Source organism: Mobula hypostoma, chromosome 18, assembly GCF_963921235.1.
Source record: "Mobula hypostoma chromosome 18, sMobHyp1.1, whole genome shotgun sequence".
Lineage (NCBI taxonomy): Eukaryota > Metazoa > Chordata > Chondrichthyes > Myliobatiformes > Myliobatidae > Mobula > Mobula hypostoma.
Window position 1 is genome coordinate 43,012,070 of NC_086114.1, and position 144,179 is coordinate 43,156,248.

The 144,179-nt window shown below is 43.1% G+C and overlaps 1 long non-coding RNA gene across 1 annotated transcript; it reads left to right on the plus strand.

Annotated features, from left to right (window-relative positions):
• Positions 1-13,818: 13,818 nt before the first annotated feature.
• On the plus strand, positions 13,819-58,328 carry LOC134358256 (uncharacterized). Its single transcript, XR_010020842.1, has 3 exons — positions 13,819-14,004; positions 54,798-54,874; positions 58,258-58,328. It is a non-coding gene; the product is annotated as an uncharacterized LOC134358256 (long non-coding RNA).
• Positions 58,329-144,179: the final 85,851 nt, after the last annotated feature.

Consider the following 144,179-nt stretch of genomic DNA (forward strand, 5'->3'; position numbering starts at 1 on the left):
TTTATGATGTTGAAAGTCTTTTGTGTCGCTTTTTCTGAGCTCTGCGCCCAGAAAGTTGGCCTCGGAAAGGCTCAGATCTCTGGACCCACAACCCCCGGCAGCTAACCTGCTGCTCCCAAAGTTCTGTGTTCTCCTGCGGCACCTCAGTCAGGGGCACCGACCTAGAATCAGCCTGTCTCCAGAGCCACGAAAATATGACATCCTGAAGGTGTGCTATTCTTCCAGGCCACGTCCTTGGGATATCAAAAAGCATCCAGTCGTGAGGCCATGAGAGCAGGTCCCATTCCTGTGAAGAACAGAAGTCAGAGTGTAACTCCAGGTGTGGATCTTCAAAAGAACCTTGAAAAGGATAAAAAAAGAGATGTCAAAGATGGAAATAGAGTTGTTCCTGAAGCTGCAAGCAAAGGAGTCGCCATTTAGTGCCATCTTGACTCTCCACTGCTCTCTGAGTCTTCAATAGGTTTCAACAGGTACATTTAATGTCAGAGAAATGTATACAATATACATACCGAGTTTCTTTTTCTTTGTAAACATCCACAAAAACCGGGGAGTGCCCCAAAGAATGAATGACAGTTAAATGTTAGAACTCCAAAGCCCTCCCCAACTCTCCCTCCCATGCATAAGCAGCAGCAAAGCAATAACCCCCCTCCCTCACAAGCAAAACAAGCATCAGTTCCCCCACCGAGCACTCAGGTATGCAGCAAAGCATCAATAAAGACACAGATTTGCAGTACCCCAAAGACTACTTGTTCATTCGGTATTCAACATACCACAGGCTCTCTCTCTCCCTAACAGGGAAAAAAAGGTGTCCCTCTTTCACAGCGAGAGGGGAGACATAACAAAGCAACTTGTTGATTTATGGTGTTAAAAGTCTGTTGCATCGCTTTTTCCGAGCTCTGTGTACAAAGAACTCGGGTCTCTGGGCACACAGCCAGCAGCCAGTTAGCTGCTTTTGATCTTCCATGTACTCCCACGATACATCAGGCAGCAGCACCAGCCTCGAAACAGCCCATCTGCAGAGTCATGAAAATCCAGCACCCTGAAGGTGCGCGAGTCTTCTAGGCCGTGTCCTTGCCACATCGAAAAGCGGCCAGTTGTGAGGCCCTGAGAGCGGGTCCCATTTCTGCAAAAAAATGAAGTCAGCGTGGAATTCCAGGTCAGGGTCTTCAAAAGAATCTTGAAAGGGAAAAAAAGAGATATCAAAGATAGAAATGCAGGCAAAGGAGTCACCATTAGGCGCCATCATCCTCCTAAGCTCCACTTACTTCAGTGTTTTCGAAAGTTTGCCTGTGAGTCATACAAAGGAGAGCTAAGTGAAGGTTTGCTTGTAAAGGTGACTTTTGAGGCAACTGATGAGAGGATAGGGAGGGGCAGGAAGATCTCTAAGGACAGTTTCCAATGCTTTAATAAAGTTCAAATGTCAGTGTCTCCTGCATTCAGTTTGCTGCTGCCAGGCTGAGATCATGTGGCCAGTGTCTAAGGAAAGATTGTTTCTCCATTTTGTGGCTTCACATTTCAATAGGTTCAGAATGGATATTCACTTTGGGAATTCTGCCCCTGGGTTGTTCCCCTTTCCAGCTGCTCAGCTTAGGTCATTGGCATTATTTCTTTCCTTCTCCTGTACATACACACAGCCCTCAGCAATGATTCAAAAAGCAATGAGTTTTCTCCTTTTCTATAAAGAGCTAACCTGAACTAACACACTCCAACAGAGCATGAGGACATACAGTTTCTTTTTCCAAGCTAATCTGAGTCAATCACTGGGATCCAACACACAGAGCCCCATCTCTCAGGCTTGGGTCAGCTGGTCCATTTCCACCTGGGTTTCCAGCTTCAGGTGGAAATTTCACTGAAGGATTCATGGCCTGTTGACCTAGGTTCCAGTGCCCTACTCTTAATGGCATCATCTGTTAGAAGAGTTCACTTATATGTGTTTTCTGCCTCTCAGAACGGAAGCAGATGAAAGTCATCTTCAACCGGAAGGGAAGCAGAAAAGGAAGGTGGAGGAAGAGGAGGAAAAGGAAGAAGATGATGGAATAGGAAGATGAAGATGGAAAATAAGAAGGAAAAGAAGATGATGAAGAAGAAAGAGGAGAAGGAGAAGGAGAATAATAAGAAGGAGAATGGGAATGAGAAGAGGGAGCAGAAGGAGAAGAAGAAGATTGGTGAGGGGAGGAAGAAGAAGAAGAAGAAGGAAGTTGAAGAGGAGGAAGAGGAGGAGGAGGAGAAGTGAGGAGAGGGGAGGGGAAAACTGGGACTGCATCTGTTTCTGCTTACAACTTTCCAACCATGTTTATATATCTTGTAAGCCATGAGTAAGTATTATGTGAGATGGCAGCTATTAAAGGCAGTAGAATAGAAACATAGAAACATAGAAAATAGGTGCAGGAGTAGGCCATTCGGCCCTTCGAGCCTGCACCGCCATTTATTATGATCATGGCTGATCATCCAATTCAGAACCCCGCCCCAGCCTTCCCTCCATACCCCCTGACCCCCGTAGCTACAAGGGCCATATCTAACTCCCTCTTAAATATAGCCAATGAACTGGCCTCAACTGTTTCCTGTGGCAAAGAATTCCACAGATTCACCACTCTCTGTGTGAAGAAGTTTTTCCTGATCTCGGTCCTAAAAGGCTTCCCCTCTATCCTCAAACTGTGACCCCTCGTTCTGGACATCCCCAACATCGGGAACAATCTTCCTGCATCTAGCCTGTCCAATCCCTTTAGGATCTTATACGTTTCAATCAGATCCCCCCTCAATCTTCTAATTTCCAACGAGTACAAGCCCAGTTCATCCAGTCTTTCTTCATATGAAAGTCCTGCCATCCCAGGAATCAATCTGGTGAACCTTCTTTGTACTCCCTCTATGGCAAGGATGTCTTTCCTCAGATTAGGGGACAAAAACTGCACACAATACTCCAGGTGTGGTCTCACCAAGGCCTTGTACAACTGCAGTAGTACCTCCCTGCTCCTGTACTCGAATCCTCTCGCTATAAATGCCAGCATACCATTCGCCTTTTTCACTGCCTGCTGTACCTGCATGCCCACTTTCAATGACTGGTGTATAATGACACCCAGGTCTCGTTGCACCTCCCCTTTTCCTAATCGGCCACCATTCAGATAATAATCTGTTTTCCTATTTTTGCCACCAAAGTGGATAACTTCACATTTATCCACATTAAATTGCATCTGCCATGAATTTGCCCACTCACCCAACCTATCCAAGTCACCCTGCATCCTCTTAGCATCCTCCTCACAGCTAACACTGCCACCCAGCTTCATGTCATCCGCAAACTTGGAGATGCTGCATTTAATTCCCTCATCCAAGTCATTAATATGTAGTGTAAACAACTGGGGTCCCAGCACTGAGCCTTGCGGTACCCCACTAGTCACCGCCTGCCATTCTGAAAAGGTCCCGTTTATCCCCACTCTTTGCTTCCTGTCTGCTAACCAATTCTCCACCCACACCAATACCTTACCCCCAATACCGTGTGCTTTAAGTTTGCACACTAATCTCCTATGTGGGACCTTGTCAAAAGCCTTTTGAAAATCCAAATATACCACATCCACTGGTTCTCCCCTATCCACTCTACTAGTTACATCCTCAAAAAATTCTATGAGATTCGTCAGACATGATTTTCCTTTCACAAATCCATGCTGACTTTGTCCGATGATTTCACCACTTTCCAAATGTGCTGTTATCACATCTTTGATAACTGACTCCGGCAGTTTCCCCACCACCGACGTTGGGCTAACCGGTCTATAATTCCCCGGTTTCTCTCTCCCTCCTTTTTTAAAAAGTGGGGTTACATTAGCCATCCTCCAATCCTCAGGAACTAGTCTAGAATCTAACGAGTTTTGAAAAATTATCACTAATGCATCCACTATTTCTTGGGCTACTTCCTTAAGCACTCTAGGATGCAGACCATCTGGCCCTGGGGATTTATCTGCCTTCAATCCCTTCAATTTACCTAACACCACTTCCCTACTAACATGTATTTCGCTCAGTTCCTCCATCTCACTGGACCCTCTGTCCCCTACTATTTCTGGAAGATTATTTATGTCCTCCTTAGTGAAGACAGAACCAAAGTAATTATTCAATTGGTCTGCCATGTCCTTGCTCCCCATAATCAATTCACCTGTTTCTGTCTGCAGGGGACCTACATTTGTCTTTACCAGTCTTTTCCTTTTTACATATCTATAAAAGCTTTTACAGTCCGTTTTTATGTTCCCTGCCAGTTTTCTCTCATAATCTTTTTCCCCCTTCCTAATTAAGCCCTTTGTCCTCCTCTGCTGAACTCTGAATTTCTCCCAGTCCTCAGGTGAGCCATTCTCTCTGGCTAATTTGTATGCTTCTTCTTTGGAATTGATACTGTCCCTAATTTCTCTTGTCAGCCACGGGTGCACTACCTTCCTTGATTTATTCTTTTGCCAAACTGGGATGAACAATTGTTGTAGTTCATCCATGCAACCCTTAAATGCTTGCCATTGCATATCCACCGTCAATCCTTTAAGTGTCATTTGCCAGTCTATCTTAGCTAATTCACGTCTCATACCTTCAAAGTTACCCCTCTTTAAGTTCAGAACCTTTGTTTCTGAATTAACCATGTCACTCTCCATCTTAATGAAGAATTCCACCATATTATGGTCACTCTTATCCAAGGGGCCTCTCACGACAAGATTGCTAATTAACCCTTACACATTGCTCAAAACCCAGTCCCGAATAGCCTGCTCTCTAGTTGGTTCCTCGACATGTTGGTTCAAAAAACCATCCCGCATACGTTCCAAGAAATCCTCTTCCTCAGCACCTTTACCAATTTGGTTCACCCAATCTACATGTAGATTGAAGTCACCCATTATAACTGCTGTTCCCTTATTGCACACATTTCTAATTTCCTGTTTAATACCATCTCCTACCTCTGCAAAGATTCCCTCTGCAAAGCAAGTGTATAAGAGTTTGTATGTTCTCCTTGTGACTACCAGGTGGCCTGGTTCCCTTCTACTTTCCATAGACATACGGGTTAGGCTTAATAAGTTGTGGGCATGCCATGTTGGCACTGGAGAATGGCAACACTTGTGGGCTGCCCCAACAGCACATCTTCAGGTTGTGTTGGTCGTTAACGCAAAGCAGCATATTTTACTCTATGTTTCCATGTTTTGATGTACATACGACAAATAAAGCAAATCTCTTATTCTTTTTAAAATCTTTTTTTTTTCAAGTTGACCCGAATAACAGCAATGGAACAGAAAAATATTCAGATAAATGGGTGCAGGCAGGTACCTGAGCTTCTATTTCTTATGCCATTGTCCTTCTTGGTGGGAAGTTAGAGTCTCAGCGTAGCACTGGTGTGTTATGCACTGCAGTCAGTAGCTGATACACACGATAGCTATTGTTTGACAGTGTAACTATTTAGGGTGTGGCCAACAATGGGCTATTCTTGAGTTCTGGATTGTTGGGTAGGCTTTGTGAGTCATTCACCTCAGGGTACACAGTATTGGATCATAAAAAAAGATCATTGTTATTTTGAATTTTGTTAGGTTTTAGAATAGTTTTAAAACAAAACAAGAACTCTTGGAGGAATTCAACAGGCCAGGGAGCATCTGTGGAGGGGAATGGACAGTCGACGTTTCAGGTTAGGACTCTTCATCCAGATTGCTCTTATAGATTGAGAGGCAAGACATGTAACCCTTCCATTCAGGAAAGGAGAGAGAGAAAAGCAACAGGGGAAGTAATGAAAGATGATAATTAGAAAAACATAATATGGTCCAATAAATTCAGGGCAGCTTAATGAGAATGAAAGTTTACTTGATAACTCATTGTCATTAGAACCAGAGAAGAGGAGGTCAGTTGATGTAGTTCAATTTTCAAAATGGGTTTTGATAAAGTCGATGAAGATAAAGCAGTAGATGTTGTCTACATAGACTCTAGCAAGGCCTTTGACAATGTTCTGCATGGGAGGTTGGTCAAAAAGGTTCGGTTGCTTAGCATCCAGGTAGTGAATTTAATTAGACTTTGGCTTCATGGGTGAAGCCAGAGAACTGTAGCAAATGATCGCCTCTCTGACTGGAGGCCTGTGATTAGTGGAGTGCCAAAGGGATCAATGCTGTGTCCTTCACTGTTTGTCATCTATATCAATGACACATGGTTAGGTTATGTAGAGCTGTGTTCCTGGTGTAGATGGGACTAGGTAAGATTAATAGTTTGCCATGGACTAGGTGGGCTGAAAGGTCTTTATTATTCTATGACTCTATGACTCAATAAAAGGTCATCCAGTGGTCTTAACATGAAGTTAATGGGCTGAAGGATACTATACAACTTTGGATTTATATCTTTTTTATGGATGGGTGGCAAAACGTAGGAATAGACTTAGCTCTGCCCACCTCCACCTCCCTTACTTTATTCCATGCTCCACTCACCTTTATTTTCTATCATCCCTGGTTCTTTGTTGCCTCATGGACTAAATGAATGAAAGATGCTGAAGAAATTACGTCCTTTAAAGTGCATCTCAAAACCTTCTTTGACTGAATTTTTGATCTGCTATCTAAGTATATGGCATTCTTTGTTTTATAACTGTCCTGCAGGGGACTTTGGAATGTTTATACTAAGGTAAAGGTTCTAGGCACAATATGAATGGAGGTTATTGCTGTTGAGATTGTAAGCGGAGGGTTGCCAGTCAACTAACTGTCCCGATGAGGCCTTTAGAAACCTCATGATATATCAGGGGCATTTAAGAAAGTGGATGAAAAAAATGGAGGGCTATGTTGGAGCGAAGGGTTAGATTGAACTTAGAGTAGATTAAAATATTGGCACAAAATCATGGGCTGAATGGCCTGTACTGTGTTGTGGTGCTTTCCATTTTATGTTCTATGAGTTTTGTCCAAGGCACTCAGTGGAATGGCTCAACTAGTAGAGTTGATCATCTTGTACAGCATGACTTACACTGTCTGATCAGAGGGCAAAGTGATTGTGTCAAAGTCTTCAGGCCAGATGAGCAGAGTTCCTGTCTGTCATGAATGGTATCTACAGGCAAATATAGCCTGAGCTTTTAAAAAAAAAATCAAAGGAGGATTCCTTTTCTGATGTGTGCTACATCATTGTCAGATACTCTGTTCAAAATGAAGATTGAAAAAGATGTCAAAATGTTTTACTATGTTGTGCTAAATAATGCCTTTTCATTTATGTTCCTTCTCCCTCAGTGAATGTGGTTAATTCTCCTTGGGTGGAAATGGTCAATGTAGAGTTTACAATGCAAACATGTTTCTGGAGAAATGGATTATCCTCCCAGAGGACTTGACTCTTACGCATTCTAAGATCGTGGAGTCATAGAGTACTACAGCACAGAAATAGACCTTTCACAGCATCTAGTCAGTTGAACTGGTCTTCTACCTTGTCCCACCTACCTCCAAAACTCTCCCATCTATGAATCTGTCCAAACTTCTCTTCAATGTTACAATTGAACCGACCTTTACCACTTGTGCTGGCAACTTGTTCTACCCTCGCACTACCTTCTGAAATCCTCTTTGGACTCCCCTTAACTATTTCACCTTTCACTCTAAACAATGTACTAGGGGAACATCGACTCAGACCATGCTCAGAGGCCTGTGTCGGGCACTTTCATGCCTTACAAGGTGCAGATTGGAAGTCTGTGTGGGGCACTATTCCTCGCACAGACACTAGAGCAATGTGTGGTTAAGTGTCTTGCTCAAGGACACAAACACGCTGCTACGGCTGAGGCTTGAACTAGTGACTCTCAGATCACTAGACGAACGCCTGAACCACTTGGCCGCATGCCCAACACACCCAAACTGAGGAGAAAAAGCCTGCAAACATTCACGCTATCTATACCCCTCGTAATTTTGTGCAACTCTGTAAGGTCTCTCCTCATTCTCCTGTGCTCCAAGAATAAAGTTCTAACCTATTTAATATTTGACATAACAACTATGCAGGTTAGGTTAATTGTTATGATAAATTAATCTCAAGTGCAGATGGGAGGCAGGGGAGTTGAGGGAACAGATGGCATGACGTTACATGGGGAAGACGTAAATTTGGGACTGCACTGTAGTGTAGAGGTTAGCTTTAAACAATGTCTGTTTTTGTAAAGGAGCATTAACATCTCTTTACCATTGAATTGAAGTGATGGTATTTGTAAAAAGCCTTTGAATACATTATGGTTTATGCTGTCCAGACAACTCGTTGGATTGTTGGGATGGGTTTGGGGAGGTCCACATTCTCAGAGCATTTCTGCCCTACTGTTTTTTTTGCTATCTGTGAGCTCTGCATGAGGACAGCTTCACAGAGCCACAAAGAAGCAGGACCTTCAGCCCATTGAGTCTGTGCTGGCCCTTTATCACCCAGTTGATCCTGCTTAAACACCATTTCCTATTTTCCCCACATTCTTATGAATTCCCCCTAGATTCTTCCCTCACTTACACAATAGGGACAAGCTAAGTGGTCAATTAACCTACAGGTACAATGTTTTTGGGTGCTGGGGTAAACTAGAGCACCCAGAGGAAAACTCTTTCAAAAGGAGAAATTGTAAACTCCACACAGATTCAGCAGAGGTCAGGATTGAACCTGGGTCTCTGGTGCAATGAGGCAGAGACTCTATCAGCTGCACCACTGTCCTTTGGCTACTTTCTAATGAGCGGCCTGCTTCTTCTTCCCAACTACATTGTCACATTTCTACAGAGGTACTTGATTTCTCATGGAAGCCATCTCAAAATTTCCATTTTCCAAAACAATAAAATTAAATTGATGGAATGATTAAGAGGGAGTACGGTGTACTGGGATTCATTAATCAGGAGACTGAGTTCAAGAGCCATGAGATAATGTTGCAGCTCTATAAAACACTGGTTAGACCACCTTTGGAGTATTGTGTTTGTGCCTGCCTCATTATAGGAAGGATGTGGAAGTTTTAGAGAGGGTGCAAAGGACACTTACCATAGATGCTGCCTGGATTAGGAAGTATGCCTTATGAAGAAAGGTTGAGTGAGCTAGTGTTTTCTCTTTGGAATGAAGGAGGATGGGGGGTGAATTAATAGAGGTTTATAAGATTATGCGAGACATAGATAGAATGGAGGGTCAGGACCTTTTGCCCAGGATACCAAAGGCCAATAGCAGAGGACATCCGTTTAAGGTGAGTTGAGGAAAATTTAGGGGAGATGTCAGTGGCAGGTTTTTACAGAGAGACTGGGAGGTGCTTGGCGTGCATTGTTGGCAGTGGTGGTAGAGGCTGATTCAAATGGTAGATTTAAGACATAAACACAAGAGATTCTGGAAACCTTGAGTATTGCACACAAAATGCTGGAAGAACTCAACACTTCAGGCAGCATTTATAGAAAGGAATAAACAGTCAATGTTTCAGCTGAGACCCTTCATCGGTACTGGAAATAAAGGAGGAAGAATTCAGGGGAGAAATTTAAGGGAGATGTCAGTGGTAGTTTTACAGAAGAGAGTGGGAAGTGCTTGGGATGCACTGCCAGGGCTGGTAGTAGAGGCAGATCCAGAAAGGACATTTAAATGACTCTTAGGTAGGCAAATAGATGTAAGAAAACCAAGGGTTATGGGCTGTGTGACAGTGAAGGGTTACACTGATTGTGGAGTAGGATTATGTAGGTTGGTACATCATGAGTCAAAGGGCCTGTACAATAATGTACAGCTCTGTGCTCTATGTTTAAAGGATGTAAGGTAATTTACATCACTGCATTTGCCTGAAATTGGATCACAGTGACGTTCTGCAAGATGTCCAGTTCCATTATTTATCATATTTACATCAGCATGTGCGGAAGGGAATTTAAGATAATTTTGATCTGTCAGATACATTTTGAGAAGATATATTTAATTGATTCCCATTCAATTAAATAACTGAACCATGTTCTGCCTCCCGAGACCTAAATCTAGACCTAGTCCCAAAATAGCTGATAATGGGCCTGATTTTCTGATGTATATTAGAGATTACAAGTAAAACGAAGAGCCTAAAATTTAATGTGCTAATATATTAATTCAAGAACTGAGAATACCTGTTGGGTGAGGAAAGGGGAGTTAGCTCTGTTGGAGAATGGAATATTTTAGAGTTGAACCTGATGATAATATCAAGCACCTTCTACACCAACTGTGGATGTGGTCATCAGGCCCTCTTTCTCCAAATACTAAAGCAAAAGGCACTGTAATCTCAAAGTTCAAAGTAAATTTATTATCAGAGTAAATATGTACAAACGCATATGTCACCATATGAAACCTTGAGCTTTGTTTTCTTGTGGACACGCTCAGTAAATCCAAGAACCATAATAGAATTAATGGAAGACCACACCCAACAGGGTGGACAAACAACCAAGGTCCAAGGTTGCACAGTTTTTTTTGCACAAACTGTGCAAATACAAAAGAGAAAACAAAGCAAAAATTAGTGGGAAGATAGAGAATTAGGAAGCTTTTGAAAACCTACAGAGAGCAATTAAAAGAATCATAAGACCATAAGACCATAAGACAAAGGAGCAGAAGTCGACCATTCGGCCCATCGAGTCTGCTCAGCCATTTTATCATGAGCTGATCCATTCTCCCATTTAGTCCCACTCCCCCGCCTTCTCACCATAACCTTTGATGCCCTGGCTACTCAGATACCTATCAATCTCCACCTTAAATACACCCAATGACTTGACCTCCACTGCCGCCCGTGGCAACAAATTCCACAGATTCACCACCCTTTGGCTAAAAAAATTTCTTCGCATCGCTGTTCTGAATGGGCACCCTTCAATCCTTAAGTCATGCCCTCTCATACTAGACTCCCCCACCATGGGAAACAACTTTGCCACATCCACTCTGTCCATGCCTTCCAACATTCAAAATGTTTCTATGAGGTCCCCCCTCATTCTTCTAAACTCCAAGGAGTACAGTCCAAGAGTGGTCAAACGTTCCTCATATGTTAACCCTCTCATTCCCGGAATCAATCGAGTGAATCTTCTCTGAACTCTCTCCAACGTCATTAGGGGGGAAAAGATGAAATATAAAATCAAGGCAGCAAACAATATCAAAGCAGATAGTAAAAGCTTTTTCAAGAATTTTAAAATCAAAAGAGAGATGAGAGTGGATATAGGATCACTAGAAAATGAGGCTGGAGAAATAATAATGGGGGATAAAGAGATGGCAGATGATCTAAATAAGTATTTTGCATCGGTCTTCACGGTGGAAGACACTCGCGGTGCGCCAGGCGTTGCAGGGTGTGTGGGAAAAGAAGTGAGTGCAGTTACTATTACAAGAGAGACGGTGCTCAAAAAGCTGAAAGACCTGAGGGTATGTAAGTCACTTGGACCAGATGAACTCATTCCTACTGTTCTGAAGGAGGTAGCAGTAGAGATTGTGGAGGCATTAGAAATGATCTTTCAAAAATCATTGGACTCTGGCATAGCGCCAGAATTCTGGAAAATTGAAAATGTCACTCCACTCTTTAAAAAAGGGGGAAGGCAGCAGAAAGGAAATTATAGATGAGATAGCCTGACCTCAGTAGTTGGGAAGATGTTGGAGTCAATTGTTAAGGATCAGATTATGGAGTACTTGGTGACACAGGACAAGATAGGACAAAGTCATCATGCTTTCCTTATGAAACCTGATGAACCTGTTGGAATTCTTTGAGGAGATTACAGGTAGGATAGATAAAGGGGATGCAGTGGATGTTGTATATTTGAACTTACAGGAAGCCCTTGACAAGGTGCCACACATGAAGCTGCTTACCAAGTTAAGAGCCCATGTTATCACAGGAAAATTACTGTCACGGTTAGAACATTGACTAATTGGTAGGAGGCAGTGAGTGGGAATAAAATAGTCTTTTTCTGGTTGCCTGCCAGTGACTAGTGGTGTTCCACAGTGGTCGGTGTTGGGATCGTTTCTTTTTATGTTGTATACCAATGATTTAGATGGTGGAATAGATGTGTTGCCAAATTTGCAGATGATATGAAGATTAGTGGAGGGCAGATACTGTTGTAGAGATATGTAGGCTGCAGAAAGACTTAGACAGATTGGGAGAATGGGCAAGAAAGTGGAGAACGAAATGAAATATTGGAAAATGCATGGTCATGCACTTTGGTAATAGAAATAAATATGCAGACTATTTTCTAAATGGGGAGAAAATCCAAAAATCTTAGAAGCCCTTGTGCAGAGCACCCTAAAGGTTGAGTCCGTGGTGAGGAAGGCAAATGCAATGTTAGTATTCATTTCAAGAGGTCTAGAATACAAGAGCAGGGATGTGATGTTGAGGCTTTATAAGGCACTGGTGAGGCCTCACCTTGAGTATTGTGAACAGTTTTGGGCTTCACATCTAAGAAAAGATGTGCTGGCATTGAAGAGGGTTCACAGGAGGTTCATAAGGATGATTCCGGAAATGAAAGAGTTATTATATGAGGAACGTTTGATAGCTCTGTGTCTGTACTCACTGGAATTTACAAGGATGGGGGGCGGGATCTTACTGAAACTATTCAAATGTTGAAAGGCCTAGACCATGTAGATGTGGAAAGGATATTTCCCACTGTGGGGGAGTCTAGAACAAGAGGGCACAATCTCAGGATAGAGGAGCGTCCATTTAAAACAGAGATGTGGAGAAATTCTTTGAGCAAGAGGGTGGTGATTTCGTGGAATTTGCTACCACATGCTGCTGTGGAGGCCAGTTCATTGGGTGTATTTAAGGCAGAGATTGATAGGTTCTTGTTTGTACACAGCATCAAAGATTATGGGGAGAAAGCCAGGGAAAGGGGCTGAGGCAGGGAAAAAAGGATCACCAATGATTGAATACAGGAGCAGACTCGATGGGCCAAATGGCCTAATTCTGTTCCTATGTCTTATGGTCTAAGGTAATAATAATAGATAAATAAGCAATAAATATCAAGAACGTGAGATCTAGAGTCCTTGAAAGTGAGTTGTGGGAACTGTTCAGTGATGGGGTAAGTGAAGTTGAATGAAGATATCCCCACTGGTTTAAGAGCCTGATGATTGAGGGATAATAATTGTCCCTGAACTTGGTGGTGTGAGCCTGGAGGCTCCTGTACCTTCTTCCTGATGACGGCAGTGAGAAGAGAGCATGTCCTGGGTGGTGGGCTTCCCTGATGGTGGATGCTGCTTTCCTGTGGCAGCATTTCATGTAGATGTGCTCATTAGTGAAGACGGCTTTACCTGTGAAGGACTGGCCCGTAGCCATCACTTGTTGGAGGATTTTCCATTCAAGGGCTTTGGTGTTCTCATACCAGGCCGTGATGCGGCCACTCAGTGTTCTCTCCACCACACATTACAGATGTTTGTCAAAGCTTTAGATGTCATGCCAAATCTTTGCAAACTTTTAAGGAAGTAGAAGTGCTCTGTACATTCTTTATAATTGCTCTTAAGTGCTGGGCCCAGGACAGATTCAGAAATGATAGCACTGAGGAAAATAAAGTCCTCTGTTTCTTTAAAATTAACTCAGCTCCTTGGTCATGTTGACACTGAGTAAGAGGTTGCTGTGGTACCGCTCAGGCAGATTTTCAATTTCCTTCCTATATGCTGACTCATTATCACCTTTGATTCGGCCAAAGGCAGTAGTGTCATCTGCAGACTTAAATATTGCATTGGAGCTGTGCTTAGCCGCACAGCCATAAGAATAAAACGAGTTGAACAGGGGGCAAAACACACAGCCTTAATGTGCACCTGTGCTGATGGAGATTGTGGAGGAGATGGCTGTTGCCAATCTGAACTGACTAGGGTCTGCAAGTGAGGAAATCCAATTACACAAGGAGATTCTGAGGCCTAGGTCTTGAAGCTTATTGATTAGTTTTGAGTGGATTATAGCATTGAATGCCGAGCTGTAGTCAGTAAAAAGTATTCTGATGTAAAAAGCATGCTTGCTGCCCAGATGATCCAGGGTTGAGTGAAGAGCCAATGAAATGGCATCTGCTGTGGACGTGTTGTGCCGACAGGCAAACAGGATTGGATCCAAGTTACTTCTCAGGCAGGATCTGATGTGTTTCATCTCCAAATCTTTGATTGCAGGTGGGTATCCTCTGCACTATTTCTATATCTTTGATGATTTAGAGGTACCCTTTTCCACCTGACAACTTACTGCTGGCATTTTTTTGGTTCTTTTTTAGTTGTAAATACACCCACACCCCAAAACATCTGTGTTATAGAGGCATGCAGCAAAGATAGAGGTTCTTCAACCAACTGAATCTGTACTGACCAGCAAGTGTGATTTAAACCAATTCTGTTTTCTTCTCCCCACAGTCCCATTAACACTCCCCCATTCTACCTCTCACTTACACACAAGGGGCAATAGGTTTTGGAGCTTAGGTAAATAGAGGGCTATGCGGTACGGAAATTCTAGGCAGTTTCTTCAGTAGGTTACATGGTCAGCACAACATGGTGGTCTGCAGGGCCTGTAATGTGCTGTAGATTTCTATGTTTTATGTGTTAATAGCAGCCAAGACCATACAATGTAAACTATTGGAGCAGAATTAGGCCATTTGGCCCATCTGGTCTGCTCTGCCCTTCCATCATGACTGATTTATTATCCTTCTCAACACCATTTCTTCTGTCCTCTCCCCACAACCTTACTAATCACAAACCTATGAACTTCCCCTTTATATGTACCCAATGACTTGGCCTCCGCAATTCTGTGGTAATGAATTCCACAGATTCATAACACACTGGCTTAAGAACTTCTTCCTCATCTCTATTCTAAATCTTCTAATCTGAGGCTGTACCTTCTGGTCCTAGACTTCCCCACTGTTGGAAATATCCTCCCCATGCCCACTGTATCTAGTCCACATGCTCCTTATATGTTAACCCTTTCATTCCCGGAAACATTCTTGAGAACCTCCTCCAGACTTTCTCCCATGCCAGCACATCCTTTCTTGATAAGGGGCCCAAAACTGCTAACAATACTCAAAGTGTGGTGTGCCAAGGTGCACAAAAGGGACAATTAAGCAATTAACCTACTAATTAAGGCAGCATGTTAATGTAACGGTTAGCTTAATGCTTTACCACAGCAGCTGTAAGATTGGGGTTCAATTCCTGCTGCTGTCTGTAGTGAGGTTCTCTGCGTGACCATTTGGAGAAGGAAGTCTGAGAATCGAAGTGGGAGTGCGGAGGAAGCCATTTTTGAATTTTTTGTTTTTTTTTCCATCTGCGTTCAGAGAGGCGGGACTGCGCAGGCGTGTGACATCGGGCAGTGAAGCGCGGAAGATTTAAAAGGAACAGAGCCTTATACAACAGGCAGCGTAGTTTGCGGGCGGTGGAGTGAGCCGGGAGCAGAGTGAAGACTTAAGGGCTTCGGCTCAACAGGCTTAGGCGGAAACGGGCGAGGCAAAGAGGGTTTGGTATTCATTTTTTGTTGTTATTTGAGGAGAGGGGCCATATGAGTGTGAGGGCAGCTTGTTGTTCTCGGTGCCGGAAGTGGGAGGCCCTGGAGTCTCCAAGCCTCCCGGACGTCCACATCTGCGCCAGGTGCGCCGAGATGCAGCTCCTAAGGGACCGCGTTACGGAACTGGAGCTGCAGCTCGATGACCTTTGTCTGGTCAGGGAGAGTGAGGAGGTGATAGAGAGGAGTTACAGGCAGGTGGTCACACTGGGGCCACGGGAGGCAGACAAGTGGGTCACGGTTAGATGGGGAAAGGGGAAGAGTCAGGTAATAGAGAGTGCGCCAGTGGCTGTGCCCCTTGACTATAGGTACTCCTGTTTGAGTACTGTTGGGGGGGACAGCTTACCTGGGGTAAGCGACAGTGGCCGTGCCTCCGGCACAGAGTCCGGCCCTGTAGCTCAGTAGGGTAGGGAAAGGAAGAGGAGGGCAGTTGTACTAGGGGACTCGATAGTAAGGGGGTCAGATAGGCGATTCTGTGGACGCCGTCCAGAGACCCGGATGGTAGTTTGCCTCCTTGGTGCCAGGATCCGGGATACTTCTGATCGTGTCCAGGATATCCTGAAGTGGGAGGGTGAGGAGCCAAAGGTCATGGTACATATAGGTACCAATGACATAGGTAGGAAAAGGGAAGAGGTCCTGAAAGGAGAATATAGGGAGTTAGGAAGGGAGTTGAGAAAAAAGACTGCAAAGGTAGTAATCTCGGGATTACTGCCTGTGCCATGCGACAGTGAGAGTAGGAATGCAATGAGGTGGAGGATAAATGCGTGGCTGAGGGATTGGAGTGGGGGCAGGGATTCAAGTTTTTGGATCATTGGGACCTCTTCTGGCACAGGTGTGACCTGTACAAAAAGGACGGGTTACACTTGAATCCTAGGGGGACCAATATCCTGGCGGGGAGATTTGCGAGGGCTACTGAGGTGACTTTAAACTAGAATGGTTGGGGGGTGGGAATCAAATTAAAGCGACTAGGAGAGAGGAGGTTAGTTCACAACAGGGAGATGGGAACAAGTGCAGAGAGACAGAGGGGTGTAAAATGAGGGTAGAAGCAAAAAGTAGTAAGGTGAAAAGTAAAAGTGGCAGGCCGGCAAATCCAGGGCAAAATTCAAAAAGGGACACTTTTCAACATAATTGTATAAGGGCTAAGAGTGTTGTAAAAGTGAGCCTGAAGACTTTGTGTGTCAATGCAAGGAGCATTCGTAACAAGGTGGATGAATTAAACGTGCAGATTGTTGTTAATGAATATGATATAGTTAGCATCACAAAAACATGGCTCCAGGGTGACCAAGGATGGGAGCTCAACATTCAGGGATATTCAATATTCAGGAGGGATAGACATGAAAGAAAAGGAGGTGGGGTAGCATTGCTGGTTAGAGAGGAGATTAACGCAATAGAAAGGAAGGACGTTAGCCGGGAGGATGTGGATTCGATATGGGTAGAGTTGCATAACACTAAGAAAACGCTGGTGGGAGTTGTGTACAGGCCACCTAACAGTAGTAGTGAGGTTGGGGATGGTATTAAACAGGAAATTAGAAAAGCGTGCAATAAAGGAACAGCAGTTATAATGGGTGACTTCAATCTACATATAGATTGGGTGAACCAAATTGGTAAGGGTGCTGAGGAAGAGGATTTCTTGGAATGTACGCGGGATGGTTTTTTGAACCAACATGTCGAGGAACCAACTAGAGAGCAGGCTATTCTAGACTGGGTATTGAGCAATGAGGAAGGGTTAATTAGCAATCTTGTCGTGGGAGGCCCCTTGGGTAAGAGTGACCATAATATGGTGGAATTCTTCATTAAGATGGAGAGTGACATGGTTAATTCAGAAACAAAGGTTCTGAACTTAAAGAAGGGTAACTTTGAAGGTTTGAGACGTGAATTAGCTAAGATAGACTGGCAAATGACACTTAAAGGATTGATGGTGGATATGCAATGGCAAGCATTTAAAGGTTGCATGGATGAACTACAACAATTGTTCATCCCAGTTTGGCAAAAGAATAAATCAGAGAAGGTAGTGCACCCATGGCTGACAAGGGAAATTAGGGATAGTATCAATTCCAAAGAAAAAGCATACAAATTAGCCAGAAAAAGTGGCTCACCTGAGGACTGGGAGAAATTCAGAGTCCAGTAGAGGAGGACAAAGGGCTTAGTTAGGAAAGGGAAAAAGGGTTATAAGACCATAAGACCATAAGACAAAGGAGCAGAAGTAGGCCATTCGGCCCATCGAGTCTGCTCCGCCATTTTATCATGAGCTGATCCATTCTCCTATTTAGTCCAACTCCCCCGCCTTCTCACCATAACCTTTCATGCCCTGGCTACTCAGATACCTATCAATCTCTGCCTTAAATACACCCAATGACTTGGCCTCCACTGCTGCCCGTGGCAACAAATTCCATAGATTCACCACCCTCTGACTAAAAAAATTTCTTCGCATTTCTGTTCTGAATTGTCGCCCTTCAATCCTTAAGTCATGCCCTCTCTCGTACTAGACTCCCCCATCATGGGAAACAACTTTGCCACATCCACTCTGTCCATGCTTTCAACATTCGAAATGTTTCTATGAGGTCTCCCCTCATTCTTCTAAACTCCAAGGAATACAGTCCAAGAGCGGACAAACGTTCCTCATTATGAGAGAAAACTGGCAGGGAACATAAAAACTGACTGTAAAAGCTTTTATAGATATGTTAAAAGAAAAAGATTGGTTAAGACAAATGTAGGTCCCCTACAGAGAGAAACAGGTGAACTCATTATGGGGAGCAAGGACATGGCAGACCAATTGAATAACTACTTTGGTTCTGTCTTCACTAAGGAGGACATAAATAATCTTCCGGAAATAGTAGGGGACAGAGGGTCCAGTGAGATGGAGGAACTGAGGGAAATACATGTTAGTAGGGAAGTGGTGTTAGGTAAATTGAAGGGATTAAAGGCAGATAGATCCCCAGGGCCAGATGGTCTGCATCCCAGAGTGCTTAAGGAAGTAGCCCAAGAAATAGTGGATGCATGAGTGATAATTTTTCAAAACTCGTTAGATTCTGGACTAGTTCCTGAGGATTGGAGGGTGGCTAATGTAACCCCACTTTTTAAAAAAGGAGGGAGAGAGAAACCAGGGAATTATAGACTGGTTAGCCTAACATCGGTGGTGGGGAAAATGCTAGAGTCAATTATCAAAGATGTGATAACAGCACATTTGGAAAGCGGTGAAATCATTGGACAAAGTCAGCATGGATTTGTGAAAGGAAAATCATGTCTGATGAATCTCATAGAACTTTTTGAGAATGCAACTAGTAGAGTGGATAGGGGAGAACCAGTGGATGTGGTATATTTGGATTTTCAAAAGGCTTTTGACAAGGTCCCGCACAGGAGATTAGTGTGCAAACTTAAAGCACACGGTATTGGGGGTAAGATATTGATATGGATAGAGAATTGGTTGGCAGACAGGAAGCAAAGTGTGGGAATAAATGGGACCTTTTCAGAATGGCAGGCAGTGACGAGTGGGGTACCGCAAGGCTGAGTGCTGGGACCCCAGTTGTTTACACTATATATTAATGACTTAGATGAGGGAATTAAATGCAGCATCTCCAAGTTTGCAGATGACATGAAGCTGGGCGGCAGTGTTAGCTGTGAGGAGGATGCTAAGAGGATGCAGGGTGAGTTGGATAGGTTAGGTGAGTGGGCAAATTCATGGCAGATGCAATTTAATGTGGATAAATGTGAGGTTATCCACTTTGGTGGCAAAAACAGGAAAACAGATTATTATTTGAATGGTGGCCGATTAGGAAAAGGGGAGGTGCAACAAGACCTGGGTGTCATTATCCACCAGTCATTGAAAGTGGGCATGCAGGTACAGGAGGCGGTGAAAAAGGTGAATGGTATGCTGGCATTCATAGCAAGAGGATTTGAGTACAGGAGCAGGGAGGTACTACTGCAGTTGTACAAGGCCTTGGTGAGACCACACCTGGAGTATTGTGTGCAGTTTTGGTCCCCTAATCTGAGGAAAGACATCCTTGCCATAGAGGGAGTACAAAGAAGGTTCACCAGATTGATTCCTGGGATGGCAGGACTTTCATATGATGAAAGACTGGATCAACTAGGCTTATATTCGTTGGAATTTAGAAGATTGAGGGAGGATCTTATTGAAACGTATAAAATCCTAAAGGGATTGGACAGGCTCGATGCAGGAAGATTGTTCCCGATGTTGGGGAAGTCCAGAACAAGGGGTCACAGTTTGAGGATAAAGGGGAAGCCTTTTAGGACCAAGATTAGGAAAAACTTCTTCACACAGAGAGTGGTGAATCTGTGGAATTCTCTGCCACAGGAAACAGTTGAGGCCAGTTCATTGGCTATATTTAAGAGGGAGTTAGATATGGCCCCTGTGACTAAAGGGATCAGGGGGTATGGAGGGAAGGCTGGTACAGGGTTCTGAGTTGGATGATCAGCCATGATCATACTGAATGGCGGTGCAGGCTCGAAGGGCCGAATGGCCTACTCCTGCACCTATTTTCTATGGGTCTATGGGTAGGTTTCCCCTGGGTTCTCTGGACTATTCCCATATTCTGAAATGTCACATGAATTAGGGTTAAGTAAAGCTGTTGGCATGCTACTTTGGCACTGCAAACATGACGATTCTTGTGGGCTGCTTCCAGCACTTTGATGCAAAGCGACATATGATGTTTCGATGTACTCATGCAAAATGAAGCAAATCTTAAGCCTGCATATATTTGGAATGTAGGAAGATACCGGCACGCAGGGGAGTAACACATGAGGTCACAGGCAGTAAGTGTACAGGCTGCACCATACATAGAGTTATAAAGTTGTAAAGCTTCGGCCCAACTGATCCATGCTGAACAAGACGCCCACTGAAGTTAGTCTCATTTGCCCATACTTTGGATGGATTCTTCTAAAACTTTCCTATCCATGTGTCTGTCTGTGTTTTGAATGTTGATATTGTACTCAGCCACTGCCTTTAATAGATCATTCCATGTACAATATTCCATAAACACCAGAGGTCGGGATTGAACACGGGTCACTGGATCTGTGAGCCAGCAGATCTACCAGCTGTGCCATTGCGTCAGGGTAGCATTGACTCCTCCCCTGAGCTCTGCTGAGAAGGAGGGTTCTCCCTTGATCTCAGCCAGAGTCATTTCAAATGCTCTCTGAAGGTCTGAACTGCTGATTTTTGTTGCAACACTAGTGGCTATGTCCTTGGCTGAGGAGAAATAGGTTATGGACTATTTCTTCTGCTTAGTCATTCATGTGATGACATTAAAAGGTCTGGAAATGACATTAAACAATCTTGAATAGGTTGCAGATTTCATTTGTCCTCCTTCTAAGACCAATGAGCTAATCATGTACTTTAGGGAGAGGAAGACAAGGGAACACACCCTGTCCTTGAGTCAGAGGTGGAAAGGTGAGCTACTTCAAGTTCCTAGGTGTTAACATCTCAGAAGATCTATCCCAGGCCCAACATATTGACACAATAGGAAGAAGTCATGCCAGCAGCTATACGTTGTTAGGAGTTTTAGACAATTAGGTTTTCACCAAAGATTCTTGCAAATTTATATAGATGTATGGTGGAGAGCATTTTGACTGGTTGTATTAGCCCCTAAAAGGAGGCTTCATTATACAAGACCACAAGTGGCTGCAGAGGATTGTAGACTCGACCTGTTCCATCAAAAGCACAACTCTCTCCCCCGTCGAGGTCACCTTCAAGAGGCAGTACCTCAAAAAGGCGGCATGCATCATTAAAAATAGTCTCACCACCTGGGACATTTCCTATTGTCCTGCTCCATCGGGGAGGAGATACAGGAGCCTGAAGACCCACACTCAGTCATTGAGGAGCAGCTTTTCCCCTGAATAGCCCATGATTTGATTTGAACAGCTTTATATAGAGTGGATGTGGAGAGGATGTTTCCAATAGTGGGAGAATCCAGGACTAGTGGGCAAAAAAATAAAAGGATGTCCCTTTAGAACAGAGGTGAGGAGGAATTTCTTTAGCCAGAAAGAGGTGAATATGTGAATTCATGGAAGCCAAGTCATAGGGTATTTCTAAAACCAATGTTGATAGGTTAATAGTTTCTTGAAATATGAGGGTGTCAAAAGTTATGGGGAAAAGGCAGGAAAATGGGGTTGAAAGGGAAAATAAAACTGCCATGATTGAATAGCATGGTCTGTTTCCTTTTTTACACTATTTAGTCTTGTAACTTATTGTAATTTTTAAGTCTTGCACTGTACTGCTGCTGCAAAATAACAATTTTCAGTGATAATGAACCTGACTTTGAACGTGCATATATCAGGGATAAAGAATCTGACTTTGATTCTGATTCTGAAGTCAATGACTTTGCTGCACCTGGAGACACGTTTGTGTCATAACTGGAGGACTTGGAGGTGCGGTCTCACAACACCAACAGCCAGGGTTGAATTCTGGTCTCCAGCGCTGTCTGTGCGGTGTTTGCATTTCTCTCTGTGACCATGTGGGTTTCATCAGGGTGCTCTGGTTTCCTCCCACCTCCCAACAAAGTGCAGGTTAGTGGAAGACACAAGAGAAGGCAGCTGCTGGAATCTGGGGCATCAAACATTCTGCTGGCGAAACTCAGCAGCCTGAGCAGCATCTGTGGGAAGGAAGGAACTGATGATGTTTTAAGTCGAAACCCTGCATTAGGACAGCACGGATCATTTATTGACTTTTTAATCCCAGTTGCCCAGCATTTAATACTTGGTGCCTTCGACTGCTAGGTTAGTTGGCCACTGCAGTGTAGGTAGGAAAATTTGGGCAGTTTATGGGCATATGAGAGAATAGGTTATAGGAAAGTAAATGAGGGAAATAGAACTTTACTGAGAGCCACCAAGGGATCAATGGGCTGAAAAGTCATCTTCTTAGTTGCAAGGAAGGAGACAACATGATTCCATGCACCAGCACCCATTTTGTGAACTTGAGCTGCAAACAGAGTTGTACCCAGCCTAACTGGATCTTCAGGGGAGTCAAAAGAACGTAGTCCCATCTCTGTCTCCCAACCATCTCCATTGCTCTACTAAACAATGTATCTACTCACTACATCATCCCAGAAGGTGGAATAAGACCTTTGAGGACATCCAGACAAAGAAGGAGTAACCAATACCAGCTGTGAACCCATTCCAGTACATCATCTTTGAAGATCCGTCCTGGGCCCAACTTATTGAAGCAATTACAAAGAAGGCTATATTTCCTTAGGAGTAAGAGGAGATTCGATATGTCACCAAAGACTCTTGCCGATTTCTACAGTTGTACCATTGAGAGCATTTTAACTTGTTTCATCACTGGCCGGTATGAAGGTGCCCATGTACTGGATAGGAAAAAAACTGTAGAGGGGTTGTAGACTTGGCCACTTCCATCATGGGCATAACCCTCCCTACCATTGAGGACATCTTCAAAAAGTGATGTCTGAAAAAGACACATCCATCATTAGGGACCTCCATCACCCAAGAAATGCCCTTTTCTCATTACTACCATCAAGATGGAGGTGCAGGAGCCTGAAGACACACACTCAATATCTTCTTCCCCTCAGCCGTCCAATTTCTGAATGGTCCATGAACAGACTTCGCTACTTTGCACTCTTTTAGCACTACTTAATTTTTTGTGATACTTCTTATTGTAAATTATTGTACAGTGGATTTCGGTTAATTGGGCTATGGGTTAATTGGGGCATTGGCTTATTTGGGACAACCTTTAAAAAACAAAATCAAATCAAAAAAATAGCTAGGATAGCTTGGTTTATTTGGGACATCGTGTCACTTAATGAGGCAGGAGACTGTTGCTGAACATTTTCCTGTGTCACTTGTGTGCATGTCGTGTGGCCGTTAGACACTACACTCTGCTTAGACAGAACAGTTATTAAATAGTGCCACTTGCATGTTTGTGTTAAAAAAGCAGTGATTTTTGTTACTGATGGTTGGTGAGTAATAAATAGTAAGACAATTCAGAACTCTTTTGCTCACTGCATTGTCAAGCACTCAGGCTTGCAAATGCCAGAAATGGCCAGGAGTGAAAATAAAATGATTTCACTACTTCAACAAGTTAGGGTCTATGAAGAATATGATAGTACTGACAGTCATCTTGAAAGTTGCAATGAAAATGACGATTTGGAGGATGTGATTATCAGAAGCACTGTTTGAAGGCAGTCCACTATCTGAGCTAGGTGTCTGCACTGATTTTGTTCATTTATAGTGAATCAGAACAACATGTAAGTGAACATAGAAGGAATTCCTCTGTTGATAATTATCAGTAACTAATACATAGTTTTATATTACTGAAGTAGTTATAATAGTGTTCTATTTATTCTGTATTTCATTTAAATACTTAATTTGTTACTCAGTTGAATGGTAGCTTTTTTATATCTTTTTAACTATTTCTATGAGAATTTGGCTAATTAGGCTAAAATGTACTGGTTCTGATGTGTCCTACTTAACTGGAATTCACTGTATATTTTATACATTGCACTGGACTGCTGCTGCAAAGCAACACATTTCACGACATAAGTCAGTGATTATAACATGATTCTGATTCTACTAAACAACAAGAAGCAATTTAGCCCCTTGCTCTGTAATAGATCAAACTGGTCCAAACTCATTTCCCTGCATCCTTTTATAGATTTAAGTACAAATTTGCTCTGAACTTTCTGGATTAATTTATCTGAGTGAAATTGAGGATAAAGAAAGGCAAGTGCTCTTAAATTACAAGGTTGGTTCGATATCAAACCAAGTAGACCATTTCTATGGTTAAGATATACGATCAGTCATTGGAATTGAAATGGTACCTAAAAAAAAATCAGTGCAAAATTAAGTGCACTGATTTTCTGCTTCTCTCTATTTTCCACTTGAACTCTTTGTTTCAGTGCCCTCCCTTATAATTAACTCCCCCTTCCCCTCCCTCTAATCCTTTGGGCTGAATTAGAACATGTAAAGATTCATTCACTTGGTCTGGTGATTTCCCCAAGCTCTGCTCTGTATCACTTTTGACCCAAATGCGTAATTAAACATCTGTCCTGGTCAATCCCATCCACTTTTTATCTGTTTTAAATGTTAATGCTGGACAGCTCGCCTTCTCAAATCAATACTCCCATTCTCTTGAATTTATTCTTTGTAGCCAACTTAATGTGTTCCGCATCCTTGAACCCGAGTTAATCACAACTCTTTCACACTGAGTTTTGTGACTGCCTAGTCTGTAAGGTCTATAAATGCGAGCGTATTAATTGCAGTCTGCAGCTTTCACAGCTGTAGTATTGGGTTGAATCCCTTCCTTTCTCTCTGGCATGGGGTGACACTAATCTCTATTTCTGACATTCAATAATTAAAGTTGCCTTTGCATCTTAAAGCTTTTCATCTCAAACTTTTACTTGGATTACTTCATTGTTGTTTTGGGCTCTGTGCTTGAGGGATCGCCATTTAGAGAGAGTTTCACTCATCTCCATGTTAACAACTTGTCAAATGCCTTCTTAATTTGGATAGCCTTAAAGAATCTCTCCCCTTTGAAGCACCAGTCTTGTTTCAAAACTAATTAAATACACACCAGTGTACATTATTAATTTATAATATTCTAATTTCTAACTGTGTTCTCAATAGTTATCTCTGGAGTTGTCCCAAATATATTTCCTCTTGGACACTAGCTTCTGGGCACGCGTTGCATGTGTTTCTTACCTAACATAGCACAGCACTTGACTGGGGTGATGTTTACAAGATGAATGAATTAAGATCTAAAAACATAATTTCAGAAAAAATATGGCTATCATTATTTTAATTTTCTTTGCCACTTTTCCCTTGGACAGTTTTTATTCAGATATCTTGTTTAATATACTTTTAGTCGCATTTAACTTTTGAAATAAATTCACTGTATGTTCTGCATTATCTGCTTACCCCAATCTGCTTTATTCCAACTGTGCAGAAGACTCCCTCCAAAGGGTTCGCAAACACATTGCATGATTGATGTGATGTCAATCAAACACAGTAAGTGCATGGGAATGTCACTATCCACTCCATAGAATGGTAGAATATGGACGTCCATTTGGCCCATCATGTCTATTCTGGCTCCAGGCGTAGCATTCTGTGAGCTCTCCTCTATTACCAACATGGAAAACATCACTGTTCCTTCGTTGTGATAGGGACTGAAACCTAGAACACGATCCTGTTCCATACTGTATTCTAAATAAATAAATCAATGGAATTGTCGACAATCCGCCCATCCTAAAGGTTCTGGTCAACTTGCTGAACTCCTCCAGTACATTGTCTGTTGCCCTATATTCCAGCTCCTGTGGTTTCTGGTGTTTGAATCATAACCAGAGACCTGAGAGATATCCGCAACAGTCTCCTTCTTTGCACCATCCAAACCCTCCACCTGTACCAACTAGAAGGATGAGGCACGGATACACCACCACTTTGAAGTTGTTCTACATGCCACACACCACCCTGATTCAGAAATGCAGTATATTGCTGTTCCTTCACCATCACGAGGTCAATAACTCCCTGCCTAACAGCACGATAGGTGTACTCGTACCGCAGAGACTCCAGATACAGGAAGGCAGCTCACCACCACCTTTTCAAGAGCAATTAAATACTGGTTCGAGCTGCAAACCACACATTCTTTGAATGAATATAATAGTTACATGCTTATCTTTATTTTCCTTTATGAATTTGTTGGTTGTGGACATCGACAGCAAAACGCACCTTTATTTCCCATTCTTAGTTGCTCTTGAGAAGGTGATGACTCATCTTTGTGAGTCAGAGCTGTAGAGGAGAGTGTCCTTGGCTTGGACCCTGTAATATTGACTGAAAAGTGGTATTTTCAAACTAAGTGAAGAATGGGAATCTTCTTCTGCTTTAACATATCCTTCTGCCCTTGACCCTCTACAGATAACAGATTTGGGAAATAACACCTACTCAACACCAGGGCACCTCAGAGATGCATGCTTGGCCCACTGCACTACTCCTTCTAAACCCATGACTGTGTGTCTAGGGACAGCACAAATGCCACCTATAAATTCCCTAATGTCACAACTATTTCAGCAGAATCTCAGATGGTAATAAAGAGGTGAGTTGCACCATCAACCTTGAGCCCAGCGTCAGTAAGACGAAGGAATTGGTTGTGAACTTCAGGAAGGGAAGTTAGATGAATACACACCAGTCCTCATTGAAAGATCAGCAGTGGAAAGGGTGATCAATTTCAAGTTCTTGGATGTGTACATCTCTGAAGACCATACCTGAGCCCAACATACTGATGCAATTACAAAGAGGGCACACCAGCAGCTATATTTCATTAGGAGTTTCATTAGGAGTATGTCACCAAATATTCTCGCAAATCTCTACAGACATAACGTGGAGAGCATTCTGACTGGTTGCATCACTGTCTGGTATGCAGCGGTCACTGCACAGGATTGGAAAAAGCCACAGACGGTTGCAAACTTAAGGCTGATTTATACTTGTGCGTACCTGCTTACGCTGTACCCTACGCCATTGTGAGCATTTATACTTGTGCGTTGGTGTGTCTGCATTGCTCTGCAATTTGGGCATGTACATGCATGTGCACGTCATGTATTCACACGTCACGCATGCGCACACACCTGCTCGTGCAAGGCTTCATGGTCATGGTAGTTTTTCTCGGGGTAAACAAGTTTAAAGCGAGCGTCTTTTTTCTTAAAAGCGAAATGTGTCCTCTATAATTTCGGAGGTCTGTAAAGCTTTTTGGAAAGCATTGCAGCCAAAGTTCCTTCCCTGCCCTTCAGTCGCCCAATGGGAAGCTATTGCAGCGTAGGAGGAAATGTGATACTACCAAGTGGACCAATCACAGTTGTTGCGGTCTGCGTTGCCGCGACGCGTAGTTACATTTTGGGAGAGGTGTGCGTCAGGCTACAGCGTAGGGATCCACGTAGGCACTGCGTAGGGTTTGCGGCTACGCCGTACCTACGGCATCGATTTGACGCACAAGTATAAATCATCCTTCAGCCAGTTCCGTCATGGGCTCCAACCTCGCTACCACCCAGGACATGGCCTCTTCCTGTAACTACCGTCAGAGAGGAGTAACAGGAGCCTAAAGAGACGCAATCAACATTTTAGAAACAGCTTCATCCCTTCCACCATCAGATTTCTGATTCTGCTGGAGTAGCCTTGAAACAGATTGTAGTTCATTCTATAGATGGTTTCCATGCTTTCATATCCCCTTCTTGTTGGTGCTACCACATTTTACCTCCATTGGCTATCCCGTTATTGTCACCTTACAATTCCTCTTTGCACCATTTCAGATTGCACCACTGTCTCTGTACCATTCTGTTGCATTGTTTTGAAGTTTTATTTGTTGTTATATTTTTGATGTTTACCCTGTGAGCTTCCGATAAACAAGGAATTTCATTGCACCCTCGTGTATCTGGGTTGGAGCTTCAGAAACCTGGGGTCTCACACCATCAGGTTCAAGAGCATACATTTCTCTTCAACCATTCCATTCTTGAACCAGCCATCACAACCTCAATAACTAGAGTTTAGCAATGCTGACCACATTGATTACTTGGCACTATAATAGTCTTTGTTTCTCTATGTTCTAATTGTGTTTTTTCTTGTAAAACTTGTGCATTATTTATATTTAGTTTATGTTTTTTTGTGAATGTTGCTTGTATAATGCTATGTGTTTGTGATGCTACTGCAAGTAAGTATTTTTAGGGAACTGTGCTCGTATATATAGCAATAAACTTGACTTTGACTTTATATGGCAGTAATCTAACTATCCGAAGTAGCTAACTGCAATCACAATGTGCCAAAGAGGAGGGAATGGATGGCTGTGATGGATGGGGTGCTAATAAATATCCTAAGCAATGCTAGCATTCAGCTATAGCATCTTCAGAAGAGATATAATGGGAAACTGAACTTTTTGTGCACATAGACCCATCAGAAGGAAATAGCAAAAGCTCTCTCTGCAGAATCAGAAGCAAATTTGCCAGATCTTTCTTAGTCATGTGAAATAAGACGATGACTGGTATTATATGTGTGTAATTCTAGATCAAGAGCGTGAATAAGCTAGGCTCAAGGCTCCAATATAATAATATAGGAAAACATTCATAAAGTGAGATTATGGCCCTGTACATGAACACTCCCATGATAAGGATGTATGCTTAGAAACTGATAACACAGAAAGAATGTGGGAAGAACTGCAATGGCATTAAAATTGGTTTATTATTGTCCCATGTACCGAGATACAGTGAAAAGCTTGACTTGCATACTGTTCACACAGATCAGATCATCACACAGACCACTGAGGTAGAACAAGGTAAAACAATAACAATACAGAATAAAATGTAGCAGCTACAATGGAAGTGCAGTGTCATAGAATGGGCTAGCATAGGATTGGTGTAAAAATGGGCGATTGATGATTTGTGCAGACAGAATGGGCTGAAGGGCCTCTGTCTGAAGTTTCATCCTGAGGAGGAAGCCATTTTCCCCAGTAAGTTAGGAGCATCAAACATTTTGCTGGAAGAACAATGGAATAAGATATTGGAGGAACTCAACAGATCAGGCAGCAGCCGCAGAGGGAAATGCAACAGTCAATGCTTTGGTCTGACGACTTTCATCTGTTCACCTCCCTTTACAAATGTTGCTTGTCCCTCCGAGTTCATCGAGCTGATTGTTTGTTGATCCAGGTTCCAGCATCTGCATTAATCCAATATATCTGTAGATTGACCGCACTCTTTCTCCATAGCCCTGTATGTTATGGCTCTTCCAGGGCTCATCCCAGTGCTTTGTACACTGAGTATACACTCACAAACTGAGTGTATGCTAGTGGTCTTTTGATGCTGTAGCCCATCCACTTCCAGGTTTGATGTGTTGTGCATTAAGAGACGCTCTTCTGCATATCAATGCTTATTTGAGTTACTGTTGCCTTCCTGTCAGCTTGAAATAGTCTTCCCACCCTCATCTGATCTTTTGCGATAACAAGGAGTTTTCACACAGAACTGTCCCTCACTGGACGCTTACAGTCCCTTACAGTTTCTCTGTAAACTCTAGAGGCGGTGGTGCGTGAAAATCCCACAATATCATCAGTTTCTGAGATACTCAAACCACCCTGCCTGGCACCAACAATCACTCCATGGTCAAAGTCACTTAGATCACATTTCTTCCTCATTCTGTTGCTTGGCCTAAATAACAACATAACCCCTTGACCATGTCTGCATGCTTTTTATGCATTGAGTTACTGCCATATCATGGCTGATTATATATTTGCATTAACAAGCAGGTGCACAGGTGTACCTAATAAAGTTGCTACTGAGGGTAAGAACGATATGTGTTTGTGCTTCACCACCCTCTCAGTGAGACCCAGAGACAATTAATTTTTTCCTGTTTGTGACCATTTAGAATCAGTGAAATTTAAATTTCGGTGTTTGCCACGATCATGATAAATAACTCAGACATCAGTGCATCTTAAACAAAGCAGAAAGACTGCCCAGAGGGGAAGAAGGTGCATTCCTTCTGACATTCCTGCCTCAATGTTACAAGAAGCTAGATTTAGATGAGTTCACTTCCAATCAATAACAACTGACTTGTATGTTTCAGAGTATTTATAAGCATGTAATACACATCACCCACCACATTTGTATTAGTCAGGCTGGCTTCCCTCTGAAAGATAAGGGAAATGTAACTTTCACAAACTTTGATGGAATCAGTGAAGGAATAATATTTGTTCAACTTGAAGAAACTACTGAATTAGTGATTTTTGGATCTTAAATTACTTTAGCCATATCTCCCAAGGGGTAGGCAATTTTCTTCACTGTATCTAAGTAAGAAACTCTCTGAGGGTGAAATGAAGCAAAGAACGACATACTATTTCTTCCAGGTAAGGGCTCTGGACTGGACTAGACTGGACCAGGACCAAATGACCTCGAAAACCTCCGAGCTTTGCTAGATTGAATTCTTTGCACCTCCTCAAATGTGTCGATGAGTGAATGCTGCTGTTTGATTAAAACTAATTCTCCATCCTCAGAAAATAAATATTCTTTTCACTGCTGCTTCGTCACCATTAGAGATGCTTCATGTCAGTTTAATGATCTGATCACCATGGCAGTGTGTTCTCCGGACACTGCCTGAGGTAAAGGGAGTATTTGTTATTCTGATCTGAGATGTGCACGTTACATTTGCTCCCCATTCCCACAATTACAGCCACATTTGTGCTCAACAAGTTTTTCACAGACAATTGTCTCAAAGAGAGCTATTTGCCAACAAGCGGCTAACAGATCAGGATGCCGTTAAGGATGCCTGCCTCCATGGTCATTCCCTTTTTCACTCTCTGGGAGAAGATACAGAAGCTTGGAAGCTTGGACGACCAGACTCAAGAATAACTTCTTTCCCATTGTTATCAGACTCTGAAGCAATCACCCTGTTCACATCCCCCTTCCCTGTGATGCTGCCACATCAGAGTCAAGTTTACTATATCACTGGCTTAAGCCATGAAATTTGTTAAATTTGTGGCCACGGTACAATGCAATACATAATAATAGAGAGAAAAAACTGTCAATTACAGTAAGTATATATATGTTCATTCAGAAATTGAATGGCAGTGGGGAAGAAGCTTTTCCTGAAATGTTGTGTGTGTCACTTTAGGTTTCTATACCCCTTCCTGATTGTAGCAGTGAGAAGAAGGGCATGTCCTGGGTGAAGAGGGTCCTTAATGGTGGACAATTGTTTTGCACATCAGTTGTTTGTCAGTCTTTGTTTATCCATAGTTTTTCATAAATTTGATTGTATTTCTTTATTTTTCTGTAAATGCAAACAAGAAGATAAATCTCAAGGTAGTACACAGTGAGATATATATATATAGATATATATATACATACTTTGATAATCACTCTTAATTCTACCTGTCATGGTTAGTCCATTATTGTCCCTTTAGCATTGCTTTTGCATTACTTCAGATTGTACATCCATTGGGCAGGCCAGATAACCAGGCTAAACCATACAGGACCTATCAACTTATTGATAAGCACCTTACTCAAACCATTCACTCATCCACTGTTGCACAGTAGAGTACCTAGTACAGAGTACCTAACACACTTTGTACCATTCACAGGATGAACTGCAGCAACTCACCAAGCTCCTCAGACAGTACCTTTCCACAATCCCTACCATATAGAGGGACAAGGGCAGTAAAGGCATGGGGAGCCCCTCCACTTGGAAGTTGCCCCCCAAACCACACACCATTCTATCCAAATATATTGCCATGCCTTCATCATTGTTGGGTCAACATCCTGGAAGTCCCTTCCAAACATCCACCCCTCAAGGACTGCAGCTGCTGAAGGAAACAGCTCAACACCACCTTCTCAAGAGTAACAAGAAATGGGCAATTAAATGTCTGCTCAGCCTGTGACACACACATTCCTTCAGTGAATATAAAAATATGCTGTTGGTAAACTCTCATAAAAAAAGGTACTGATCTAAATGAATGTGTTTCTTGCTGCCCTAACCTGACAATTTTGAAGTAAGTTTCCTCATGATCAGACATGTTAGGTAAGGGAGATTTGATTTCAAAAGCAGAATTTATATCTATCAAGTTGCATCTGTCAATAAACTGTTGTCTTTTCAGTAAGCCACAATTTGAGGAATTGATTAGACCAAGCACTGCTAATCGAGATAAAAGGTCTTGACCTTTATGGATCCTCACTGGCATGTTGACTTCCTCCAGTATTTAGTGTGTTGCTCTGGACTGCGGCATCTGTAGTCTCTTCTGTCTCCAGAACTACTTCTCCACACCATACAAATAATTTTCCAGGATTAGGGGTCAAACTGCCTCAGAATCTTGGGTTACTTCCCAGATTTTGGATGAGAGACACTGTGTTCATGTCACCCATACCTCAGCAGTAAGTGGGGAGTTGATAGAAGACAAGACATGGTGCACTGGAGTAACTCAACAGGCCAGGCAACGTCAATAGAGGGAAATGCCTTTTCAATGATTTGGATTGAGATCCTTCACCTGGACAAGAGTTGCTTAGTCTGATGAATGTCTCAGCTTGTGCCTCATTAACAAAAAAAACAGCTTACTGATACTGTACAGATTGATAGTTATAAATTATATCTCCAGATGAAGGGCCTTAACCCAAAACTTCAACCGTTCTTTTCACTCCACAGATGTTGCCTGATCTGCTGAGTTCCTCCAGCGCTATGTGTGTTGGTCCAGATTCCAGCATCTGCTCTCTTCTTTGTCTCCGTTGATAGATGTTGGAGCAGAGTAGGAATTTGGGGACCTTATCCTGGTAGGCTGATTAAAAGGCTTGCTCTCAGGCTTGCAGGCAGCGGGTCCAATCCATTGCCGTGGAGATAGAAGCCAGATCTCAGGGCCTGTGGGGGGCAGTCACTCACAAAGGATGGCCCAATACTGAAGGACAGGGTCTAATCTCAGGTAAAGTGCAGGTGTTTGACCCATGGTATGGGATGTGCTGTCAGATTTCAGTGCAGTTTGAGCTTTGACTGTGAATAATCTTGTATGGAGTGAGGTGGTGCTTAGCCTGATGGAAAAGTTGATTAGGAGAAGTTGGAGGAACTTTGCTGCTTTTCCTGCTCACAAGGAAACCTGAAGTAAAAGTGACCATTGTCTCAAAGGTGCCCAAAGCTTACTTCTATTGTAGCTCTCCCCATTGACTATGATTCAGGTTTGGTATAGTAAGTCTCTGCCAGTATGTTAACATACAAGATCCTAAGACCATAAGGCATAGGAGCAGAATTAGGCCACTTGGCCCATTGAGTCTGCTCCACCATTCAATCATGGCTGATCCTTTTTTCCTCCTCCTCAGATTCACTCCCTGGCCTTCTGCCCATAACCCTTGATGCCATGTATAATCAAGAACCTATCAACTCTGGCTTAAATACACCCAATGACCTGGCCTTCACAGCTGCCTGTGGTAATAAAGTTCACAAATTCACCACCCTCTGGATAAAGAAATTTCTCCACATCTCTGTTTTAAATGGAAGCCTCTCTATCCTGAGCCTGTGCCCCCTTCTCCTAGGCTCTCCTGCCATGGGAAACATCCTTTCCACATCTACCATGTCCAGGCCTTTCAACATTCAAAAGGTTTCAATGAGATCCCCTCTCATCCTTCTGAATTCCAGCTAGTACAGACCCAGAGCTATGAAACGTTTCTTGTATGATAACCCTTTCATTTCTGGAATCATCCTTGTGATCCTCCTCTGGACCCTCTGCAATGCCAGCACATATTTTCTTAGATGAGGAGCCCAAAACTGTTCACAATACCCAAGGTGAGGCCTCACCAGTGCCTTATAAAGCCTCAGCATCATATTTATGCTCTTGTATTCAAGATCTCTTGAAATGAATGCTAACATTGCATTTGCCTTCCTCACCACTGACTCAACCTGCAAGTTAACTTTTAGAGTGTTCTGCACAAGGTCTCCCAAGTTCCTTTGCAGCTCAGATTTTTGGATTTTCTCTCCCCATTTAGAAAATAGTCTGCATATTTATTTCTTCAAAGTGCTTGTCCATGCATTTTCCAACATTGTATTTCATTTGCCACTTCCTTGCTCATTCTCCTAATCTGTCTAAGTCCTTCTGCATCCTACATGTTTCCTCAACACTACCTGCCCCTCCACTAAACTTCATATAATCTGCAAACTTGGCAACAAAGCCATCTGTTCTATCATCTAAATCATATATATGCAGCACAAGTAGAAGAGGTCCTAACACCGAGCCCTGCGGAACACTACTAGTCACTGGCAGCCAACCAGAAAGGATCCTTTTATTCCCACTTGCCAATTCCTGCCAATCAGCCAATGCTCTAACCATGTTCGTAACTTTCCTGTAATACCATGGGCTCTTAACTTGGTAAGCAGCGTCATGCGTGGCACCTTGACAAAGGTCTTCTGAAAGTCCAAATATACAACATCCACTGTACCACCTTTATGTATCCTACTTGTAATCTCCTCAAAGAATTCCAACAGGAAACCATGCTGACTTTGTCCTATCTTGTCTTATGTCACCAAATACTCCATAGCCTCATCCTTAACAATTGACTCCACCATCTTCCCAACCACTGAGGTCAGGCAATCTTGTCTATATTTTTCTTTCTGCTACCTTCCTTTTTCCTTAAAGAGTGGAGTGATATTTTCAATTTTATAGACCTCTGGCACCATGCCAGAGTCCAATTATTTTTGAAAGATTATTACTAATGCCTCCGCAATCTGTACAGCTACCTCTTTCAGAACCCTAGGGTGCAGTTAGAAACCATAGAAACCTTAGAAACTACAGCACAGAAACAGGCCTTTTGGCCCTTCTTGGCTGTGCCGAACCATTTTCTGCCTAGTCCCACTGACCTGCACACGATAGAAACCATCTGGCCTGTTCATCTGGCCTGGGTGACTTGTGTAGGTTTAGATCTTTCAGCATTTTGAGCACTTTCTCCCTTGTAATAGTAACTGCACTTACTTCTCTTCCCTCACACCCTTCATTGCCTGGCACACTGCTAGTGTCTTCCACAGTGAAGACTGATGCAAAATACTTATTCAGTTCTTGTCTCCTTGTCCCCTGTTATTATTTTCCAGCCTCATTTTCTAGTGATCCTATAGCCACTCTCATCTCTTATTTTTACATACTTGAAAAAGCTTTTATATCCACTTTGATATTGTTTGCTAGCTTGCTTTCATATATCAATTTTTCCCTCTTAATGACTCTTTTAGTTGCTCTCTGTAGGTTTTTAAAAGTTCCCCAATCCTCCGTCTTCCCACTAATTGTTGCTTTGTTGTATGCCTTCTCCTTTGCTTTTACATTAGCTTTGACTTCCCCTGTCGGCCACAAAGGAACAGCAGAATTATGGACCCAACTCAGCACATCCCAGAAAACGACCTGTCCTCCATGCACTCTGCCTCCACTCATCACTGCCTCAGTAAAGCAGCCAGCATAACAAAAGACCCCTTCCATCCCAGACATTCTCTCTTCTTCGCCCTCTCATTAGGCAGAAGGTGCAAACGCCTGAAAGCACGCACCATCAGGATCAAGGACAGCTTCTATTTCGATGCTTCAAGACTATTAAACGGACTTCTTGTACGATAAGATAGCCTCTAGAACTTACAATCTACCTTGTCATGACCTTTGCACCTTACTGTCTGCCAGCACTGCACTTTTTCTGTCATTACGATGCTATATTTTGCATTCTGTTTTGGCTTTTTGCTTATACAACCTCAATGTACTGATATGATAAAATGGTCCCCGCAAATGGCATAGAAATCAGCTTTATTTCACTGTACTTCAGAGCATGTGGCAATCATAAACTAATTTACCAACATGGTTGATAAGGTTATTTAATTCTTTGATGCCAATCATATCATAATATCTGTTGTTGATTGGCTCTCTGTCATCTCTCTCACCTCCGCCTTAAAGGGCAGCTTGAAGTTAGCTTGACACGTCTTAACCTTGTATCCACTAACCTAAAGCCCAGGGCTTGGCCACAGCATTTACCTTTACGTTGCTAGCATCTGCTCCTCTGCACCACCCCCATACATTTTGTCGCTGAGGTGAATTCTTTTTAGTCTTGGCCGTGTTCTGTGTGTAGGTGTTAGAAAGAAACCGGCATTAGTTTTTAAAAATAATTTCCATCTGCCAGAGTTAAATATAATAAAGGCAAGGACATTAGGTAAGGTATTAATAGCTCTCCATTGTGATATTCTGCTGAAGTCATACCATGTGTAGACATTTAGAATTTCATTAATTCTGATATCTGGGAATTACTATTGCAAAGGTTATTGCTTCACCGGGACCTGTAATCCTTTCCAAAGTAGTAACTTTGGGACTGTGTGCAGAGACCAGAGACATCCCACTATCACCAAATGATCCCAGTCTCCTCTCGTTCCACCAGATTGCTATCCATTTGTGCGGAATGGCCTATTTGCTCTGAAAAAAAAAATGACAATCGACACCTATTTTCTCTCCCAATAGCTCCCTGATGATTAATACAGCCTTCTGTTCTCATGCTTTGCTATCACATCCCTCCCACCTATGATTTCTTTTAACTGTTTCTCTCATATCCTTCTAAACCTTTCCTGTATTTGGGAGTTGGGATAGGTGTCTTGAGGATTACTGTGCAGGATTCCTCTAAAGATTAATTTACAGGTGGTAAGGAAGGCAAATGCTATGTTAGCATTCATCTTGAAAAGACTAAAATATAAGAGCAAGGATGTAACATTGAGGCTTTGTAAGGCATTGGTCAGATTGCATTTGGAGTATTGTGAGCAGTTTTGGACCCCTTATGAAGGAAAAAATACGCTAGCATTGGAGATAGTCCAGAGGAGGTTCGTGAGAATGATCCCAGGAATGAAAGGGTTAACATATGAGAAGCATTTGATGGCTCTGGACCTGATCTTACTGGAGCTTAGAAGAATGAGGGGGGATCTCATTGAAACCTATCAAATATTGAAGGGTCTGGATAGAGTGGATGTGGGGAGATTGTTGTCTATAGTTGGTGATTCTAGGAACTGAGGGAACAGCCCCAGCAGAGAGGGATGCCCATTTAGAATAATTGAGAAAGAATTTCTTTAGCCAGAGGGTAGTGAATCTGTGAAATTCATTGTCACAGATGGCTGTGGGGGCCAAGTCACTGAGTATAATTAAAAAGGAGGTTGATAGGTTCTTGATTAGACAGGCTGTCAAAGGTTATGGGGAGAAGGCATGAGAATGGGATTGAGAGGGATAATAAATCACCCAGGATGGAATCGTGGAGCAGTCCCGATGGACTGAATGGCCTAATTCTGCTCCTATGTCTTATCCAAGTACTTTTTTAAATGTTGTTACAAGTTATTTACACTGCCCAGAATATTAGCCCTCATGCTGTGATTATGTGCTACATGAGCTTCTCCCACTAATATCATAATCATATCAGCATATCCTTCCATCTCATGTTCATCTACCACCTCTACATATTGTTTTGCGTGCTTCCTGTCATGATGGATTCTGTACAAATCTATGTTCACTGCTGTATTGCATATCTTATGAATTCTTTATTGGAGTCACTGGTGGTTGATATCTAAAGGAACTTCACCTATCTCTAGATTAATATAAGAAAGCTAAAAGGTACATGGTCAAGGCAGGAGAAACAAAAAGAAAATATCCAGGAGGGTTATAATGTTTAAGAGGATAAAGAACATGACAAAATGTCAGGACCTGATTAGGCCAAAGTGCCTGTGTGCTGTGTCACTCTGTGACTCTAGTGATGGAGGTAACATTAAAAAAAAAGAAAGACTGGGTCAGTTTTTCTTAACCCTAATTTACGTACCAGAAACAGCAATAAATCTTCCTTTCAGTCCTTCTCCCAATTTATGTGTCACTGTACATAGCAAAAGCAAACCAGCGAACTCAGTAGTGAACTTAGCAGGCCAGGCAGCATCTCTAGGAAGAGGTACAGTCGACGTTTCAGGCCGAGACCCTTCGTCAGGACTAACTGAAGGAAGAGTTAGTAAGAGATTTGAAAGTGGGAGGGGGAGGGGGAGATCCAAAATGATAGGAGAAGACAGGAGGGGGAGGGATGGAGCCAAGAGCTGGACAGATGATTGGCAAAGGGGATATGAGAGGATCATGGGACTGGAGGCCCAGGGAGAAAGACAAGGGGGGGGTGGGAAAACCAGAAGATGGGCAAGGGGTATAGTTAGATGGACAGAGGGAGAAAAAGGAGATTGAGAGAAAGAATGTGTGTATAAAAATAAATAACGGATGGGGTACAAGGGGGAGGTGGGGCATTAGCAGAAGTTAGAGAAGTCGATGTTCATGCCATCAGGTTGGAGGCTACTCAGACGGAATATAAGGTGTTGTTCCTCCAATCTGAGTGTGGCTTCATCTTTACAGTAGAGGAGGCCGTGGATAGACATATCAGAATGGGAATGGGATGTGGAATTAAAATGTGTGGCCACTGGGAGATCCTGCTTTCTCTGGTGGACAGAGCATAGGTGTTCAGCAAAGCGGTCTCCCAGTCTGCGTCGGGTCTCGCCATATATAGAAGGCCACATCGGGAGCACCGGATGCAGTATATCACCCCAGCCGACTCACAGGTGAAGTGTCGCCTCACCTGGAAGGACTGTCTGGGACCCTGAATGGTGGTAAGGGAGGAAGTGTAAGGGCATGTGTAGCACTTGTTCCGCTTATAAGGATAAATGCCGGGAGGGAGATCAGTGGGGAGGGATGGGGGGGACGAATGGACAAGGGAGTCACGTAGGGAGCGATCCCTGCGGAAAACAGAGGCGGGGGGAGGGAAAGATGTGCTTACCCGACGCAGACTGGGAGTCTAGGATCTGAGGGCACAATCTCCGAATAAAGGGATGTCCTTTTAAAATGGAGCTGAGGAGGAATTTATTTAGCCAGAGTGTGGTCCATTTGTGGCATCTCTACTGTAGAGAGCAGTGGAAGCCAAGTCATTTAAGGCAGAGATTAATTGGTTCTTGATTGAAAAATAAAGTTTAAGGGTTACTGGGAGAAGGCAAGACAATGGGGGTTGAGAAAAATCAGTCATGAATGGCAGAATAGACTTGATGGGCCAAATGTCCTAATTAATCTCCATATCTTATGATATTATTGTTAGACTAGAAAGTACCTACGACCTTACTGAAGGCTTAGAGGTGAAATGTCCCACTCCATTTCATATACAGTTTGAGTACCCCATATCTGAAATTCCAAAATCTGAAAACCTCCTCCATCCAAAATTATTTTGAGCGCAGACTGACATTGCAAATGGAAAATTACACAAAATGCTGGGAAGGTTCCCAGGTCTTGTGCAGGGCTCTGCATTTCTCAGATAGCTCTGAGAAGTTTCCTCACATATATAATGAACAGAAAATTAATAAATAGAAAAACACTGAATAAGACAAAAAATGAAGATCTCAAATGTGTACTGAAAGAGTGGATTTGTCAGCATCGGAGTGAACATACTCCACCTAAGTGTATGCTGATCACTAAGCAAGCATAGATCTCTCATGACGAACTGAAAATTAAAGGTAATTGTGAATATTCAGTAGGCTGGTTTCAGAAAACACATGGCATTACATTTTTTTTAAAAATTAATTTTTAAAGATAAAGTTTCTGCTGCTCGTGAAGCAGCAGAGAAATTCATTGATAAAGTTTGCGAAGATCATCACTGATGAAAATCTAACACCAGAACAATACTACAATTATGACTGTTTCTATACCTTACTTAAAACCTAAATAATGTAAGATATAAATACAAAATACTGTAACCTTTTAATCGAAGCATGGAATCGCATATGGAGATTGAAAGCCTGACATTATATGTTGTTCAATGACTGATTCAGGTATTCTACTGATGCTGTTGTGCTGCTGTTGGTACCCTGTGCACATTATATTCTCATTACATTAATGTATGTAACAATTTGTAATGTTAAGTACATAAAGTATATGTGATGAACATGTGTAAGATAAAGACTGCTTACCAGTAGCACATAAGTTCAGAGTTGGAAATGGTGGCAATCCCAACTTATCCCATTCTATTTTCCAAAATCAAAAAAAAAATCAAAAATTCAGAACACTTCCAGCCCCAAGCATTTCAGACAAGGGAAACTCAACCTCTGTTACCATGTCCATTATTCATAATCTAGTGGAGCAGTGAATGAGCATATTATATGCTGACAGTTTTTGTTCAAAACTCCAAAATGGGAGATGAGGAAATGAAAAGACAATAAAAGATAAATAGTTAAATTCTGGTTTAATTGTCCATCAAGGTAGTGGGAATGAAATGATCCTGGGAATGAAACAGTTAACATTTGAGAACTGTTTGATGGCTGAAGGCCAATATTTACTGGAGATTAGAAGAATGAAGTGGGATCTCATTGAAGTCCACCAAAACTAGAGAAAGTGGACATGGAGACAATCAATAGGAGAGTGCAGGACCAGAGGGCACAGCTTCAGAATACAAGGATGTCCCTTTAGAACAGTGATGAAGAAGAATTTCTTCAGCCAGAGAGCGGTGAATCTATGGAATTCATTGCCACAGACAGCTGTGTGTCATAAAGGGGGTGCTGGGAGTGGACCCAAATGTAAGACACATACACTGAGGTACTAGGAACAGGACTTGACTAGAGAGCTGGGACAAGAACACAAACTTGGGCTAGGACATTGGCTAGGCAAGCGGGAGCAGGACAAGGAACTGGGAACTAGGAGCCTGAGCTTGGACTCTGAGCTGGAGACTGGACAAGGATCCAGAACCTGGGTCTTGACTCGGGCTCGGACCCCAGAACTAAGCGAGGACATGACGTGGCTACAGGGCTGGACATTGCTTGGGTTCTTCAAAGCTAGGAGATGACGAGACTTGGGTTCTTCGAGGCGAGGGCATGACGAGGCTTGGATTCGGACTCCAAGCCAGAGACTGGACAAGGACCCAGAACCTGGGTCTTGACTCGGGCTCGGAGCCCAGAACTAGGCGAAGACATGACGTGGTCTTGGGAGACAGGACAGGAACACAGAGCCTTGGTCTAGAGCACAGGAACACAGAGCCTTGGACTTGAGAGACAGGAACACAGGGACATGGAACTCAGAGCCAGGACCCCTCCTTGGGAACTAGACTTGGGGCCGGGGCTCTACACAGAATGCTGAACATGACGAGACGGTTCCCAACACTAAGTAGCAGCAAACGGCCAGACCTACCTAGCAAAGGCTTGGACACAGAGACAGTTCAAAAGAACAATAGACAGTTCCTTATCTAGACGCAGCAAGGCTCTGGTCTTGCTCTGGCAGTAGAACTTGACAAGGTTGGGGGAAAGGCTCCAGACACAGCTTGCGCACAAGGCTCCAGAAGGAAGGGGAAGGGAAGGGAACAGTTCAGCCTCAGGGTAACGGAAAAGACAGCCTGGCTTACCCAATGGAGGCAAGCTCAGGATACTGACAAGACAACCCAGCAACCACACTCGGACCCAGGGCCACTTATATTCCCAGCCCCAAGACGAGCATCAGGTGCCTATGATTAAGCCTAACTGAAACAAGGGACAGCTGGAAGACCCAGAGTCCAGAGTCCAAGGACGGGGCTGTGAACCAGAACGCAGAATTCACTGACTGGACCATGACACTGTGGGGACCAAGTCATTGTGTATCTTTAAAGCGGAGGTTTATGAGTTCTTGATTAGTAAGGGTGTCAAAGTTTACTTTGAGAAGGCAAGAGAATGGGAGTTGAAAGGGATAATAAATCAGCCATGATGGAATGGTGAAGCAGGCTTTATGGGCCGAATGTCCCAAATCTGTTCCTATGTCTTATGGTCTTGTGGAACACTGGATGCAGCCTCAGAGGAACTAGAAAATAATCAGAGCACAGGTTGAGGCAGGAGCAGCAAGAGCTTAAGGGTATGACAGATCTTCAGCTGAACATGGAGAGGGATACCAGACAGAACAGCAATCACTCAGCCACCACAACTGTGGCAAGGAGTGCCCAGAGGGAGCAGATGAAAGAGGCAACACCAGTAAAGAGAATGACTTTGCTGACATGCAGGTCTAACTGTGAAGTTTAATCTACCCTGGTCACAGGAAGTGCTATGCTAGGATTGATGGGAAGGTTCTCCATTTTCTGAACTCAAAATCTGCATTTCTGTGCAAGAGAAACCCTCAACTGGACTGACTGTATTGTGCAGGTGCAAATATAAATACAGCCAGTCTAAAGAGATTGAGAAAAAGTGCTCTCATCATGCAGTGAAGTTCCAAATTGCTATCACTGGTGCTTCTCTAGCTGAGGTTATGGCCAAAAGAAATCAGAAGCCTGGAAGTGCACAAGGCTCAGCAAGGACAAGCAATCAGAGCTGCTGAGGAGGCTAAGAAGGCCAAAGTGGCAACAAAAGAAGTTAGCACACCTGCAGCCACTACTTGGAAAAAGGCACTGACACAGAAATTTGCCAAGCCAATGAAATCTCAGGCTCCATGTACTGGTGCAAGACACAAAGATTTTACAATTATACATTGTAAAATAAAGCCTGAATAACATATAAAAAAGAGTCAATGATTACAGAGAGACTCTGGCCCACTGAAGACCATGACTTTATCAGTTGGCAAATATATTGGACTAAATTCACTGTATGCATGAGTTGAGGAAGCATTCCATAACCATTTAACATTGACTGAATCTGCAAGCTATATTAATACTATAGAAATTACAATTCAGAGAATTATAAAATTATGGAATATATAGAAAGCTTGCATGCTGATAGCATCTGCATAGAGTTTATAATCAGTACAATTAATATTCATGTGAATAAGTGATTCCCAGAGTGAAATGATTTCAGAGCATAGCAAGCAATAGATTTTAATTTTAAGACTTAGTGCAAACTCATACTGGAATAATAAATCACCTAACACATGCTACCTTAGTGACTGAAGATTTCCAAGAGCTGTTTGAAGATAACAAATGATTAAGAGCGTCAGAGCTTCTCAAAGATGTCACATAATGAACTTAAGTGAAAGTTAACTCTAGTCAAGGATAGAATCTTTCCCCTTTTTCGTGATGGTGACTATAGAAACGACAATAATCCTGTAAGTGATCAGGACATCTTGGACAGGACTTTAGCCAGCTTTTTCAATTCAGCTTTCAGATTCTGCAGTCTCTTGTGTCTCCAAAACAGAAGTATCGTCCTCAGCTGTTGAAGATGGGAAGAAGCGAGGTAGCTCAATATTGTTTACTTGATGCAGAAAGTGGTGTAGGAACTGTCTGCATTTCTCAACGAGCCTGTCCATAGCATCCTAGGTCACTGCCACCAGAACCCTTCCTGAAATTCTATTCTAAGTGCCAACTGTTTCTAAAGAAAACATGCTTAAAGCAGGGATTCAAACCTGGGGACCACAGGGTCCGTGCATAAAAAGGTTGGAAACCGCTGGCTATGATTCAACTCTGCTTTCAGGTCAGTGGGATTAGCACATTGGAAGACTCTTCTAAATTCTTTCATCTATCAATACTCTACTTAAAGTACTGTATGCCTCTTTGATGATTCTTCTGGCTACTTCACCACCTCCTTCATTAAGGACTCCCATCACCCAGAACCTACCCTCTTCCATCAGGGAGGAAGTACAGGAGTCTGAAGAAATGGGCACTGTGTGTATGTTCGTGGTATTCTGTTGCTTTAGCCCATCCACTTCAAGGTTCATTGTGTTGTGTGTTCAGAAATACTCTTCTGCACACCACTGTTGTAATGCGTGTTTATTTGAGTTACTGACACTTTCCTGTCAGCTTGAACCAGTCTGACCATTCTCCTCTTCCCTCTCTCATTAACTGCCACTCACTGGATGTGTTTTTTTTTCATTTTTCACAGGATTCTCTGTAATCTCTAGAGATTGTTGTGCATGAGAATCCCAGGAGATCAGCAGTTTCTGAGATACTTGAACCACCCCGTCTAGCACCAACAATCGTTCCACGGTCAGTCACTTAGATCACATTTCTTTCCCATTCTGGAGATTGGTCTGAACAACAACTTGACCATCTCTGCATGCTTTTATGCATTAAGTTACTGCCATAAGTTGTACAGGTATGCATAATATAGTGGCTACTGAGTGTATACTTCTCACTGTATCAGTAAAGCAGCCAACATAATCAAAGACCCCACCCACTTCACACATTCTCTTTTCTCTTCCTTCTTATCAAGCAGGTGATTCAAAAGCCTGAAAGCAGATACCACCAGGATTAAGGACAGCTTCTGTCTTGCTGTTATCAGACTCTTGAATGGACCTCTTGTAGGATAAGTTGGACTCTTGGCCTCGCAATCTACCTTGTTATGATCTTGCACTTTACTGTTTAAATGCACTGCAATTCTCAGTAGCTTTTACACTATTCTGCATTGTTATTCTAGCCCAATGCGCTGTGCAATGATTTGATCTGTATAAATTGTATGCAAAGTTTTCACTGTATATTGATACATGTAACAATAATAAATCAATACCAAATTTTGAAGCTACAGCTGGACTAGTTTGAGTGAGTAACTGTATTTGGTTAAATTCAAAGTCTTTGTTGAGCTTATTGTTGTTTGTTTCTGTACATATATACACAGCTGCAATGAAAAACTTGCTTGTGGAAATGTCAAGTACAAGAAGACATAGCTTTAAGTTGGGGGGGGTGGTTTCAGTGGGCTGCAATCATCATGAGCAGTCACTTCTTTGACTGAGGTAGCACAAGGCTCAAAAAGAGCTTGGAGCCTTTTGGCGGGCTGCAGTCACTGATTAGGCTGAGGCAATTTGAGGTTTAGAAAGAGCTCGGGGCCTTTTGGACCTTCTAATGGTTTGCAGTCATAACGTTCTATTAGGTTCTTGAAAAGAGATGGAGCAGCCATTATTGGAGTGGTCAGTGTTAGAGTGTTCAGGTTTCAGCTCAACAGGCTTGGTGAGAACAGGCTTAGTCAAGAACAGCTGAAGGCTCTAAGTAAGTTTCTATAAAGTTTTTCTTTTTCTCTTTCTTTGTATGTTAGTGCAAAGTGCAGTGAGAATGGGTCCAGGGTGGGTAGACATTTCTTTGTGTGGGATACGAAATTCAGAGACACCTCTAGTCCCCCTGATAACTACATCCACATGAAGGTCATCAAGCTACAGCTTCTTAGAGACCGTGTTAAGAAACTGGAGCTGCAGCTTGATGACCTTTGTCTCATATGGGAGAATGAGGAGGTAATAGCTGAAGCTAAAGGGAAGGTAGTCACCCCTAAGTTGCAGGGGGAAGCTATCTGGGTGAATTTTAAAAGCGTGAAGGAAATACGTAGCCAGTGCAAAGTACCCATGTGGCCATTCCCCTTAATAGTACGTATACCACTTTGGATACTGTTGTCGGGGGGTGGTGGTCGAACTAGCGACCGGGTCTCTGGCACTGTATCTAGATCTGTGGCTCAGAAGGCAAGTGGGAGAGAAAAGGGGTGCAGAAGTGATTGGGAATTCCATAGTTAGAGGAGCTGACAGGAATATGGTCATGGAAGAGACACCCGGATGGTACGTTGCCTCCCAGATGCCAGGGTCAAGGATGTCTCCGATTGGATCCACAGCATTCTAAAGGGGGAAGATGATCAGTGGAAGTCGTGATACATACTGATACAAATGACAAAGGAAGGAGATAATGAATGGAGAATATGGTGAGTTAGGTAGAAAGCCTAAAAGCAGGACTTCCAGGGGTAGTAATCTCTGGATTACTGCTTGCACCAGCCACCAGTGAGTGTAAGAATAGGATGATTTAGCAGATGAATGCTTGGCTGAGGAATTGGTGCAGGGGAAAGGATTTTAGCTTTCTGGATCTCTTCTGGGAAAGGTATGACCTGTATGAAAAGGATAAATTACACCTAAATCCGGTGGTGGTGCGGGGGTGGGGGGGGGGGGCGGAATACCAATATCCTTGTGGCAGGTTTTCTAGAATTGTTGGGGAGGGTTTAAACTAACTTAGCAGGGTGATCAACTCCAGACTGATAGGGCTAAATATGGGGCAGTTGGTATACAAGTAGATGCAGTGTTTAATGGGACTATGAGGATGAAAAAACAGATGATAGAGAAAATTGAAGTCAGGGGAAGAATTAAAGTGTAACATGGGGACAAAATTGAAAAGGGTGATGAATACAGAACTGAAGGTGTTATATTTGAATGCACACAGTATATGGAATGAGGTAGATGATCTCGTAGCACAGTAAGAGATTGACAGGTATGATGTGGGCATCATTGAGTCGTGACTGAAAGAAGATCGTAGTTGGGAGCTTAACATACAAGGACAGGCAGGTAGGCAGAGGGGTTGGGATGGCTCTGTTGGTTAAAAAAACTGAAATTAAATCCTTAGAAAGAGGTGACATAGGGAATTATATACAGGCCTCTGAACAGTAGCCAGCATGTAGGGTACAAATTACAAAAGCAGATGTAAAAAGACGATGTTACCAGTCTACCTGCATACGGAATCTCCCATTTCAATATGCAGGTAGTCTGGAAAAATCAGGTTGGTGCAGAATTTGTAGAATGTCTACGAGATGGCTTTTTAGAGCAGCTCTTGGTTGAGCCCACTAGGTAAAGGCAATTCTTGATTAGGTTGTTGTGTATTGAGTGAGATTTGATTAAGATGCTTAAGGTAAAGGAACCCTTAGTTGGTAGTGATAGAATTCACCCTGCAGATTGAGAAGGAGAAGCTAAAGTCAGATGTGTAAGTATTACAGTGAAATAAAGGGGATTACAGAGGCATGAGAGAGGCCAAAGTTGATTGCAAGGGGACACTGGCAGGGATGATGGCAGAACAGCAGTGGCTGGAGTTATTGGGAGCAATTAGAAAGGCACAGGATGATGCTGAAAAAGTATACATAAATATAAAAGAGGATGCCAAATGTTTTCTCAGATATGTAAAGAGTAAAAGAGAGGCACGAGTGGCTATCGACCAGTGGAAAATGATGCAGGAGAGGTAATAATGGGTAGTAAAAAGATTGTGAATGAATTTCATAAGTATTTTGAATCAGCCTTCACTGTGGAAGACACTAGCAGTATGCTAGGAATTCGAGTGCCAAGGGGCAGAAGAGAGTGTAGTTGCTATTACTAAGGAGAAGATGCTTGGGAAGCTGAAATGTCTGAAGATAAGGAAGTTATCTGGTTTAGATGACTACAGCCCAGGGTTCTGAAAGACATTGCTGAAGAGATTAAGGAGGCTTCAGTAACAATTTTTAAAGAATAACTAGATTCTGGAATGGTTTCAGAGAACTGGAAAATTACATTCCACTCTTTAAGAAGGTTAACTTGTAGCTTTGAGTTGGTGGTAAGTAAAGCAAATTCAATGTTAGCATTCAGATCGAGGGGGCTAGAATACAAAAGTGAAGATGCAATGCTGAAGCTTTTTAAGGCGTTGGTCAGACAGCGCTTGGGCCATTGTGAGCAGCTTTGGGCACATTATGTAAGAAAAGATGTGCTGGTAATACAGCTGGTCCAGAGGAGGTCCATGAGAATGATTTTGGGAATGAAAAGGTTAATGTATGAGGAGCGCTTGATGGCTCCAGCTTCTACTCACTGGAAATTAGAAGAATGGGAGGTGGTTCTCACTGCAACCTATCAAAAATTGAAAGGCCTAGATAGAGTGTAGGTGGAAAGGTTATTTCCTTTAGTGGGAGAGTCTAAGACCAGAGGCCTCAGATGAAAGGAATGTCCATTTAGAACAGAGAAAATGAGGAAGTTCTTTAGCTAGATGCTCAGGAATCTATGGAATTAGACCATAAGACCACAAGATATAGAAGCAGAAGCAGGCCATTTGGCCCAACGAGTCTGCTCCACCATTCAATCATGGGCTGATCCAATTCTTCCAGTCACCCCCACTCCCTTGTCTTCTCCCCATACCCTTGGATACCCTGGCTAGTCAAGGACCTATCTATCTCTGCTTTAAATGTACCCAATGATTTGGCCTCCACAGCTGCTCGTGGCAACAAATTCCACAGAATTGAAGTAATTTCTCCTCATTTCTGTTCTAAATGGACATCCTTCAATCCTGAAGTTGTGCCCTCTTGTCCTAGACTCCCCTACCATGGGAAATAACTTTGCCATATCTAATCTGTTCAGGCCTTTTAACATTCGGAATGTTTCTATGAGATCCTCTGCATTCTCCTGAACTCCAAGGAGTACAGCCCAAGAGCTGCCAAACATTCCTCATACGGTAACCCTTTCATTCCTGGAATCATTCTCATGAATCTTCTCTGAACCCTCTCCAATGTCAGTATATCCTTTCTAAAATAAAGAACCCAAAACTGCACACAATACTCCGTGTGGTCTCACGAGTCCCTTATAGAGCCTCAACATCACATCTCTGCTCTTATATTCTATATCTCTAGAAATGAATGCCAACATTGCATTTGCCATCTTCACAACCAACTCAACCTGGCGGTTAACCTTTAGGGTATCTTGCACAAGGACTCCCAAGTCCCTTTGCACCTCTGCAGTTTGAATTCTTTCCCCATCTAAATAATAGTCTGCCCATTTATTTCTTTCACCAAAGTGCATGACCATACATTTTTTTTGCCAGTTCCTCTAAACTAAGGCTCTCTGTTTCATCAACACTACCCGCTCCTCCACCTACCTTTGTATCATTGGCAAATTTGGTCACAAATCCATTAATGCCATAAAGCAAATCAGTGACATACATCGTAAAAAGAAGTGGTCCCAGCACCAACCCCTGTGGAACTCCACTGGTAACCAGCAGCCAGCCAGAGTAGGATCCCCTTATTCACACTCTCTGTTTTCTGGCGATCAGCCAATGCTCCACCCACACTAGTAACTTCCCTGTAATTCCATGGGCTCTTATCTTGCTAAACAGTCTCATGTGCGGCACCTTGTCCAAGGCCTTCTGAAAATCCAAGTACACTACATCTATTGCATTTCCTTTGTCTACCCTGCTTGTAATTTCCTCAAAGAATTGCAGAAGGTTTGTCAGGCAGGATTTTCCTTTCAGGAAACTATGCTGGCTTTGGCCTATCTTGTCATGTGCCTCCAGGTACTCTGTAATCTCATTCCTAACAATCAATTCTAACAACTTCCCAACCATTGATGTCAGGCTAACAGATCTATAGTTTCCTTTCTGCTGCCTTCCACCGTTCTTAAATAGCGGAATAACATTTGCAACTTTCCAGTCATCCGGTACAATGCCAGAGTCTATCGATTCTTCAAAGATCAACATTAATGCCTCTGCAATCTCTTCAGATACTTCCTTCAGAACCTGAGGGTGCATTCCATTAAGTCCAGAAGATTTATCCACCCTCAGACCATTAAGCTTCCTGAGCACCTTCTCAGTCGTAATTTTCACTGCACAAACTTCACTTCCCTGACACTCTTGAATGTCCGGTATACTGCAGACATCCTCCACTGCAAAATACGCATTCAGATCCTTTGCCATCTCTGCATCTCTCACTACAATATCTCCAGTGTCATTTTGTATTGGTCCTATATCTACCCTCGATTCTCTTTTACCCTTTATATACTTAAAAAAGTTTTTAGTATCTTCTTTGGTATTAGTCACCAGCTTTCTTTCATAATTCATCTTTTCCTTCCTAATGACCTTCTTATTTTCCTTCTGTAAGTTTTTAAGAACTTCCCAATCCTCTATCTTCCCATTAGCTCTGGCTTTCTTGTATGCCCTCTCTTTTGCTTTTACTTTGGCTCTGACTTCACTTGTCAGCCACGGTAGTGTCCTTCTTCCCTTTGAAAATTTCTTCTTATTTGGAATATATCTGTCCTGTACTTCCCTCATTTTTTGCAGAAACTTCATCCATTGCTGCTCTGCTGTCTTTCCTGCAAATATCTTCCTAGCTGGAGGTCTGTGATTAGTGGTGTTCTGCAGGGATCTGTTCTGGGACCACTGCTGTTCATCATGTGTGTAAATTACCTGGATGATAACGTAGATGGGTAAGTAAGATAAGTTTGCAGACAATACATAGTATAGTGGAGTTGTAGTTAGCCTAGAAGACTGGCAGAAAGTACAATTGTATGTAGATTTGTTGTAGATATGGGTGGAGAAATGGCAGTGAAATTTAACGTTGCCAAATGTAAAGTGCTGCACCTTGTTAAATAAAAGAGAATACGCTGTAAGGGCAAGATTCTTAATAGTGTTGATGAGCAAGGGGATCATGGCGTCCAAATTCATAGCTCCCTGCAAGTGGCTACACAGGATAATAGTGTGTGGTTAAGAAGGGAAATAGCCTGCTTGTCTTTATTAGTCAAGCAATGTATTGAGTTCAAAGGTCAGGAAATTATGTTGCAGTTTTAAACTGAGGAAGAGAAGAGTTTTACCTGGATTAGAGGATATGTGCAAAAATGAAAGGTTGGACAAACTTGCATTGTTTTCTCTGGAGTGGTCGAGGCTGAGGGTAGATCTGATAGAGGTTATAAGATTATGAGAGGTCGGGATAGAGTAGACAGACAAGGGTTTTTCCAAGGGTTGAAATGTCGAATACTAGAGGGCATGCATTGGGTGATTTCAAAGGAGATGTGAGGGACAAGTTTTTTACCCAGAGAGTGGTGGGTGCCTGAAATGTGCTGCCTGGGTGGTGATGGAGACAGAAACATTAGAGACCTTTAACAGACATTTAGATAGGCACATGACAGTGAGGAAAATGGAAAGATATGAACATTGTGTAGGAGATTAGTTTTGTTAGCCACTTGATTACTAATTTAATTGATTTGGCACAAAATTATGATCCAAAAGGCCTGTTGTACTGCTGTGTGTTTTATGTTCTATCAGCATAAGATTTTCTTGGCTTTTGAAGAGACACCAAACTACTTTCTCCTTTGCCAATAATTAACCTCAAGCTCATTTTGTATGCAATAATGCATAAACAAGAGTCTTTTTGAGACAAAGGTAGCAAATAAAATAACAGTGTACCCCATACTGTATGTCTGTTTGACGATACTGCTAGGCTCTTTATGGACGTTCTACTACGAGTGCCAGTACATTATTATCATTTCTGACAAGAGTGAAGAAAAATAATTCTTACTGTATAATTGATGTGGATTCATAAGATGCATGCAGATAGCCTTATCAAATGTGTCAAGTGGAGAATTCAAAATTTGAATTCCTGTATAATGAAGACTGCCAAGTGTCTTATTCCTTATCATATGTTTAATGAATCTTCCTATTGTATGATCGTTTGAACTGAACTAATACCTGTAACATTCATAATAATCCAGAGCAGTAAGGGAACAAACCTGACATTATCCATGTTTATTTTTAGGTTAGTCAAATGTCCAACTGTGATGTTTTCATTACTGATGGTGGAATGGTGGTCTATACACAATTAAACAACAGCTAGGACCTGAAGAATTCCAGATTCTCTATCTTACATTCTTGTATCCTTTCATCATTGGGTTAAGTATATTGGAGGTACAAGATCATAGGACTTTTCAAGCAGACAAGAAAGATATTCATGTTAACTTAATTTTATATTTATACCCCTATCAGCGGCAATGCCAGCATTCATTGTCCATCGAGAAGGTAATGGTGAGGTGGCTTCTTGAAGCAGATGGTGTGCCACAGCAAAACTGAAATTTGAAATTCTCAGAAATCTGATCGTTGTTCCCTCTCTCTCCCTCCCCACACCCATTTTTCCTTTCTTTCTCCTCCTAATCCAGTTGGCTCCCATCAGCCTGTCTTTCTCCACCCCCCTTAACCTTTCCCTCCCATCTGCCCATCACCCATGCACATCTCCCACTGGTTCCCCACTGCACCTCTCTCCCTTTATTCCATTCTTCATCACTATCAGCCCTTTGTTACATCCACCTATCACCTCATAGCTTCTGACATCATTCCCACTCCTAACCCTCCTAACCACATCTGTGCCCATCACCTCCCATCACCTGGATCCACCTAGCAGCTCTTGTTACACCCTTCCCTCTTCTTCTTTCTACTGGCTATTTTTCTTCCTTTCTAGTCCATATGAAGGGTTTCAGCCTGAGATACCAGCTGCCCATTTCCTTTCAGAGATGCTACCTGACCTGCTGAGTTCCTCCAGCACTTTGTGCTTGTTACACAGAGCATTCCAGATGATGAAAGAGCTGCAATATATTTCCAAGTTTCCCATGCCCTCATCCATCTGAATGGTAAAAGATTCCATGTTTGACAGGCACTTGGAAAATGTCCTGACAAGTTACTGGGGATCTATCAGATCCACGAATGAGTTTAAAGAATGTATGAAAAGCTATCTAGTTTAGCTGTAAGTCGTGGGCATTACAAGAAGTTATGCCAATTGACCTATTTTTGAATGCACTATCCAATTAATTCAATTCCTCCCACCATCAATAACGCTGCAAAGTTCTCTTTTTCAAGTCATTATCTGACAAATTGCATCATGGTCTGGTCTGGCAATTTGAATATGTAGGAAACTAAGAAGTTGTAGAGAGAAGTGGACTCAGTTCAAAACATGATAAGCACATCTCTCCCTCCAGGAGGTTCTGCCTGAAGAAAGCAACATCAATCATCAAAGATCCCCACCATCTTCATGGATCATTCAGGGGCTCCAAAGCTTGAAGTCCCAAACCAGCACTTTGAATGCTACTTCCCTTGAAGCACTCAGTTCTTAAACCAGCTGACACATCCTTAATCAATACCTGAGAATAGCAACACTATAATCACTTCACATTACAATAGATGACTTTTGTTTTAACTATGTTCTTGTAAAAATCATGTACAATTTATTTTGATTTTTTGTTTGCGGATGCTGTTTATCCATTGCTGTGCCCCTACTATGCTGCTTCAAGCAAGATTTCCATTGAATGACTAGATACATGGAACAACAGAAAACAAATAAAACTGCAAATGCTGGAATCTGAAGCAAAAATCAAAATGCTGGAAGAACTAGGCCAGTCAAGCAGCACCTATGAAAAGAGAAACCAACCAAGGTTTAGAGTTAGTGACCTATCTCAGAAACCATTATGAAGTCTATAAGTTCCGTCATATAGTGAAGCAAGTGAGGGTGGATTGGAGTGGAGGTTTGAGTATGGAAGTCATTTGTTACAAAAAATATGTAGAATACAGGGGATATTGAGGTTCCGAAGAACCATATGATTACAGTTAGGGTTAGGGTTCTGCTACCTTAATAAAGTGTCTCCTCTACATTTAAATACAAGAGATTCTGCAGGTGCTGGAAATCCAGAGCAACATCCAAATTTCTGGAGGAACACAGCTGAGATCCTGCGGCATTTTGTGTGTTGCTCCTCTGCATTGTGAATGCTTTTGGGGACCATCAGTAATTTGGTTTATTATGGTCACATATGCCGAGGTACATTAAAAAAGCTCTCTGTTTTGCACTCCATACAGATCAATTTTCACCACATCAGTGCATTGAGGTGATACAAAGGAAAAACAATAACTGAATGTAGAATGCAGATACAGGAGCCTTAGGTCCCACACCACCAGGTTCAGGAACAATTATTACTCATTAACCATGAAGCTTCTGAAACATTGTGGATAATTTCACTCATCTCAATATTGAACTGATTCCACAGCCTATGGACTCACTAACTCATATTCTTGGCATTATTTATTTACTTTTTTTTGTATTTGCACAGTTTTTCCTATGCACGTGAATTGTTTGACAGTATTTGTGTGTAATTTTTCATTTATTCTGTTGTAATTCTTTGTTCTACAGTGAATGTCTGCAAGAAAACGAATCTCTGGATGGTATATGGTGACATCTATGTACTTTGAACTTTGCACGTTGAATGATGTGTTAAAGCTAAAGGGAAAGTGCAGAACAGGCAGACAATTAAAAAGCAAGGCCATGAATTAGATGATGAGGTCAAGAATCTATCTTTTCAATATAAAGGTACAATAGTCATATAACAACAGGATAGAAGCTGCCCATATTTCTGTTAATTTCAGATGCATAACCCTGGATGTTAAGTCACATACTTTAATTTTCCATCTGGCCTCTGTATCCTCTGAACTGTCCCAATGAGTCACAATGGAAGACTAGGCAATAATACTTCATCTTCTGAATAGATATATGGCAGTCATTAGACTCAACAGTCAGTTCAGTAATTCCAGACAATGATTCTGATATTTCCATCTCCATCTCCTCCAAGTCAAACTTCTACATATTTGTGTCTCAGAATCGCCTCTTTCTTCCTTCCACCATCATCCCTTGAATTTCACCTGTCTTCCATCACCACCATTCTCCATCTCAAAATCAATTCCCTGCACCTTTAAACTTGGTGATTCCATAACTTCCTCCAGTTCTGGTGATGAAACATTAAGAGAAAAAAGCATAGGAGCAGTAATAGGCCATTCAGCCGATGAAGTTTGCTCTCTTAAGCAGAGACACCAGTTCTCTCTTCACAGATACCTGCTAACCTGAGCATTGCATGAACACAAGAGATGCTGGAAATACTGTAGATGCTGGAAATCCATATCCAGAAAATGCTAGAGGAACTGAGAAGCTTAGGCAGCATCAATGGAGAAGAATAAGCTTTCAAAGTTTTGGGCTGAGATCTCCTGACCTCTTGAGTTCCTCCAGCATTCTCTGGTGCTACTGAGCATTTCCTTTTGTTTTCACTTCAACTGTCAAGCACGAGAAACAGGTTATCAGTTCACTCCATGCTTGCTCTGAACAAATTGGCTGCCTTGTTTGCCTATACAACAACATTCCACACTTCAAAAGTAATTATTTAGCTGCAAATCACTTTACAAGGTTTTGATTTCATAGAAGATCTTTATAAATGTTAGTTCTTTCTTTTTCTTCTCACCTTTGCTCTCATAAATTACTTAATCATATTATAATTGTCTGCTTTGAATTGCGATGAGTTTAGATGAAATTGCAATAATGATGTGATTCTTTAAAAATTAACAGTTACATCTTTATGTTGAAACCTTTGAACTCTTCGCAAGAGAGTTGTGAAAATTGTGGCTAACACCTCTTAATCAATCCCAGCACTATATTTGATTTTCAAGCGCTGCCTAAATAATTGAAATGAAACATGAAATGCTTTGAACTTGCTCAGATTGCAGATTTTCTTGGTCTTGATGAAAGGACATTAAACTGAAATGGTTCCCTTCTCCACAAATGCCATCCGATCTGGTGAGTATTTTCAGTGTTTACTGCTTTTACTTTGGATTTCGGGTACTTTGTTTTAATGATAGGAGAAGCAGGTTGGACAAGAATCAGAATCAGATGTGGTGATAAACCACATCCCAAAGACTTACAGCTCATTAGGTCAATTGTCCATTGTAAATTGTCTACGGTGTGTTGGTGAGTGGTGGAAACTAGGGACCGTAGGTGGAAGTATGGGGTGGATAAAATGGGATTGGGTGCATAATGGTCAACACGGATTTGATGGACTAAAGAACCTTCTTCCATACTGTTCATCTCCATGACACTAGAGGGATTCACCTCATCTGCCTGCCGAGCCGATGCCTTATCCTGTCAATTCACAGCACCGACCTGTGTGGGAATGTCGGCATTCCGGCCACAGCTCCGTGACAACGAGAACATTCCCAGTCACAGCTGAGTTAACTGTGGCAACCCTCACTGTATAGACATTGCAACCAGTCACATTTCAAGTCAAAGAAATCGTGCACTGCCAATCTGACAAAAAAAGGAGAGAGGCAAGAGCGTGAATGAGAGAGAAAGCGAGAGAGAGAGAGAGAGACATCTGTGTCTCTCCTGGGTTCCTATTATCTTTAAGCAGCATGATCTTAAAATCAGTTGCTGGGTTGCCTGAAGGGATATTCAACATGAGATATTCAGGGAGAATAACGCTTTCTGACAATTTCAGACTGTAACTTTTCATTATCAGAGATAATGCTCCAAGCTCGGCGTGAACACATATTACACTGGTAACTGTGCACTGGGAGATACAGACATGCAGAGTCCCATCTGTGACCGTCACTGTTGCTGTCAGTGAAGCCTGAGCTTATTTATGTTAGCTGGTTGTCTACTCGATGTATAAATCAGTTTGGAAAATGTAAATTGCTTCCCAGATGTTTAGCCAGCGACGAGTTCACAGTTTGCCAATGTGAAAAAAAAACATGCAAGCAGAAAAATTACAGCCTTGAAAAATTTTCCATTGTGTAGTAGATAGATTCCTGTGATTAAACAAATAGGATTTTTAATCAATTTGTTGCTGGAATCAAATCTTTTCTCTTTACACAACTACAAGTGTGCGTGATGATAGCTATTAATAAAGTTCACACACACAAACATACACACACACACACACACACACACACACACACACATACATACACACACACACACACACACACAAGCTCCAGGGATTTTCCCACACAATGGTCTCCAGAGTTTACAGAAAATGGTGCAAAACACAAAAAAAAATCCGGTGAATAGCAGTTCCATGGGCAAAAATGCCTTGTTAATGAGAGAAGTCAGCGGAGAATGATTCAAGCTGACAAGAAGGTGACAGTAACTCAAATAACCACACGTTACAACAGTGGTGTGCAGAAGAGTGTCTCTGAATTCACAACACATTGAACCTTGAAGCAGATGGGCTACAACAGCAGAAGATATAGAAGATACATTCAGTGGTTTCATTATTAGATACAGAAGGTACCTAATAAAGTGGCCACTGAGTGTATTTGGTGTCTTTTATTTATATTCATTACTGTTTTTCTTGTTTCCCGCTAATAAGCAGAGAATACCGAATACTATTTTCAGTTTCTCTGCATCAGTACTTTAGTAGGATATTCACACAGCAGTAGAACATGGTGAAAAGATCTTGAAAAAGCACTGGAATAGTATAGTACAATATCTCAAGTTGAGTGTGATGTTCTTCAATTGGTGGGTCCTTGGGTGGCTGTAGAGACCAATTATGGCGCAGTGTGGGCAAGAGTAAGTGCTGGGTGAGGTTAGTGGTCGGGTCTTTGGGTTGTTCCATCTCTCCTTTCACAGCGGCTGCTTGTTCTCTGCAGCACAGCAGAGGTCATTCTCATGTAGCACAGCTCCCTTTTAAAAGATTTCCTCCAGGTTTATTTATTGTATGCAACATCTTCCAAGTGGTTAGATAAAATGTTGAATTTCTTCAGGCTGATCTTGGTGTTTCCTTTGAAACAAATCCTTTGCCCACCAGGGGCTTACTGACCTTCTTTCAATTGGGAGTAAATAATATATTGGAATGTGCTATTGTCAGTTTTTTTGGAAAACTGAATGCAAAGAGCATGTAAGTTATTACCAATTGCATGCTTATAATGCTAAAAGTGTCCACAGAAGGCAGCAGCTCTATTTTCCATGGATCTTGTTAAACTGAGCCAAATGAGCCTCAAATGAGTCCATGCAGAGTCGAAGGTTTCTGATCTTGTCCTCACACCAATACAGGAACAAGGATACTCTTATTCCTAGCCACCTCACATTTTGGGCAATTGATTCCAGAGTTTTTTTTGTATACATTTTCTAGTTTTTCCAAGAAAACCCACTTTCCTCTATTAGGTGAGGTCCTGGAAATAAGTGGAATGGAAATGGGAAATGAATGATACGGTACATTCCATCATCCTCAGCTGAGGAATGACATCAAGGCAAAATAGAGTATTTCCCATTTGACACTAAACCCCAGGTACAAATGTTTGATGAGTATTTGGGGAAGATTAGAAAGTGAAAGAATGAGATGGGAGGGTGATGGGGAGGCAGTGGGAAAGAAGATTTAGTTGTATTAATGCAACTAAGGGCTGTTCATGCAGAGAACACAATATTACTACACTCATTTGAAGCCCAGTGTGGGTCGAGTAAAGGGCAAAGTTTTATTGATGCTCCACCAGCAATATGTGGTAATGACTAATACACCCCACCCAATGCCCATCTCAGATTCAGATTCTTGTGGGTGAGAGTGTCATCTCACTGTAATTAGCGTCAAATTATAAATAGATTTATTTTGCAAGCTTCTGTTTTCCCAGTGAAGACTGCCTTAAACTCACCCTGCCAAAAAGCACAGGGATGCCATCAGAATGCAACAGGGTGCAAAGCTAGGACATTTCGTGCAAATTTCAATGAATGAAATTTCCCTTTGTTTGCCCTGCATGAAGACGCCCTAGCAAGGATAAATTTGATTTATTTGAAAATTTTTGTTTTTGGGAAGTCAGCAATCAATGCTTCTGAAAATCATTATATGAGCTTGTGATGTGCCTTTCCAGTTTGTAACAGTAAGCTGCCAATCTGAATCCTGCAGGTTGCTTCCTCCTGTAATTTGCCTCTGTGCTAAGGCTCTACTAATGTCAGGTACAAAATATGGCATGGATTGGGCAACGGGAATATCACAGCAAATTCCGGATAGAATCAGCACAGTGTAGACACCATTTGCTGAATATTGATAATCATAATTTGTTGTCTTGCATAAAACTAACCAAAATTGATAAACAATGTCACTATTTTCAAAGTTCAAAAGTTCAATATAAATTTATTATCAAAGTACATATATGTAACTATATACTGCCTTCTGATTTATTTTCTTGCAGGCATTCAAAGTAGAATAGAGAAATACAACAGAGTCAATGAAAAACTACACATAAACCATGGCAGACAAATAACCAATGTGCAAAAAGAAGACAATTTGTGCAAACAAAAAAAAGTAAATAAATAATACTGAGAACATAATCTGTAGAGTTCTTATAAGTGAATCCATTGGTTGGGGAATCAATTCATTGTTGAGGTGAGTGAAGTTATCCACACTGGTTCAAGACCTGATGGTTGAAGGGTAATGACTATTCTTGAATCTTGTGGTGTGGGATCTAAGGCTCCTGTGCCTTCTTCCCAATAGCAGCAGCGAGAAGAGAACATGGGCTGGATGGTGGGGTCCTTCATGATGGATGCTGTTTACTTGTGGCAGCACTCCTTTTGGGCAGATGGGGCTCGTCAGCCATATTTGGCAGCTCCTCTCAGAGAAGGAAAACTCTGATCTCAAACCTCCGCTGTCTTGCGGCTATACCCCTCATGGGGAAGGCTTCGCGAGTAAACCCCCGGGGAAAAATCCGGTGCTGGCATCCCTAAGGCAGTTCTGCACTGAGTTCAATGCTGACTGGCGACTCCTGCGATGCTGCTGGTTCCAAACTGTATCGGTCTCTGCCGTTCCTTTGGGTTCATCAGACGCATGGAGAGGGGGAGCTTGCTGCTGGGCAACAGGTTGCTCTCCATATCGTACTGTCCAGGCTTGCATAGCTAGACAGCTGGGATGCAATATCTATAGCCAACTCTGTCTGACGGCCATCACTCCCTCACTCACTCCTCGCAGATATGCTCTCTGCCTGTGTCCGACTGGGCTGCATCCATTTCTTTTCGTAGGCTTTTGGTATTTAAAAGGAGGCAGCCAGCATTATGAAGAATTTAAGTAGTGATTTTAGGGCTCACTTGGGTGGTAGGGTGGGGGATATGTCTCTAGCAAAAGAGGTATAAGGCACTCCTTCCCTCTGCTAGACTGCAGGTCATCGTTGGGCAAGGTGTAGCACCTGCTTAGTTCCTTGATCAGGGTCATGTGAAGCCACAGGAACAGGTGGTGGATGGTTGTATGAGCAGCTGGTGCATAACACAAGTCCTAGTTATATAAACACTAATGCCAGGAAGAGAGTCTTCGAAGAGTATTGACGATGGCTGGGGTCACCCACCTGGTATAGACACTGTCTAGAAGAAGACAATGGGAAACCACTTCTGTAGGAAACCTTGCCAAGAAAAATCATGGTCAAAGACCATGATCACTCCCATCGTACAACACAACACATAATGATGATAATGAATGCTTACTGGCACCTTCCCATCAGAACTGGTTAAAGAACACATTTAGTTTTGCAGGAACTGTTAATCTGGGATTTTCACGCACAACTGTCTATAGAGTTTACAGGGAATGGAGTAAAAAACAAAAGAAACATCCAGGAAGTGGTAGTTTTGTGGGCTAAAATGTCTTGTTAGTGAAAGAGGTCAGCGGGGAATGTCCAGACTGGTCCAAGCAGACAGGAAGGTGACAGTACTCAAATAACCACACGTTACAACAGTGGGGTGCAAAAGAACATCTCTGAATGCAGAAGACCACAAAAGTACACTCACTGGCCTCTTTATTAGGTGCAAGAGGTATGAAGGATGTACTGGGAAGTGAAAGTATAGATAGATAGATAGATAGATAGATAGATATACTTTATTAATCCCGAGGGAAATTTGGTTTCGTTACAGCCTCACCAACCAAGAATAGAGCGTAAATATAGCAATACAAAACCCCAAAAACAATCAAACAACAAAATGCAAACTATGCCAGATGGAAAATAAGTCCAGGACCAGTCTATTGGCTCAGGGTGTCTGACCCTCCACGGGAGGAGCTGCACATTCGATGGCCACAGGCAGGAACAACCTCCCGTGCCGCCAAGCGTTGTATCACGGTGGAATGTATGAGTAGGAGGGTGAGGAAGGAAAATGGTAGTTTGCAAAGGGCTTAGAATGCAGAGCAAGTGGGTGTTGATGAGTGCGGAGGCTTTTGCAACTTCAGGTCCCCATATGAAAGGAGTGGATGTGGAAGTCGTCAGTGACTACAAATACTTGGGAACTCACCCGGACAATAAACTGGACTGAACTAAAAGTACGGGGGCTCTATACAAGAAGAGACAGAGCCGACTGCACTTCCTGAGGAGATTCAGCTCATTCAACGTCTGCAGTACTGTGCTGCAGATGCTCCATGACTCAGTGCCGGCCGCCGTTACATTCTACGCTGTAGTCCGCTGGGACAACAGGGAGAGAGCAGCTGATGCCAAGAAGACCGATAAGCTCGTCAGGAAGGCTGGTTCTGTTCTGGGGGTTGTGTGTGAGGGGAAGATGCTGCAGAAGCTACGGAGCATTATGGATAATCCCTCCTACCCCTCTACGACATACTGGACAAACAGAGGAGCACCTTTAGTAACAGGCTGATTCCACTGAGGGGCACCATTGAACGCCACAAGAGATCCTTTCTCCCTTAACTCCTCCTCCTTAAGTATTTAAGGACATGGTTTCATTGTATATCTGTATTTTGCACTATTACTTTTTAATGCATATTTTGTAATTTTTTTGTACCTCAATTCTTACATTTTGTAGTTTAAAGTATATATTTCTGACTGAGCAACCTTGCAACAATAATTTCCTTTGGGATAAATAAAGTTTTACCTTATTTTATCTTATCTGCTCTTGGAATCAATAATGATCACTTTGAGGAGGTGAGTGCAGTCCACTTTTATTGAATGGTGGGATAGACAGGTATATGGAGGAATTTAAGGTGGGGAGTTATATGGGAGGCAGGGTTTAAGGGTTGGCACAACATTGTGGGCCGAAGGGCCGGTACTGTGCTGTACTATTCTATGTTCTATGTTCTATAGGCAAGCTGTTCTAGTCTAGGAAGAGAGTTTGAGAAGGATTGGCTTGCACACACTGGAATTTAGAGGACAGAGAGGTGATTGCACAAATACAAGCTCAACTTAGAAAGATTCGAGGCCTAGTGTTCAGTAATTGGCCGGTCCTGGGGTAGATGACGTGAGGATCGAGACCAGGGGGTTGAACTGGAAGTTCAGAAGTTGAAGCCCCTTGGCCAGAGGCCTGGGTCTGTGAATCTCTATGAGTCCTCTGGGGAAGTCGAAGGCCCAATGTCTGTGAGTCCGTCCTGGGGTTGGAGATCTAAGTATGTGCATGGGTGGAAGGAAAGAATGGAACTTGTTTTACAGCTGTTGTTTCATTGCTTCTTGAGATCTGATTTTCTTTTTGTATTCTGTGTTGTTCTACCAACCATGTCTGCCATGATTTGTTGGCACCAGATTATGTGGCGACACTTGCGAGTTTCTCTCAGCACATCCTCGGGTGAGTTAGTTGTTATGCATTTTGATGTAAAAATGATTAATAAATTTGAATCTAGAATCGCTGCTGAGAGCCGATTTCTTCTGTGGAGAAATGAGAGGATATAAATCTCAGGATAAGAGGTCAGTCATTCAGAGCTAAGAGGAAGAGAAATTTTTCTATGAAGAGGACAATAAATCTTTGGCATTCTCTACCTCAGAGAACTGAGGATGCTTAGTCATGGTGCATTTTTAGTCACTGAATGTAAATCAGAAGTCTACTCTGAACCTGGCTGGGAAGGCTAGGTGAAAACTGGGCGGGGCATGAAGTGAATGTACAGGCTGAGTTTTGGATTAAGTTAAAAAGTGGGTGGAGTGTGAGAGGCATGTTTAATAGGAAACTCTACTAGTCCGTTTGGGTTAAAATTGAGAGAGCCATGAGATGAGTGTGCAATCTCACCCCACTGGACCTTCTGGTTGAAATTCAGTGAGGAATGGAACTCACCAATGCCTCTACTTTATGAGGAGCTGAAGAGAACTTCCTCTTCAGGACTACGCACATCGATACTCACAGCCTTTTACAGATGTGCATTTGAGAATATCCCAGATTTAAGATTCAAAATCATTTAATGTCATTTCCAGTACACAAAGGAGAGTAAAATTATTGTTCCTCCAGGTCTGATGCAGCACAAAAAACACAGTAAGACAAAGAGCACAATAATAAAAAGCACAGTAAATATAAATACATAAGGTAGCTTCCATACATCGATTAGTTGAATGACCATAACGTGACGCTAGGTACATAAGGAAACTCTGAAAGGAAATGATGAAGTAAAGGTGCTTGGGGTGGGTTAGTGGTTGGAGGTTTGATCAGCCTTACTGCTTAGGGAATGTTTTTGAGTCTGGTGGTCCTGGTATAGACGCTTCGTAGCCTCCTCCCTGATTGGAGTGGGACAAGCAGTCCATGAGCAGGGTGATGGGATCCTTCATGATGTTACTGCCTCTTTTCTAGCGCCCTTCTGCACATATGTCTTTGCTGTGCTGCCGATGTCAATAGAGGTGTGAATACTACGAGTTCTCCTGAAGTCGATAACCATCTCCTTTGTCTTGTTGATATTGAGGTTCTTTCACGAAGAAGAAGAAAGCCCTTAACACCAAGTGAAATCATCGGGATGCCGTCATGACAGCGTTTTTTTTTAGCAGGCTTTCTTATTTTTATGAGGCCGAGTTGCTAGCTCGACGCTCAAACCCGGCACGGAGAGAAAGCGTGCAAGGGAGCCGGCTGGATTCGAACTTGGGAGCCTTCGCTCTGAAGTCCGGCACTGATGCTACTACGGCACCAGCCGGCTACCTGTCATCACTGTGGTGGTCTTAAAGGCTCAGCAACGGGTCATTAATCCTGCTTAATGCATCACCAGCACCAGTTTAAGCACCGGCAAGGACATATACACAAAAAACTGCCCAAGAAAGGCCAGCAATATCATGAAAGATCCCACCCCCATCCTGCTCAAGGACTGTTTGTCCCTCTCCCATCAAGGAAGAGGCTAAACTGTATCCACGCCAGGATCACCAGACTCAAAAACAGTTACTTCTTCCAAGCTGTCAAACTGACCAACACCTCCACCTTTTAACCCTCCCACCACCACTAATTTATCATTTCCTGTCAGTCACCTTGTATACCTAGCATCACTTTATGTACATCTGGTCTATGTAGATAAGCAAATCTTACGTAAATATATTTATTATATTTTTTATTGTGTTTTTTTTAATGCCGCATCGGATCCAGAGTAACAATCATTTCATTCTCCTTTACAGTTGTATGCTGATAAATGGTAATAAACAATCTGGAACCCGAATTTGAGTTTGATTTGAATTTACAGCCTGCCCCCACTGGACTAAGCAAGGTGAAGCACAGAACAAGAGTGTAACCTGTGTGTAATGAGGTGTGAATCTGAAACTACATGGACAAACCAGATTAGGTTAAACCTCAAGCATTCTTGCCACCTCAAATAGGGGAAAAGGGATTCGTTCCTGCATCCAGGTCTTTCCTTACTCCCACTACCCGATGATTGAGGAGTAAGCGTGAAGGCACGTTGACCCAAGCTTTCTGCTTCTGTTGCTGCCAATTCACAATTATCCACTCATTAAAGTGGATGGATGGAAAATTGCAGGCTGATGAGCAGAAAATCTGAAAACCACAGCCATTTACTCTTAATTGCCTGTTCCATCCATCATCACATTCAGGGAAGGAAACACTCAGCCAGTTGTCTCAGACTACCGCTATCAATGTGATCCTCAATGACAAAAAGTGGGTACAATGCCAAGTGATGTCAGCAATTGATTCTCATCCGTGCTCAAGTGGAAGATTGAAAAGAGAATTTATGCATTGCCTTTCAGGAGGTCCCTAGCCAGCTTGCATCCAACAAAATGTGAGCGCAAAGCTGGGGAAAGGCAGCATTGAGTTAGATGTAGTAATTCTGGGTAGTCTGAAGCTGTTCACTTCTGGGTATCTGTTTTCTGACCCATTCTCATAGATTTAGTATTTGCATCATTGGCCCAGTTAGTTCCTGATCCATGGTGAACCTTAGAATATCAGCGTCAGGGATCAGCAGTGGAAAGGGTGAGCGGCTTCAAGTGTGTATATATATATACAGTTGAAGTCAGAAGTTTACGTACACTTTAGTCAAATACCTTTAAACTCAGTTTTTCACAATTCCTGACATTTAATAATGTGAACTGTCAGAATAATAGTAGAGAGAATGATTTATTTCAGCTTTTATTGCTTTCATCACTTTCCCAGTGGGTCAGAAGTTTACATACACTTTGTTAGTATTTGGTAGCATTGCCTTTAAATTGTGTGCGAGCAAGGAGGCCTACAAACCTGACTCAGTTACACCAGTTCTGTCTGGAAGAATGGAACAAAATTCCAGCAACTTACTGTGAGAAGCTTGCGGAAGGGCACCCAAAACATTTGACCCAAGTTAAACAATCTAACGGCAATGCTACCAAATACTAACAAAGTGTATGTAAACTTCTGACCCACTGGGAAAGTGATGAAAGAAATAAAAGCTGAAATAAATCATTCTTTCTACTATTATTCTCACATTTCACATGCTTAAAATAAAGTAGTGATCCTAACTGACCTAAGACAGGGAATGTTTTCTAGGAATTGTGAAAAACCGAGTTTAAATGCATTTGGCTAAGGTGTATGTAAACTTCTGACTTCAACTGTATATATATATATTCATTTGTTTGTTTATTGAGATGACTTCAATTTGCACCTCCCCCCAATTTAAAGCTAGCCCAAACAAGGGACAATTTGCAAAGATCATGTAATCTACCAACCAGAATGTCTTTGGACTGTGGGAGGAAACTGGAGAACCCAAAGTAGATCCACGTGGTCACTCTCTACAGACAGTGGCACGGATTGAACCTGGGCTGCTGGTACTATATAGCGCTATGCCAACCACTACGCTACTATGGCAATGGCACAGGAGCGGAAAAAGCTGCAGAATGTTACAAACCCAGCCAGCTCCCTCATGGGCACTAGCCTCCCCAGCATCAAGAACATCTTCAAAAGTCGATATTTTAGGAAGGTTGCATCCATTATTTAGGACCCCCATCGCCCAGACATACCCGTTTCTTTTTGCTACCATCTAGGAGGAGGTACTGGAGCCTGAAGACACACACTCAATCTTTTAGGAACGGATTCTTCCCGTTGCCATAAGAATTCTGAATGGACATTGAACCCACGTACTCAACTGCACCTCGTTATTTTTTCCTTTACTGTTTGCTCACATTATGCACTACTTATATATATATAGTCTGTTGCAGAACACCAAACTTCATGACAAACGCCAGTGATAAGAAACCTGGTTCTGATTCTGAAGATGGGTTATTATCAAAGAAGATTTGGATATTGAAGCATTGAAACATACAGTGAAATTCCCTGCTTGCTGCGAGGATTTGGTGGGCAGCCTGCAAGTGTTGTATGCTTCCAGTGCTAACGTAGCATTCTCACAACTTACTGACTCTTACTAACTGTATGTAGGGGAGAACTGGAGCAATCAGAGGAAACCCACATATTCATGGGGAGAACATACAAACTCCTTGCAGACATTGGTGGGAATAGAATCCTGAAAGTGGATAGCAGGTGCTGTAAAGCGACTGTGCTAACTGTTCCACCATTCCATCAAGGGATTTATTATCCCTTCCATCCCATTCTCTTGCCTTCGTTCCATAACCTTTGACACTCTTACTAAGAACCTAACAAACTCCTGCTTTAAATACACCCAATAACTTGGCCTCCACAGCTGTCTGTGGCAATGAATTCCACAGAATCATCATCCTCTGGCTAATAAAATTCCTCCTCACCTCTGTTCCAAAGGGATGTCCTTGTATTCTGAGGCTGTGCCCTGTGGAAAACCCTCTCTAAGAGATAGTAAAATTGTTAAAATGTTCAGAACTGCTTTAAATGAGGAAACATAAAGAGAGACAAAGGAAACAAATTCTAAAGCTAAAATCCACAGCAACTGAAGCAGTATTAAGAAATCAGAGTCTGAACTATTGATGAAAATATATTGCTTTGTTTTTTAGCTTGACAAAGATGGAAACTTACTTGCTGTTCTCCCAGCTCCCAACTTACATGAAGGGTAATTTTCCAATCCTAAAGAGTCTGCCAGTACTTTCCAAGGACCACCTGCTCTGCGCCCTGTGCCTTCTAGAACATTCCATCTGCTGCACACAAGTGCCTCCCCCTGTTCCCAACAACACCCCGGCTACTGCGCACAGAAGTTGATGAACAAGATGAAGTTTGTCACTGCTCTCACAAGTCCTCCAGATTGCCACGAGAAAATTAATTGCAAAATTTGCCAGGCAATTAAAACAGTCTGTCCCTCTTGAAAACAGCTGGAGTGGCAGAGTTTTAAATAAATGGAAATAATTGTTTTTTTCTCTTCAAAACCTATTGAAGGTATTTAGATGCCACTCTAGGTATTGAAACACAGATGGGCACCAGTATCATTGAGAATAACAAGGCAGAATAATCCTATTATCAAAATACCATCGATAACTCACTGCCAGCTCTATATAGGTTGTCTCATAGGATTAGACACACTTTTTTTCATAAATTTACAATAAAGGGAGCAGCTGTTGGAAGATATTCGACTGAACCCTTGAATTTCGCATGAAATTCATTTAAAGTGGAAATCAGCACTGGGTTAACAGAATATTTACTTGCAATTTTCAATGCATTGCTTCAGATTCATTGCACCACTGGGCAATGACAAAATGATTTTGCAGATGTGACTGCAGTTTGTTACATTCCTTTGAAATGACGGCTGAAAAAGCCAATTTGTAGACAAACAGAAAAAGGAAACAGGAATAGGGAAAGTTATGGAGTGTGTAAAGGGGTTTTCCCTGTTTAATGGGGAAAGATTTTGTTTTCGTGGGAAAGGTTTTCCCTAGTTGTAGAGAATGTTTCGTTGTTTAATGGAGAGCATTTCTGTCCTGTTTATTGGAGATGGTTTTCCCCACTTAATGGGGATAGTTTTCTGGGAAATGTTTTCTCTGGTTAACGAGGAAGTTCTCTGTCTTTGAAAAGTAGGAAAGTAGGGTGCTGGAGAGACAAACTAAAATCAGAAAATACTGGTCTGCCTGACCATCCACCTGAGGCCAAACACCCGAGTGTTCACATTGTCAAGTTCGCGATGACACAACAGTGGTGGGGCTCGTCACCAACAATGATGAGACAGCCTACAGAGAGGAGGTGGAAGAGCGCAAGGCCTGGTGCCAGGCAAGTAACCTTCTCCTCAATGACAGCAAGACAAAGGAGATGGTTATCAACTTCGGAAGAACTCTCACAGTCACAGCCCTCTTTACACTGGCGGCACAGCAGCGGAAACGGTGAGCAGTTTCAAACTTCTGGGAGTGCTCATTTTGCAGAACCTCTCATACTCCCAGAACATACTTGACGCAATCAGAAAGATTACTAATAGCCTCTACTTTCTACCGAAGCTGAAGAAAGCTGGACTATGCACATTAATGCTTACAACCTTCCACAGTATCAACGTACACCCTAACACAGAAGAGTACAGCACAGGAACAGGCCCTTCAGCCCACAATGTTGTGCTGAACCAGTTAAAAAGGTAATCAAAACTTCCTCCAAAACAAAATGTCTACATGGTACAAACACAAATATCTACATAGAACATTCTGCATCACTGCATGGTATGGAAACAGCTTTATGGGAGAGAGGAAGACTTTACAACAGGTAGTCAAAACTGTCCAACATATCACCAGCACTGCCATCAAAGGCATAATTCAGAAAGATGTCAGAAAAAGGCCAGCAACATCGTGAAGGATCCCACCCACCTGCTAAAGGACTGTTTATCCCACTCCCATCAGGAAGGAGGCTATGTAACATCAATGCAAGGACCACCAGACTTAAAGGCAGTTACTTTCCCCAAGCAGTAAGTTTGATCAACACCACCACCCACTAACCCACCCCACCACACCCCTACCACCACTAGGTTATCATTGCCTGTCAGAGCCGCCTTATGTACAGACACTCCTGAACCCAGCACTACTAGGAGCTAACTTATGTATTAATATTCATTGTGTTTTTTAATTGTTGAGTTCTCTATCTTCATGTGGTTTTTTTATATGCTGCATCTGGTGGAATAATTACTTCATTCTCCTTTTCACTTGTGTACTGGAAATGACATTATACAATTTTGAATCATGAATCGTGAATCTTGTGCTATGAAGGGAGAAACAGAATTATCATTTCAGGATGATGAGCTTTTTGTGACACTTCATTTATTGGCAAAGATTTCCCCTGATGAATGCCAAAGTTTTCTCTATCTAGATTTGTATGATATGCAGAAAATCTTAAATAGAAGGACATATTAATCCACAGTAGATGTTTGGAGAGCTTATGAGAAGTCCATCTCCCTCCACATTTTTAGATCGATATGCTGGTATGGTATTGACCCATTCTCTTTTCTCTGATCATGCCAGCACTCCCAGCTCATAAAGAATAAATTCGCATTTCCAACTGATTTAATTCTCTTCCAGAAGGACTCTCGAAATTTTCAATTTATTTCTTATTTGTATTTTTATAGAATGAGCTAAGATCAGCAAATTTTGCCCAATCACACTGTGCTTGAGAAGTTAGTGGAAAAGTGCCTTCTTGAACCATCGCAGGTGCCAGAGGAGAGGATTTTTCTTCAGGTCTTAGCTTGAGTAGCAATGAAGAACTGGCAATGTGTTTCCAGATCAGAATTGTGTGAAAGTCGGAGAGAACCCTATCAGTGGTGGTGCACCTGCTGGCCTTGTTGTCATAGAGCTTGCAACAGTGCAGCATGAGGACAGACCCTTCAGCCCATTGTGCTATGCTGAATCAATCACTATACTAATTAAATGCCTAACTAAACTAACCCCTTCTGCTTACACAATGCCCTTATTCCTCCATCCTCTGCACATGCATGTGCCCATCCAAGAGCCTCTTAAAAGACCCTATTGTATTTGCCTCCACAACCACCTCAGACAGCACATTCCAGGCACGCACCACCCTCAGTGTTAACACAAACTTGCTCTATACATACCCTATGAATTAACCCCCGTCACCCTAAATGCATGATCCTTAATAATAGACAATTTGACCCTATCAACCAATGGAGCCACTTTCAGGGGGCTATGGACTTGGTCCCTAAGATCTCTCTGCACTTCAACATTCTTAAAGGTCCAAACATTAGCTGTGTACTTTCCCTTCACATTTCATCTCCCAAAGTGCGACACCTCACATTTGGGCAGATTAAACTCCATCCACCATTTCTCCTTGTCCTGGCTAGTAGGCTCATAGATTGGGTGGTGCTATTAAAGTATTCATGGATAAGAGTGGTGTGTTATCTAAGTGCCTCAGTGCCTCAGAAAGGCGGCATCCATCACTGAGGAGCACCAACACCCAAGCCATGCCCTCTTCTCATTGTTACCATCAGGAGGGAGGTACGCACTCAACGACTCAGGAACAGCTTCTTCCTCTTTGCCATCCAACTTCTAAATGGACATTGAACCCATGAACACTATGTTACTACTTTTTAAAAAAATTCTGTTTTTGCTCTACTTATTTTAACCATTTATTATCCATAAATATATACTTATTGCAATTCATTTTTTCTATATTTATCATGTATTGCAATGCAATGCAGCTGCAAAGTTAGAAAATTTTATGACATATGCTGGTAATATTAAACCTGATTCTGAAATGGCACATACTGTAGCCATTGTAAATTGGTGCTGCAAGGAATAAATGTTTAGGGCAAACAGACTGTGCTTTTGGAGTTCTGCTTTTTTCTAGATACTACTGAGTTTCTGAGGTGTTGTTAAACCCTCATTCACCCAGGTAAACACAAGTATGCCATCAGATTCCGAGTTTGAGCTTATTAGACGGTGGGTAGGTTTTGGGAAGTTTGGATACCCAGACTCTCGCATACCTGCACAGCCACAATATTTTGTGCCTGGTCCATTTGCGCTTCTGGTTGCAGATGACACAGTGGATGTTGATGGTGGAGAATTCAGCAACAGCAGACCCAGGGATAGGATCACTTTACAGTGCTTATTAAAGGTATTCACCGTGCGCCCCCCCCCCCCGCCGCCCCCGGAAGTTTTCGTGCTTTATTGTTTTACAACATTGAATCACAGTGGATTTAATTTGGCTTTTTTGACACTGATCAACAGAGAAAGACTCTTTTGTGTCAAAATGAAAACAGATCTCTACAAAGAGATCAAAATTAATTACAAATATAAAACACAAAATAATTGATTGCATAAGTATTCACCCCCTTCAAGTCAGTATTTAGTGGATGTAGCTTTGGCAGCAATTACAGCCTTGAGTCTGTGTGGCTAAGTCTCTATCAGCTGGACCTGCAATTTTTCCCCGTTCTTCTTTAAAAAACTGCTCAAGCTCTGTCAGATTGCATGGGGGTTGTGAGTGAACAGCCCTTTTCAAGTCCAGCCACAAATTCTCAATTGGATTTAGGTCTGGCCATTCCAGGGCATTAACTTTGTTTTTTTAAGACATTCCTGTGTAGCTTTGGCTTTATGCTTCGAGTCATAGTCTTGCTGGAAAACGAATCTTCTCCCAAGTCACAGTCCTCTTGAAGACTGCATCGTTTTCCTCCAAGACTTCCTTGTATTTTGCTGCATTCATTTTTCCCTCTACCTTCACAAGCCTTCCAGGGCCTGTTGCAGTGAGGCATCCCCACAGCATGATGCAGCTAACCACTATGCTTCACAGTAGGGATGGCGTGTTTTTGATGATGTGTGGTGTTTGGCTTACGCCAAACACAGCATTTAGTCTGATGGCCAAAAAAGCTCAACTCTTGTTTCATCAGACCATAGAACCTTCTTCCAGCTGACTTCAGAGTCTCCCACATGCTTTCTGGCAAAGTCTAGCTGAGATTTCATGTGAGTCTTTTTCAACAGTGCCTTTCTCTTTGCAACTCTCCCAAAAGAGCTGAGACTGGTGAAGCACCTGGGCAACAGTTGTTGTCTGTGCAGTCTCTCCCATTTCAGCCACTGAAGCTGTCTAGAGTTGTCATGGGTCTCTTGGTGGTCTCCCTCACTAGACTTGCACGGTCACTCAGTTTCTGAGGATGGACTGCTCTAGGCAGATTTACAGCTGTGCCTTATTGTTTCCATTTCTTGACTTAACTGTACTCCAAGGGATATTCAGTGACTTGGAAATTTTCTTGTATCCATCTCCTGACCAATATTTCTCAATTACCTTTTCGTGGAGTTGCTTTGAGTGATATTTTGTCTTCATGGTGTAGTTTTTGCCAGAATACTGACTCACCAGCAGTTGGACTGTCCAGATACAGGTGTATTTTTACTACAGTCAATTGAAACACCTTGACTGCACATAGGTTTCCTAAAAGCAGACCTCAGTTTAGCTAATTATGTGACTTCTAAAACCAATTGGCTTCAGCAGTGATAATTTGATGTGATATATTAAAGGAGGTGAACACTTATGCAATCAACTATTTTGTGTTTTATATTTGTAATTAATTTAGATCACTTTGTAGAGATCTAATCTCACTTTGACATGGAAGAATCTTTTTCTGTTGATCAGTGTCAAAAAAAGCCAAATTAAGTCCACTGTGATTTAATGTTGTAAAACAATAAAACATGAAAACTTCCAAAAAGGGGTGAATACCTTTTATAGGCACTGCACTACAGGTATAAGCTTCAGTGATATTCCTTTACCTTTTTCTCTCACACTGCTTACAATCACCTTATATCTTTCATCCTTACAATCACCCTCTGAGCTCACGAGAGCTACATTTGTATATTTTAGCACCTTATCCTTTTCCCTTTCAGTGTTAACCCTGCTGAAGTCCTACCAAATGTCAGTATCACTTTACCCAGAACATAAAAAATAGTGACAGGTTCTATTATCCTCTACTTTGAGCCCACTGAAAATGGATTAATTGCAGTGACTCTTTCCCACGTCTTGATTAAACTTTGTGGAGATTGAAATGGAATTGTCAAGAACTTTCCTATGGCTGACTATGACCTTCAAAAACCTTTTGAACAAATGAACTGTGGTTTACGATCTCTATTATTACCATCAGAATGCGTTAAAATACATCCTCATCCATCCACAGCTTCTGTGTGATTCTCTGTTCTGGTTAAGGTCACAGTGTTTCAAAGGGAAACGTATAAAATCATGGTGTATACTTCCAAGAACACCCGGAGGAATCTTAGAGAAAAGAAAACCATAGAAATTGTCATGAAACGTAAGACGCCATTTGTTTTTTTGTGAGCTGCTGGTGGAACAGCCTGCTCTGTCCCTGAAAGTTAAAAAACGCAGATGATGGAAATCTGAAATAAAATAAAACAAACTGAAAATGTAGTAAACAATGAACAGGGTACGTTGGCAGCAACTGTGGAAAGACAAACAATTATCATTTCAGGTATGGGAATGAGCAAAAAAGTGAGAAATTACATTTTAGAGAGCAGAGAGTATAGGGGAGAGATGGATACAACAGATGGAATATCTCTGATAGGGTGAGACCAAGGTAATGCCGCATTTAGAATCAGTTTAAGTTTCTTTGTATATGTACTGTGTTGCTAGAGATAAGGTTGTTGGATTTGGCCAGCAGACAGTACAATAAAAAAAAACTGAGCAAAAATGATAACAGACAGAAATAGCCAATTCTCATACAATGGGAAGGAAGTTCAAAGTTCAAAGTAATTTTATTATCAATGTGCTATATGTATATCTCATCATATACTACTCTGAGAATCATTTTCTTGCAATATTCACAGTAGAACAATGTTTACAACATTGGAAAGAGCTTAATGCTCCAACTACCTTTTTTTTGGTTTTCTCAGACGATTTTATGTTTGAATTTGGAGAAAATTAGAAGTAACCTTTATGATTCTTCATTTAAATTTGAACAGATTTGGGGACCTTTTATTCGATTTTTCATTTAATGTAATATTTACCCTTCTTGTTTTTTTTTCACTGTTTTTAATGGAGGTCGGGATTGAGGACGTGATTTTAAGTTTAACTCTGTTTGGTTTCAAGTTAGCCCATTGCTTTGCCTTGCTTTTAGTTAGTTGCACGGTGGGGTTTTTTTTGGGGTTTTTTTTTCTTTTTTTCCATTGATATATATAAAATTTAGTATACTATTATGTTATCTTGGTTTCTTATGTTTAAATTACATTGTTTGTAGTATTTTTTTTGGTATTGATACCTTTTGGAATTTTATTATACTTTAACATTGTATTAATGTTTATATGGCTTACCTTTTTTGTATACTTACTCAATAAAAAGATTTAAAAAGAAAGAAAGAAAGAACAATGAAAATCAATAGAATTGCACAAGCAAAGACTGATAAGCAACCAATGTGCAAAACAAGACAAACTGTGCAAATGCAAAAAAAACTAATAATAAATATGTAAATAAATAATAATGAGAATGTAGGGTTCCTGAAAGTGAGCTCCTAGGTTGTGTTCTGTGATCACTTCAGTGTTGGACAGAATGAAGTTATCCACACTGGCTCAGGAACCTCATGGTTGAAAGGGAACCTGGTTGTATGACACCTAAGACTACTGTGGTTACCTGAGGTTGGAGAATTCATTATGGAGTACCTGCAGGCTGCATCATGCCGGGGTGGGAGTTGAAGCGGTTTTCCTCAAGCAGTGCGGGAGGTGATAAACAGAAAGATCAGATTGGGAGTGGAATGGTGTGTTAATGCGACAGGCAGCAGGAAACTCAGGACCACCTCTGCTCACTGAATGCAGGTGATCTACAGAAGCGTCACTCAGTCTGCATGGGGTTCTCCGCATCACACCGCTCCCCCTGGTGTACTGGAGACTATACTGTGAACATTGTAGGTGGCATGGTAGTGTAGTGGTTAGCATAACACTATTACAGTGCCAATGTCCTGGGTTCAGTTCCATTTCTGTCTGTAGTTTGTAAGTTCTCCCCATGACCATATGTATTTCCTCCGGGTGCTCTGGCTTCCTTCCACACTCCAAAGACATAACGATCATGAGGTTAATTGGTCACATGGGTGTAACTGGGTAGCACAGGCTTGTTGAGCTGGAAATTACTATGCTCAATTCCTAATTTAAAAAAGTATCGTAGAAATACATGCATTAAATTGGATTGAATCCTCTGAATCCTTGAATAGTGAGAAGGGAAGAAACCATAGAAACCGTAGAAAAACCACAGCACAGAAACAGGCCTTTTGGCCCTTCTTGGCTGTGCCGAACTATTTTCTGCCTAGTCCCACTGACCTGCACACAGACCATATCCCTCCATACACCTCCCATCCATGTATCTGTCCAATTTATTCTTAAATGTTAAAAAAGAACCCGCATTTACCACCTCGTCTGGCAGCTCATTCCATACTCCCACCATTCTCTGTGTGAAGAAGCCCCCCCTAATGTTCCCTTTAATCTTTCCCCCCCCCTCACCCTTAACTCATGTCCTCTGGTTTTTTTCTCCCCTTGTCTCAGTGGAAAAAGCCTGCTTGCATTCACTCTATCTATACCCATCATAATTTTATATACCTCTATCAAATCTCCCCTCATTCTTCTACGCTCCAGGGAATAAAGTCCTAACCTATTCAACCTTTCTCTGTAACTGAGTTTCTCAAGTCCCGGCAACATCCTTGTAAACCTTCTCTGCACTCTTTCAACCTTATTTATATCCTTGCTGTAATTTGGTGACCAAAACTGAACACAATACTCCAGATTCGGCCTCACCAATGCCTTATACAACCTCATCATAACATTCCAGCTCTTATACTCAATACTTCGATTAATAAAGGCCAATGTACCAAAAGCTTTCTTTACGACCCTATCTACCTGTGACGCCACTCTTAGGGAATTTTGTATCTGTATTCCCAGATCCCTCTGTTCTACTGCACTTCTCAGTGCCTTACCCTGTATGTTCTACCTTGGTATGTCCTTCCAAAGTGCAATACCTCACACTTGTCTGTATTAAACTCCATCTGCCATTTTTCAGCCCATTTTTCCAGCTGGTCCAAGTCCCTCTGCAGGCTCTGAAAACCTTCTTTACTGTCCATTACACCTCCAATCTTTGTATCATCAGCAAATTTGCTGATCCAATTTACCACATTATCATCCAGATCATTGATATAGATGACAAATAACAATGGACCCAGCACTGATCCCTGTGGCACTCCACTCTGAGAAGCAATTCTCCACTACCACTCTTTGGCTTCTTCCATTGAGCCAATGTCTAATCCAATTTACCATCTCTCCATGTATACCTAGCAACTGAATTTTCCTACCTAACCTCCCATGCGGGACCTTGTCAAAGGCCTTACTGAAGTCCATGTAGACAACATCCACTGCCTTCCCTTCATCCACTTTCCTGGTAACCTCCTCGAAAAACTCCAATAGATTGGTCAAACATGACCCACCACTCACAAAGCCATGTTGACTCTCCCTAATAAGTCCCTGTCTATCCAAATGCTTGTAGGTTCTGTCTCTTAGTACTCCCTCCAATAACTTACCCACCACCGACGTCAAACTTACCGGCCTATAATTACCCAGATTACCTTTCGATCCTTTTTTAAACAACGGGACAACATGAGCCACTCTCCAATCTTCCAGCACCTCACCCATAAACACCGACATTTTAAATATATCTGCCAGGGCCCCTGCAAATTCAGCATTAGTCTCCTTCAAGGTCCGAGGGAATACCCTGTCAGGTCCTGGGGATTTATCCACTTTAATTTGCCTCAAGATAGCAAGCACCTCCTCCTTTTCAATCTGTACAGTGTCCATGATCTCACTACTTGTTTCCCTTAATTCCATAGACTTCATATCAATTTCCTTAGTAAATACAGACGCAAAAAGCCCATTTAAGATCTCCCCCATTTCTTTTGGTTCCACACACAGCCGACCACTCTGATCTTCAAGAGGACCAATTTTATCCCTTACAATCCTTTTACTCTTAATATACCTGTAAAAGCTCTTTAGATTATCCTTTACTTTGACTGCCAAGGCAACCTCATGTCTTCTTTTAGCCCTCCTGATTTCTTTCTTAAGTATTTTCTTGCACTTTTTATACTCCTCAAGCACCTTATTTACTCTCTGTTTCCTATACATGTCATACGACTCTCTCTTCTTCTTTATCAGAGTTGCAATATCCCTTGAGAACCAAGGTTCCTTATTCCTATTCACTTTGCCTTTAATCCTGACAGGAACATACAAGCTCTGCACTCTCCAAATTTCTCCTTTGAAGGCTTCCCACTTACTGATCACATCCTTGCCAGAGAACAACCTGTCCCAATCCACGCTTTTTAGATCCTTTCTCATTTCTTCAAATTTGGCCTTCTTCCAGTTCAGAACCTCAACCCTAGGACCAGATCTTTCTTTATCCATGATCAAGTTGAAACTAATGGTGTTATGATCACTGGAACCAAAGTGCTCCCCTACACACACTTCCGTCACTTGTCCTAACTCGTTTCTTAACAGGAGATCCAATATTGCATCCCGTCTAGTTCGTATCTCTATATATTGATTTAGAAAGCTTTCCTGAACACATTTTACAAACTCTAAACCACCTAGACCCCTAGCAGTATGCAAGTCCCAATCAATATATGGAAAATTAAAATCCCCTACCACCACAACTTTATGTTTCCTGCAGTTGCCTGCTATCTCTCTGCAGATTTGCTCCTCCAATTCTCGCTGACTATTGGGTGGTCTATAATACAACCCCACTAATGTGGCCATACCTTTCCTGTTTCTCAGCTCCACCCATAAGGACTCAGTAGACAAGCCCTCTAATCGTCCTGCCTGAGCACTGCTGTAATATTTTCCCTAACAAGCAATGCTGCTCCCCCACCTTTCATTCCTCTGCCTCGATCACATCTGAAACATCGGAACCCTGGAATATTAAGCTGCCAGTCCTGCCCCTCCTGTAGCCAAGTTTCACTAATTGCTATAACGTCATAATTCCGCGTGTCAGTCCACGTCCTCAACTCGTCCGCCTTCCCCGCAATACTCCTGGCATTGAAATATATACACCTCAGAAGATTTTTACCGCCACTCACCACCTTTCTATTTGCTGCTTTGCTTGAACTTTTAACATCATTTATTTTCACCCCAGCCACACTGTCAGCTCTGGTACTGTGGTTCCCATCCCACTGCAAATCTAGTTTAAAGCCTACCCCAATAGCACTAACAAACCTCCCTGAAAGGATATTGGTCCCCTTGTAGTTCAAGTGTAACCCGTCTCTCTTGCACAGGTCCCACCTGCCCCAGGAGAGGTCCCAATGATCCTGAAATCTGAAACCCTGCCCCCTACACCAGTTCCTCAGCCACTTGTTCATCCTCCAGAGCATCCTATTCTTACCCTCACTGGCAGGTGGCACAGGTAGCAATCCTGAGATTACCAGCCTCGAGGTCCTGCTTTTCAACTTCCTACCAAGCTCTCTATACTCACTCTCCAGGACCTCCTCACTCTTCCTTGCTATGTCATTGGTACCGATGTGCACCAGGTGAAAGGACAATCTATTTTCCTTGTTATTGTCTATAATTGTGTGGGCTCTTCTGCACTAGTGTCCTGTTTTGCACAGTAGAAACGTAGAAACATAGAAACATAGAAAATAGGTGCAGGAGTAGGCCATTCAGCCCTTCGAGCCTGCACCGCCATTCAGTATGATCATGGCTGATCATCCAACTCAGAACCCTGGACCTGCCTTCTCTCCATACCCCATAGAAACATTTTTTTTTCTCTTTTTTTTCTCCTCGCTCTCTGATATAATTTATGAATAATTTATGCTTTGTAGAGTCATACAGCCCAAAAGTGCAGAAATAGGCCCTTTCACCCATCTAGTCTGTGCTGAAGGGTAATTCTGCCTCGTCTCATTGACAACTATTATGTTTTGTAACTTCAAAACATTAAACTAATTCAAGGAGAGACCAAGGAAGTTCGGGACTGCGAGTTTAACTTTGAGTTTACTTTAAACGAGGCACGCACATATCACATGGTATGCAATTAAAGTATTTTTACACATAACTCCCAATTAATTATTTAAATGAACAGGAATGATTATTCAACGAACATATATGTAAGATTACTCAAATATAACAGGAATATTAAATACACAAAACTAACAACTGGACCATAGCCCTCTATAGTTCTCATGTTCAAGTAATTATCCAAACTTCTCTTAAATTTAGCAATTAAATCCACCACTTTCAGTGTCAGGTCTTTTCACACCCACACCAGCCTCTGAATGAAGAAGTTCGCCTCAAACCTTTCACCTTTAGCCTTTAACCTATCATCTCTAGGTCTAGCTTTACCCAACCTCCGTGGAAATAGGCTGCTTGTGTTAATCCTATCTATACTCATAATATTGTATATTCCTATCAAATCTCCCCTCAGTTTTTAAATACATATTATTTCTGGTTTCTGCATAATTTTTAATCTATTCTATATATGTACAGTGTAATTAATTAATCAAGTATTTTTAAAACATTTTGTTTTTTTCTTCTATATTATGTATTGCATTGAACTGCTGCTGCTAAGTTAACAAATTTCATGACACATGCCGGTGATAATAAACCTGATTCCAATTCTGATTCTCCTATTTTTCATGTATTGTCTGAACTTAGGTTCCTCTGATACTTCTACAAACAAGTTTCCTTTGGACTTGAACTCCAATGAACTTGAACACGTGATGATAAAATAGTCATGACTTACTGTCCTCTCTCACCATACAAACTATCCCTCCATTGCATTTCCTTTCATGGGACTGATAGACTCCATTTCCAGAATATCTTGTGAATTCTAGGTCATCAACGCTCTGAAGGGAAAATGTTTTCCTCACTAAACATAAATCTGTATCTCCTGGCCTGCTAATGAGAGCAGTTTCCCTCCATTGTAATCATCCATTTCAATCTTGCACCTCGATCAACTCTGCCCTCGCACCGCAGCACAAGGAAGAATTCGACCCACTGGCAAAGCATGGAGCAGACACCGAAAGCTCCAGAGAAAATGGATGTTAGTAAAACAATATTTAACTTATTCAGTTGGTGGAAAGTAGTAGCCCCAATTATGCTACGTTAAGTCAACGAAGTGAACTCCTGTCACCCCAACCCAATGGGAACTGAGCTCTGATGTTCAGCAAACCACATCAGAGCTCTGTGAATTAGCACTATCTATAATTAGTATGTAAATCTCGTGGAATAATTCAAGGGAACTTTTATTTCTGCTGAACAAGCAATCAAACTAGTGTTAACACTGACTTGATTTTTGCTCTTGTTCAAAGAAGCAAAGGCTGTTCACCCATCATCCCTATGCTCTCTGTCTTACACATGCTCTTGGGTCCAGCAGAAACTCCATTTTAAAGCTCCCCTCCTTGGTTTCAAATTCTTGTTCTTTCACTATCTCTGTGAACTTGGCCAGCCTGACAAATGTCACAAGGTATCACTGCTCCTCTAACTTTTGAACAGGCTAACTTTTAACCACTCCTGGATTCAGATTCATTTATTTATCACATCAAAACATACAGTGAAATGCATTGTTAGCAACAAACACAGTACAGTATAACGATGTGCTGTCGGTAGCCTGTAAATTTCGCCACAAATTCCACAATGCTTGGCAGAATAACACACATAAAATGAAACAACAGCAGCAAAGCAAGCCCTTTTCCCTTCGTCCCTACCACCCACCCACCCACCCATGCACACACACAGACTTCCAAACCCAGCAGTTAGCCCGACATCACCCTCCAGCAGTCTTGTGGATTCACCGACGTTGTGCTTTGACTTCCCCAGCGGTCTAGAGACCCAGGTTTCTGCAGACGTTTGGACTTTTGATGGGCCACCGAGCTTCAACTTCCGGTGTCGACCCCTGCACCCTGAGAGTCCAGGGTTCGAGGCCCGGTGTTTGTGGTCCTCATGATGTCCTTGTAATGCAGTCATTTAGTAGTAATGACCGCCGATGTCGTTTCCCTTCTCTGATGCTCGATACCTTGTGTAAGGTGCCAGATATTGTTTGATTATGCTCCCGTGTCTTGAGATGTTTAAGCTGTGATATAAATGCAGGTGTCTGTTGTTATACCACAGGCTTCAGCCTAAGGCTGAAAGTGAGTTATGTGTCCTTTACATCTGTGCGGGAATGTTAACAGCCTGTCAGTGGTGAGCTATCCTTCCTGTCTCTGACCATCCTGTCTACCCATACCTTTTCACTCAAGCAATCAGGTCGCAGTAATAAATCCAGCTTGAACTCTCTGTCCTTCTAAAATAGGCTGCTTGACATGATTGTTATTTTTAAGCTCCTGCTGAATGAATAAATGATATGGCAGGTTCCTTATGGTATCATTTTCTATTTTCTTCCAACGCCCCTCCTCTGCCAGGGAAGAAAGAATAAAAGATCAGTCACCCAAAACATATCATAAATAGTTTTTGTTTCCTACAGGAAACCATTGAAGAGCTTTATTTTAGTAAGTCTAGTAAAACTTTGATAATCTGCCATCCGTTTATACTGAAATCATGTTGTTTGACAACTCTCCCCAACACTGGTAGTATCTACTCTCAGTGGCCAATTTATTAGGTACACCTCTACACCTGCTTATTAATGCAAATATCTAATCAGCCAATTATGTGGCAGCAGCTAAAAGCATAAAAACATGCAGATACACCTGGTGTAGGGTCTCGGCCTGAATTGTGACTGTTTATTCTGATCCATTGTTGCTGCCTGACCTCCACCACCATTTTGTGAGTGTTGTTTCAAGATTTTCCAGCATCTGCAGAAACTCTTGTGTCTATGAGTCTATGATCTGTGGGAGGGAAGAGACTAAATCAGTGGTTATCAAAGTGGGCAATATTGACCCCATCTGGAGGTGGTGGGAGTATATAAAGATAAAGGGGGTGCTGGGGTGGGGCACTCTGTAGAGAGGGTGGCAGATGAGGGATTACAGGCTTATCTTAAGAAATGAATTACTTATTACAGGCATTTGATCCTCAGAGCCTCATGATCACATAATCACCTCATCTCTTGCTAACCCACCATCCTCTTAGACTTTCCTCAAAGTGTGTTACAGTTGTTGAAAAGCAATGTGTCACTTCTGTATTTGGCATATTATGAAAAATTTGGACTGAAGAAATTCTGGGCAATTAATGTTGTTCACTACTGTAGCACAGTGTCAGCTGTTATGATTCCCATACTCTAATCATGCAATAATGTATTTCCTTTGAATCAGGGTATGAGATTCAATAGGATAAAGTTCACAATCTGCCCCTTCAAATGGCCTTGACCATATTTCTCTAGCCCATGGTCCAACCATCATAACGCTGTTCCTTCCCTTCAGGCAGAGAGACAGGTTTTGCCTGAACTGTGATGACATCATAACTTTCCCCTTTATTGACCACAGTGCTTGACGTTGGACTTAAACGATAAGTGATTGACTGTGGTCATTAACCCTTACTGAAAATGGCAGAAGCAGACCAAAGGAAAAAGTGTAGACAGCATAGTGTGGCGATTAAACTCTTCTTGGTATTCCAGCCAGGTACAGGTATCGATTATAACTGACGTTTCGATGACTAACTCTGCCATTTTCTTCAGGAATGATGCCTAGGTATGTCTGGTCCGGTGGTATTTATACCCAGGTAGTCCATTTGTGATGTGATGTCTCCCTTTATTGGGGGCTGTTAGCATCACATCATGATTTCCCTATGAATGTGGAGCAGTGTATATTGGCCTGACAGGACACACAGTGGAAATGTGCATCAGGCAAGGGAGGTGTGTTCGTTTGGGTTACCTGGAGAAATCAGTGGTAGTGGAACACTGAATTTGCAATACCATAGGATTGACTTCAACAGCATAAAATTACGGTGCTGTGCTAATGGCTTTTGGGACCGCCTGGTAAAGGAAGCCATTGAAATAAAACTAGAGGAAAAATATTTTAATGAAGACAAAGGTCTCACTACAAATAAGAACTGGAATTTGATTGTAAACAAGGTGGAGAGCAGAAACCTGATTGGATGACGACTAACTAATCAGGAAGGACAGACTAGGGAGGTATAAATACCACTGGACTAGGCATTTCCAGGCAGCATCCCTGAGGAAGATGGCAGAGTTTGTCATTGAAAGGTTGGTTATAGTCGATAACAGTAACCAGCTGAAAGCCCGAGAAGAGCTGTCTTGTCACATACACCGGGAAAGCACTAGATCCTTTTTCAGTATAGTGTAGAGTATATGAAATATGGATTTATACCAACACCAAGCAACCAACAGCAGCCAATGTGCCTGTTGTGTGAAAACATTTTTTTCAACTGAGACAATAAAAATCTATCTAGGCTCCTAGAACATTTGAATAGAATACACTCTGACAAAGCAAACAAGATCTTGGCTTATTTTCAGTCATTTCATGAAAACTTTCAGAAACAGAAAAGACTTCAAAACCAGCACTTCACAAAGAACCAGTGATGCTTTGTGAGTTTCCTAAAACATTTCATTGCTCATTGCTAAATCTGGAAATGCCCATCCAATTGGAGAAGAACTGATTCTGCCAGCAGTAAGGGAGGTTCTGAGTATGGCTTTACATAATTCAAAAACTAAATAATTAAAGTGATTCTGCACAGCAACAACTCAGTTCAAAGATGAATAGATGAAATGTCTGAGAATATGAACAACACATCATGGAACATTCTTAGGAGAATAGAATTTGTTCTGCAGCTGGCTGAGTTAACTTTGACAGGCAAATAATCTTCACTTTGTAGTTATGTTTGCTTCATAAAAGTTGAAAGCATGGTTACAGAGTTGTTATTTTCAAGGGGACTAGAAACAGATACAAAGGGGGAGTCAATATTTTGGGTTGACTCACCAACATTCTTGCTTCTGCAACAGATGGGGCACCATCAGTGATAGGACACCGCTATGGGGTTATTACTTTCTTGAAAATAGCTGTATTTAACCTATTTGCTGTACACTATGAAATTCATAGACAATACCTTGTTGCAAAAAACCTAAAGGATTGGCTGCACAAATCATTAAATAGTGTTATCATAGTGGTAAGTATATTTAAGTCCCATATTCTCAATTCTTGACTATTTCGAGAGCTTTGTATTGAGACTGATGAATAGTTTGAATGCTTGCTGTTGCACATAGAAGATAGATAGCTCTCAAAAGGAAACTGCCTGAAATAGTTTTATGCACTTTTTGAAACTGTGATAAAATTCTCTGAAGACTCCAATGCTTCATTCAGTAATCAACTCAAGAATATTAAGCATGAAATTGCTTATTTGTCGAATTATTCATAAAGTTTAATGAAATCAGTCTTTAATTGCAAGGAAATTATGTGAATCTTATCAATGTCAAATCAATCATCTCCACATTTTTGCCCAAGTTAACCCTATTTAAATACAACATTGTCTCTCATGTCCAATTTCTGATCCTCTGAGTTGGAAGAGAAAGAAAGAATACCAGATAATAATCTTCAAGTATACTGTGCCCATCTGGGTTAGCTGCATAAAGACATGTCACAGAGATTTCAGGATGTTCTCTTGATCCAAATTTTAGATTGGTAATAAATCCATTCCTGAACACTTGTATTGAGGATTAACAGGAAGGATGGAGGAAGAACTGATCTCGCTACAAACTGACTTGGAGCTGGAACGCAATCTTGCACCATGGACAAAGGTCAAGATGCTGTTTATAGTGGAGCACAGTTCAGTGCAGTCACCCAACTTCTTTCAAAGCAACAAAACAGATTGCAAATGACTGAATGTGGGGCTCTGAGTCTACTTCTGAGAGACGTTCAACCTGATATCACGATACCAAGCCCATCCATCTCCTTGAAAGGCGAAAAGGCAATGAAATAGTGAATAATTGGACTATTAATGTATACTCTAAATTGTTGATGAAAATTGTTTTCACTGTAATTAAATAATATATTTTAATTTGTAGCTTTAAATAGATTTGAATAATTATTTGTCACTGCTATGAATCTGCAGTTCCTATTTTCTTTAACTGTGCATTGTAAATCAAAATTTTATTTTATTTCGGAGACACAGTAGGGAGTAGACCCTTCTGTCCCTTAGAGTGATGCTAACCCTTCAACTTCGCTACCCCAGTTAAACCCAACTTAATCACGGGAGAAATTTACAATGACCAGTTATCCTATCTGGTGTGTCTTTGGACTATGGGAGCATACCAGAGCACCCGTGGAAAAACTCACATATTCCACAGAGAGGATGTACGGAGACCCCTCACTGTATGGCAGCGGTCCCCAACCACCGGGCCGCAAAGCATGTGCTACCGGGCTGCGAGGAAACAATATGATTTGGCGATATGAGTCCGCTGCACCTTTCCTCATTCCCTGTCACGCCCACTGTTGAGCCATTACGCATGCGAGGTCATGACCCGCGCGTCATCCGTGTTAGCGCAGGAAGGAGATCAACTCCTTGAGCTTGCAAATGACGGTGGGCTGAAAAGTATGTTTGACATAACATCTCTGTCGGCATTCTGGATCAAAGTCAAGGCTAACTATCCTGAGATAGCCATGAAAGCACTGAAAACGGTGCTTCCATTTCCAACATACCTCTGCAATGAATGCAACGAAAACTAAATTGCGGAATAGACTGGACATAAGGAACCCATTTCGAATATCGTTGTTTCCTATCACCCCTCAATGGGACCATCTTGTTGCAGGGAACAAATATTCAGCCCAGGGCTCCCACTGATTCAGCCATATTGGTCTGTTGCAATTATTTTATATGTTCAAACAGGGAAAATATGTGCTGTGTGTTTAATATCCAAATGTTACTTAAAATGTTATCATGCTATTGACTTATAAGTGACTTGTATAACCATATAACAATTACTTCACGGAAACAGGCCATCCCGGCCCTTCTAGTCCGTGCCGAACGCTACTCTCACCTAGTCCCACTGACCTGCACTCAGCCCATAACCCTCCATTCCTTTCCTGTCCATATACCTATCCAATTTTTCTTTAAATGATAATATCGAACCTGCCTCCACCACTTCTACTGGAAGTTCGTTCAACACTTACTTCAAGCTTCCCTGTCCTCCCCTGATAATTAACATCACTATATTCATGCGAAGAAAATATGCGCTGAGTGTTTAATATTAAATTCATTAGATAAACCCTTTTAGAAACGAAACTGATTGTGCTAGCCACTTATCACCTATATTCCGGACATGATTGATACTCACACTCCCACCCCCTGCCCCCGAACAGAATCGCCAAAAACGATTTGCAGGGGGAAAAGAAAGCGGCGGGTCACGTCGCGCATGCGCACCGGTGCCCGCGCAAGGCTTCATGGTCATTGTAGTCTTCTCGGCGTAAACCCGACGTATTTGACTGCTACTCTTGTCCGTTCGCAACCTTACCCCCCCCCACCCCCCCGGGGTTGACCGATCCGCAAGAATATTGTCAATATTAAACCGATCTGCAGTGCAAAAAAGGTTGAGGACCCCTGCTGTATGGGACTGGGAATGAACTGCTGTGGAGCCTATATATTCCTTATGGCTGAAAAGGGAGAGGTGGGCACAACGGATGTGGTCTGGGAGTCAAGGGGGATGTAACCCAGAAGGGTTTGGGAACCACTGGCCTTCGGAGATCAAGGCTATGTGTGGAAGTTATTGCGGGGTGAGAAGGGGTGGATTCTGGGCAGGGAGGGGTTTCCCTGGGATAAATGTGTGAGCTCGAGAATGGAAGTGTACTGAAGGAGTGAGACGGTGGGTGTTGACTGCACTGTGTAGAGGGATGGAGAGAACTGCCTGGGATTCCAGTGTGGGGGCGTAGGGAAGGGATGTATGGGAGAGAATGTGGAGCGAGGAAGGTGTTTTTTGAAGTTAGGATGTGTATGTTGTCTGCCCTAGGTGGAGTATGTCACTGTCTGGCACCAGGATGAGAGTGTGTGGGAGAGGGGGTGTGGACTGGCCTGTATGTGGGAGTGGTGCTGAGGACCCTACTGTGAGTGTGTAGACGTGTGTGTGGGATGGGTGTGGTAGGTTTTAACTGGCATATTTGAGGAGGTCTCTATCCAGGATCAAGGTAGAGTTTGTGGGGTGAGGGGGAAGGTTTTGTGGAAGTTAACTTTTCTGTGTCTATGGTTTTACGTGGAATGTCAGGGCCTGGGCTATGTACAGTGTATGTACAGAATGTGTTTGGGTCTTCAGTCAGCACTAAATTAGTTGGGAAGGTTTTGGGAAAGTTTTATCACCCTAATTACAGTTTTTTAGGGGAGGTATACATTATTTGGTGAGTTGGTTTGTAATGTCTCAGTTCGTTTTCTTTCTGCTCTCTTTTTCTGAAGAACAATCAGTTCATGTTAGTTCCCAGGCCTAGGATCTCCAGAGTGGATCCCATGCTGCTGGATTGTCTGGAAACAGGTGTGTTCTGGGTCCTTTTCCACTGGTCACTAATGGCTTCTCAAGGTTGAGTTTCTGTTTTGCTCTTTGGATTAGATGTAAGGAATAACATTATAACTGGAGAAGAGGTAAGACTAAGATATAGGAACAGATAAGAGAAAATCTGCAGATGCTGGATATCCAAGCAACACACACAAAATGCTGGATGAACTCAGCAGGCCAGGCAGCATCTATGGAAAAGAGTACTGTTGATATTTTGGGTCGAGATGAGGAGTCCGACTCCTCATCTTTTTTTCCAGTCCTGATGAAGAGTTTTGGCCCGAAACGTTGATTGTACTCTTTTTCGTAGACATAGGAACAGAATTAGACTACTTGGCCCATTGAATCTGCTTTGCCATTCTGTCATGGCTGATTTATTATCCCTTTCAACCCCATTTTCTTGCCTTCTCCCTTTAACCTTTGATGCCCTTTCTAATCAAGAACTTATCAACCTCCACTTTAAATATATCTAATAATTTGGCCTCCACAGCCATTTGTGGCAATGAATACAACAGATTCACTACCCTCTGACCAAAGAAATTCCTCCTCATCTCTTTTCTAAAGGGACGTTCCTCTGTTCTGAGGCTATGCTCTCTGTTCATAGAATTGCTTACTGTCAGATAAGTCCTCTTCACATCCACTCCACCTAAGCCTTTCAATATTCGATAGGTTTCAATGAGGTTGCCCCTCATTCTGCTAAACTCCAGAAAGTCAACCCCAGAGTCCTCAAAGCTCCTTGTGTGTTAACCCTTTCATCCCTGGCATAATTCTTGTAAACCTCTTCTTGATCCTTTCCAATGCCAGGGCATCTTTTCTTAGATAAGGGTCCCAGAACTGCTCACAATACCCCAAGTGCGGTTTGACCAAGTTTCAGCCTTACATCTTTGCATTTATATCCTAGTCCTCTTGAAATGAATGCTAATATTGCATTTGCCTTCCTTACCACCAACTCAACCTGCTGGTTAACCTTAAGGGAGTCGTGCACGAGGACTCCCAAGTCTTTTTACACCTCTGATTTTGAATTGTCTCTCCATTTAGAAAAAAAGCCTATGCCTTTATTTCTTCTACCAAAGTGCATGACCATACACTTCCCTACATAGCTGTACATTCCATCTGCCATTTCTTTGCCCATTGTCTTAATCAAAAGATTCAAAATGCATTTATTATCAAAGTGTGTATGCAGTATACAACCTTAAAATTTGTCTTCTCGGTGATTTGTCTTCGTATCATCCACAAATATGACCACAAAGCCATTAATTTCATTATTAAAGCCAATGACTTATAACATGGAAAGAGGCTGTCTCAACACCGATCCATACAGAATACCACTAGTCACCTGCAGCCAACAAGAAAATGCACCCTTTCTTCCCACTAGTCCAGGTCAGGGTCGGGAGTGCACCATAGATCAGGACGTGGGTTAGTCATAGTCATACTTTATTGATCCCGGGGGAAATTGGTTAGTGATGAATGTTAGTGTTATAAATTGAAGCAGGATTTAGAGTGACTAGTTAGTTCCATAGATTAACTATGGGTCAGGAATGATATTTAAAGTTAAGGATTGCAGTTATTTTAGCAAGTTATGGCTCTGATCAGAGACAGAGTTGATGCTTAGTGATTGGGATGACGGTTACAGGCTGAGGCTTGGGTGAGGGACAGGGTTTAATGTTGGTGATTTGTTCATTACTGCATGAGACTTGGGTTAGAAAGAGTGGGCTCTATCTTTGTGGTATCAGATTGCTGATGTCCAGTCTCATTCTTTGCAACTGTGTTACAAAATGTGTTCCTATGTTGCATTAGTGAGCACTCCAGTAAATGTTTAATTTTTTTTTGCAAATGTCCTTTGAAACATCCCAAGTATGGGAATGATACCTCAGAATTGCCCGTCTCTGACTCTCTCTCTGTCCCTGTCTGTGTCTCTGCCTGACTATACCTCCTTCACTCTCTTCGTCTGTCTGTCTCCCCTTTCTTTATTTCTTTCTCTCTCTCTTTCATTCTCCCTAAATCTCCCTCCTTTTGTGGCGTTTCTTCCCTTTGGTTGTGATTCTGTATCAGGGAAAGCTGTACTCCTCCCCCTTGGGTGCTGATGAGGTCACACTGCCTGGATGAAGCCATTGTGACATTGCTTAGTGATGTCAAGGTACCGATTGTTGCCATTTTGTATACATTGCCTTTGTGGTTACTTGATCTACCAGACACATTCTGTTCCTTGTGGTCCCATTATCTCTACTAGGAGGCCAGGCACTACATCTGTGTGAGCATTTCATTTATCCCCCATTCTGCCCTGAACCTATCCCCTTGCCCTTTTATTCTCAAGATGAACGCATCAGTTTTACTTATACATGATTATTGCAGCATGAGAAATTTATTCAACCAATGTGTAACATTCAATATATCCTGGTAGATCACAACTTCTAAACCTCAGATCTCCTGAGGTGGGATACATGAAAATCAGGACCAATATGAGATTCAATTGAGGCTGTGGTTTCCAACGATGTGGCGTTCAGAGTCTGGAAGATGGAGCTTCTCAGTAACCAGGTGGAAAGTAATGTTTTGCTGCTTGCACTGCAGTTGGTGGACTCAAGGAGGACAGTCAGTCCACCATTGGTTAAGATACAGGTGCTTCCAGCTTCCTGGTGGAGATCGGGTCAGCCCAGGAAGAATCATGGTTCAACATAGATCTCGAGGTTGTTCCAGAAGCAGAGTGAGGGCATCCCTGCTGTCACTCCCTACTGGACCAAGAATACATATCATATAGTAGCTAGCAGGTTGCTCAGGAGACTTTCTGATGAGCTTCCTTCTCCAATACCTTCTACAATTAGTAATCAAGCTTTCCCTTCTACTGAGGAACAGGGAAGCATCCACGACAGATACTCCAGCCATTGTAGCACATTAGTGTGTTCTAAAAAATGACAGGTGGAAACCCAAAAGCCACTTCAGTGACAGCTGGCAAAGGACCTAAAGCTTTCTGACTCTTGAAGCTTTGTAGGGACACCTTACTGTAAATAATTGCTTATTAATGTATGACTACACAAAATAATTCCAATAGAAACCATAGGTAAAGTTTTGCACTTTTGGTGAAGGGGTAAACTGATTAATGTTTCTTTGTTGTTTTGTCATTGTCATGTTTACTGAGGTACAATAAAAAGCTTTTGTTTTGTTTGCCATACAGACAGATCATTCCATGCATAAGTACACTGAGGAAAAATAAAATAAAATGCAGAGAAAGTGCAGTGGCCGTGACGAGGTAGATTGGGAGATCAAAATTATTCTTTCAGCGAATGAGAGGGGTATTTAAGAATCTGATAACAGTGGAGTAGAAGCAGTTCTGGAGTCCGTTGATAGGTGCTCTGAAGATTTTAAGATCATCTGCCAGATGGGAGAGGGGAGAAGAGAGAATGACTATGATGGTAGTGGTCCTTGATTATGTTGGCTGCTTTCCTAAGGCATTGGGAAGTGTAGACAGAGACAGTGAAGGGGATCATGATTCGTATGAAGGGCTTGGCTGCATTCATAACTCTCTGCTGTGCCTTGTGGTCTGGCACAGGCTGTGAATTATCCAGATATGATGCTTTCCATGGTGCATCTGTGAAACTTGGTGAGAGTCGTCAGGGACACATCGAATTTCCTGAGCCTTCGAAGAAAGTAGAGGCACAATTGATCATCTTTGCCTGTAGCATCAATGTGGATAGGCCAGCAGAGAGTGTTGGTCGTCTTTACACCTAGGAAATTAAAGTTCTCAACTAGCTCTACCCTCTTTACTAAATTATGAGGGGCTCTACCCTCTTTACTAAATTATACACTGTGGGGGGCGTAGTTGTACAATCTTTCCCTGCATTGAAAAATACCTAAAGCCAATGGACAGATGTTTAAGTGTTAGAGGGAATCTGAGGAAAAAGCTTTTCAACTGTAGTCTGGAACTTAGAAGTTTGTAGCAGGATGTACTTCCCACAGATTTAGTCAACAGGAAGACTATCAGCTACCCTGAAATATCCACATCTCACAGGAGTAGCATTCCACTGCTTGAACTATCATCCTGCCTACAGTTGCTATACCTCTAACTTCTAAAGTTTAAGTTCTAGCCTGTGCCTGTTCTGGCCTAAATCTATTGAGCCAAAATCTGACCACTCTAACACTGGCCAATTCTCACAATGGCCACTCCATTTACTCCTCACTTCTTTATTTTTATTGCCCCCTGCTGAGTCCCTAAGAGAGTGTTATGATTGTAGCCTGTGGAAAAGTTCGGAAAGGTCCCAAGCTCATTTTAATTCTCACACTAGGAGGTCTATAGGGAGAGTGTGGGGCAAGGGGATTAGTGGTGGGCCCAACACAGGTTGTGGATAGAGAATGTGGAAATGATATTCATCTGCATACAATCAGAGAGCTGTGGGTAGAAAGTGTGTGCTGGTTGGAATAGATTGGGGACTGCCAGAGTATTTTGGAAGAAGCTTGGTGTGCTTTCATTATTTAGGCCCCAACACAGTGCTGTGCAGTGAGATTTGGGCAGTGGCAGGTGTTTGGGTTCTGAGACAGTGCTGACCAGAGAGGGAACATCTGCGGTATTAGTTTGGGGATGGGCACAGGACAAATGTGAGGGAACAGGGCAGTGGGAGTAGTTTGGGGACTGACACAAGTTTGTAGCTAGGGAGTTAAGCAGCGGCAATGGAAGACTGTACATAGGGAGTGGGGCAGTGGTATTTGTTTGGGGGCAAACATAGGGACAGAGGTAGAGAGCGGGTCAGTGGGATTAGTTTGGGGACCGATATGGGTCTATAGGAATTGAGTAGGTTGGTAGCAGTGGCTCAGACAACTATTGGCAGAATTTCAGGTGGTGATGAGGAGACGTACAGGAGCAAGGTATATCAGCTGGTTCAGTGGTATAGCAGCAACCATCTTGCACTCAGTTTCAGTAAGACCAAGGAATTGATTGTGGACTTCAGGAAGGGGAAGTCAGGGGAACCCACACCATTCCTCATCAAGGGGTCAGAAGAAGAAAGGGTTTCAAGTGGCTGGGTGTCAACATCCCTGACCCCAACATATTGATGCAATTACAAAGTAAGTATGACAGCAGCTATACTTCATTAGGAGTTTGAGGAAATTGGTATATCACCAAGAACACTTGCAAATTTATGCAGATGTACAGTGGTGAACATTCGACTAGTTGTATCACCGTCTGGTATGCAGGGGCCATTGCACAAGATCAGAAAAAAGCTGCAGAAAGTTGTATACTCAACCAGCTCCATCATGGGTACTAGCCTCCCAGGTGTGCAGGAAACCTACAAAAGGTGATGCCTCAAAAAGGTGGCAACTATCATCAAGGACAGTTTTATCGCCCTAATTAGTTTTTTTAAACTGGGTTTAGATGACTTGGTGGGTAGGTTTGTAATATCTCTTGTATTTGCTCTCTGAACACTTGTTCAGAAAGATGACCAGTTTACGTCAGTTTCCAGACCCAGGGTCTCCAAAGAGTGGATGCCATGCTACTGGAAGTATCGGCGATCAACTGTGCTCTGGTCTCCTCTTGTAATATTACTAGGGTGCACTGTGAGTCTAAATAAGAGCCTGTTATCCGTTTCTGTTGTGTGTAAGGTGCGACATTGTTAACATTGAATTCTGCTGCATGCAAGCTAACCTCTGCTCTATCTGAGTCCATTTTACTGTGGCCCTTGTTATGTAGACTTTTTAACTATTTTTGAATATTTGCATGCCCTACACTGGGTCCTGCCTCACACCCTTCTACATTTTTTGGGACCTTATCAGTGGTGAAGGAACGACCCACAAGAGTGGGTTCCACCCTGGTGCTTGGGAAACCATTGGCAGACACAGGAAGAGGAAGGGCTGGCTTGTGCCTGTAATGGAGCTGGCTGAGTCTACATCTCTTCCTACCCTCTTTTAAGCATCCATATCCTTGTGACGCATCTGTAGAAATTTGCCAGCGTCTTTGGCAGCATACTAAATCTCCTCAAACTGCTGAAGAAGTATAGCTGCTGGCATACAATCTTGATGATTGCACCGGTTGTCATGGTCCGGTCTGTGAACTCATTCACGGTCCGCATTCTGTTTCACGGTCCGGTCCGTGGACTCCGGACTCCAGGTCTTCCAGCTGTCCCTTGTTTGGTTGAGTTAATCATAGGCACCTGATTCGCATCTTGGGGCTTGGAATATAAGTAACCTTGGGGTTGAGTGCGGGCTGCTGGTTTGTCTTGTCAAGATCCCCTTGGAGCAACCCACGGGTAGAAGGCTAGTGGAGTCATCAAGATATGGATTCAGCTGTTCCGTAACCTGCCGAGGTTACCGGCTGCCTTGAGTCTTGGATCCACACTGGACCTAGCTCCCTTCCTGTCCCTTGCCTCTGTCAGGTAGGTCAGGCCGTTTGCCGTTACCCTGCGGTTGGTCCTGTTCCTTCCTGTCCCTTGCCTCCGTCGGGTAAGACAGGCCATTTGCCATTACCCTGCAGTTGGTTCTGTTCCTTTCTGTCCCTTGCCTCCGTCGGGTAAGCCAGGCCATTTGCCGTTACCCTGTGGTTGGTCCTGTTCCTTCCTGTCCCTTGCCTCCGTCGGGTAAGACAGGCCATTTGCCATTACCCTGCAGTTGGTTCTGTTCCTTTCTGTCCCTTGCCTCCGTCGGGTAAGCCAGGCCATTTGCCGTTACCCTGCGGTTGGTTCTGTCCCTTCCTGTCCCTTGCCTCTGTCGGGTAGGAGTCCCGCGTCCTGCCCAGGAGTTGCCTCAAAGTACCCTTGCGCCGTCATGTCCTCATCTGGCCTCCAAGAACTCAAGCCTCAAGACCCCAGCCACAAGCCTCAAGACCAAGACCCCAGCTTGCAGCCCCAAGCCTCTAGACCCCAGCCACCTCCTGTCCTATAGTCATGTCATGTCCTTGCCTGGTTCTGGGGCCTGAGCCTGAGGCAAGACCCAGGTTCTGGGTCCAGTCTCTGGCTCAGAGCCCAAGCCCAGGCTCCTAGTGCATAGTTCCTTGTCTGGGTTCCCTGTCTTGTCCATGTCCTAGCCCAAGTCTGCATTCTTGTCCCTGCTCCTTGTCTGTATCCTGTCACGTCCCTTCTCAAGTTAAGTCCTGTTCCTTGTACTTCAGTGTCTGTGTCTTGCTTTTGGGTCCGTTCCCAACGCCCCCGTTGTGACACCAGTACGTTGGTCCAGGACAGATGCTCTCAGGTGTTGACTCTGAGGAACTTGAAGCCACTCAGCTTTTCCACCACTGACCTTTCAATGAGGACTACTGATGTTCAGTGCAAGGTTTTGTTGTGACATCACTCAACCAGCTAATCAATCTCACTCCTTATGCCTGCTCATCCCCAGCAGTGATTCTGCCAACAACAGTGGTGTCATCTATGAATATATAGAGCTGTACCTAGTTACACTGTCGTGAGGGTAGAGTGCAGAGCAGAGCAGAGTGGGCTAAGCATTGTATCTGGGATCTCTTATGAGGGACGATTGCACGACTGCATCAGTCAGCTCTACCCTATGCTTGAGAACACACACTCAGTTTTATCTGTGCCCCCAGCAGTGGTGACAAAAGGACTCACAGCCCCAGCAATGAACTCTTGTGTGAGGCAGAGCTTGTCCTTCCTCTTTCTGTGGTTATCAATGGCTTCTCAAGGTTGGAGTTTGGGTTTGCTCTTTGGGTTAGATGTAAGGAGTTGCATGGTGCCTGGAGATGAGGCGAGGACAAGATTATAAGACCAAAAGACATGGGAGCAGAATGCGGACAATCAACCATTGAGTCTGGTCTGCCATTCCATCATAGCTCATTTATTATTCCTCTCAACCACATTCTCTTGTCTTCGCCCTGTAACCTTTGACACCCTTATTAATCATGAACTTATCTAATTCTGAATGAATAAACTCTTCTTGGGCTTCCAGCGGGGTACAGGTATCGATTATAACTGACATTTTAATGAGAAACTGTGCCAGCTTCTTCAGGGCTGAAGCCTGGATATATCTAGTCTGGTGGTATTTGTACCCTTGAATATTTTTTTAAATCTAATTCCAAATTTTTTTCAATCTAATTCTTTAAATATATGGTGCCCAATGACTTGGCTGCAACAGCCAACTGTGGCAATAAGTTCCACAGATTCACCACCCTCTGACTAAAGGAATTCCTCTTCATCTCTGTTTTAAAGGGATGGCCCTCTATTCTGAGGCTGTGCCCTCTGGTCCTAGACTCCCCCTCTATAGGAAACATAGTCTACATGTCCACTCTATCTGGGCCTTTCAATATTTGTGAAGTTTCAATGAAATTCCCTCACTTATGCTTCTATAGTCCTGCAATTACAGGCCCAGAGCCTGTACTTATGCTACTTATGTTAACCCTTTCATTCCCAAATAATTCTCGTGACCCTCCTCTGAACCTCCTCCAATGCCAGCATATCTTTTCTTAGATAAGGGACCCAACAATGTTCACAATATTCCAAAGCCTTATAAAGCTTCAGCATTCCATCCTTGAGGTCCTCTACGCTATACTTCATCTCCTAATCTGTCTAAGCCCTTCTGCTTCAACACTACCTGCCCCTCTATCTTCCTATTGTCCGCAAACTTGGCCACAAAGCCATCAATTCAGTCATTCAAATCATTTGTAAAGAACATGAAAAGAAATGGTCATAACAATGACCTCTGCAGACCACTAGTCATCTAGTCAGGAAAGGCCCTCTTTATTCCCACTCTTTGGCTCCTGCTGGTAAGCCAATCTTGTATCCACTTTAGTCTCTTTCCTGTAATACCATGGGATCTCATCTTGTTTAGCATCCTCATGTGTGGAAGCTCGTCAAACACCTTTACTTGTAAAGTAAGGTTAGGGAGACAGGGCTTGGGTTAGAGATGAGTATTCGTATTATAAATTGAGGTGTGAGTCAGGATTTATTGTGAGGGTCGAGTGAGCTCCATAGACTGGCTATGGGTCAGAAACAGTACTTAGAGTTAGGGATTACAGTTAGTTTAACAAGTTATAGTTCGGATCAGAGACAGAGTCAGTGCTTAGTGATTGGGGTGATGGTTACATGTTGAGACTTGAGGGATAGGGTTTAGTGTTAAAGATTTGTTTGTTATGTCTTGAAACTTGGGTCAGAAAGTGTGGGTGCTGGACCTTTCCTTTTGCTTATAACCTGTGGTATCAAATTGCCTGATGTCCAGTCTCTCTGTTTGCAACTTCACTGAGTTACAAATGTGTTCCATTGTTACCATTCAAGTAAATGATTATTGTTTTGCAAACTTCCTGTGAATCATCCCGACTGAGGGAATGATGTCTCAGAATTGCTCGTTTCTCTCTCGCTCTTTCTCTGTCTCTGTATGTATCTACCTCTCATTCTCTCTCTCTCTTTCCCTTGCTCACTCTCCCTACATCATCTTCCCTTTGAGGTGGTTCTCCCTTTTGGTTGTTAGACACAGGCTTGTGATTTTGTTTCAGGGATAGCTGCCCCCTTCCGCCTTAGGCCTTGATGACATCACACTGCCAGGCATGAACCCATTGTGACTTTGCTTGGTGTTGTCAGGGTATCAGTTGTTGCCATTAAATGTATATTATCTTCATGGTTACCTGATCTACCAGATGCATTCTGTTCCTTGTTGCCCCCTGTTGGTCTCTGCTGGGAGTCCAGGCAGTACATCTGTGTCAGCACTTCATTTATCCCTCAATCTGTCCTGAGTCTGTCCCCTTGCACTCTTACTGTTGAGATGAATGTATCAGTGTCCCTTACAAATTTATTGCAGCCTGAGAAATTCCATCCATCTGTAACATTCCACTTAAACTGGCTGATTACAACCTCCAAAGGTCCAGATTTCCTGAGGGTGAGGCACATGAATGTCAGGACCAGCATGAGATTCAGACTAGGTCTGTGCTTTCCAGGGATGTGGGACTTGGAATCAGGAAGAAGGAGCTTCCAGCAACCAGGTGGAAAGTAATATCTCATTTCTTGCACTACAGTTGGCAGACAAAAGTGAGGAGGGCAGCTGACCATTGGCCAATTTGCAGGCACTGCTGTTCAGTGCTACGTTACCTATTGGAGATTCAAAACCAATCCCTGTAAGAGCAGTGGTTTGCTATAGATCTCGAGTCCCTCCTAAGAGCAGAGGTTGTGGATGTCTCTGCTGCCACTCGCTGCTGAGCCAAGAAAATGTATCAAAGAGTACCTACCACTTGACAACCTGTTCTTGATTAACTCCCACCCCCAGCACCCTCCGTGATTAGTAATCAAACTTTCCCTGCAAATGAGGAAGGGGGCAGCCTCTGAGAAAGATCCTCCAGCCACTGGGGCTTTCATTCAATGCTCCTCTGTGGGTTTTAAAAATAGGAAGGCAGACATCTGAACTTTGCTGCAGTGACAGCTGTCAAAGGATCTAAAGCTTACTGCCTTCACAACCTTAGTAGAAGTTTCTTGCTGTAAACTACTTTGCTTTAAATAATTATGTTGTAACAATTGCTTATTAACGTATAACCACTCAAAATAGTTTCATAAGAAAACATAGGTAAAGTATTTACACTTTTGGTGAAGGGATGAACTGATCGATGTTTGTTAGTGTTGTTTTGTCATTGTCATGTTTACTAAGATACAATAAAAAGCTTTTGTTTTGTTTTCCATCCAGATAAATCATTCCGTGCACAAGTACATCGAGGCAAAATAAAACAAAATGCAGAGAAAATGCAGTGCACTGTAGTTTGATTAACAAAGTGCAAGAGTGTAATGTTGAATCAGCTTCGCAGGTCTGGCAAGTGAGACAGGAAATGCACTGACTTCAAATAGGTATATTAATCATTTGTTTAGAAACAGTAAAAATTCGACTAAACATTCATGTTCCTCAAGTTACAGACAATACAAAGCTGAATACTCACCAAACGTACATATCATACTTAGTTAAAAGTGCATACAGAACATACCTCCACAATCATGTGCATTATTGCCTAAGACAAAGGAAGGAGAGAACAAGCCTCTTCCACGTGCTATTTTTATCACGGTTCTGACCGTTGATTCCTTATATTCTCCTCATTCCCTTTTCCCCGTGTTCTCCTGGGCTTGTTGATCACAGCACAGCTGATTCTCATCTAAACCTGCAGCATAAATACCCCGGCTTTGCATCCACTCATCGGCAGACCGTTGTTTCAGCCAGTGTGGTAATTCACGTTCCCGGCCGCTTAGGATTGTGCATTCTAAGTTTTGTTTCAGTACTGAGGTTTGCCGTTCAGCTCCAGCAACACTCCGTGTCAAGATAAGTTTTTGCCTCCCACTTGCCTTTCCATTAACCCTCCTGTTTGTCATTCAGCTCCAGCAACACTCCGTGTCAGGATAAGTACTGCCTGCCGCCTGCCTTTCCGTTCATCCTCCTGTTTGCCGTTCAGCTCCAGCTACGCTCACAGGCCTCGTCTGCATCCCAGCTCTATCTCCGTGCCAGTGTCCTGCGTTTGGGTTCACCTGTTCTGTGCAACAAAACGATCTGACCACCATGGACCCAGCAGACACAAACACCCTTCAACAAGCCCTCGCCAGCCAGGGTTCCCGACGGGAACAGCACGACCAACTCCTCCAGGAAGTCATGGAGAACCTCTATTCCCTGTCTGCTCACACCATGCAGATCAGTAACCAGGTAGACCGTCTCTCCACTTGTATCACTCAACCCACTCTTGGAACCCAGCCTGGCCAGCCCAGACAGCCTGTAGCGGCAACCCCTGAAGCTTCACCAACACCCCCGCCCAGAGAGCCTCACGTACCAGAGCCGGAGCACTACGAGGGAGATTTGGGGAAGTGCCGGGGTTTCCTCCTTCAGTGCTCCCTATTGGTTGAACAGCAGTCGTTGACTTACTCCACAGATAAGTCTAAAATTGCTTATGTCATGGGGTTGCTGTGGGGGAGCGCATTGGTGTGGGCCACAGCCGTCTGGGACAACCAACCGGAGATCTGCTCCTCTTTCACCAGTTTTATTGCGGAGATGTGAAAAATCTTCGACCACGTTGTCCGTGGTAAAGATGCCACCAAGTGTCTACTCATTCTCCGCCCGGGCTCCCACAGTGTTTCTGAATATTCAATGGAGTTCTGGATGTTAGCAGCCGACTCGGGGTGGAATGGTGAGTCACTCCAGGGGTTTTTTCTGAATGGACTCAGCGACCTGTGAAGGACGAGTTGGTGGCGAGAGACGACTCCCTGATCTCCCTGGCCACCAGGTTGGACAATCGCCTCCGAGAGAGAACTGGTCGTCCACCAGCTTTGGCCACTTCTCGGCGCTCTTTACCGCCTCCTGGCCACTTCTCGGCACTCTTTACCGCCTCCCGCCAGAACAGGTCCCTCTCCTCCTTCTGCAGCCCGAGTAGCTTCCAGCCCTGTTGCTTCAACCGCCCCAGAAGAGGAACCCATGCAGCTGGGATGGAACCACCTTCCTCCCGCGGAATGACTCCGGAGAAGGAGGATGGGTGAGCGTCTATATTGTGGTCAGTCCGGCCACTTCCTTGCCTACTGTCCCCTTCAGCCAAAAGGGGAAGGCTCACCAGTAGCAGGGGGGACCCTGGTGAGCCAGACATTTCCTTTCGTTCCCCCAACCCTGGATGCAGCTTCAAGCCACTGTGTCACAACCAACAGTGCTTGCCTCTGTTAGTGCGAGTGGACTCCGGCGCAGAGGCAAACTTCATGGATGAAAACCTAGCCCACCAAGCCAGTATTCCTCGTGAGCCTCTGTGTACCCCCCTGGATGCCCGAGTGCTAGACGGTAGACTCCCGGCCCCAGTCACTCACTGCATGGAATCCCTGCTTCTCCTTCTCTCCGGAGACCATCGGGAACAGGTACGATTCAATCTAATTTCCTCTCCTCAAGCCCCCTTAGTTCTCGACTACCCTTGGCCAAGCCATCATAACCTCCACGTCGACTGGCCCACCGGGAAGATAGTCAGCTGGAGCTCGTTCTGCCATTCCTCTTGTCTGCAATCAGCCCTTCCCCCAGTGGAGGTCACTGCGACCTCGTCCGCCTCTGAGCCTCCTGACTTGTCCACTGTTCCTGTAAAATATCACAACCTGGGAGAAGTGTTTAGTAAGCCTCTACATTGCCCTTATGACTGCGTGATTGACCTTCTCCCTGAAGCCTCTTTACCCACCAGTCGGCTGTACAACCTGTCCTGCCCAGAAAGAGAAGCTATGGAGACGTATGTAAATGACTCCCTCGCGGCTGGCATCATCCAACCCTCATCTTCCCCTGAAGGCACTGGTTTCTTCTTTGTGGGGAAGAAAGATGGCTGGCTAGGCCCATGCATTGACTACCATGGCCTGAACAATATTACCATAAAGAATAAGTATCCCCTGCCCCTGATCAATTCAGCATTTGAGCCCTTTCACGGAGCCATTGTATTCACTAAATTGGACTTGCAGAACGCCTATCACCTGGTCAGGATATGGGAAGAAGATGGATGGAAGACAGCGTTTAACATCCCCCTTGGTCATTTTGAATACCTGGTGATGCCTTTCGGCCTGACCAACACTCCCGCGGTGTTCCAGGCTCTGGTCAATGATGTCCTTGGGGACTTTATCAACTGATTTGTTTTCGTTTATCTGGACGATATCCTAATCTTCTCCCATAACCTCCAGGAGCACACCCACCGTGTCTACCAGGTTCTTCAGAGGCTTTTGGAGAACAAATTATTCGTTAAGGCCGAGAAGTGCAAATTCCATGCTCGTTCCATCAGTTTCCTGGGGTACATCATTGAGAGTGGGCAGGTGAGGGCGGATCCTGAAAAGATCCAGGCGGTGGCAGAGTGGCCCAACCCCATGACGCTTAAAAAAAACTCCAGTGATTTCTGGGATTTGCCAATTTCTACCATTGCTTCATTAGGGATTACAGCTGGGTGGCAGCGCCCCTTACCCAGCTCACCTCTCCTGCAACCCCCTTGCACTGGACCCCCTTCCACTGGACCCCCTAGGTGGACTCAGCCTTCTCGGAGCTGAAGAGGCATTTCACTTTCACCTCCACTCCCATCCTGGTCCAGCCTGACCCCTCTCGCCAGTTCATAGCGGAAGTGGACGCCTCCGACTCTGGGGTGGGGTCAGTCCTCTCTCAACGCTTCATCCCTGCATCTTCTTCTCTCACTGTCTATCCCCCACTGAATGTAACTACGAACTGGGATTTGCTGGCCATCAAACTCGCCTTGGAGGAGTGGAGGCACTGGCTGGAGGGAGCAGAACACCCATTCATTGTTTGGAGAGACCATAAGAACCTGGCACACATTCAGACAGCCAAATGCCTTAATTCCCACCAAGCCCGTTAGGCACTGTTTTTTGACCGCTTCAATTTCACCCTCACCTACCGTCCTGGTTCCAAGAACGTGAAGCCAGTTGCTCTCTCTCGTCAGTACATCTCCGAGGAGGACCCTTCCAATCCTGATACCATCCTTCCACCATCCTGTGTCATGGCTGCCCTCACTTGGGAGATCAAGTCCATAGTTAGAAAGTCCCAATGGACTCAGCCAGACCCAGGCAATGCCCCCCCCCCAATTGCCTCTTCGTGCCTGACTCTGTCCGTTCTCAGGTTCTCCAGTGGGGGTATACATCCCGGTTTGCCTGCCATCCTGGAATCGGTTGAACCCTGTCCCTTTTGAAGCAACATTTCTGGTGGTCCACCATAGATGTTGACACTGTCTCCGCCTGTACTGTGTGTGCCAATGGAAAAGCCTCCCATCGGCCACCTGCTGGGCTACTTCGTCCCCTAGCTGTCCCTGGCCGCCCTTGGTCCCACATAGCTGTTGATTTTGTCACTGGACTAGCCCCTTCACATGGTAACACAACTGTACTCACTGTAGTGGACTGTTTCTCCAAAGCCATGCACTTCATACCCCTTCCCAAATACTCCCTACAGCTCGTGAAACTGCCAACTTCCTTGTCCAACACGTCTTCCGCCTTCATGGAATTCCCTCTGACGTTGTTTCTGACTGGGGCCCCAATTCATGTCTCAAGTCTGGAAATCCTTCTGTCAAGCCCTTGGAGCTTCATTAAGTCCATCTTCCGGTTTCCATCCACAGACTAATGGTCAGATGGAGCAAGCAATCCAGGATTTGGAAGCAGCACTGCACTGCATTTCCACCAGTAACCTGTCATCCTGGAGCACACATCTCACTTGGGTTGAGTATGCCCACAACTCCCTGACCAGTGCCGCCACTGGTATGTCCCCTTTTGATTGTTCCCTAGGATATCAACCTCCTCTGTTTCCTGCCCACGAAGATGACTTCCCTGTGCCTTCAGTTCAGGTCCATCTCCGTGGGTGACGCAGGGTCTGGAAGGATACATGCTTGGCCCTGCTCTGCTCCGCTGACCACAACTGGAGTATCGCTGATTGCCACCGGATTCCAACACCCAACTATCAGCCTGGTTTGGTTAGAAGGTTTGGCTCTCTTCAAGAGACATCCCCCTCAACCAAATCCAAGAAACTCACCCCTCGTTACATCGGACCATTCGAAATCGAGAGCATCATCAACCCCTTGGCGGTCAAACTCAAGCTATCCAGATCCATGTGCATTTATCCCAAGTTCCATGTCTCCCAACTGAAACCTACGTCTGTCAGCCCTTTTTGCCCTCCTGCTGAACCCCCTCCACCCACCCAGGTCATCAACGACCACCCAGCTTACACCGTCCGGCGAATACTGGATGTGTGCCGCCGAGATGTGTTTCTGGAACCTCGTCTATTGGGAGGGATATGGCCCCTGAGGAGCGCACCTGGATCCCCCGCTCCTTCATTTTAGACCCCTCCCTCATCTGAGACTTCCATCGCAACAATCCAGGCAAGCCTAGTGGTTTGCCTGGAGACTCCTGTTGTGGGGTGGGGGTACTGTCACGGACCCGACCGTTGATTCCTCATATTCTCCTAATTCCCTTTTCCCCCAAGTTCTCCCGGGCTCCTTGATTGCGGCACACCTGATTCTCATCTAAACCTGCTGCATAAATACCCTGGCTTTGCATCCACTCATCACCAGATCGTTGTTTCAGCCAGTGTGGTAATTCATGTTCCTGGCCGCTTAGGATTGTGTATTCTAAGTTTTGTTTCAGTACTGAGGTTTGCCGTTCAGCTCCTGCAATGCTCCGTGTCAAGTTAAGTATTGCCTGACTCCTGCCTTTCTGTTCATCCTCCTGTTTGCCGTTCAGCTCCAGCCACGCTCATGGGCCTCGTCTGCATCCCAACTCTGTCTCTGTGCCAGTGTCCTGCGTTTGCGTTCACCCGTTCTTTACCACAATTTTATATACCCAGGATATTTGAAAGTGGACACCAGGCAGCTATCCAATGGGAAGAGCAGCTGTAGTTTCTAAACTAACCAATCACAATGGAAGTAACTTGCGACAATCAGAATAATGTACACCCCCACAGGACAATGGGCCATGAAGAGGCAGACTGGGAGAACATTTTTTTCTAGTGTATGAGAGGTGTATTCAAGAGTCTGCTAACAGTGAATTAGAAGCAGTCCTTGAGTCTAGTGATATGTGCTCTTGAGCTTTTCTAAACTTTTTCTGGATGGGAGAAGTTAGTGGCTAGATGGGCTGTGAGGGGGCCCAAGATTGAGTTGACTGTTTTCCTAGGGCTTTGGAAGTGCAGACAGAGACAGTGGAAAAGAGCCAGTTTGTGTGAAGGACTGGGCTGTGTTCACAACTGTCTTCAGTGTCTGGCACTGTATAACTACCATACTAAGCTGTGGTGTATCTGTATTGGAACTCTTTCCATGGTGCATCTGTGAAAATTGATGAGTCATTGGGGATGCATCAAATTTCCCAAGCCTTTGTACGAAGTAGAGACACTAGGAACTTCCTTGTTGCTGCAGCAATGTGGCTGGGCAAACTGTTGGTCATCTTACGCCTAGGAGCGAGAAGCTCTCAACTTGCTCTAACCTCTTTACAAAGTTATGAGTGGCATAATGCAAAAGTATCCTTGTAATGAGAAACATCTAAAACCAATAGGCAGAAGTTTAATAGTGAAAATCTGAGGAGAAGCATTTTCAACCACAGGGTGGTTGCACTGAGGCACCTGTTTGAGCAGGTGGTGGGGATAAGTACCGTCATGTTTATACAATACCTGAAGGAGCACCTGAATGGCCAAGTTACAGAAAAGTGCAGACCAAATGCTGGTAAAAGGCGTTAGTGTTGTGGGTTACTTGATGCTTTGTAAAGTGTCTTTTTCGGTGCTGTTTGATTCTGAGGTATCAGGAGCAATTTCCTATTAGGACAGTTTATCATCACTCCTGTGTTTAACGTTAAAAGTGGGCTCTGTTCCAGAAATTAGCATATGAAGACAAAGCCAGAAAATGCTGAGAATACATTGTGTGATGTCCTATTCACCCTATTATATGAAAGCTGTGGAGGCTTATGAGAGGGTACAGAAGAGATTCACCAGGATACTATCTGGATAAAAGAGCATTAAATATAAGGAGATATGGGACACATTTGGATTGTATTATCTGAACTGTCACTGTCTTTTTCCTGAAGATAGAAATGTCAAACACTAGAAGTCTCTCTACAGCCCCGTGTTAGCCCCAAACTAATCTAAATGCACCAGTCTCATTCCTGTTTCAGTCCTCAAGTAGTTCACATTCCCAGACTCTCTCCACAGCCTGGTGTTGGAACATGAACTAGTTCCACTGTCCCACGCTGTCCGTGCAGTGGGATTAGTTTGGGGACTGACACAGCTCTGGAGAGAGAGCAGGAGAGTGGGTGTACCTTGGAGACTGGCACAGGGCTGTGGGAAGGGTGCGAGTGTTGAATTACTTCAGGGGACTGGCACAGTGCTGTAGGGTGTGAGTGGGACACCAGGAACAGTTGGATGGAATTGGAAACAGAGTGGGGAACTGTCGCTATTTAGGGACCGAGACAGGACTGTGTTGACAGAGTTGGGCAGGGGGATTATCAGGTGATGGACACAGGGTTCTATTGAGAGTACAGGACAGTTAGATCTGATTGGGGACAGACAGGTCTGTAGGGAGAGGTATGGGGCAAAATGATTAGGGTTGTGGAGAGAGAGTAGGGGCCTGTGAGAAGGAAATGTGTGATGGTGGGATTAGTTTGGGGACTGACAAGAATATTTTGGAAGTAGATTGGGACACTCATTACTTAGACATCAGCACAGTGCTTTGCGGTGAATCTGGGCAGAGGCACGTATCTGGTGTGAGGTATTAGTTTGTGGATGGACATAGGGCAGATATGAGGGAGCAGTGGGATTAATTTGGGGATGTATTCAGGGTTGTGGGTTGAGAGCTATGCAGTGGCATTAGGTTTTGTATCAACACAGGACTGCAAGTAGAGATCAGGAGAGTGGGATTAGTTTGGGGACCGACAAGGGGCTGTAGGAAGAGACTAGGGCAGTAGGATTAGTCAGGGACTGACTCAGGCTGCAGTTAGAGAGTGGGGCACTGGCATTAGACCTTTTGCTGACACATATCTATAGAAACAGGTCAGGTAGTGGGTTTTGTTTGCCATTGATTAAGGACAGTGGGAATTAAGCGGGGCTGTGTGATTAGTTTGTGGACTGGCATGGCTTTAGGGACAGAGTGGGACAATGGTATCAGTTTAGGGACAGGTGCAGGACTGTAGGGAGAGCGCATAGCAGTGGAATCAGCCTGGGGCATCAGTCCAGGGCTGTGGAGACAGTATGGGGCAGGGGGCATTTGTTTGAAGACTGTTATAGGGCAGTGAGAGGGTCAATTTCTGGATTGACACAGGGCTGTAGGAAGACTGCGGGGCAGTGGCATTTGCTTTGTGCTCTGATGTAGGGCTGTGGGGAGAGAGAGCAGGGCATTTTGAATTGGTTTGAGGACTGACACAGGGCTTTGGGGAGAGAATAGGGTGCTAAGATTGTTATGGGGACTGACACCAGGTTTTCGGGAGTCAGCAGGCCTGTGGGATTAATTTCGGTTGGAGGCACAGTGTGGGGCTGTGTCATAAGCTTTTGGACCTACACATGGGGGATTTGTTCATGGACTGATACAGTAATATTGGTCAGAGTGGAGAAGGGGAATGAGCTTGAGGACTTCATCAGAGTGAGTTCCTGGGTCTGATTTCAGATCTGAGTGTGAGAGTTCTGATTTGTGGGTAAGTGAAAAGGCAGGAGGATGAGGTTGAGAGAGATCATAAGTCTGCCATGATGGAATGGTGGAGCAGACTCGATAGGCCGAATGGCCCAATTCTGCTCGTGTCTTAATGGTTTGGTAAATTCTCATTCACTTCTATACTTTTTGCCTACTTATTTATTCTGGAGAAGTTCATAAACTCTCCTGAACTTTCCATTGCGGTTACTTTATCTTCACTTTTCCAAACTGTTGAATTAGCTTAAAGATGCAATTCAACCCATCCCATTTACTGCGGTTTTGTCCAATCAACTGCCTATCCTTCTCTACACTGCACGTACTTGTACAAATGTTTGTATATCTACTGTCCCATCGATTGCCCTATCACGCCTGTTCCCATTCCCCCTGCCTGGGTTGGAAACACCAATGCCTTTGAATAGAAAATCTGATGAAAACTAGTGGATATGGCCTAGTCCATCATGGGAAAGCCCTCCCAACCATTGAACGCGTCTACAGGAAATTCTGTCGTAGGAAAGCAGCGTCTATCATCAGGGTTCCCCATCACCCAGGTCATGCTCTCTTTTCACTGCTCCTATCAGGCAGAAGGTACACGAGCCTCTGGACTTGCACCACAAGATTCAAAAGGTTCAAGATCAGTTGCTACCCCTCAACCATCAGGCTGATGAATAAAAGGGATGACTGTGCTCAACTTCGTTTGCCCAGTCGTTGAAATGTTCCCCCAACCAAAAAGCTCACTTTCACGGACTCTTTATCTCACGTTCATGCTAGTTATTGCTATTTATTTATATTTGTATTTGCATAGTTTGTTGTCTTCTGCACTCTGGTTGATCTTTCATTGATCTTGTTACAGTTGCTATTCTATAGATTTGTTAAGTATGCCCACACAAAAATAAATCTCAGGGTTGTATATGGTGACATATCTACTTTGATAATAAATTTACTTTGAAATTTGAAGAATGTGTGAGTACATATGGCATGAGGGGGTGGGTGTGAACTGGCCTGTTTGTGGCGGGGGGGGGGTGTCTAGGTGTGTATCTAGGATGGGGGTGGTAGTTCTTTTTCCTGGTCTGTGTCGGGAGGACTCTATCCAGGATCAAGATAGAGTGTGGGGTGAGGGGAAGGTTTGTGGAAGTTACCTGTTATGTGTGTATGGTTATATCTGGAATGTCAGGGCCTGGCTTGTCTATATGTCTGTATTTGGTTCCCCAGTCAGAATTAAATTAGCAGGGAAAGTGAGACTTAATACCACTAATTTTTAATCACTAATTACTGTTTTTAGAGCAGGTTTATATCTTTGCTACATGGGTTTATAATATTTCAGCCCATTTTCTCTCTGCTCTTTCTGAAGGGTGATCAATTCACATTGCTTTCTCGGACCAGGACCTGCAAAGAGTGGATCCCGTGCAGCTGAAAGTGTTCGCTGACAGATGTGTTCTAGTCTGCCCCGGTAATATTACTAGGGTATCCAGTGAGTCTACTCTTAGGCTGTTAACTGTTTCTCCTATGTATAAGATGTGACATTGTTCACAATGAATTGCCTATATTAAATTCTGCTGCATGCACATTATTCTCTGCTACATCTGGGTCCACTTTGCTGTGGTTACGAACATAGAACAGGACAGCACAAAAACTGGCCCTTTGGCCCAAAGTGTTGCGTCAAATCAAATAAATTAGTAATCAAATGGCCAATTAAACTAATCCCCTCTGGCTACACACTGTCCATTTTCTTCAGCTTGTCCTTCCTTTTCCTGTGGTCACCAAAGATTTCTCAAGGTCAGGATTTGGGGTTACTCTTTGGGTTAGATGTAGGGAGTAGAATAATGACTGAAGATGCGGTAAGAGCAAGACCTTATGACTGTAAGACATAGGAGCATAATTAGGCCACTTGTCCCATCAAGTCTGCTCTGCCATTCCATTTTGGCTGATACAACATCCCTCTCAACCCCATTCTCCTGTCTTCTCCTGTAACCGTTGATGATCTTACTAATCAAAAATGTATCAACCTCCACTATATATATATTTATTATTATGATAGAGAACACACAGTCCCCTTTCATTGTCATTTAGTAATGCATGCATTAAATGATAAAAATGATTTTCCAGAATGATGTCACGAAAACACATGACAAACCGACTTAAAAACTAACAAAAACCACGTAATTATAACATATAGTTACAACAGTGCAAAGCAATACTGTAATTTGATAAGAACAGACTATGGCACAGTAAAAATCTGAGTCTCTTGAAAGTCCCATCATCTCACGCAGACGGTAAACCCCTAGCGCCACCAACTTGCCGATGCAGCATCCCGAAAGCATCCGACCACAGTCTAACTCCGAGTCAGTCTGAAAAACTCCGAGCCTCCGACCACCTATTCAACACCGAGCACCACCTTTGCCGAGCATTTCGACCCCAGCAACAGGCGATATGCAAAGCCGACAATTTGGCCTCCACAGACATCAGAAGTCCACAGATTTGCCACCCTCTGAATAAAGAATTCCTCTCACCTCTATCTAAAGCGATGTCCTTCTATTGTGAGGCTGTTCCATCTGATCGTAGACTCCCCCACTATAGGAAACATCCTCTCCAAGTCCATTCTACCTTGGGCTTTCAAAATTTGATAGGATTCAATGAGATACTCCTCATTCTTCTAAACTTTAGTGAGTATAGTGTAACACCTGTGTAGTGCTCGTCTTATCTCATGTGGCTGGTCGCCGCACTCTATCAGAAAATCAAATTACATGGTATTATATTATGTGCTAGCAAGCCATCAGAAGCACTAAGTATCAGAAGAAGGAAGTGAATAGGAAACACACACTTCTAGAGGTAAATTTGTTTCTAAAAATAGCAATATATAAACATATTTACATGGGTAAGCACAATTCAAAATTCCAACATTCTGTTTTGGGTTCCAAATCTCAGATATCAACGAAAACTAAATTCCTTTTTAGATAGAATCAGCGAGATTCATTATTACTCAAATTTCTCTAACTGATTAGATCTAGTGTTATTACCTATTTAAAAGTTTACAGACTAACATTTGCCTTTCTATTTATCCCTAGAGAACTAATTGAATTCCTATCCTAAAGTATTATGGTTAACCTCAGTTTTAGGTCAGTACATCTACAAATTCAATTTCAACCCCCTCCCCCCAAAATATACATATACAGCTTAACTCCTTTCATGACAAATTCTTCAACATCATAACTTTTAAACAAAGTAAATCTGATTTAGTAACTTATCAAAGTCTTTGCAAAAATAATCAGTTCTTCCAGAAAATCCAATTCAGATCTTTTGAAAGAAAAATAAGCATGAACATCCAACCGTAATAAATCCTCCACATCTTGAAGCATTTTATTCCTATGCTGGCTCTTCGATTTTGGGAGGCTTACCACCTTGCTTCTTGGTTCGCTGGACGAAATAGTGGGCCATCCATGGAAAGCTGATTCACAATACTTACACAAATTAACTCACCCTTGTACAATGGGATTACAGTCTGTAATTTCTTATACACATTTTACTTTTTATTTCAAAATAAATTAATATCACTGTCATTTCCAAACATTTCTCAGTTACAACACTACTGAACATACTTCACACACAAATTATACATTCAGAGCAATAAAAGTGTTTTTACTCACCAAATCCCTTGGAATAAATTAAGAGAACTAATTCCCGGTTACATGGTAGAGATCTTTGTCATGGTCTGGTCTGTGAAGTCTGCATTCTGGTTCATGGTCCAGTCCATGGACTCAGCACTCTGGGTCTTCCAGCTGTCCCTTGTTTGACTAAATCAAAGGCATCTGATTCCTATCTTTGGGCTTGCAATATTAGCCCTGGGATTGAGTGTGGGCTGCTTGTTTGTCTTGTCAGTCCCCCTTGGAGCAACCTGCTAATGAAACCATTTGTAATCCCGAGGCCTGATTGGAGGACCACTGCTTCATGGAGCCTTGTTGCCGCTTGTTGGAGTACTCTTTGTGGTATGGATTTGGCTGTTTCCCGGGCCAGCTGAGTGGCTGCCAGCCACTTTGAGCTAGGTAGGGATCCGGCTGTTTCTGTAGCCAGCTGAGGTTGCTGGCTGACCTGAGACTTGGAGCAACCCCGATGCAGAGATGGAACTGTCTGTTGTTCTTTAGTGTTTGTCTCCTCATTCTCACCTCCATGCGGTAAGTCAGGCCGTCTTGTCATTGTCCCACGGGGGGTCATGTCTTGTCTTGTCCTGGCCTCCATGGGGTCAGGCCATCTTGCCATTGCCCTGCGGGGCGACATGTCTTGGCTTGTCTTTGCCTCTGTTAGGTAAGTCTGGCCGTCCTGCCATTACCCAACAGACAGACCTGTCCCACCTTGGTGTGGAGAAGTTGAGTCCCGGCTTGTCTTAGGATAAGTCCTGGCTCTATGTCTATGTTCTGTCCTGTCTCAGTTTAGTGTCGTGTTAAATACGAGTCCCGGCTTGTCGAAGGATAAGTTCCAGCTCTATGTTGATGTTTAGTTCCCAGTCTGTCTCTGAGCTCCAAGATCCCAAGCCTCGAGGATCCCGAAGCCAAGCTCCAAGATCCCAAGCCTCGAGGATCCCGAAGCCAAGCTCCAAGATCCCAAGCCTTGAGGATCCCGAAGCCAAGCTCCAAGATCCAAAGCCTCGAGGATCCCGAAGCCAAGCTCCAAGATCCCAAGCCTCGAGGATCCCGAAGCCAAGCTCCAAGATCCCAAGCCTCGAGGATCCCGAAGCCAAGCTCCAAGATCCCAAGCCTCGAGGATCCCGAAGCCAAGGTCCAAGATCCCGAAGCCAAGCTCCAAGATCCCAAGTCTCGAGGATCCCTAGCCAAGCTCAAGACCCAAGACCCCAGCCTGCAGCCAAGCTGAAGACCCAAGACCCCAAGCCTCGAGGATCCCAAGCCAAGCTCAAGACCCAAGACCCCTAGCCTCGAAGATCCCAAGCCAAGCTCAAGACCCAAGACCCCAAGCCTCGAGGATCCCAAACCAAGCTCAAGACCCAAGACCCCAAGTCTTGAGGATCCCAAGCCAAGCTCAAGACCCAAGACCCCAAGCCAAGCTCAAGACCCAAGACCCCAGCCGGCAGCCAAGTCATGTCCTTGCCTGGTTCTGGGGTCTGAGCCCGAGGCAAGACCCAGGGTCTGGGTCCTTGTCCAGTCTCGGGCTCGGAGTCCAAGCCTTGTCTCCTCGTCCATGGTTCCTCGTCCTGGTCCCGCTTTCCCTAACCCAAGACTGCATTTTTGTCCCTGCTCCTTGCCTGAATCCTGTCACGTTCTTACTCTAGTCAAGTCCTGTTCCTTGTACTTCAGTGTCTGCCTTGCATTTGGGTCTGTTTTCAGCACCCCTTTTGTGACAATCTTGGACACGTCTTTCTGCCGATACCATCTCACTATAGCTGATGCTCGTTATAGCTGTAGCTTCAATTAATCTCTTATTGATATTTTCTTCAGAGATTTCACCTGAGCATTTCCAGTAATTAGGGTAGAGATGCTCACTACTAATTTCACTTTTAACAGTTCATATCTTTAGTTAGGTCCAATAGTTTGCTGTGTTTGTATTGCTTATCCGTGCCTGCATCAGCTATGCCTTGTTCTCGCATTACTTTTTTTTTCCAATTTCTTTAAAAAAAAAAATTGGTAAACCTCATTTTTATTCCTCTACATTACATATTTGGGTTTAATTAACCTGGATTACCACAGGCTCAGAGCAACCAAATGCTCCTCAAACTTTAAACTGCTCATTCCTGCAATCTTCTGGACCTCCGTCAATGCCAGTACATCTTTCCTTAGATAAGGAGCCCAAAACTTTCATTACACTCCAAGTGTGGTCTGAGCAATGCCTTATAAAGACTATGCATTACATCCTTGCTTTTATATTCTAGTTCTCTTGAAATGAATGCTACCATTGCATTTGCCATCAATTGCATCATCCAAATGATTGACATATAACATGAAGTAAGTTGTCCTATCAACAAACCATTCCAGCAGCTAACCTTTCTAGGCTTCCTTAATTCCTACACTTTGCCAGTCAACCAATCTTCTATACATTCTAGTCCCTTTCCCATTAATGAATTTGTTAAGGAGCCTCATGTGCGGCACCTTGTCAAGGGCCTTCAGGTAATACAAATAATTAACGTTCACTGACTCTCTTTTGTCTATCCTGCCTGTTATTTCCTTGACAGCTGTGGTAGGGTTTAAATACTATCACTTATAATAAAGTTAAATCAAGCAACATGGGTGACAGCAGGGCTTTGTTTCCAAATTAGCTCAATGCTTCCTATGCTCGCTTTGACAGTCGAAACATGGAGAAACCATGTCAAACTCCCATAGCCCCAAATGAACCTGTGATTTCAGCCTCTTTGAGGCTGATGTATGGGCAGCCGTCATGAGGCTGAACCACGCAAAGCATCTGGCCCAGATGGGGTACCTGGCCAAGTACTGGGAACCTGTGCTGGTCAACTGGCTGGCGTGTTCACTGAGACCTGTAACCTCTCGCTTCAGCCTTCTGAGGTACCCACCCACTTCAAGCAGGCTTTAATTATATCAGTGCCTAAGAAGAACATGGTCACCTGTCTCAATGACTGTTGTCCAGTAGCATTTACATCCACAGTGATGAAGTGTTTGGAGAGATTGGTGATGAAACATATCAACTCCTGCCTGAGAAGCAGCTTGGATCCACTTCAATTTGCCTACTGAAGTACATGTCCACAACAGATGCCATTTAATTGGCTCTTCACTCAACCCTGGATCATCTGGACAGCAAAGATGCATACATCAGGATGCTCTTTATTGATAACAGCTCAGCATTCATTACCATTATCCCTTCAAAACTAATCAATAATGTTCAAGACTTTGGGCTCAATACCTACTTGTGCAATTGCATCACTGATATCCTCACTTGCAAACTCCAGTCAGTTCAGATTGGCAACAACATCTCCTCCACAATCTACATCAGCACAGGAACACCATGAGGGATAGTGCTTAGCCCTCTGCTCTACTTGCTTTACGTTTCAATTGTGTGGCTAAGCCCAGCTCCAATGCCATATTCAAGTTTGCTGATGACACTACTGTCATAGGCCGAATCAAAGGTTGTGACAAAGCAGCATGTAGGGAGGAGATTGAAAATCTGGCTGAGTGGTGCCATCATGGGTAAAGCCCTCCCCACCATTGAGACATCTACACGAAGCACTGTCACAGGAAAGCAGCATCCATAATCAGGGACACCCACTGCACAGCACGTGCTCTCTTTTCAGGAGGAAGGTACAGGAGCCTCCAGACTCACACCACCAAGTTCAGAAACAGTTATTACCCCACAACCATCAGGATCTTGAACCAAAGAGGATAACTTCACTCAACTTCACTTGCCCCGTCATTGAACTCACTTTCAAGGACTTTTCATTTCATGTTCTTGATATTCATTGCTTACTTATTTATTATTATTATTTATTTTTATATTCACATAGGTTTTGCCTGGTGCAGTGGCCAAGTTGGTGTGATCTTTTATTGATTCTGTTATGCTTATTCTATTATGGATTTATTGAGTATTCCCACAAGAAAAAGAATTCCAGGATTGGATATATGACATATGTACTTTGATTATAAATTTACTTTGAACTTTGAAGAATTCCAATGGCTTTGTCGAACAAAAATTTCCCCTTTAGAGAACCACACCAAGTTTGATCTATTCTGTCATGTGCCTGCATGTACTGCAAATCTCATCCTTAATAATAGAATCTAACATCCTTCCAACCACTGAAGTCAGGATAATTGGCCTATAGGTTCCTTTGTTCTGCCTTCCTCCCTTCTTAAGAATGGAGTGATATTTTCAATTTTCCAGTGTTCTGGAACTATTCCATGATCTAGTGATTCTTGAAAGATCATTACTAATGCCTCCAGAATTTCTTCATCTACTTTATTCAGAACACTGGGGTGTAGCCCACCTAGTCCAGGTGACTGACTTCAGATTTTTTAGCTTCTCATGCACCTTGTCCTGAGTAATAGCAATGACACTCACTTCTGCCCCTTGACACTCTTGCATTTCTGGCATACTGCTAGTGTCTTCCACAGTGAAGACTGATGCAGAATACTTACTAAGTACCTCTGCTACTTTTTCCCCCCCTATTACTACCTCTCTAGTGTCATTTTCCAGTGGTTCTATCTCCATTCTTGTCTCTCTTACTTCTTATATATCTGAGAAAACTTATCGTATCTTTTTTTTATTTTTGACTAGCTTTTCACATTTTATCTTTTCTCTCTTTATAGCTTTTTTAGTTGCCTTCTGTTGGTTTTTAAAAGATTCCCAATTCTCTAGCTTCCCATTACCTTTTGTTATATATTATGATCTTCCTTTTGCTTTTATGCAGTTCTTGACTTTTCTTGTCAGCCAATGTTGCTCCATCCTCCCTTTAGAATACTTCATCTTCGGTATATTTCTTTCCTGTGCCTTCTGAATTTTCTCCCAACAACACCAGCCTCTGTTGTTCTCTCATCATCCCTGCCAGTATGCCCTTCCTATCAACTTTAGCTAGCTTCTCTCTCATGCCTCTATAATTCCCTTTATTCCACTGTCACACTGATATTTAATTTTAGCTTCTCCTTCTCAAACTGCGGGTGAAATATATCATATTATGATCACTACCCCTAAGGGTTCCTTTACCTTAAGCTTTCTAATCAAGGATGCTCATTACTTAACACCTGCTGCAGAATGACCATTTTCCTAGTGGGCTCAACCACAAGCTTCTCAAAAGCCATTTCGTAGGCATTGTACAAATTCCCTTTCTAGGGATCCAATACAAATTGGATTTTCTTAATCTACCTGCATGTTGAAATCCCTCATGATTATCACAATATTTCCTTTTGACATGCTTTTTCTATCTCCTGTTGTAATTGTTAGCTAACATCCTGGCTACAGGTTGGGGGCCTGAATACAACTTCCATCAGAGTCTTTTTACTTTTAGAGTTTCTTAACTGTGCCCATAAGGGTTCGACATCTTCTGATCCTATGTCACCTCTTTCTAAGGATTTGCTTTCATTTTTTAACCAGTAGTTCCATCCCTCTAGCTGTCTACCTGTTCTTTTAATACAATGTGTCTCCTTGGAGTTTAAGCTCCCAACTATGGATCTTCATTCAGCCATGACTTGGAGATGTCCACAACATCGTACTTGCCAATCTCTTGCATTACAAGATCATCCACCTTACCTTGTATGCTGTGTGCATTCAATGCTAATACCTTCAGTCCTGTGCATCTCCTGCTTTGATTTTGGCCCCATCACACTTTTACTCATCCTACTGACCACAATTTTGCCATGTCATCTGCCTGTCCTTCCTCACAGTCCCACTACACACTGCATTGACTTGTATACCAACTGTACATGTCACAATGGGGCACTGGGAACAGACCCAAATGCAAGACACAGGCACTGAAAGTACAAGGAGCAGGACTTGACTAGAGTAGGGATGCGACAGGATTCAGACCAGGAGCAGGGACAAGAACGCAGATTTGGCTAGGGAAAGCAGGACCAGGACTAGAAACCATGGACTAGGAGACAAGGCTTCGACTCCAAGCCCGAGACTGGACAAGGACCCAGAACTTGGGTCTTGCCTCGGGCTTGGATCCCAAAACCAGGCAAGGACATGACATGGCTTCAGGACAGGACATGGCTGGGTCTAGAGGCCTGAGCTTGGCTGCAGGCTGGGGATCCTCAAGGCTTGGGTTCTTGGAGCTTGGCTGCAGGATCCTCAAGGCTAGTGTTCTTGGAGCTTGGCTACGGGGTCCTGGTCTTGAAATGCAGAGGCTGATAACTCAGAGGCTGGAGCTGAGAGACCAACTGGGAACTGAACTTCAACATAGAGCCAGGACTTGTCCTTCAAAAAGCTGGGACTCATCATTAACAGGACACCAACATGAGAAAGGACAGCACATAGACATAGAGCCAAGCCTTTTACTTAGACAAGCCTGGACTCAACCTCTCCACACCAAGGTGGGACAGGTCCACCTGTTGGGTAACAGCAGAACAGCCAGACTTAACCAACAGAGGCAAAGACAAGACATATCCTCCTGCAGGGTAATGGCAAAACAGCCTGACTTACCCCACAGAGGTGAGGACAAGACAAGACATGTCCCCCCACAGGGCAACAACAGAATGGCCTGACTTACTCCAGAGGTGAGGACAAGACAAGACAGATCCCTCCACAGGGCAACAGCAAATAGCCTGGCTTACCCCACAGATGCAAGGACAAGAAGAGACAAACACCAAAGAACAACAGACAGTTCCATCTCTGCTCCAGGGTTGCTCCAATTCACAGTTACAGCCAGCAACCTCTGCTGGCCACAGAAACAGCTGGATCCCTACCTAGCTCAGAGTGGCTGACAGCCACTCAGCAGGCCCAGGAAACAGCCAAATCCATACCACAAAGACAGCTCTGACTACCAACAGCAAGGCTCCATGAAGTGATGGTTCTCCAACATGGCCTAGAGATGGCAAGAGGCCACATTAGCCTTCCACCAGCAGGTTGCTCCCAGGGGATCTTGACAAAACAAACTAGCAGCCCACACTCAACCCCAAGGCTACTTATATTCCAAGCCCCAATATGGGATTCAGGTGCCTACGATTAATTTAATCAAAACAAGGAACAGCTGGAAGACCCGGAGTCCTTAGTCCACGGACCAGACTGTGAACCGGAATGCGGACTTTACGGACCAGACCATGACAGTACAATCCTCAGCCCCATAACTTCGGTTCCCATACCCCTGCCAAATTAGTTTAAATTCTGCCTGACAGCTCTAGCAAACTTACCCGCAAGGATATTGGCCCCCTCAGGTTCAGGTGTAACCCATATCCTTTGTACAGGTCAAACCGTTCCCAGAAGGGATCCCAGTGATCCAGAAATCTGAAACCCTGCACTTGCATCAATTCTTCAGCTGTGCATTTATCTGCTAAATCATTCTATTCTTACCCTCATTGGCACGTGGCAGAATCAGCAATCTAGACATTACTGTCTTGGAGGTCCTGCTTTTCAGCTTTCTGCCTAACTCCCTATATTGTCTCTTCAGGACCTCCTCACTTTTCCTTCCTATGTCATTGGTGCCAATATGTATCATGACATCTGGCTGTCTATCCTAATCCTTTAGAATGTCATGGACCCAATATGAGGCATCCCTGGCCTTAGCACTAGGGAGACAGCCTACCACCTAGGTGGCCCTTTCATATCCACAGAATCTGCTTTCTGCCCCTATAATTATGGAATCCCCTATCACTACTGCACTCCTCTTCCCCCTTCCCTTCTGAGCCACAGAGCCAGACAGTGCCAGAGACCCAGTCTCTGTGGCTTCCCCCAGTAAGTCTTTCCTCCCCAACAGTACCCAAAGTGCTCTACTTATTATTGAAGGGAATGGCCACAAGGTTACTCTGCACTGGCTGCCTATTCCATTTCCCTCTCCTCATAATCACCCAGGGATCTACCTCTACAACTTAAAGGTGACTACCTTCCAGTTGTTTCTATCTGTCACCACCTCATTTTCCCAGATGAGCTGACGGTCGTTGAGCTGCAGTTCCAGTTCCTTAATATGGTCTCTAAGGAGCCCAGCTTGAAGCACTTTGTGCTGATGTAGTTATCAGGGAGACTGGAGGTCTCCCATATTTCCCACATCTCATAACCACTACTTCCAGATCAATTCACAGCGCAGAATGTTTTGTTAGCTATGTAATAACAAAAAAAAACTTACTGAAAACTTTCTTACTTAGAATCTTGGCTTGTGCTTGCCCAAGCCTGCTGAGCCAAAGCCGAACCACTCTAACACTGCCCCACTCTCACAATGGCCGCTCTGCTTACACCTCCTTTCCTTCAATTGGCCCCACGCTAATTGCTGCCCACTGAGAGAAAAGCACCTGAGCTCTTTCTAAACCTTGCACTACGTCACCAATGAATGTACTCTTGCTCCAATTACTGCTGCTGTGAAAAAAAGGTGAGTATTGGGTAAGGACAGGGTTTAAGGATAGGGATATGTTTATTACAACCTGAGACTTGGGTGCTGGATCAATCCTTCTGTTTATCATCTTTGGAATCAGGTGGCATGATCTCCAGTCTCTTTGTTTGCAACTTCACTGTGTTACTAAAGTGTTTCTCAGTTGCATTAGTGACCATTCAAAAAATTGCTTTGATTTTTTTCAAACGTCCTTTAAAACATCCGGAGTTTAGGAATGTTGCCTCAGAATTTCCCAACTCTGACTCTGTCTCTGTGAGTTTTTCTCCCTCTTTCTCCCTTTCCTTCCATCTCTTTAAGTGCCCCTCCTGAGGTGGTTCTCCCCTTTGGTTACTGGCCATGAGCTTGTGATTCTATTTTGCGGAAAGCTCGCCCCTTCTCCCTTGTTGAAGTTATACTGCCCAGTATGAAGCCAATGTGACATTGCTTGGTGTTGTCATTGTATCAATTGTTGCCATTTTGTCTATGCTCTCTTTGTGGTTACTTGATCTACCAGACACATTCTGTTCCTTGTTGTCCCCTGTTAGTCTCTACTGGGATACAGCCAGCACAGTCGTGTGAGCATTTTGTTTAACTCTCAATCTGCTCTGGATCAGTCCCCTTGCCCTTGTATTGTTGAGATGAGCATGTCAGCTTCACGTATATTTATTATGGCATGAGAAAATTTATTCAACCAATCGAATATTACATTTGATTTATACTGGGAGATTACAACCTGTAAAAGCCCGGATCTCCTGTGGGTGAAATACATAAGTCAGGCTGGCATGAGATTCATACGGGGTCGGAGTTGGAAAGAAGGAACTTTCTGGCAACCAGGTGGAAAGTAATGTCTCATTGCCTACACTGAAGATGGTGGACAATAAGGTGGACAGCAGGCCCCCCATTGGCCAAGTCACAGGCACTTGCATTGAGTGCCGCATTTCTTAATGGAGATCGAGAGCCAGTCCCAGAAGAGCTGCGGTCTGATCTAGATCTTGAAACCCTCCCAGATGAAGAAGGTGAGGATGTTTTTGCCATCAGTCCTTGATGGATCAAGAAAATATATCAAAGAATAGCTACCACCTAATGCAGAAGAATATTGTCAATTAGCTCCCTCCCACAACACACTCCGCAATCAGTAATCCAAGTTTCCCATCCATCAAGGAAGGAGGCAGTGTCTAAGAGCATCTGACCATTGTGGATTTCTTTCAACAGACCTTAATGTGCACTAAAACCTGGAAGATAGACATCCGAAATCTGCTACAGTGACAGCTAACCAAGGACTTAAAGGCTGCTGATTCTTCAGGCTTAGAAGAGGTGCTTTGCTGTAAATAATTTGTATTAAATAATTGCTTATTATTGTATCACAATGCTAAATAATTTCAAACCACAATATTGACAAAGAAATTTCACTTTTGAAGGACAGATTAACTGATAGATATTTGTTCGTGTTGTTTTGTCATTGTCATGTTTACTGAGATACAATAAAAAGCTTTCATTTTATTTGCCATCCAGACAGATCACTCCAAGTATTTAAGCAGTATAATGCAGAGAAAGTGCAGTGTACTGTGGGTCGATAGATGCAGTGCAAGAGCCATGATGAGTTAGACAGGAAGATCAAAATTCATCGCTTGGACAAGGCTTGCAAAGTGTCTGTTTCTGTGCTGTTTGACTCTGAATTATGGGGAACAATTTCCTTTCAGGATAGTTTATCATCCTCCCCTGTGTTTGAGGCTTAAAATGGGCTCTGTTTCAGAAAGCAGCAAATGAAGAATGGAGTCAGAAAATGTTGAGAATACATTGTGTGATGTTCTGGTCACCGCATTATTGGAAGGTTGTGAAGGCTTTGGAGAGGGTACAAAAGAGATTCACTAAGATGCTGCTTGAATAAAAGAGTATTAAATATGAGGAGAAGTGGTGTTTTGTTTTGTAACTTTGTAACTCCAAAACATAAAAACTAGTTGAAGGGAAAACAAAGGAGCCAGAAGTGTGAGTCTAACTTTGTTTTTCCATTAAGTGAGACATGCACGTATGATGTGGTGGCATGATGACATATGCCATTCATGTACTATTGCATATAACCCATAAAGAATTATTTAAACAAACAAACAATGCTTAATCGAACAATATATTTACAATATTACTTAAATGTTTCTGAGATGTTAAATACACAGCACTCCTACATACTCCAACTCAATATAGAATACATTTCTGACATATATATATCAAAATCAGAAACAGGTTTATTATCATCAGCATGCGTCATGAAATTTGTTAACTTAGCAGCAACAGTTCAATGCAATGCATAACATAGAAGAAAAATATAATTAAGTAAATCAATTACAGTATATGTTGATTAAAAATTGTTCAAAAACATACATAATATATATCAAAAAAGCGAGATAGTTTTTGAGGGTTCAGTGCCCATTTAGGAATCGGATGGCAGAGGGGAAGAAGCTGTTCCTGATTTGCTGAGTGTGTGCCTTCAGGCTTCTGTACCTCCTATCTGATGGTAACAGTGAGAAAAGGGCATGCTCTGGGTGCTGGAGGTCCTTAATAATGGACACTGCCTTTCTGAGACACCGCTCCTTGAAGATATCCTGGTTACTTTGTAGGTTAGTACCCAAGATGAAGCCGACTAAATTTACAACCCTCTGCAACTTCTTTTGGTCCAATGCAGTAGCCCCTCCCCCCCATACCAGACAGTGATGCAGCCTGTCAGATCGCTTTCCATATACAGAAGTTCCTGAGTGTTTTTGTTCACATAACAAATCTCTTCAAACTAGTATTGAAGTATGGTTGCTGTCTTGCCTTCTTTATAACTGCATTGATATGTTGGGACCAGATTAGGTCCTCAGATATCTTGACACCCAGGAACTTGAAACTGCTCACTCTCTCCACTTCTGAACCCTCTATGAGGATTGGTATGTGTTCTTTCGTCTTACCCTTCCTAAAGTCCACAAACAACTCTTTCGTCTTGCTGATGTTGAGTGCCAGGTTGTTGCTGTGACACCACTCCACTAGTTGGTATATCACGCTCCTGTACTCCCTCTCGTCGTCACCTAAGATTCTACCAACAATGGTTGTATCATCAGCAAATTTATAGAAGGTATTTGAACTATGCTTGGCCACACAGTCGCGGGTATACAGAGAGTAGAGCAGTGAGCTAAGCACACACCCCTGAGGCGTACCATGTTGATTGTTGAGGATGAGATGTTATTACCAATCTGCACAGATTGTGGTTTTCTGGTAGGAAGTTGAGGATCCAATTGCGGAGGGAGGTACAGAGGCCCAACCTCTAGAACTTCTCAATCAGGATTGTGGGAATGATTATATTAAATGCTGAGCTATAGTTGATGAACAGCATCCTGACATTTGTGTTTGTGTTGTCTAGCAGGTCTAAAGCTGTGTGAAGAGCAATTGAGATTGCATCTGCCGTTGACCTATTGTGGTGATAGGCAAATTGCAATGGGTCCAGGTCCTTGCTGAGGCAGGAGTTCAGTCTAGTCATGACTAACCTCTCAAAGCATTTCATCACTGTAGATGTGAGTGCTACCGAACGATAGTCATTAAGGCAGCTCAGGCACTGGTATAATTGTTGCCTTTTTGAAGTAAGTGGGAACTTCCAGTCATAGCAGTGAGAGGTTGAAAAGGTCCTTGAATACTCCCGCCAGTTGGTTGGAACAGGTTTTCAGAGCCTTACCAGATACTTCAATGGGACCTTCCACCTTGCGAGGGTTCACTCTCTTTAAAGACAGCCTAATATCAGCCTCTGAGACGGAGATCACAGGGTCATCAGGTGCAGCAGGGATCTTCACAGCTGTAGTTGTGTTCTCCCTTTCAAAGCGGGCATAGAAGGCGTTGAGTTCATCTGGTAGTGAAGCATCGCTGCCATTTGTGCTATTGGGTTTTGCTTTGTAGGAAGTAATGTCTTGCAAACCCTGCCAGAGTTGTCGTACATCTTCTGTTGCCTCCAATCTCATTTGAAATTATCTCTTCACCCTTGAAATAGCCCTCTGCAAATCATACCTGGTTTTGTGGTACAGGCCTGGGTCACCAGACTTGATTGCCACAGACCTAGCCTTCAGCAGAAGACATACATTCTGGCTCATCCATGGCTTTTGGTTTGGGAATGTACAGTAAGTCTTTGTAGGCACACACTCATCCACACGGGTTTTAATGGAAGTCAGTAACAACTGGTTACAAATACTCTTCCAGGTTCGAAGATGAAGTTCTGAATACAGTCCAGTCCACCAATACAAAGTAGTCCTGTAAGCATTCCCATGCTTCCCTTGTCCATACCTTCTAAGTCCTCACTACTGGTGCTGCAGTCTTCAGTCTCTGCCTATACTCAGGGAGCAGAAGTACAGCCAGGTGATCAGACTTCCGGAAATGATGGCGTGGAATAGCACAGTAGGCATTCTTGATGGTAGCAATGGTCCACCGTGTTGTTTCCTCTGGTATTGCAAGTGATCTGTTGATGGTAATTGCTTAGTGATTTTTTCAGACTGGCCTGGTTAAAATCCCCCGAAATGATGGTGAAGGCATTAGGATGCGCTGTTTTGTGCATGTTAATCCTATTGCTCAGATCTTCTAAAGCCTGATTAACATAGGCCTGAGGTGGAATGTATACTGCTACCAAAATGATCCCGGAAAACTCCCGCGGTAGGTGAAAAGGACGGCACTTAACTGCGAGATAATCCATGTCTGGTGAGCAGAATTGGGACAGCCCTGATATAGTTGTGCACCAAGAAGAGTTGATCATGAGGCATACTCCTCCACCTCTGCTTTTGAGAGGCTCTATAGATCTATCCTGATGGTGTATAGTAAACCCGTCCATCTAAATCGCTGCGTCTGGTACAGAAGAGGTTAACCAGGATTCTGTGAAACAAAGGACACACATGGTCCGAACGTCCCTCTGATTCAGCACCCTGGCTCTGAGACCATTAATCTTATTCAGCAGAGATACAGGTTTCCCCCGCCATCTGAAGGTAGAGCGTTCCTATGAAACGGTTCGTAAGCCGGAATGTCATAAAGTGAAGAAGCAATTACCATCTATTTATACGGGAAAAATTTGTGAGCTTTCGCAGACTCAAAAAATAACCTAACAAATCATGTCAAATAACACATAAAACCTAAAATAACAGTAACATATAGTAAAAGCAGGAATGATATGATAAATACACAGCCTATATAAAGTAGAAATACTTTTCTATAATCATTGCCGCACTGTCCACCGTAGCGAAAATCTCACGCAAGCGCTCTCGGCAGAAACACTCTCTCCAGTAACCTATAAGCTATGAAGCTGCTAAATCACACATAGTCATAGTCATAGTCATAGTCATAGTCATAGTCATAGTGATACTTTATTGATCCCGGGGGAAATTGGTTTTTGTTACAGTTGCACCATAAATAATAAATAGTATAGAACTATAAATAGTTAAATAGTAATGTGTAAATTATGCCAGCAAATTATGAAATAAGTCTAGGACCAGCCTATTGGCTCAGGGTATCTGACCCTCCGAGGGAGGAGTTGTAAAGTTTGATGGCCACAGGCAGGAATGACTTTCTATGACGCTCTGTGCTGCATCTCGGTGGAATGAGTCTCTGGCTGAATGTACTCCTGTGTCCACCCAGTACATTATATAGTAGATGGGAGACATTGACCAAGATGGCATGAAACTTAGACAGCATCCTCTTTTCAGACACCACCGTCAGAGAGTCCAGTTCCATCCCCACAACATCACTGGCCTTACGAATGAGTTTGTTGATTCTGTTGGTGTCTGTTACCCTGAGCCTGCTGCCCCAGCACACCACAGCAAACATGATACCAAATAACATATAGGAATACACAGCCTATATAAAGTAGAAATAATGTATGTACAGTGTAGTATCACTTACCGGAATCGGGAAGACAGCGCCGAGCACACTGATGATGGTGTGTTAGGCTGAGTCGTCGGAGGTTGGGGTGGGGCAGTGGTCCCCAACCTCCAGGCCGCGGACCGATACGTTGCCGCGTAGCATGCAGGGGTGCAGGGGTACAGCGGTAGCCGGGACTCACCCAGCACGTCTTTAAGAAAAAAGCCGAAATAAACAAGCTAATTAATTAGGTGCTGCCTGGCACATAAATGTTGGCCCAGATCAGTGATTCTGACAGCTCTGAACACCCAAGTACACTCTTTTGATTGCTTCTGTAGTGCCTTGCCAAAGCTGCTGGTCCAGGAGTGAAACATCAGTCCTCTTGTTTGAGGAGGTTTCAATTTGTCTCAACTGTTTGTCCTGCATACTCCTTCTGAGATTGGATTTGAGGAGATCCAAGTGTAAATGCAATGGATGACCCCAGAATAGTATATAGAAACATAGAAACATAGAAAACTTACAGCGCAATATGGGCCCTTCGGCCCACAAAGCTGTGCCGAACATGTCCTTACCTTGGAAATTACCTAGGGTGATCCATAGCTCTCTATTTTTCTGAGCTCCATGTACCTCTGTTCAGGAGTCTCTTAAAAGACCCTATCATATCCGTCTCCACCACCGCCGCCAGCAGCCCATTCCATGCACTCACCACTCTCTGCGTAAAAAACTTACCCCTGTACCTCTGTACCTATTTCCAAGTTCCTTAAAACTGTGCCCTCTCGTGCTAGCCATTTCAGCCCTCTGGTGAGTTATTGGTTGTGGAGTATTCTTCATTGCAATATGGATGAAGCAAACTGCCGAGCTTCTGATTCAGTGTTAGTGTAGTGTGTCCTGCCGATAATGCTCACAATGGGTTGTTTAGACTCTGGACAAACCTTTCCACCAAGCCTTTTGTAGCTGTGTGGTACGGTGCAGATGTATTTGATCTTATTTTATTCATTTTCAGGAATGAGTGAAACTGCTCCGTAACAAACTGCAGTCCATTGTCACTGACTAAGTGTTCTGGAACACCATCTTTGAGAAGACACTCTTCAACACATCAGCAGTGTGCAAAGCTGTGGTGGAGGCTTTTGGGAACACTTCTGGCCACTTTGCAGCTGCACCCACTACATCAAAGGAACTTGTGCCCATGAATGGTGGGTCAAAATCTACATGAATCCTCTGCCAGGACAATGCAGGCCATTCCCAGAGATGGAGTGCTTCTTCTGGCATCTTCTGGGCATGTTGGCATTCTGAACAGTGCATGCTGAGCTACTCAATCTGCTGATCTATCCTAAGTCACCGGACAAAACCTTGAGCCAAAGATTTCATTTTTATCATGCCTAGATGACCAGCAGCTCCTCCAACACTTTTAACTCTCAGCTTTGATGGTGTAATGCTCTCAATCCCCAAATAAGGCACCCTCCATCTCAGACAAGTTTATCCCGGCACTGGTAAAAATGTGGGGACTGGGATTTCTGTTGTACAATCCAGCCATTTTGAGTTACCACGTAGACCTCAGACAGTCTAAGGTCATTTCTAGTTTCACTTTGGATCATCTCTGCCGTAATAGGGAGACTTTTGATTTGCATCAGGGAGAATACGTCAAAAAGAGTATCCTCTTTTGTAAATTTTTCAGGTACTTCCTCTTCCAAGGATAAATCAGACAATCCATCAGCATTTCCATGATTAGTTGTCGTCTTGAGTTTGATCTTGTAATTGTGTCCTCCAAGTGAAAGGGGCCACCTTTGTATTTGTGTCGCCGCTGTTAGTGGACCACCCTTTTATGGACTGAAAATGGGCGCTAGTGACTGATGGTCACTTAAGAGGGTAAACTTTCTCTCATGCAAGTCGTATCTGAAATGTTTTACACCTCAAACCTTACTCGAGGCCTCTCTGTCAATCTGTGCCTATTTTTTTTTCTGCAGCGTAAGGGAATGTGATACAAAGGCTATGGGCATTCACTTCCATCACTCATAACGTGAAATGATTACACCTATACCATAAGGCAAGGCATCTCAGGCGTCCTCTTTGAAATGCTGTTCAAACTCATTTTGTGGAATGACTGAAGCAGCTGAGCCAGTGTCAAATTCCATTTTAAATCATTTGCCTTCATTTCTCATGTAAGCCATATTGATTGTCTATTGTTAGCTTTCACATCGCAGGTGTCAAGTGTACCCGGTCCTGCACCACTCTCATCATTACACGTTTCCCTCGCCATCCGAAGGTAGAGCGTTGCTATGAAATGGTTCGTAAGCCAGAAGGTCGTAAAGTGAAGAAGCAATTACTATTTATTTATATGGTAAAAATTTGTGAGCGTTCACAGACCCAAAAATAACCTACCAAATCATATAAAATATCACATAACACATATAACCTAAAATAACAGTAACATATAGTAAAAGCAGGAATGATATGATGAATACACAGCCTATATAAAGTAGAAATACTTGTCCACAATTATTGCCTGCACTGTTCTCCGTAGCGAAAATCTCACGCAAGCGCTCTCGGCAGAAACACGGCGCAAGCACTCTCCAGTAACCTTTAAGCTATGAAGCTGCCAAACCATACCAAATAACACCTAAAAATACACAGCCTATATAAAGTAGAAATAATATATGTACAGTGTAGTATCACTTACCGGAATTGGGACAGCGCCGAGCACACTGATGATGGTGTGTTAGGCTGAGTCGTTGGAGGTTGGGGTGGTGCAGTGGCCTCCACCCTCTGGGCAGCGAACCGATACCAATCCGCGAAGAATGCAGGGATACAGCGGTAGCCAGGAGGCACCCAGCACATCTTTAAGAAAAAAGCTGAAATAAACAAGCTAAATAATTAGGTGTCGCCCGGCACGTAAATGTTGGCCCAGATCAGAGGCGACGCAATCGGCAATCGGCTCTGATCTGGGCCGACAATTACGTGCCGGGCGGCACCTAATTAATTAGCTTGTTTATTTCGGCTTTTTTCTTAAAGATGTGCTGGGTATGTCCCGGCTACCTGTGCATTCTCCGTGAATCGGTATCTGTCCGCGGCCTGGGGGTTGGGGTGGTGGGACACTGGGGTGTCATCTCATCGTTGATCAGGGCAGGCAGGTCATCTTCTTCTATATCTGCCTGCCTCGATGTCGAAGGTCGAGGTTCTTCGTCTGCTGTGACTGATGTGGAAGGCTTGAAAAACGACAGTATGCTTGACTGCTAGCCTTGCGCATTTTTCTACCATACAGTTCTTTGTAAGCACTCAAACCATCTTGCAAAACCAATGTACCCTTTCAAAATTAAAGTCATACTTTATCATTGCAGCAAAAATCTCATGCAGTTGCTTCACATTCAGTTCCTGGACGACTTCACTTTCAGTCCGTTCGGTTTCAATTGTTATCTTTTCCTTCCAATTGCATCAGCTCTTCATCTATCAGTTCTTGGCCATGGGATGCCAAAACCTCTTCAACATCATGTTCGTCAACTTCCACAAGCCAAACTCACTTTGTCCTTACTTCGTTCACCACGATCAAAATGCTTAATTATGTCTAGTTTTACTCTAAGTGTAACACCCTTACAAACACTTTTAGGCTTTTCCGATACCATAGAACTCATCTTGCAAATGGCTGCTCACAGGCACGTGTTAAAGCAATGCTGTTCTGAATCCGGGGAGAGCGGCTGCTCGGGGTATGCGCTGCCTTTTATCATGTGCTGATTTTTTTGCACGCTGCTTTTTTTTCGTAAAAGTGAAAACACCTTCTGAAAGCGAAAACAGGGTACTAATGTAGGTCTTTCATAACAGTGAGGTTTTGTAAAGCGAACGTTCGAAAAGCGGGTGACACCTGTATCAGCAAAGCTCATTTTGGCTGTGATGGTTGGAGCAGTTAAACTACTAAGCAAACTGCCTTCAAATCCAATGCACTCAGCGAAATTGGCACTCTCTTTGCATAGGCTATTCAATTTGCTTTAAAATACTGTTCAACTGTATATAATATCCAGTTATCTGTTTAATCAAATGCATCAATCTTCCCGATGTAGCCAGCTATTTCTGCTTTGTTTTATTTATATGTGATTATTATCACCCATATTCACTATGAATTTTTCCATTTTCTGCCTTTTTTTACTCGAAAGTCTCTGTCTGTTACCAAAGAAGAACATACCGCACTGTTTTATCTTTACTCGACCGTTTTTCACTGCACATTTCTTTAACTTGATAATCTCTCTGCGCTTCAGCAGATAGATTGTCATCTCGGGTTCATTTAAAACTTACTCATCACCACTATTATGTTTTGTAACTCGAAAGCATAAAACTAATTTAAGGGAAAAGACAGAGAGTCAGGAATGAGACTTTTGCTTCGTTTTTTTACTTTAAGTAAGGTGTGCACTTATCTCATGGTAACCTCATGATGTATGCAATTCACATATTTTTACAAATAACCCATAATGTATTATTTTAATAAAAAAGGATGCTTAATCAACAACATATTTCCAATATTACTCAAATATTACTGATAGGTTAAATACACAAACCTAGGACCCCACCGTGAGTGCAGCTGTGTATATAGGATAGTTATGGTAGGTTTTACATTTATTTATTATCAAAGAATGTATAAATTATACACCTTGAGATTTGTATGCTTACAGGCAGTCACAAAGCAAGATTCCCGATTAAGCTCAGTTTAAACTCAATTAAAGAAAGGGAAGACCATAACAACTGTGTGGAGAAAAAGGGAAAACATACACACACACACACACACACACACACACACACACACACACACACACACACACACACAGTGGCTCACTCCCACCCCCCCCCACACACACACACACGCACACACACACACACACAGTGTCTCTCTCACACCCCCCCTCTCACACTCACACACACACACACACACACACACACACACACACACACACACGGTGGCTCACTCCCACCTCCCCCACACACACACACGCACACACACACACACACACACACACACACACACACACACACATACGGTTGCTCACTCCCACCCCCCCCACACACACACACACACAGTGGCTCACTCCCACCCCCCCCCCCCACACACACACACACACACACACACACACACACAGTGGCTCACTCCCACCCTCCCCACACACACACACACACACACACACACACACACACACACACAGTGGCTCACTCCCACCCTCCCCTCACACACACACACACACACACACACACACGCACACACATTCTGAACCATATTGAGTCCTTTGATCTGCTCCCAGGAGCAGCTGGAGTTGGCCCAACCCTCCATCTCAGTGCATGACAAAATTAATGACAAAAAATACTGTGAAGCTGACAGAGCCGAGAGCCCACCGGAACAGCTGACCGCTTAGGCGCTTCCAGCCTATCTGGACTGGCATTTAAATTGTCCAAGCATTGGATAGTGCCTCATCCGTCTGTGACCCCGTCTTGAACGTGTTGTGCCTTGGCTTCGTGATACCCCCACATGGCACATCCTTCAAATCAGGCTCTGCTTGCTTCTTCATTGCTTGTGGTCATAGTTTACCATAATTTACTTCAGAAAAGGTGTTATTAGTAATGCTTTAGTCAAATTTCTTGCCTTTTGAACTAGAAGCCAGCTGTCGCACACGTTCGGTAGCATCATCTTAAACCGGAATTATCTGGCCTATGTGTGGAGGACTCGAACCAGGATCAAAGTAGAGTGCATGGGGTGAAGTTTTGTGGAAGTTACCTGTTCTGTGTGTGTAGTTTTGCCTGGAATGTCAGTGTATGTACAGTATGTGTTTGGGTCCCCAGTCAGCATTAAATTAGCAGTGAAGATGAGACTCCAGAGCTTTGGTTTTATCATCGTAATTACAGATTTTTTAGAGTAGGTTTACACCATTTGGTGAGAAGGTTTATAATGTCTTAGTTCATTTTCTTTCTGCTCTCTTTTTCTGAAGGGTGACCATTTCATGTTAGTTTCAAGGCCCAGGACCTCAAAAGAGTTGATACCACACTGCCACGTGTGCTCTGGTCTCCCCCTGTAATATTACTTGAGTGCCCCGTGAGTCTAACTCTTAAGCTGTTATCCGTTTCTGCTATGCACAAGATGTGGAATTGTTTCCAGTGAATTGCCAATATTAAATTCTGTTGTGTGCAAGTTATTCTCTGCTCTATCTGTATCCACTTTCCTGTAGTTCTTGTTATGTAGAATTTTAAAATATTTCAAAATGTTTACATGCCCTACAGTGGCTCCTGCCTCTCTTTTACTGTGACCGTAGCAGTGGTGAAGGAAGGACACACAAGAATGGGTCCTCCCTGGTGCTTGAGAGGCCCTTGGCATACAATGGAAGAGGAATGACAAACTTGTGCCTGTGATAGAGCAGGTTGAATCTAAAACCCTCTGCACCTCTTTCAAGTCTCCATACAAGGTGGTGATAGAACCAGTCCAAATGCTCTCCATGACACTTCTTGTAGAAATTTGCAAGTATCCTTGACGACAAAACACATCTCTTCAAACTGCTGAGTAATGAATAGCTACTGCATCAGTATATTGGAACCAGGGACAGATCCTCTCAGATGCTGACACACAGGAACTTGAAGCTACTTATCTTTTCCACTACTGGCCCCTCAGTAAGGACTCCTGATGTTTAGTGCAGGGTTTTGTTGTGCCATCACTCAACCATCCAATCAATCAAGCTCCTTACACCTCCTCACACCCGGCAGAGATTCTGTCAACAACAGTAGTGTCATCTATGCACCTATAGAGCTGTACCTACTCACACACTGATGTGGGTAGAGAGTATAGAGCAAAGTGCTGAACAGTTTATCCGGAACCTCTGCAGCAGTGGGCAAAGAACTCCAGACTGCATCAGCCAGCTCCTCCCTGTGCTTGCAAAGTGACTGGCAGCTACAGGAAGAGGAAGGACGAGCTCTCCCTCACACGATTCCATTTTATCTGGGACCTCACCAGTGGTGACAGAAGGACTGATGCGAGCTCCTGTGTGAGGCAGGGTTTGTTCTTCCTCTTCCCATGATCACCAATGGCTTCTCAAGGTTGGTGTTCAGTTTTGTTCTTTGGCTTAGATGATAGGAGTAGCATTATGACTGGAGATGAGGTGAAGACAAGACCATAAGACATAGGAACAGAATTAGCCCATTCAGCCCAATAAGTTTGTTCCACCATTCCATTATCCCTTATTTATTATCCCTGTCAACCCCATTTTCCTGTCTTCTCCCCGAAACCTTTGATACCCTTAACAATTAAGAAGCTATCAACCTCCGCTTTACATATACTCGATGACTTGGTCTCCACAGCCATCTATAGCAATGAATTCCACAAACCACTACTCCCTGACTAAAAAAAATCTTCCTCATCTCTGTGCTAAAGGGGCATCCCTCTGTTCTGAGACTGTGCTTTGTGATCCTGGATTTCTCCCAATATATGAATCATCCTCTCCATGTCCACTCTATCTAGGTTTTACAATATTCGATGCCAATTCCTCCCCATTCTTTTGCCCTCCAGTGAGCACAGGCCTAGAGCCATCAAATGCTCCTCATATATTAGCCCTTTCAATCTCATGAACCTCCTCTGGACCCTCTCCAATGCCAGCATATCTTTTCGTAGATGAGTGGCCCAGAACTGTTTCAGTACTCTAAGTGTGGTCTGACCAATGCCCCAACACAACATCCTTGTTATTATATTCTGGTCCTCTCAAAATGAATACTAAAATCGCATTTACCTTCCTTACCACCGACCCAAGCTGTAAGTTAACATTTAGTGAACTCTGCACAAGGACTCTCAAGTCCCTTTACACATCTGATCCTGATTTTCTTCCCATTTAGAGAATATTCTTTTGACCAAAGTAGATGACCATACACTTCCCTATATTATATTCCAGTTGCCACTTCCTAGCCCATCCTCCTAACCTGTCTGTTCTTCTATAGACTTCCTGCTTCAACAACACTACCAGCCCCTCCTCCTATTTTCATATCAACTACAAACCTGGCCACAAAGCCATCAATTTTGTCATCCAGATGTAAAAAGAGGTGGTCCCAACACTGATCTCTGTGGAATGCCACTAGTCACTGGCAGTCAGCCAGTAAAGCCTCCTTTATTCTCACTCTATACCTCTTGCCAGTCAGCCAATCTTTTATCCATGTTAGTATCTTCTTGTAATACAATGGGTTCTTATCTTGTTCAACAGACTCATGTGTGGAACTTTGTCAAAGGCCTCTTGAAAATCCAAGTACAACAAATAAAGTCAGGGACCAGGTCAAAGTAAGGAGTTGACAATTGGGTCAGGGACAAGGCTTTGGTTAGCAAAGAGGTTTAGTGTTATAAATTGGGGTATGACTCAGGATTTTGTGGGAGGGATGAATTAGTTCCTTATGTCAGTAATGGGTCAGGAATACTAATTAGATTTAGGATTAGTCCTCGGAGTCGCCTGATGCCAGTGGCCGGAGGTGGGGATGTCGTAAGCGGTGTGCGAGGAAGCAGAAGTGAAGCCAGCAGGCAGGAGTCTGTGCCAGGAAAAAAGCAAGCCCTAGCCAGCCGGCTCTCCCGTCCATTCTGCTCTCCAATGGACATTAAATTGGACTACATCCGACTCCAACGAAATACTCGGCGGGAGTACAGAAACGGACATGATCCTGGATGCCACCATTCAGCTGTTTATTTATGTAACAGTTTTTCCCCCAAGCCATCGGACTACCAACCTACTGCCCTCGCTGTGCCTATTGTCTTGTTTATTATTTATTGTAATGCTTGCATTGTTCTGTGTACTTTATGCAGTCCTGGGTAGGTCTGTAGTCTAGTGTAGTTTTTGTGTTGTTGTACGTAGTTCAGTGTAGTTTTTGTATTGTTTCATGCAGCACCATGGTCCTGAAAAATGTTTTCTCATTTTTACTGTGTACCAGCAGTTATGGTCAAAATGACAATAAAAAGTGACGACTTGACTTGACTTGATTACAGTTAGTTTAACATGTTATGGCTCTGATCAAAGACAGGGTTTGTGCTTAGTGATTGGGGTGATGTTTACAGGTTGAAGCTTGGGTGAGGGGTAGGGTTTCGTGTTAGAGATTTGTTTATTTTGACTTGGTCAGTAAGAGTGGGTGCTGTTACCTATGCTTATAAGCTGTGGCATCCAATTATCTGATGCTCAATCTCATTCTTTGCTACTTCACTGTGTTACAAATGTATTCCTATGTTACTTTAGTCACCATTCAAGAAAATACTTACTTTTTTGCAACTGTCCTTTGAAATATCTGGAGTTTGGGAATGGTGCCTCAGATTTGCCCGTCTCTGACTCTCTCTGTCTGTCTGTCTCCTCCTCACTTTCTCTCTCTTCATCATTCTCCCTGCGTCTCCTTCCTTTTGACGTGGTTCTCCCCTTTAGTTGCTGGCTATGAGCTTGTGATTTTGTTTTAGGGATAGCTAACCCTCTCCCCCTTTGGTCTTGATGATGTCACAGTGCCAGGCATGATGCAATTGTGACTTTGCTTGGTGTTGTCAAGTTATCTATGTTTACCTGATCTACCAGATGCATTTTGTTTCTTGTTGCCCCCGTTAGTTTCTACTGGGAGGCCAAGCAATAAATTTGTGTGAGCATTTTGTCTGTTCCTGAATCTGTCCTCTTGCCCTTTTATTGTCAAGATGAGTGGATTCAGCCTGAGAAATTAATTCCACCAATGTATTAAATTCCATTTAAAATGGCAGATTACAACCTACAAATGCCCAGATCTCCTGAGGGTGAGATACATGAAAGTCAGGAGCAGATTGAGGTTCAGTTGGAGGTTGTGGTGCTCGGAGTCAGGAAGATGGAGCTTCCCAGCAACCAGGTGGGAAGTAAAGTCTTGCTGCTTGTACAGCAGTTGATGGACAACAAGGAGGATGGCAATCTGCCATTGACCAATTCACCCGCACTTCCATTGAGTGCATCGTTACCTTTTGGATATCTGGGGCCAATCCCTCGAAGGGCGGTTGTTTGATATAGATTTTGAGTCCCTCCCAGACACAGAGGATGAGGACGTTTCTGCTACCACGCCTGTGCCAAACTAAGAAAAAATATATCAAAGTGTAGCTACACCCTATGCAGGAGACTGTTTTCGCTCTCTCCTGTGATCAGTAATCAAACTTTCCCATCTATCAAAGAAGGGGGCAGCATCCAAGACAGATCCTCCAGACAATATGGTTTTAAATCCTGGAAGATAAGCCTTCCAAGGCAGTGACAAAAGGACTTTTCTGACTCTTCAAGCTTAGTAGAGATGTCTTACTGTAAACTATTTTACAGCAGATAATTTTGTTGTAAATAATTAACTTATAACTGCACAAAATAATTCCAATAGAAAACACAGGCAAAATAATTGCACTTTTGGTGAAGGGATGAACTGATTGATGCTTGTTCGTGTTGCTTTGTCATTGTCATATTTACTGAGATACAATAAAAAGCTTTTGTTCTGTTTGCCATCCAGACAGATCATTCCATGCATTAGTACATCGAGGCAAAATAAAACAAAATGCAGAGCAAGTGCAGTGCACTGCATTTCGATTAACAAAGTGCAGTGGCCATGACGAGGTAGATTGGGAGATCAAAATGAATCTTTCAGCGTATGAGAGGTGTATTCAAGAATCTGATAACAGTTAATTAGAAGCAGTTCTGGAGCCTGGTGATATGTATAAAATTCTGCTGGATGGGAGAGAGGAGAAGAGACAATGATAAGGCTGGGAGGTGTCCTTGATTTTGCTGGCAGCTTTCCTGAGGCTTTGGGGAAGTGTAGACAGAGACTGTGGAGAGAGGGTTGGTTTGTGTGAAGGACTGTGCTGAGTTCATAACTCTCTGCAGTGCCTCGTGTTCTGGCACAGAACAATTGCCATACCATGCCATAATGCATCCAAATACGATGGTTCCTATGGTGCATCTGTGAAAATTGCTGAGAGGCATCGGCGACACACCGAGTATCCTGAGACTTTGGAGAAGGTAAGCGTGCTTTCTTGACTGCAGCATCAATGTGGCTGGACCAGCAGGAAGCGTTTGTCATCTTTACACCTTGGAGCTTGAAGCTCTCATCTACCCTCTTTACTAAATTATGAGAAGCATAGATGGAGAGCATAGTGCAAAATATTTCTCTCTGAAACTAATGGGCAGATGTTTAAGAGTTAGAAGGAATATGAGGGAAGTGGTTTTCATCTGGTGGGTGGTTGAAATCTGGATCTTGTTGCCTAAGTGCAGTAAAGTTAAATACTGTCATGTTTATATAGTAGGAACATAGAAAACCTACAGCACAATACAGGCCCTTCAGCCCACATGTACTGTGCCGAACATGTACTTACTTTAAAAATTACCTAGGGTTACCCATAGCCCTCTATTTTTCTAAGCTCCATGTACCCATTCAGAAGACTCTGAAAATACCCTATCATATCCACCTCCACCACTGTCACCAGCAGCCTATTCCACGCACTCACCACTCTTTGTGCAAAAAACTTACCCCTGACACCTCCTCTGTACCTACTTCCAAGCACCTTAAAACTGGGCCTTCTCATGAGGTTCAGCCCTGGGAAAAAGCCTCTGACTATCCACACGATCATTGCCTCTCATCATTTTATACACCTCTATCAGGTCACCTCTCATCCTCCGTCACTCCAAGGAGAAAAGGCCAAGTTCACTCAACCTATTCTCGTAAGGTATGTTCCCCAATCCAGGCAACATCCTTGTAAATCTCCTTTACACCCTTTCTATAGTTTCCACATTCTTCCTGTAGTGAGGCGACCAGAACTAAGTACAGTACTCCAAGTGGGGTCCAACCAGGGTCCTATATAGCTGTCAAATTACCTCTCAGTTCTTAAACTCATTTTCATGGTTGATGAAGGCCAATGCAATGATGAAGGCTGTATGCCTTCTTAGCCACACATTTTAATTCCACATCCCATTCCCATTCTGACATGTCTATCCACAGCCTCCTCTACTGTAAAGATGAAGCCACACTCAGGTTGGAGGAACAACACCTTATATTCCGTCTGGGTAGCCTCCAACCTGATGGCATGAACATTGACTTCTCTAACTTCCGCTAATGCCCCATCCGTTATTTATTTATATACACACATCCCTTCTTTCTCTCTCCTTTTTCTCCCTCTGTCCCTCCGACTATACCCCTTGCCCATCCTCTGGGTCCCCCCACCTTGACTTTCTCCCCGGACCTCTTGTCCCATGATCCTCTCATATCCCCTTTGCTAATCACCTGTCCAGCTCCTGGCTCCATCCCTCCCCCTCCTGTCTTCTCCTATCATTTTGGATCTCCCCCTCCCCCTCCCACTTTCAAATCTCTTACTAACTCTTCCTTCAGTTAGTCCTGACGAAGAGTCTCGGCCTGAAATGTCGACTGCACCTCTTCCTAGAGATGCTGCCTGGCCTGCTGCGTTCACCAGCAACTTTGATGTGTGTTACTCTCTATTCAATTCTGGTTTATTGCAAAACACTCAGTCCAGAATAGCTGATCCCCTAATAGGCTCAAGCACAAGCTGCTGTAAAAAACCGTCTCGTAGGCATTCTAGAAAATCCCCCCTCCTTTGACCTAGCATCAAACTGATCAAACTGGGCTATAAGTTCATCTACCTTACTCCATATACCACGTGCATTCAAAAATAACATCTTCAGTCCTATATTCACCCTTTTCAAGTTTGTTTGCCTTTTACATTACAACTCATTCTGTTGATTGCAAATTTGCCTTATCATCAGCCTCCCCTTGCTTGGAGTTTCACTATACACAGCCTCCGTTTGTAAACCAACTATCCCATCTTCAGCCTTATCACTCCAGTTCCCGATCCCCTTTCCAAATTGGTTGAAACCCTCCTGAACAACTCTAGCAAGACTGGCTTCAAGGATATTTGACCCCCTTGGGTTCAGGTGTAACCCATCCCTTTTGTACAGGTCGTTCCTTCCCCAGAAAGGATACTAATGATCCAAAAATCTGAACTCCTTCCCCCTACACCAATTCCTCAGCCAGATAACTTAGGTAAAAACATTTTATTGATGAATTTTGTTTGTTCTCAGTGTCTGAGGCTTCTCGCTTAAATGTCCAGCAATAATCAGCCAGCATTGATGGATTCCAGTTGCCCTGATACAATTTCTCCATAATCGCAATGTCCTGGTGAAACCTTTCACCATGCTCGTCACTGACAGCGCCAAGATTTTTAGGGAAGAAATCTAAATAAGAATGCAGAAAATAAATCTTTTAGTGACAGGTTGCACTTCATGGTTTTGTATGCTTAAAGCATGTTGTCAACCAGCTGCATGTAGCTTGGTGCTATGTAGTTGCCAAGAAAATTTTCAGCAGCATCCTTGAATGCCTTCCATGTGATTTTCTCCTGTCCCACGAGAAATTCTTTGAATTGCCTATCATTGATGACCTGTTTGATTTGTAGACCATCAAAAATGCCTTCCTTAATCTTACATCAGTTATTCTGACTTGAATTTTGACTTGAAATATTCAAATATAGGTAATTTCAAAAAATGCTGTGTGATAGGGAAACTTCATGGTGATTTTCATGATCTGCAGCCCTAAATGCATAAGATACACTCAAAAGTATTCAGAAAGCAAAATCTTTGTTGTCCAGTGTTACTATGACTTGAGATTTGGGTTATAACAAGTGGGTGCTGGATCTATTCTTTTACTTATAACTTGTCGTATCAGATTGCCTAATAGCTAATCTCATTCTTTTCAAATTCACTGTGCTACAAATGTGTTCAAATGATACATTAGTGACCTTTTAAGAAAATGCCTAGTTTCTTTGCAAATGTCATTTGAAACACCCCAGGTTTGTGAATGTGTGCAATGGATATTCACTTTCCATGGCTAAAACGGCTTTCCTTTTTTTTTAAACCAAGCTCAGCTTTCTAAATAGGGCAGCTGTGATATTCTAAAGATCAAAGTTAAACTTCCAACCAATATTATTTGTTTAGCTTTATGTCATAAACAGGAGCCAGTGTTCAGTTCTTCATGTAAAGTGCAAGCAATAATCAGTCTGGAGTTAAATGGACAGCTTTACAATCAAACAGCACTGTTTATAGAGCAGACTTGCTGGCCCATTGCACTTTGCTTGCTACTCAAGCAATGCAAAGTAAGACAATGGGTTATGTTAATTGGCTTGTATCAAATCAGACTACAGTGGCTAAGTTATTTATTTCAAAAAAGTTTGCAGACCAGCTTTATGCTATCACTTGGCACATCAAATAGTCGATGCCTGAAGATTTGTATACTCAAAGTATCAGCTTCACAGCATTAACTGTGGATACCTGGGAATCTCTGTCCCCAGAAGTTTTTAGACCATTTGCGTGAAGAGATATCTGAAAGAATATCACATGCATGTGAAGTCATCCAATTGGCAGAAAAAAAACAGTATAAGTGTAAGAGAACAGTCAGGCTTACATGGAATGGTTCAGCAACATCAAAAATAATAACAGCATGATAGAATGAACTAGAATCCATTCTATGATGGATAATTTGTTTATTTGCAACCTGTAGGTATGTCTTTTTAGCTTATAGGAATTGTATTATTATACAAATCCTCTGTGAGTTCTATATGTGTTTTTTTAAGAATATTGTTTGCATTTAGACATGTAGCACTAAAATTAAATGAACTGTGTTTAAACTACTTTGTTAGCTGGAAGCCACTCCTTCTTGGTTGGGACCCACTGCACTAATAGTGGGTATTGGCAGCTAAACCCACGGTGGAGAATAAACAGGGAAGTGAACTGACTAGTCTTTGTAGAGTAGGTAGCTACTTTATAACCTCCCTTTAGTGAGGGTACCCGTAGTTATCTATATTAGATAGAGCCGATATTATTCCAAACGATAAACTGGGGGCGGGGGGGGAGGGTCAGACAGGGAAAACTAAAGTTGTTGGCATACATGGCAATGAGGTAGACTACCCAATTTATAAAGTTCCTATACAGACACATGGGATTAAATAAACAATAGAAGAAGCTGTAAGTCTTTACAACAGTTTACTCCAGATTGTATTCTAATAAGAACATCAGACACTTCCTGTTGGATACATACGATAATCAAATCAACAGTCAATGCAACTACACTGGATGAACAGGCCATACTTATTCAGAAACAGCTAGACTATGATTAGGATAAAATGGTCAAAGTGAAACTGAAACATATTTTGCACAAATATTATGACCACCTACAACAACCTCACGGTAGGGATGGTTGATATTGAACCAAATAAATTAGGGTGCAATCATTTCCCATGCTAGAAACAGTGGCAAATTCCTGACTATAGAGAAAAAAGATCTTTACAGGTAACTGAACACTTCCTCTAGATCCAAGGTGTTTTGCTAAAAGAGCCTTCTTGATTTAACTCACCCGCGTTCGGCGTAAAAAAGCGTGATGGGTGATGGTAATTGATCATTAACTACATCATCTTAAATAAATACACAAAACCTCAGTTGGCTCAGTAACAGTCAATACAACAAACTCTGCAAGGATTGACTCGAAAAAATATAAGTCTTACACTGTTCTGGCCAGCGGCACTTAGGTCATTACATAAAATATATAAAGAATTTTGACTTGGGATGCATGGTAGCACAAAATTGGAACTGTAAATTCAAAGCAGTGACAAATAATTGAAAAAAAATCAAATCTATTCAAAGCTCTAAATAAAATTATTTCTTTATTTAATTACAGTAAAAACAATTTTCATCAACAATTTTAGAGCGCGCATTAGTAGTCCAACTATTGTCTACTTCAATTTGTTTTCACCTTTCAGTGAGATAGATGGGCTTGGTGCAGTGATATCAGCTTCTCAACATCAGGCTGAATGTCACTCAGAAGGAGTCTCAGATCCCCACATTCAGAAGTTTGCAGTCTGTTTCATTGTTTTGAAAAAAGTTGAGTGACTGCACTGAAATCACACTCCACTAAATATGATGTTGATCTTTTTCCACAGTGCAGGATACATTCAGAGATTTCTTTCTGCATTGAAAATTCTTGATGTGAAATTTGTGAACCCTGGCTTCAGCTCAAAGTGGTTTTGCAGTGAGATCAGATCTTCCCACATGCTTCCTGTTAATTCCTCATTACAAATGTTCATTAATGGATTTATTACCCGATCTGGAATTTGGATTGAGAGAAGGTCCTAATATCTCTCTGCTATGTGTCCATATGGGCACAGTATACTTGAAGATCATCATCTGATATTCTTTCTTTCTCCTCCAACTCAGGGAGGCATGGAAATTGGAAAAGGTCGTAACAGCCAATTTGCATTTGAACAAGGGTTAACTTGGACAGAAATGTGGAGATGACTGATTTGACTTTAATAAAGTTCACAGCACTTCCTTGCATTGGGCAATTGAAGATTGATTTCATTAAAGTTTGGAATAATTCTGACAAATCAGCAATATCATGTTTAATATTCTTGATTTGATTACTGAATGAAGAATTTGAGTCTTCAAAGAATTTTATCACAGTTTTAAAAAGCACATAAAGCGACTCAAGAAGATTCCTTCTGAGAGCCATCTTGCTTCTGTGTGCAACAGCAAGCATTCAAAGTGTTCATTATTCTCAATACAAAGCTCTCAAAATAGTCAAGAATTGAGAGCTTGTGCCTTTTATTTCCCACTGTCAGAACAGTATTTAGGGATTTGTGCAGCTAATCCCCTGGGTTTTTTTTTTGCGACAAGACCTTGTCTATGAATTGCATAGTGAATAGTAAGTATTTAGGTGCAGCTTTTTACACATAATAGCCCCATGGTGGCGTCCTGTCATTGATGGTGACTCATCTGTTGAACAAGCAAAATTGTTGGTGAGCAGAATGTCCTTCTTTTAGAAAAATTGCTCAACAACCCAAAATATTGACTCCTTCTATTCCTTTTCTAGTGCCCTTGCAAATACAGCTCTTGAATCATGCTTTTATCTTTTATGAAGTGAACATAACCAAGTAGCAAAGATTCATTGCTTGGCAAAGATGACTCATCGAAATGCAGAGCAAATTCAATTGTCCTAAGTATATTGCACAATGTGTCTACCACATTTTTGAACATTTCATCTATTTGACTTTGAACAGAGTTATCGTTGAGCGGAGTTGCTTTAATTATTTGGTCTGGTGACGTATGCAAAACTGTACTCAGGACCTCCTGTACTGCTGGCAGAATCAGTTCTTCTTCAATCTTATGGGGCTTTCCAGATATAGCAACCAGCAATGAAATGTTGTATGGAACACCCAAAGTATCACTGTTTTGTTGTGAAGTGCTGGCAAGCAGGTTTTGAAGTGATTTCCATTTCTGAAAGTTTTCACAAAGTGACTGAAAATAAGTCAAGTTGTTGTTTGCTTTATCAGAATGTATTCTCTTCAAATGATCAAGGAGCCTGGACAGTTTTATTGCCTCATTTGAAAAAAAAAACTTTTTCACACAACAGACACAGAGGCTGGTGTTATTTGCTTGGCAATGGCATAACTCCATATCTCAGATACTCCAGACTATACTGTCTAAACTCATGTTTCATTGAGTCTGCTTCTGCTGTTTTTTTATGGGTTAATGACCATGGTCAATTGCATATTTTTTACGTCCAACCTCATGCATTGCAATCAATAAAGGGGAAAGATGTCATCGTGGCTCTCTGCCTGAAGGTACATATCGTGGCACAGCAATATGTTGGTTTGCCACCGTGTAGAGGAATGTGGTCAAGGTGATTCGATAGAGCAGATTCTGAACTTTACTCCACTAAACACAATAACCTAATTCTGAGGAATTGTGTCACTGCGTGATCAGAGTATGGGAATCATACCAGCTAATACTGCCCTACAATGGTGAAGAGTAATAATGCACAGGCCAGGCCCTGACATAACACAACTTTTCAGTCCAGATTTCTCATGATATGCCAAATACAGAAGTATTTAGCATGTACTAGTTGAAGGTAACATGCTTTGAGCAAAATCTAAGAGAACGGTGGGTGTGGAGGTGATTGTGTGATCATGGTAATCAATTATGAGGCACTGAAGAAAAATGCTTATAATAAGTAATTCATTTCTTAAATTAAGCCTGCAATCCTTCAACTGCCCCTTTTGCTACCAAGTGCCCCCACCTCTCTCTTTATTTTTATCTCCCCTTTAGAAACTCCCACCACCCCCAGGGTGGTGATATTGCCCACTTTGCGTCCACTGTGCTAGAGTTTTCATACCTGACTATGCTGATTTGCCAAAATCATCACATGACAGATCAAAGTTCAAAGTAAAACTTATTATCAGAGTACTTACGTACACGTCACCACATACAACCCTGAGATTCTTTTTCCTGCGGGCCTATTTAGATAAATAAGGCATCTGTTAGTCTTGCAAGACCATGGGTCTGCACCTGGAAAGTCTTCACTCTCCAGGGTGCAGGCCTGGGCAAGGTTGTAAGGAAGACCGGCAGTTGCCCATGGTGCAAGTCTCCCCTCTCCACAACACTGATGTTGTCCAAGGGAAGGGCATTAGGACCCATATAGCTTGGCATCGATGTCATCGCAGAGCACTGTGTGGTTAAGTGCCTTGCTCAAGGACACAACACGCTGCCTCGGCTGGGGATCAAACTCACAACCTTCAGATCACTAGCTCAATGCCTTAACCACTTGGCCTATTTAGAAAATCTATAGAATTGTAGTCAGGATTAATGAACAACAAACTGTAAATCCAAATATAAATAAATAGCAATAAATAATGAGTATGAAATAACATGAAATGAAAGAGTATGGAATAACAAGAGAAAGAGTATGGAGTAACAAGATAAAGAGGATAAAGAGCCCTTAAAGTGAGACAACATACATCAAAGTTGCTGGTAAATGCAGCAGGCCAAGCAGCATCTATAGGAAGAGGCGCAGTCGACGTTTCAGGCCGAGACCCTTCGTCAGGACTAACTGAAGGAAGAGTGAGTAAGGGATTTGAAAGCTGGAGGGGGAGGGGGAGATGCAAAATGATAGGAGAAGACAGGAGGGGGAGGGATAGAGCCGAGAGCTGAACAGGTGATAGGCAAAAGGGGATACGAGAGGATCATGGGACAGGAGGTCCGGGAAGAAAGACGGGGGGGGGTGACCCAGAGGATGGGCAAGAGGTATATTCAGAGGGACAGAGGGAGAAAAAGGAGAGTGAGAGAAAGAATGTGTGCATAAAAATGAGTAACAGCTGGGGTACGAGGGGGAGGTGGGGCCTAGCGGAAGTTAGAGAAGTCAATGTTCATGCCATCAGGTTGGAGGCTACCCAGACGGAATATAAGGTGTTGTTCCTCCAACCTGAGTGTGGCTTCATCTTTACAGTAGAGGAGGCCGTGGATAGACATGTCAGAATGGGAATGGGATGTGGAATTAAAATGTGTGGCCACTGGGAGATCCTGCTTTCTCTGGTGGACAGAGCGTAGATGTTCAGCAAAGCGGTCTCCCAGTCTGCGTCGGGTCTCACCAATATATAAAAGGCCACATCGGGAGCACCGGACGCAGTATATCACCCCAGTCGACTCACAGGTGAAGTGATGCCTCACCTGGAAGGACTGTTTGGGGCCCTGAATGGTGGTAAGGGAGGAAGTGTAAGGGCATGTGTAGCACTTGTTCCGCTTACATGGATAAGTGCCAGGAGGAAGATCAGTGGGGAGGGATGGGGGGGAACGAATGGACAAGGGAGTTGTGTAGGGAGCGATCCCTGCGGAATGCAGAGAGAGGGGGGGAGGGAAAGATGTGCTTAGTGGTGGGATCCCGTTGGAGGTGGCGGAAGTTACGGAGAACAATATGTTGGACCCGGAGGCTGGTGGGGTGGTAGGTGAGGACCAGGGGAACCCTATTCCTAGTGGGGTGGTGGGAGGATGGAGTGAGAGCAGATGTACGTGAAATGGAGGAGATGCGTTTAAGAGCAGAGTTGATAGTGGAGGAAGGGAAGCCCCTTTCTTTAAAAAATGAAGACATCTCCCTCGTCCTAGAATGAAAAGCCTCATCCTGAGAGCAGATGCGGCGGAGACGGAGGAATTGCGAGAAGGGGATGGCGTTTTTGCAAGAGACAGGGTGAGAAGAGGAATAGTCCAGATAGCTGTGAGAGTCAGTAGGCTTATAGTAGACATCAGTGGATAAGCTGTCTCCAGAGACAGAGACAGAAAGATCTAGAAAGGGGAGGGAGGTGTCGGAAATGGACCAGGTAAACTTGAGGGCAGGGTGAAAGTTGGAGGCAAAGTTAATAAAGTCAACGAGTTCTGCATGCGTGCAGGAAGCAGCGCCAATGCAGTCGTCGATATAGCGAAGGAAAAGTGGGGGACAGATACCAGAATAGGCACGGAACATAGATTGTTCCACAAACCCAACAAAAAGGCAGGCATAGCTAGGACCCATACGGGTGCCCATAGCTACACCTTTAGTTTGGAGGAAATGGGAGGAGCAAAAGGAGAAATTATTAAGAGTAAGGACTAATTCCGCTAGACGGAGCAGAGTGGTGGTAGAGGGGAACTGATTAGGTCTGGAACCCAAAAAGAAGCGTAGAGCTTTGAGACCTTCCTGATGGGGGATGGAAGTATATAAGGACTGGACATCCATGGTGAAAATAAAGCGGTGGGGGCCAGGGAACTTAAAATCATCGAAAAGTTTAAGAGCGTGAGAAGTGTCACGAACATAGGTCGGAAGGGATTAAAGTGAGACCATCGGTTGTGAGAACACCAGAAATAGAATGAGTGTAGTTATCCCCTTTTGTTCAAGAGCCTGAAGGTTAGGTAGTAACTGTTCTTGAACCTGGTGGTGCGGGTCCTGTGGCACTTGTACCTTCTACCTAATGGCGGCAGTGAGAAGAGAGCATGGCCTGGGCAGTG